Genomic DNA, 137,109 nt, shown 5'->3' on the forward strand with positions numbered 1-137,109 from the left:
CATGTATAATGTCAAATACAGTGTACATGTCAGCCTACACTGTAGATGCACAAGAAAACTTCACATCGCCATCATTTTGCTTAGAGCAGTAAAACTGGTTCACTCTGCCCTACTTTATAAAATCAACCCTGGTATAAATCATTCAGCATATATATGTGAACATGGGAGCTCATTTATTCCTTGGCCCCATCTTACAAAGGGTTATGACTGATCGTATCAATCGTAACTATGGAAATCCATCAGTGTCAAAAAAATTTATACGAAAAATGTGGACAATGTCCTTTGTATGCAAAGAGAAGCGCAGTGAATTTTCAAGAAAACAAAGCATGAAATACATCACAGCTAGAAAACATTTTGAACAAACATGCATATAAATAATAAATAGATGTTGACGTTGCTGGCCGTCCATAGTTGCGATTGATCGAATCAATGGTAACTCTTTGTAAGACGGGGCCCTTGAAAGCACACTACAGGTGTACACTGTAGACACACATTGTCTACTGCATGTAGCCATAAAAGATCCAGGACATTCCCCATCCTCCATGGTTACATATCACTTGGAATATATTGACTCTAATAAAGTCTAAATGGGCTATACCCATTTGGTCTAATATCAATTTTGTCTAATTTTTGTTTGGTCTACACTTGGTCTAACACCGCCTCTGTCTATTCTCATAGTGTTATTGCCCAGTTGGTCTAATTGCCATTTCGTCTACATGTACTTGATATTTTTTAATGAAGTTTGATTCGTTAAACAGTTCATTGTACACAGTTCATCGCAAATATACAGACTGTACCAGTTCGACCTAAGCTAGTGGATGTTAGATGAACTGGGTAAGCAGTTAAATGGAAATTAGACGAAATGGCTACAAGGCAATAAGACCATAGATGAACTAGTAATAGACAAACTAGGAGGCCGTTCTCATTATACTTTCTAAAACTAGTTGAATGGAAACCGATTCAGGAAACCAGTTTGGAAGATCGCTTTGCTAGCGAAATTCGAAACCACAGCTAGGCATTCTACACCTGTCGTGTGGAATAGCGCGCTCAAAATGTGTGAAGATCGCTTCCCGAAGAACGGTTGTGTCCTCACTTACGCTAAAACCAGTTTAACGAGGCAAAGCGATCTTGAAAACTACATCGCGAGGTGGTCTTCCAAACTGGTTTGGAAGATCGCTTCCAAGAACGCTTCGACCGTTCTCACTACGCGTTAAACTAGTTTTCACTAAACTAGTTTTAGGAACGTAGTGAGAAGGGTGTCTAGGATTAGACCCGCATACATTCGTAATTCCGAAGGTTCGGTTATTCCGAAGGTTCGTATTTCCGAAGGTTCGTAATTCCGAAGGTTCGTTAATCCGAAAACGAAATAAGGTTCGTAATTCCGAAGGTTCGTTAGTCCGAAAACGAAATGAGGTTCGTAATTCCGAAGGTTCGTTAGTCCGAAAACGAAATAAGGTTCGTTAATCATTTCGTTTTCAGACTAACGAACCTTCGGAATTACGAACCTCATTTCGGATTAACGAACCTTCGGAACATCGAACCTTATTTCGTTTTCGGATTATCGAACCTTCGGAAAAACGAACCTTCGGAATAATGCCACAAATGTTCGGATTAACGAACCTTTTTACGTTTTCGGATTAACGAACATCGAGGTATAGGCAATTTACGTGTTTCGGAATTACGAACCTTCTGAATAAAGAAACTTCGGAATTACGAAGTGTAACAGATTAGACCATGTGGGATGAAACCAAACAGAATGTACAGTAGAAAAAGCAGGTGTGGACCAATCAGCTATTTACCTCCTGCATGCCTCTCCCCTACCAGTACCAGACACTCAAATGAAAATGTGGATAATAGTCATAGAGCATGGGAACACTGCATTACACATCCACAATTCCACATGGAGGAACAGGACGGACGCATGCCAGTGAATAAAGGGTACAAATCCTGACCTCTCCTCAAGGGTCAAATTCAAGCCAGGGGCAAAGAGCAAATGAATACTGCTGCGCTTTATGTCTCTGGGCAGCATTCATACTTGTCGGACTGAGGGGGTGGCAGTGTGAGGAAATATACTCATAATTTATCCACACAAGCCAATAAAAAAGAGCAAATATTACTGTACATATGTTGTTATAAAAATCAATTATTCAATTCAGTTTAAGTCACTGCTTGCCTTGCATGTATGTCATCATTCATAGGGTGTACAGTACAACTCAACCCGACCACCAAAGGGTTTCTTTATGCATGCATGCACACAGATATTGTTGTAATGTCAATGGGCTGTCTACAGAATAAAGTCTGTGTCTGGGAACTGTTAACTTGCTTATTGCAGATCAAAATGATTAGGATAGGTGAATTCCTCTAAATCAAAAGCATGAAGTGTGCATTTCAAATCAAATGTACAGTACATGTACAGTACCATGTCAATGCCACCATGTCAAAAGAACAATGTAGGCCACAAGTAGGCCCTAATTTGATTTACACATACAGCGAAGGCCTACACATGCACAGTTATACCAATACATACATGTACAATGTAGGCCTACATATAGGGGAGAATGGGGTAAATAAGGCCCCCTTTTCCATAATACCAATCATATCTTTTAAAACAGATATCTGTTCAAATTGGACAAAATTGAATTATAGACAAAGCAGTACATATCATGCATGATAATCTGGTGTGAAAAACTGCTTTGACTTTCATGAATGTTGACCTACATGTAGATGTACATACAGTATATAGACCAGTGATGTATGTAACTGTACAATAGTCCATTTTGCCAATTACATATGTGTACACCTACTACTGTTTTAATTGCACTTGATGGAGCAAGGTACATGTACCATATGTTTAGTGTTGCCAAGATCACACTGATCTACATTTGGGAGGCACTACGTTCAAATATATGAAGTGGGACTGAGCAAAGTGCAATCACCCAATACTAATCTTCTAGAAAGACAATACTGTATGCCAAAATGTACCTGCAAGGAATTCCGATATCTGACCTGCATTCTCCAAAGGCAAGGCAGTAATTGCATGGAACTTGCAAGGCTAATGCATGTGACCTACAACAGGAGACGCTGTGTATCCATTCATTGATGCTGAGAAGGGAATTGTGTATGGTTGGCAAGTCTGGTGGGTTGACTGCAAACTTGACTACATGGTACACTGTGGGCGTAAATATCAATAGGCCTACTAATAAATTATTGTCCTATATTGAGTAGGTACAGTGTACATCTGAAAAAAATCACCTACACAATCAAATTTATTTATCAAACTTTTACATACCGTAATGACATTTTTTCCTCCCCCCCTATCAAAATGTAGTTTCAAGCCTCCAGGGAGAGTTTTAAAGAGGTACGTACCCCAGGCTGAAAAGTGTATATGATATGAACAGATTGATACAATTAAACAAACAAAGCATCTCTGACTGGAAATATCATCAGAATTGGAAAATAATAACTTTATGACATTTTAGTTTTGGATTACATTGGTGAAACAGTTCTATGTTATGTCATGAATATGTTGATGGTGTCATAGTCATACCCCCAATTATTCTTTTTTATTTCATCAAAATTATGTTTTTTCAAAATTTCTCCTCTGAAAAAATGTAGAAACGGGATTGACAACTGATTTGCTACGCACCGAGATATATCATCGGAGAAACCTGTTTTGTTACAAGGGAAACACATTTTTACACAAACTTTATGTGAAATAATTTTGATTAGGCTAATTGCGATTTAATTTAATACAATAAGGGAAAGTGGGGGCATGACTGCATCAGTTCACCGATTGCATAATCATGATGGCGTGCATACTGAATAACAGGCTTAGTACACTGTAGCTTCCACAAATAAAAATTTCATACCTTTAAATATTTTATATCAGAATTTGATGACATTTTAAGTGTTTAGACCCACTGAATTTCACTCTATAAATTATTTTCAGCCTGGAGAAGAAAAATGTCTTCACCCTTTTTTTTCCACCTACTAACTTTATTGTTTGGAACTTAAAGATCGTTTATAAATCAAATGATCAGGGATGCAGTCAATGCCGGCCTTGGACTCGGCCCGAGTGGCATGTACTGTACAAAGTCTATACATGTAGGAGATGGTTGTCTCCAGCGGCGTCATTTCTCTGAAGTAAAGGCCTCAACTACATGCACATCCCTGTAAAATGATGTCGGTCTACACATTACTCTACGTTTCATAAAATAACCCACTGGAGGCAATATTTTATTCATACGAGAACATCTTGATTAAAGATGGGGGGCGGTTCTCACTTATACGAGAACCAGGGAAATCCCCAATGAATTGTAATATAGAAATGTGCCCTGTAGAAAAAAGCGGCCTTCCCCTTCGAATATTGAAATGCAAGGCCTGGTAAACACTGCCCACACAATGAACTTTACTGAAATCTCCTTGCAACCATTTAAAGATATACTGGTATACCAGTTGTAACAGTGTAAATGATCTCAAAACGAGACCGAAAAGAATCCAATTAAATTACCCTCAAAGTGTTTGTAATGTATACCTATGAATAAACAATATGTGCCAAATACATGTAGCTCTGGAGAAAATGAGGAATTGCTGAGAAATGAGCAAAATAGCACGGAATTCCATCTAATGTCGGGTATTTTTCGAGGCAATATGAATACACTGTCCCACATATGCTTTTCTGTATACATGTAATAGTGATCAACAGAATTATCAATTTTGAGCTAAGATTTCATGATTTTACAAAGATAAAATTACATTAATGTACCAGATCTAGATGTATGATAATATTTTGACAATTAACCTTGATTTAAAAGATTTTCTTAAGAAATAATTGTTTGCTGCAACTACTAGTACTGTCTTTTTCCTTTAAAGTGACTACCCGCTCATCGTTATGTCTCCATGTAACTGTGAATGCAATTAAAATTCTAAGATAAATGGTGTCATCAGAAATTGATCTCCAGGGACCAATCATTTTGTCGCTTTCTCTCTTTAAAAAAAACAGAACCTCTATATTAAAAATCAAATCAACTATTCATCAATTGAAAGCTTGTTATAATAATTATCTTGGTCTGGTATATTAAAATCTAAGTACATGTACCTATTACCTATATGAAAGCATGAAATCTTAGCTGAAAATTGATAATTCTGATGAAAACTAACACAAAAATGCATATGTGGGACAGTGTATTAATATTGCTTGGAAAAATACTCAACATTTTATGGAATTCTGTGCTTATTTTGCTCATTCTCAGCAATTACACATTCTCTTCCAGAGCCATTTGGCACATATTTGTATTCATACATACACTGTACAAACATACGTGGTTATTTTATTGGATTCTGTTTGAACTCATTTTGAGATCGTTACCACAACTGGTATTTATCTTTAAAACTTCACGCTGTTCTGTTCAGTGTCAGTTTTTAATAAATATAAAACCCACATCAAATCCTAGGCCCCGTTACATAAAAGTTACTATCATGGTAACTTTGCCATCTAAAGGTAACTAACATGGCAACGCTGATCAACAGTCAATCAGAATGGCAAAGTTGCCATAATGGTAAGTTTTATGCAATGGGGGCCCTGGTTAATAAAAATCAACATCAAGACAGGAGTGTAAAAGGCAGAGTCTTCCTCATCACACCTATCGCTTACTTTTTGTGAAAACAGCATCAGACTCATAAAAGCAAAACAATAGCTGCAGCCTCCCCTTACATGTAGGTTACCCCAGCAAACAAAAATTGATAAATAATAACAAACAAACAAATAAATATATACACTGTACATCAAATAAATACATGTGTAAATCATTAACAAGGGAAGTTTGCTTTAATATCATTAAGTTGACGATACGATTCGTATTTATTGAAGGTTTGAAAAAAAATCAGTGACAAAAATAGTTTTGAAAATTCAAAGTTTATTTTTTGTGGTGTTACATGAAGAATCCTGAAAACCACATTGCAAGGTGACTTTATACCCCTTTCATAAACCTATCCTCCAATTAGCCGCCTAATAGTAATGCGGATAATTCAATAAAAATTGCGTTCACAAACTACGAAAATTATCCGCATTATTTTTACGAGCGCCCGTCCTGAAAAAGGCGGATAATCGTCATGACAACTGGACACGCCCCCTCCGATGCGGTTGTGTTGGAAAAGAGTGACCTTGTGACCGCACCATGGCAATTCTCCGCATTATTTGGAAATACGTTCATAAACTCAAAATCTTGTCCCGATGCTGCTATTATGCGGATAACTGCAGCATCAAAATAATGCGGATAACTCTGGTCCTCCTCCGATTTTACGACCAAATTATGCTGCTATTAGCCGCATAATTGGGTTTTTTAAAGGGGTATTACAAGGACATGGACATACAGTGAAATGGAAACATCAATATCCATGGGTGGATAGAGCTAAAACGCGCACTTTTGAGACTAATAGAGTACTCCAAATGGTCAAGCGAGCACAAAGTTCCACACTTTTTTCTATTGCGCTTGGGTACATGCAGAACTTTTCGCATTGGTATGCCTTATGGCCCCATATACCAATAATTGTGTCAAAGAGTAATATTCCTTTGCTTCGAGGTCATGCATGCGTCCGCGCACAAGCTCCATCCAGAAATAGAAAAGATCATTGCCTTGATCACTTGTTAGAATTTTCACACGCTTCATATTGGCCATACCAAAATATCCCTTAACTGCATTACGCATTCTTACACATTCCTAAAAAGGGCCTCGAAGCCTCTATCTGTTTTAAATAGATTTTTATTACATAACATGCACTAGAGCTATACAATTTACGAATGTGAGTCAGACAGTCCTGTTGGGAACTTTTTAAAATCTCAAACAGAGAATGGAGAGATACATTATCAACGAAAGTCTGGTGGAATCCATCAAAAGTTGAACTTTACATGAATTTCATATTTTGTAAGTTAACTTGCTGACTAATCTCCTGCTTCTATGACATGCTGTATGTTCTAAAAATTCATAAAAGACCGTTATTCTTGTAATTCATGCCAAATGAATAGATTTCTTTCAAAATATCTGATGTCACTCCCTACTGAACAAGGAAAACGATTCATAACATCTTATGACACCTGGCATTTCAATGACATTTCTACGGTTACACAGAGGCAACAGTGCATAAGAGCAGCTACACAAAAAAAATTAACTATTTTGGATAAATTTCCATCAAACCTTTATTGAGAGTTGTAATTAAAGCTCATTTTCTTAATTTCATTTGAACAAATTATATATACGTACATGTATATCAGGGGGACCTCGGCTTTAATAAGATGTGCCTATTTTACATTGTGCTTGTACATGTTATGGGGCATCGTGAACATTTCCAAGCCCCACCACCATTCCTCGATCAGTCCCCACGCATCCCATCAATATTTTCCATCGAAGCACACCTCTAAAATATCTTTATCTTCGGTTTCATTTTCCAGCTCCCCTTCCTCCCTGGACCGAGATATCCCCGTCTGATTTGTGAGTCAAGTTTCCTCTTGGAGAGCGGGAGATGCAACAGAGTCTTGGCTCACTTCCTGTCATTGTAGCTCATCACACAGCCTGCAGGCCTGTTCATCCTGCTGCTATCTTTATTGGGGAACTCCTCTCTCCAGAGCAGCTGGAGTGGAGAGCGCAACCCCAGGTATTTCCACTATCACCCACAGCTTTGTGTGAAGTTGATCGCAATCGCAATATGCATGGATGGAACAGGACAGAGACACAAACAACAAATGAACTTTGCATAATTTCACAGGCTTGTATCGTGTAAAACATACAAAATGATGGGGAAATTGATGAAGCAAGATTTGAATCAACACAAACATGATGGCAGTGGGTACAGCCCACGGGCGATAGGAGTGGGAGAGAAAGTTCAAGAGACGGGCAGCCCCATGAAAAACACATGGTATGAAAAATGTACCTCACACCTTTTCATTTGGGCTGCCAAAAAACCCACCTCTTTTCCACCTGATGAAACAATGCAGGACAAAAGTAAAAGTAGGCTAACTTTTCCTGTCAGATTTCCAGTCACTTTGCGGCTCTTGAAAACACAAGACTTGGCTCGTTATTCAATTTGGGGCCACTTCATTGAGTACATTCAACTTCATATCTAATCTACACAAGCTATCACCCATACAATGTCACACTATTACATGTGTCATGTATGTATAAAACTTTACGGTACATAATCATCAAAATTCTAGTCATGACAGCAATATGATTCTGATTACACTCATAATCAGAATGAACAATCTGCCATTAGAAAGTTGAACAAATTTGTGAGCTGGAGCATAAACTAGAGTAGAATACTGCTTCTTAATCACAAAAAGAAGCAAAGAAACAATTGAACGTCAGTTGAATTATTGATATGTTCATAATCAACCTAGTGGGTTATTTACTATTTATGGGTAAAATTATATGCATGAAGTCATGGTACAGATACTGCATTGGCGACATGACAGATATCCAAGTATATCACTGATAATTTTTTTAAGGCCAAGTCCACCAACATCAGATTAGAAAGAACAGAACAAAATAAACGAGGACAGGCAAAATATTTTTTTGTACTTTTGACCAAATACCAACTATTTGTGTAGGGCAATTCCATGTACCTCCAATCCCCATACATGTAAGTGGGACCTTCATGAAATTTTCTGTCTCTGATTTCTGGTTCTTTTGACAGTCTGTAATGCTCTCAAATAACAGACTTGGTCAGTTTAGGAAGCAAAGTAAAACTTGAGAAAAAAAGGGGGTCAGACGTATAAAAAGGTTGATTATTTTACCTGTAGCACTGGTAACATTGCTGCGAATGGGGATTTTTCAAGGCTATTTTTAGCAATTCGGGGATGAAATTGTAATTTGTCATTTGACTTTCACCATTGTTTGGAAGAATACATGAAGCTGGTGTGAAGATCACAAAAGTATCTTAATAGTTTTATATAAGTTTTGATGATGTAAGGGTAGACAGCACTGTTTGACTGAGCAACAGTTGTGTAGCCTATACCAAATACAAAACCAATATGAACAAGTAAGTACTCAAGTAGGACACCGTTCTCACTACCTTCCTAAACCAACAAGGAAACTACATGTACATGTAGTTTAACATGTAATGAGAACCGTCAAAGCGATCTTCCAAACCGGTTCATAAAACCACCTTGCGATGTAGTTTTCAAGATCGCTTTGCTACATTAAACTGGCTTTAGCATAAGTGAGGACACAACCGTTCTTCGGGAAGCAATCTTCGCACATTTTGAGCGCGCTACTCCAGAATTCCTACGCTGCGGTTTCGAATTTCACGTGAAATGTGTCACCCCACTGAGAGCGTTTCCATAGCAACAAGATCGCATTACATGAAGCGATTTTGAAAACCACTTTCGTGTGATCAAATGGGAACGCTAGTAAAGCGATCTTCCAAACTGGTTTCCTGTTCCAGTTTCCAGTAAACTAGTTTTAAAAAGCATAATGAGAACGATGTCTCTGTCCAAATGTATTGTTTACTTGGAGTTTTGAGCCAACTGACTGATTGGAAATGCTTTAATAAAGGAGAATGAAACCCAAAATGTAATACCACATAATATCATTGATAAGTAAATGATAATCAAAATGAATCCACTTATACCCAAATCCGATTTCCCATAGTGGAGTACCACCTCTTCAAAGTTAGGCTTCTTCAGGTTCGAAATGTCTGAATGGAGATCGCCATTGTTGCAGGGTTCGTTCAAAATTGTGACTTCAGCGACGAAAAACTGCTCTCGGTACTAACTTCCATCAGTCCATGTGCAGCTATACACGGGCTGAAACCACACCCAAGTTTGCATAATATGATACTTTTTTTACAAGAAATAAATAAAATATACACATAAAACACTTGAAAGTATTATTAAAAAGCTAGTAAAATTATTTTATGGTTTAAAAACACAAATTGATGAGTTTTGATGAAAATGTTTACACATTTATTTACGATATCCAAATTGGCAAATTTGACAAAGCTAAATTTGTAAATGTACGTACAGACAGTACAGCCGTCCCCGGCCGCCGGCCCCGGCCGCCGGCCCCTGAACTGAGTGATCGTGTTATGTTTTAAGTAAGCCTGAGTCATATCGATTAATTTGAAAACCGGTGTTCGACAGCTTTAATTTGATCGAACATCAATGCTCCGAATTTTGAAGGCGGGAAAATCAGTCAATTTTTTGTTTTGCTCCGGCCGTCGCGTCGATGCGCTATGCACGCACTGCATGCACTAGCACTGTATGCGCTGGCCGGGTGAGCGTTGCACAAGCAGATGACGGAGCAAGGTTCGTTTGTGTTTTCCATGATCACAAAACACAAAAAAGGCCGGGGACCAAAGCAGAATTCTTCCCAAAATATCTTCAACAATGATATTTGCAGATGACAACATATACATGTAAGTTTAAAATGAAACAATATTAAAGACATGAATCACGCAGAGTCAATCCGAATGATTTTCGGTCAACTAGCATTTGCAGTCCGGACTTGCACACACCTAGCCTAGCCCCGTCCGCTGCCCAGTGCACTCACTCTCCCGAAACGACAGGCGTGCTTGCCAGCCAGCAAACAAGTGCAACCAGCGGAGAGCACTGTAACTTGCCTGAGATAGTATAGTTGGATCCAAAACGAGCTCCCAATTGATGAGAATAAATATAATACGTAATTTTCTGTGGATGGTCATTTGAATTGGTATTAAATGCTGATATAACGATTGTGAGGAAATATTGTGGAATATGAGTTATGACGATGTTCGAGAATTAATCCTGATATGATAATCAATTTTTTATTTTAGACACAAGAGCATGCGTTCGAAATAAATATGAATGTCTCGGTTCGAGCTCTGAATTCACATAAATTATTATTGGATGTTTAATAATCATGATTTAATAAGATTTTATGGCCATACTAAAAATATTGACGATGTCAGCAAAGTTTGTTATGTTCATATGGAAGTATTAAAACTGTCATTATTTTTCTTCCATCAAGACGTCTCCGAGATAAAAAGCACAATGCGCATGCGCGTTCGATGATGACGTATGACATATTTTCCATTCATGAAATCAGAGCCCGAAGTTGGCACAAACTAGCTTCAAATTGATGGAAAAAAATATCAAACGCAATTTTCTGGGGTTTTTTACATGTAAAATGTTATTATAATATTAAGATCTTGAAAATAGTTTCTGCATGTTGACAATGTTTGAGAATCAATCCTGACGTGATAATTATTTTTTTAGACAAGTGCGATTCCACTCACTGAAGTCGATCGTCATGTGATGTCCGCCATTGAATATTGAAACGAAATACAAACGTTTCACATCAAGCTCTAAATTCATATTAATTATTATCATACATGTATGCAAATTATTGTTAGATATTACGATTAAATCATGTTCTATGGTCATGACATCAATATTGTTCATGAAAGCAAGGTAAATTTTATGTTGATCACGGCAATTTTCTGGTTTCATTAAAGGACAGTACTGCGCATGCACGATCGATGGCGATGACTTCCATTCATGAATTCATCGTGCATAAATTATCTCGGCACGAGCAGACGAGTAAGACTCGAACTATGATAAAAATAAACTTCAAATTAATGGTGAATAGGCCTCAGAATAGGCATCATAATTGCACAATCGGTTACATTTTTGGGGAAATGTAAATCAAGTAGTAGTCAAGTGGGACATTACTGTTTATTTTTATGATTGTGTGAACCAAACGAATCGGTCGGACGACCAATTTTTTTTTTTTCTTTCTCGATGCACCGATTTCGCAAAATCTGCACCGGCGCTTGATGACATCGATCGAACACCGATTTTAAAATCGATTCGACTCAGGCTTAGTTGGAAGTTTGGTTGTCTATCCTGTTTGAATATTGTGAAATTGTTAACTGTGCTATATTTCAATATATCTAATGTTGTTTATTTGTTACCGTCGATTTTTAAGTAAAAAAAAACTTATCACTGACGTTTGTATTGAAATAGAACTTAGAAGGCCCGAGAGCCTACGACTTCGAGCCCCAATACTCGGCCGAAGAAATCGGTAAAATGCTCACTACGAACATCAGTTCTCGTGAATTTGGAGGAAGGCTTGTTGTATTTCTCCACCTTTAATGCAGCCACCCATTTTTTTGAGATTTCTGGCCTCTTCTGCAGATCGGGAATTCTGTAAAAGCTGCATTTTGTGCCCCTTTCTGACCGATTTCGGCAGCCATACACCTGACAGTATAGCATCCTGATCCGCTTTGGCCCATGTATTTTACGCTAGCAATCACAGGCGAGCGCCGGGGTCGGACCATGGGTTGGACACCGAGTTATTCGTCACTGACGTCACACCCCCCCCCCCCCCCCACGGAGATATAGGGAGTATGAGCAAAATGGCGATCTCCACGGGTCTCTTGAATATCAAAATGTTGATTACTTTGACTTGGCATATCATGGGAAATTAGGAAACTGTTCTGCCTCATTTTAATTTTATCTTAATCAGTGAAATTTAATCAGTTTATGACCAGATAATAAATCTATCCTTTCATTTTCCTTTTTATTAAATACCGGTAGATTCCTTTTTTTATCATTTTACAGCAACTACATTTATGTTGGGGTGTCATGGTCTAGCAGTTCTAACTCTCGTCCTTCAATCTGAGGGTTGCAGGTTCATATACAAGCAATGGTATTTGTCCTTCAGGTTCAAGAAAAAGCCCACATTGTAATGCACGCAACCCAGGTTCCTTGAATGCACTGCAAGGCAGCTTGAGCTACATGTACAATGCAAAGCCAGAGTAATAAAATTAAAGTGCACCTCGGAAAAGATATTTCTAGATAGATGGTGCAATACAAATGCCTATTATTATTCCCAGTGTAATAATCCAATTAATGTTTTTTATTGTCATTTGATTGCAAATTGTGAGCCCATTATTAAATCTAGAGGCTTTAAAAAAATCTAGAGGCTTTAAAAAAATCTAGAGGCTTTAATACTAGTTTGGTTTCACTCAGGACACACTTATTCAATGAATAAGGTTATGATGTACAGCAACCTTGTTCTCTATTACTATTCCCTGTGTGGTGTTCTCAGGGACGAATGCTTGATTTTTTTTACACCGTCAGTTTCCATTAAAACTACATGTATTCATCATATAACTTTGGCTCTTAAGTAAATTTAATTCTTTTAATTATTTTTTCTACATTAAAAACAGAGATTGAAAAATGACAATTTTCTTGCAATTTTACTTTCCACCAATAGAGGGCATACACAAAAGTATGCCAAAAACTCAAGTTTTTGAGCACTCTGGTGAATAAAGAAAATGATTCTCAGATTACTAATTAAAAATAAATTGCATCTGTATGGGTAATGGAAATGAGTATTTTGGTCACAAAAGTGATATTTTAATGAATTTATAAGTGTGTGCTGTGTACTACATGTACATTGGCATACCATAAGATTCCCCACACGCAGAGTGGTTGTAGTGAACAAGTGTCAGGACACTGCCATTTTGTACATGTAGGCTATTGGTCACTTACAGCTTCACACAAACATATCATCAACAAAACTCACCTTAAAATGTATAGATCTCGCTCTAAATTATTTTACTTCTCTTATTATTATATTAATCTCAATTCTCATCGATATCACAATCATCAATGTCAAGGCCTGGCTGAACTAGCATTGCCCCCCCCCCCAAAAAAAAAAAAAAAAAAAAATTATAATAAGTAATGTAGGCCTAATATGGACATGGTCCAACAATGTCTAGAGTCTAGTAGTAGTAACTCTGTTTCATCATTATCATAAATTTTATTATCATGATTCAATTCAATCATGAAAAGCGACCTAAAAATTAACCACTCACCATTTGCACCCGTTCCTACAAATACAAAATCTGAACTCCTCAACTAGCATCACGATATCATCACCTATTGAGCTTGAGGTTTTGTTTAAATCTGCACAAAATTTTGGTCCACGATGAGATTGCACGTTTTCAGAACCGTTTTTCAGCACAGTTGTCGATCAGAATGGAATTTTGAGATCGCAATATTGGCGAAACTCCTTGACCTACTTCATATCCTTTGTCAATAATTTTTAATTATTTATAGTCTAAGATCTTGACGTCATAATTTGTATAAAATAAATAAAATAAAAATTTGAAAAGACTATTTTGTGAACGAAGGTTATACCTAGGGAAGTTTCTGAATGTAGGCATGTTATGCCTCTGGCTCTGTAATGTACTATTCTGATAGGCCTAAGTAAGTGATATATCTTTAAATGTCTGCTAACTTAGAAAGTTTGGACACCCCATCACACAAAAAAAAATGGTTTACAAACTCCTCAAAACCAGACCACTGCCAGCTGTCTAACATTACTTATTATGGGCTGGCTATAGACTAGAGTATAGTTTAGTAACTTAGTTAGACTTAGTTAGACTAGACATATGCAGTTAGACAATACACCAGACAGTGGCCTGTACTGTTTCCAGAACAGAGGAAGATGCAAGACCAAGTCAAGAAGAGATGAGCTCTGCGGTCTGCCTAGACTAGTCCCTACTCTACATCATGATCCTAAGTTAGGCAATGGCCTAATTTAAACTCACTTGTCTTGATCTAGGCATTTACCGAGTCTGAGCATGACCAGCTAGTCCACACAGACCACATCACACGTCGATTGACATTTACCTCAAATGACCTTTTCTTGTGTACAAATCTATTCTATCTACGACTACGGCATGCCATTGCCGCGTAGCAAATACCGTGCTCGACTTCACCGTTACAAAGTCATACATTTCCGAAATAAACCTACTGATTTCTCTAAAGTCTTACCCAAATCTGGCATATTATCCATGTTTACAACGCCTTGTGTATCTTCTGTGCGATATTTTCCACTTCAAGAACAAATGGTTGACAGTTCAAGGCAGAAAAATGCAAAACATCGGTTGTCTCCGAACCTTTTTCGAGGTCAGTCAACGTATTCTCATATATCCACGCAATTTCCCCGCCGTTATCGGGGCGCAATGCATACACACATGTACAATGTCGCCGTCGCGTCGGGTTAGAACTGCCTCGTTCGTATATGATGGGTGTATCGGCGATTGTTTGTAATCTCGTGTACGTAGTCCGCGCATATTCCACACACATACACACACAGCCAGCCAGGCCACGAAAGGCAAATGCACTAAATGGCTTCCCAGATTGCATTGCGAGAGAGTAGAGCCGTGATGAGGTCATTGGCTGCCTGGCCAATCGCATCACACAGTCGTTGCCGGTTGATTATCATCGTGTGGTAAAAAAAGGGGGTAAATGATACAAGATCTACCGTTATTCGATTAAAAAAGGCCCATGGATTGTTGAGATGCCTGTACATAATTTGATGGTAAATGTGTGAATAGATAATTTATTAATCAAGCAGTAAAGAAGAGCAAAATCAGAGGCGAATGACAATGAGGGAGCGGGACCGGGGGGCTTCTTCTGGAAACAGAAATTTAATGGCGAATTATTTTTTTTGCCCCTCCCTCCTAATGGACAATGCTATATCCATCCCTGAAAATATCTATAATGTCATCAAAATCTGAGAACAAATAACAAAGGTGTTGACCCTTGTTCTTGTTGGTATATAATTCGTGTGTAAAAGTATAAAATTGTCACCCTTCACCTCCTTTTTCATAATTTACAAAAGTTTTTCCCCTCAATTTACATTAAAATCAATCAACATAATAATAATAATAATATAGGATATTTATATTGCGCACATATCCACCTTGTTAGGTGCTCAAGGCGCTCCTATATTACCCGGCTAAGCTAGGCGTTCATAGCGCACACAGCTTTTTAAGGAATTACTTCCTACCGGTACCCATTTACCTCACCTGGGTTGAGTGCAGCACACTGTGGATCAGTTTCTTGCTGAAGGAAATTACGCCATGGCTGGGATTCGAACCCACGACCCTCTGTTTCAAAGTCCGAAGACTAATCCACTGGGCCACAACGCTCCATAATACAGTATACATATCCCAATATTTTTGTATGTTTTTATCGGTCATTCTATTTTCTCTTTATATAGCATTCGAGTCCCCCTTGATGATATTTCTGTAATGTGTAGAACCTCGAGTGCAATATACTTGCCTGAAGAATTTCGTGAAATAGTTGGAAGATTGTTTGTGCACTTCAATTGCAGAAGCCTGAAACACAATCTTGATCAATTAGTCAGCTGTTTAAATACCATTAATCATCCTCTGTCTGTTATCGGTATAACCGAATCATGGTTAAAGGACAAGTCCACCCCAACAAAAACTTGATTTGAATAAAAAGAGAAAAATTCAACAAGCATAACACAGAAAATTTCATCAAAATCGGATGTAAAATAAAAAAGTTATGGCATTTTAAAGTTTCGCTTATGTTCAACAAAATAGTTATATGAACGAGCCAGTTACATCCAAATGAGAGAGTTGATGACATCACTCACTCACTATTTCTTTTGTATTTTATTATATGAAATATGAAATATTTTTATTTTCTCGTCATTGTCATGTGTAATGAAGTTTCATTCCTCCCTGAACTCGTGGAATTCCATTATTTTAATATTTTGTGCTTCAGGCAAGGAGGTCCTAATCGTCAAATTCGGAAAAATTGAAAAATTGTATAATTCAAACAATAAAAAACAAAAGAAATAGTGAGTGAGTGACATCATCGACTCTCTCATTTGGATGTAACTGGCTCGTTCATATAACTATTTTGTTGAAAATAAGCGAAACTTTGAAATGTCATAACTTTCTTATTTTACATTCGATTTTGATGAAATTTTCAGCATTGTGCTTGTCTGATTTTTCTCTATTAATTCAAATCAACATTGTTCTGAGGTGGACTTGACCTTTAACTAAAGAAGATTATAATTTTGCCACATTATCTTTACATTGGTAACTCGCGACCCACAGAGAGAGGTGGTGGTGTTGATATTTATATTCTTCATTCTTTTACATTTAAAAGAAGAATAGATCTTGAAGTCTTCAATGAACATATAGAAAGTGTGTGCATCGAAATCATTGGGAATAATACTAGTATCATAGTTGTTTACAATAAATTGATGAATTACATTTCAAACAATGATATTTTATGTACTAAACAAGTTGGATTCAGACATGGGTATAGCACAAACTTAGCACTCATTGATTTCACAGATAGACTTGCAAAGGCTTTTGAAAATAAACAAACCACAGTTGGCATATTTTTAGAGTTATCTAAAGCGTTTGATTCAATTGACCATTCTATTTTACTTAAAAAATTACAATTTTATGGAATCAGAGGTTTAGGTTTACAATGGTTCACAAGTTATTAAAACCGTAAAAAACAATTTGTAAAAATTCAGGATTTCATCTCTGATTGTCGGAATATAACCATAGGCGTACCGCAAGGTTCGATTCTCGGTCCGCTCTTGTTTTTGTTATATTTCAACAATCTTCAATTTGCTAGTAGTATTTTGTCAATTTCGCTTTTCGCAGATGATACCAATCTTTTTTTAAGTCGAAAAAATCTAATAGATTTAAATAACATAAACAAATTAAATTGGTTCATATTAGTGATTGTTTTTTGCAAATAGATTATTGGTAAATTATGATAAGACTTGTTACATGATCTTCAAATCTAAAAAACAGAACATTGATGACGACTTTGTCAACATTTCTCTTAACGGTATCACTATTAAGAGAGTAACCAATACAATTTTTTAGGAGTGACCATGGACCTCTCTTGGAGAGTGCACATTGATAACTTATGTACCAAAATATCTCAAGCCATTGGCATTTTGAATAGACTAAAAAAAAATCCTTTCATTAAATGTATGTGTTACTTTGTACCACACAATGATTTCACCATATAGAACTTATTGTATTACTGTATGGGGTAATTGTGCGAAATACCTTATCAATAGAATTTCCATTTTACAAAAAAGAGCAATTACAGTAATTACAAATAGTCATTATCTTACTCGTACTGATCCTCTTTTTAACAAACTTAAAATGTTAAAAGTTCATGACTTGTACAATTCGCAAACGGCTTGTTTTGTGTTTTCAGCAATGAAGAAGCTCCTACCTCAAGTATTTAATGATTATTTTGTGTATAGATATTTTTTAATTGGTATAATTGTCGTAACTCTCATGATCTGAATATCCCCTCTTGGGGTTATCAATTTTCTAGAAGTACTATATGTTATAGTGGACCTGTTTTATGGAATTCTTGGCCCCAAGATATCAAGCAATGCCCAACCTTAAGTAACTTTAAAAGGAAATATAAGCTATTTTTATTGAATTGTTACATTAATAGGTAAATTCAACTCATTGCATGTTACCCCCTTCTCCACTCCCCCCCCCCCCCGATCAATTTTTTTTTATGTAGGGTCTTTCTTTTCTATTTCTATTAAATCCTTAACTTTTTTTTTGCAGTATACAAGGGATCAGCCTAGACAGGTCAATGGCTTATTGCTGATCCCCCACATCCACTGCTACTTAATGTTATTCACTCCTATCCGTCCACTTTTTTACCATTGATTTATCGTGTATTTTTTTTCTTCTTTGTTTCTATTGTGTATATTTGTATGAATATGTTCTTACATTGTATCTGTTATTTGAATGTTTTTATGAGAGATGTGAAATAAAATGAAACTGAAATATTTAATCTTACTCTTATGTTCTTATTATATTTTGTTAATTCGTAGGTATATAATTCAATGTATTTTCCCCTTTTTCTGTTAACTTTGTATGTGTCAGTCTTCGGTCTTTTCATAATAAACCGAATTGAAATTGAATTTCAATGTTTAGCAATAAATTGTCAGAACAGTTATACATATCGGGGCGCGTATCCAGGATTTTGCACCCCCGGGGGCCTGACCTAATTTTGGCGCCCCTGTGAACTTTTCGGAAAATGGCGCCCCCCCCCCCCTCGCCAGGCAATCATAAGTGCCTTAAATGCATGTTGAATTATCTTATTTCATAATCACGTGAAAAAGGGGAAATCGAAGACCACCTTTTTTTCAATGTGTCCATGAAATAAAAATATCCATGAATATGTTGTAATACCACTATTTGAAAAGTATAAATGCGACCAGAAAGCCTACAATTTTAAGCACTTTGGGGTTTCAGTTTAGTTTACCTTCTCATCAGAGTGGTAGGCCCTACTAAAATTATGTGTGCGGGAGCTGCAATTTCTTAACCAGGGCGGATCCAGTTTTCGCCAAAGGGGGGGGGGGGTATTTTCATCTATTATGTTTCCCGATAGGACATTCTCAGCACTTCTTGCAACCGTGAACATCATGGGTATACGTACATCTAAACAATATTAATGCGAGCGCGAAGAACGAGATGATTTTTTTTTTAATATTCTGACCTAATATTGAAACTTTCTAAGCACTTTATCTAACCATGAACAGGATCGTCACCATACTAAACAATTGATGCGAGTACGAAGAGCGAGATGATTTTTTTTAATTCTGACCTAAATTTTGAGACTTTCTAAGCACTTTTGGTATAATCATGAACAGGATGGACAGCTAAGCATTTGATGCGAGCAAACATGAGTTTGACGCCCCCCCCCCTCCTCATGTGAAACATAAATTTGGCGCTCCCCGGTCAAACATCAAATTGGAGCCCCAAAGTTCGAATATGAATTTGGCGCCCCCTCCCTAGGTTGAACATGAATTTGGCGCCCCAGGACAAACATCATATTGGCGCACCCCTATGTCGAACATAAATTCGGCGGCCACCCTCCCCCTAGGTTAGGTCGAACTTCATTTCGGCGCCCCTAGGTCGAACATCAATTCGGCACCCTCCTCGGTTGAACATCAATTCGGCGTCCCTATGTCGAACATCAATTCTGCGGCCCTAAGTCGAACATCACTTCGGCGCCCCTATGTCGAACATCAATTCGCCCCCCCCCCCGGTTGAACATCAATTCAGCGCCCCCTATATCGAACTTCAATTCGGCGCCCCCATATAGGTCGAACATCAATTCTGCGGCCCTAGGTCGAACATCAATTCGGCGCCCCTATGTCGAACATCAATTCGGCGCCCCCCCCCCCCCCCTCGGTTGAACATCAATTCGGTGCCCCCATATAGGTCGAAGATAAATTCTGCGGGCCTAGGTCGAACATCAATTCCGCACCCCTAGGTCGAAAATCAATTCGGCGCCCCGATGTCGAACATCAATTCTGCGGCCCTAGGTCGTACATCAATTCGGCACCCTTAGGTCGAACAACAACTCGGAGTCACGTAGGTCGAACATAAGTTCGGCGACCTATATATCGAAAATTAATTCGGCGCCCCTATGCCGAACATCAATCAGTTCTGCGGGCCTAGGTCGAAAATCAATTCGGCGCCCCTATGTCGAAAATCAATTCTGCTGCCCTAGGTCGAACATCAATTTTGAGCCCCTAGGTCGAACATCAATTCGGCGCCCCTAGGTCGAACATCAATTTTGAGCCCCTATATCGAACATCAAGTCGGTGCCCCTAGGTCGAACAACAATTCAGCACCCCCTATAAAATGTCGAACATCAATTCGCCCCCCCCCCCCCATGTCGAACATCGATTCCGCGCCCCTAAGTAAAACATCAATTCGCCGTGCCCCCTTCCTTCTTTTTTCTTCCTTATCTTTTTCTACCCCTTTTCTTTCCCTCTCTTTTCTCCCTCTTTTTGGCTTCCCCTTTTTCGTCTACCCGGGGGGGGGGGGGCCGGGCCCAGAACCCCCCCACTCCTCCCCCGAATGCGCGCATGTTATATACACGTCTTCGAGAATATGCATCAGGCGGGCTGATGTTTCAAGTCACCACTTTCCCTTTTCTTATATTATTGCCTGAAATCATAAGTCTTTTATATTTTCATACAAGAGAGTATGATAATGTTTCCCTCGTAACAAATTATACAACAATGCCTATATTACACATTCAATCAATGTATAATTTTTGGTGGAGAAAATTTGAACAAAAATATAATTTCTTATAACAAAATGCAATAGAATAGGTGGGGATAATTATTATCTGCTTGCTCATTGCAAATTCATTAAGACATACATACAGGGGCAGATCCAGCTTCGCCAATAGGGGGGGGGGGCCAGAAAAAGATTCTTATCCACATTTTCCCTGGTCGCTAATAGCTGATTTTTCTTGTTTTTAAGGGGGTATTATAAACTAAAACCTGAAGTTTTATATACATCTCAGCTTTGTTCTTACACATGAAATGCAAGGCCTAAATTAATAATGCTAGAACGAAGCGCGAGCAAATTTTTGTTATATTTCATGTGTATTCACATGAAAATTGAATATTATGAGCAGTTCTTGTAACCATGAACAAGATGCGTTGATGGTTGCTTGCTTACAAGCATTCATGCTTTCTTAGCAATCAGGTAAAAAAAAATCACCACCACCACCATGCGTATCTACCCAAAAAATAAAAAATGCGAGCGCGAAGCGCGGGGTGGTATTAATTAATTGATCTGAAAAGGGAATGCTAATGACGATTTGCAGTGACTTATGAAAAGGATATATATATCACCAATTAATAATTGCGAGCGCAAGGAGAAAATTGCTCTTATTCAGACCTGAAAATGCAGTTCTTAGCACTTTTGTAAAAACATGAACTAAGCAACTGATGCGAGCGCAAAGAGCGAGCTGAAAGTTATCATTTTCCAATTGAAAACTGGACATTCTAAGGACATTTTGTGATCATGAACAGGGTAGATATCAGCCCCGTAGCCAGGATTTTTCAATTAAGGTGTTCGATTTCTTCTCTTCCTTGCCGGAAAATTTTTAGAACCACCCCCCCCCCCCCAAAAAAAAAAGGTCATCTGTCACAGTTGTTGGGCATTTCGTCGCCGGAATAATGATAACACACACATACACACAAAAACTCCTCAGTAAAAAATCTTTGGAAATTTTGACCCCAATTTTTTTTTTTAAAATTGATTTGGGGCTTGGATAGATACAAACCCTTTGGCTTGTAGGGTAAATTGTTGACTGGTCTACACAGCTGGAGCTATCTACTTCCCTATTATTTGATGCCATCCAAAGTAATCTTATCCTACTTTATCTACTAACCATTTGCTCTGATTTAACCAATTGATTTTGTTTAATGTCCAATCAGGCTTTAGCCATTTCGTCCGATCCAGTTGATGTTACCACTTTGTCTTATATGCACGGGTGCCGGCCGGTGTTCATGCTTAGGGATTGACTGATACAAGTTATTGTTCCCTGTTAGGGTTTGTATTTTAAGTTGAGGGGGTGTCAGTGGCATAACGAGCATGAAAAATATCCACATAGGGGACCAGATATAATTATAAAGGAATTACATTTTTTTTTACAATCATTCTAAATGCAAATTAGAGTAAGTGGGCCATAGACCAATCGACATTTTTTATTAGACTTCAGGGTTTAGGCTTAGCCCTTGTGGTATTCCACTATATTCACTGACATAAATCCCACGGGTATGGGGGATATATCCCCCACTGGCCACTTTTATGAGAGGGGAATGGGTCTGTACAATCATCAGCCCCACTTTTCAATACAGAAATGATTTTTGTAATCTTCTTCTTCATCACCATCAATCATCATCATCATCTTCATCATCATCATCTTCATCATCATCACCATCACCATCATCACCATCACCACCATCATCATCATCATCATCATCATCACCATTATCATCATGGAGCGTAAGTGGACTGGTCTTCTGACTTTGAAACAGAGGGTCGTGGGTTCGAATCCCAGCCATGGCGGAATTTCCTTAAGCAAGAAATCCCATTGTGCTGCACTCAATGGGTGAATGGGTACCCAGCAGGATTAAATCTTGAGCGCTGAAAGGCAGCTCGAGCTAAAGCCGGGGTAATGATAATAACAATGCGCCTCGGAATAGATTATTTCTAGATTGATGGCGCAATATAAATGATATGATGGTGTCATGGTATTATGATGGGGAGGGGGGGGGCGGGATGGGATGCGGTGGGGCACGCGACCTACAGCTTACAACACTAATTTTTGATCAATTAAAGTCGGGGGTAGACCTATTATAGCCTACTGTTAATCATCCCATACCTCTCTTAAAAAAAGAGAGATTAATATCTTTTTTCATTTTCTCCCTCTTTTCCCCTTTCACTACTTGAAGAAAAAAAATCATGAGGTGCGGGGGTCCCCCCCTCCCCCGTAATACCGGCCCATTCGATGACACCCAGAGATTGACGTCATTTATTTTCTGAATGAAACAAAAAAATGGGTATATGGTCCCAAAGGATAGGTCATCATGATACTGCAATCTCTATATCTCATTTTCCTGTGAGCTTCATGTTTATTCCCCAAATCCCTTCTGGGATCCCTTTTATTTTTTCACATTGTTCTTTTTAATTATTTAAAAGATCATAGGGATGGTTGTTCTTTTTTTTCTGTAGTTTATCCCATGATTATTTTTCATGAGGTGATTTTCATGATTTTCAAAATCATGAGGTGCGGGGGTCAGCCCCTCCCCCGCAACGCCGGCCCGCGAAATTATTTTTCCCACTGAGTTCTGGACCGACATATGAATATTCATGACTTGCGTCTTCGGATTGAGAGTACGCATGCGCATTCACATTGCTCAGAATGAATTAGCATCGTCAAATTACCGGTACCCACTAGCGTACCTACGGGGGGGGGGGGGGGGCAGGGGGGCACTCTGCCCCCCCTGACGAGCCACAACCCATACAAAAGACATATACCAGCCCCCCCCCCCTGACGAGCTTGAAGACCTTTATTGCCCCCCCCCCCCCCTGACGAGGTTGAAGACCTTTTTTTTTATTTTTCTGGTACGAAAATCTTTATTTTTGTATAGAAGACCTTTTTTTTTTTTTTTTTTTTTTTTTTTTTTTTTTTTGCTTGTCAAATTTTTTGGCGGCCGATTTTGCCCCCCCTGTGGAAAATCCTAGGTACGCCACTGCCGGTACCCTTACATAGTTACATAGGCCTTATAGGCTTAGATCTATGTATACATCCAATTCTTAAACACTTATCAAACTAGCTGCCATTAATGTTCTAGGGTAGGGCTAGCTTAGGCTAGCGCATTAACTTTACCTCAAATCTGGACCTGTCTCATGCCTAATACTAATAGGAATAGCCGACTAACGCCATGGTTAACTTCGAACTTGTTAATTCCGAACTTTACGTTTGATTAGGTTTGGACCAATATTAGCTTATTTACCATGGTTTAATATGTCTAGTTCGTATACAGAACCAGTCCTAGATCTAAAAAAATATCTTTGTTCTAGTCTAGTCTCTAGATCTAGACTCTGATCTACGCGCTATCAGCATGGAACCACTAGTGTACCAAAGGGGGGGGGCAGACTGCCCCCCTGACGAGTCACAACTGATCCAGGGGACGTGCCCCCCCCTTGAGAAGCCAAATTAATAATTTGTAATGTCTGACAAGAGGATAGAGGATATTTCGTCCGCGAAAAAATGTGACAAGCCCCCCCCAAAAAAAAAAAGGGGTCTTCACCCCAAATTATGGATTTCTTAGCTGAAAAAAAAATTGACAAGCAAAAAAAAAAAAAAAGATCTTCACGTTCAAAAAAGGGGACATACGTCTTTTTCATTGCATTTTTACATTACAAATTATTAATTTGGCTTCTCAAAGGGGGCACGTCCCCTGAATCAGTTGTGACTCGTCAGAGGGACAGTCCCCCCCCCCTTGGTACACTAGTGGTTCCATGCTGATACAGCGTAGATCAGAGTCTAGATATAGAGACTAGACTAGAACTAAGATAATTTTTTTTTAGATCTAGGACTGGTTTTGTATACGGACTAGACATGGCAAATAAGCTAATATTTGTCTAAACCTAATTAAACGTGAAGTTCGGAATTAACCAGTTCGAAGTTAACCATGGCATTAGTCGGCTATTCAGTGTTGTAGTCAAGGCTCAAACCTCCAAGGCCAAGGCTTTAATACCCAAGGCCAAGGCTTCAATACCAAAGGCCAAGGCCAAGGCATGGAAACCCAAGGCCAAGGCCTGAAAACCTCAAGGCCAAGGCATTTCAAACTTACGATATACAGAACAATGAACTAACAATACTTAGGCGGCAGACATCACACATGGTAAAATGTATGTGAGCGAGGGGACTGAGCGAGAAAAAAAATTAACCTTTGTACATTTAAAACAAAAATAATTTTATGATAGAGACATATTAAAATAATGATATAGTTACCTGTGTACACATAATCCATAAGTTTTCTATAGGCGATTTACATTGCAATAATTATTAATACCACGGTCATCTGATCCTGGCATTCTCAACGTATGTTTTTATCCACTCCCTGGGACAGGGGCAGCAGAAAATTATTATGGGGGGGGGGGGGTCAACGTAAAAAGGCACCCATTTATCAAAATGAGTTTTTTTTTGCAAACAGATACATGTATTTTCAAAATGAGATTATGAACTGCGTGAAGTAATTGTGTGTTTTATAGAAATTAAGTTGAGCAAAGGCTTTCTAAAGTGATTTTTAATTATAAGATAGATATTTTGCTTTAGGTTTTACTTCTCAGCGAGAAAGCATAGCGAGCAAGCGGTTTTGAAAAAAAAATCAATTCTGATGTTGTAAAACTTGATTTATGGTCAATTATGGGGCTAATCATTGTTGAAATTTCCTTGCGCGAATCACCAGCTCAAACTTCTTGACATGTCGTGTAATAAGACATGGAAATTATTTTATTCTGAGCTGGTTTTGTAATCATGAAAAAGATGTGTATCTAACTAAAAAAATAACTTTGCGCTCGCTAATTCTTTTTATATACTGACCAGTAAAGGAAGCAGTTAATTAAGCAGTTAATTACTGCATTTTAAATAAGATACATAACTCACCAATAAAAAATAATGCGAGCGCAAAGCGCGAGCTCAAAAATTTGTTGTATTCCAACCTGAAAACTGGACATTCTAAGCATTTTTTTGTGAACGGGAAGAGAACGAGTACAATAATTGATGCGAGTGCAGGAAACGAGCCAAATATTTGTGATATTTCAACCATAAAGCAACATTCTGTACATTTTTGTAACCATTAGCAGTACTGTACTAAACAATAATTGATGCAAGCACGATTCAAAATCTGTGATTTTCGAACCTAAAATGTATTATGTTTTATTATTAAAGAAGGTATTTCTTTTTTAAAAAGGGCATATTTCATTTGGAAAAACAAATCCTACAGGAATTTTTTTTTTTGGGGGGGGGGGGGCAAGAGAGCACAAAGCGCAAGCTAAAATTTTCAAATGCTTAAACTGAAAATGAGTCATTTTTAGGACTCTTGTCAGTTTTCATATTTTTTTCTGCTTACAACCACTTTTATTAAACAGTTAATTAATCATTAATTATTAATACTTATTGATAATATTAATAATTATTAATTATTAAATAATTTTTTGTTAATTATTATTTCTTGAAACAAAAACAAATACGTTGTTTATTTCCTTGAAACTGTAGAGAAATGAGATTCAATGTTGAACGATATATGATTAAAAAGAAGTAAACACTTTTCCCCTTTGTTTTGTCAATCTGACCCAAAACAAATATAAAATTTAGAAGAGAGATAGAGAGAAGAAGAAGTCCCACCACCAAGAATAAACTTAGACAAGGGGGTAAAGGGAAAGGAAAAGATGGAGTAAATGTGATATTATTTTTTAAACAATCTATTGCAAAATTAGCTTTTCTTATAGAAAGAGGGGGACAAATTTTGTTCACTCGCTCGCTTCAATCGCTTTCTTCTTTTTTTTTGACAGAAATTTTGCTCTATATATGCCATGCTTGGCCCCTCAAAGTTTCTGGCTCATCATGCCATTGACATAACCCATTTGGATATGACAAAATTGGAGACTGTGTTCAAGTTTACCAAATCTTTTCAGAATATCATTAAGACTTAAAACATTCTTGTTGGCCAAAGAAAATAATACAAGGAAAATCCTAATGGAATAGAAATCAACCATGTTATCGTTCTTTAGAGTTAGCTATGTTTAAAGTATGAAAATTGTTGTCAAAATTGCAGTCAGATGTAAAAATTATTCTTGTCATCAAAGCACTATTATCTTGATCATGACCATTATCATTTACTGTCATTATCATCATATGATTACAACACATTACCAATACATAATGCTTTTTTTCATACTAGTAACTGATGTATTCTTTGTTTGAATTTCTTGATAATGGTGACAATTACAATTGATGACACTGCTAGTACACTTACTACTGCTGCTGCTACTGTTACTGGTGATTGGTAGTATTGACCATTAGTGTTATTAAATATATATAAAAAAAAACAATTGAAACATTTATAATTACTTATTTAAAACAAATGAAAGTACAAAATACAAATTGCCTTGAAAAAGCCTTGAAAATGCTTTGAAAATGCCTTAAAATTTCAAGGCTCAAAATCCTCAAGACCAAGGCCCTCTCAAGGCCAAGGCTTTGAAAAAGTAGCTAGGCATTAAGGCGCCTTAAGGCCAAGGCCGAGCATCAAGGCACTACAACACCGATTAGTACTAGGCATTAATTAGACAGGTCCAGATTTGAGGTAAAGTTAATGCGCTAGCCTAAGCTAGCCCTACCCTAGCACATGTATTGCCATTAATGGCAGCTAGTTTATTAAGTGTTTAAGAATTAGATATATATATATATATATATATATCTATATATATATATATATATATATGTATATATATATATATCTAAGCCTATAAGACCTATGTAACTATGTAAGGGTACCGGTAATTTGACGATGCTAATTCATTCTGAGCAACGTGAATGCTTACGATCGGCACTGGTCGTGGACGCGCATGCGTACTCTCAATCCAAAGACGCAAGTCATGAATATTCATATGTCGGTCCAGAACTCGGTGGGAAAAATAATTTCGCCGCCGGCCCATTCGATGACACCCAGAGATTGACGTCATTTATTTTCTGAATGAAACAAAAAAATGGGTATATGGTCCCAAAGGATAGGTCATCATGATACTGCAATCTCTATATCTCATTTTCCTGTGAGCTTCATGTTTATTCCACAAATCCCTTCTGGGATCCATTTTATTTTTCACATTGTTCTTTTTAATTATTTAAAAGATCATAGGGATGGTTGTTCTTTTCTTTCTGTAGATTATCCCATGATTATTTTCATGAATTTTTTTTTTTTTTATACTTTGAATACATGACAATCCCCTCCCCTTCCCCCATTTTACTGGATAACAATCTTGGTTCTTGTAGCACAAATCTTAGACTGAAAATTTCGCTGTTTCAGAGGAGTTTTTCAACATTTTCTGATTTTTGTCAGTCCTCCTCCTACTATTATGGAGGGAGGGGAATCAGGGGATGACGCGAAGCCAGACGAAGTCTCAGCGGAGCACATCCTGTATGACCGAAGTATATTTTTTTGGTTCCTTGTTGTAGTTCCTCTCTCTTAGCTGATCCCTCCACTATTTGGAGATTCCTAGGGTCCAAGGAAACAGATTTGTTCATGTACACTGTCATTCTGGCTTAGGAGATTTGAACCATATCAGAACGGAATACGTCAATTCTGTGGAGGAAAAAGAGAGATTAAAAAGTAGACTATTGTGTACTTCATTGGGCAAACAAGAGTGAAATGGTATAAGGGTAGCCTGAGTAAAGACCTGTGGGTTGACATTGACATAGATTGACGCATGTTGGGAAGTCCACAAGGCAGTTCTTGACTTTGCCAATAAACACTTGACGGAGATGGTCTAGGTTAGGACACTGCCCAGTAAAATGTTCCACAGTCTCGTCGGCAGATTTGCATAGAGGGCAAGTGCGACTGGTTGATTTCTTCAGCATGAAAATACGACACTGTGTTAAGTAGGTGGATGTGAGGAGTTGAGCTCTCACCACAATGCTCTTCTTTAGACGGGAGAGGGTACACTTTTCGGGTACAGGAGTTTAGCAGAAGGAGGTATACAATCTTGCCAGTACTTAAGAGATGGCTTGGAAAGGATTCCTTGACATGTGTTGTGTTTGGTCAGCAGGTTCACTCTGTAATTGACCAATCTCTTCCAAGATGAGTATACGGGAGGATTCGAAACTAGGCTGTGAAGATCAGGAAGATCGTACTTCTTTGCTATCTCCTGCAACAGCTGTATCGTAGGAGAGCATAAGTTGAGGGCTTCTGGGAATGTTCTAAACTCGAAGCGGCTGTGATCGAGGTTGACGAGTTGACCGTTGACTATCTAGACCGTGGTACATGAATACTTCGGGTTGTACCCCCTCTACTGTCTTGAACAACACAGTTTTTATATTATTAAAGATGTCAGCGCCCATGTGAAAATGTGCGCTCTTGCACTGGTGATATGTTCCGGCGAATAGAAGAACTTTGCTGTCGTATTTTACAAAGTTAGATGCCCTTATTATCTGGTATATTCGAAGATGTCAGCACTATCGGGGAAAACAACACATGTCGGAAAATCGGATGAGAAAAGGTATATCTGCTTCCATGCACTGTCAAACACTTTGGTTTTTAATGTGTGTCCCCACTTATTGATTTTTGTGTTATATGTGGTCGCCAAATCAAAATCAGCAGTTCTCGTTTACTTTTGCGCTTCTAACGTTCTATTTAAAGGTCAAGTCCACCCCAGAAAATGTTTGATTTGAATCGATAGAGAAAAATCAACGTTAATTCCACATGTTCATGGAGGAATTAATCGTTGTTTCACTTGATCTTGTTGTTGTTGTTGTTGATCTTGACAATGAGGAGAAAATCCCTAGAACATTTCATATTTTATATTATATATGTAAAATACAAAAGAAATAGTGAGTGGATGACGTCATCATCAGTCTCATCATTTGCATACTGAGCAGGATGTGCATATAACTGTTTTGTGAAATTAAGTGAAACTTAAAAATATAACTTTCTTAGTTACCCGATTTTGATGAAATTTTCAGTGTTACTGTTATGCTTGTTTGATTTTTCTCCTTTTATTCAAATCAGATTTTTGTTGGGGTGGACTTGTCCTTTAAGAAGCTCCTCCAAATTTGATGGCGACATGTTCACCATGAATTAAAAGATGGAGCTAACATGGCTAATGCAGTTTCGCACCGGTCATTGGGACAAATTTCCCCATCAGAGATTGTTTGCAAATCATCATTCATGAATCATGGACATGGCAAGTCTTGTTAACATTCGCTGACTAACATTTCGAGGTGAATGCCCACCGCTTTTCCGAATATCGCGATTGGGAACGGCTGTATTTTGCCTCGATCTCAACGCTATTGTTTGAGTTCTCAAGCTCAGACATCGCTTCACTTGACTTCGCTGTAATTTTGATATGGACTGAAGTTTAGCGACTAAAAGATTTGCCGCATTTATGGCGAAGCCAAGCCAAGCGATGTCTTACTGAGAATTTGAACGATCAAGGATGTCGAGATCGAAGCCATTCCTGGTCACAATATTCAGAAAAGTAGCGGGCATATTGATTGAGGGACTTGCTGTGACATTCACAAACAATTACTGCTGGGCATCATAACCTTGTTCATTGAATGAGTGCTGCTTGGAAAATATGCTTTGGCTGGTGCGAAACTGCATTAGTGCCAAAAGATTGGCATAGTCATGGATAAAACTCCATCTATCTCTCTCTTTTATATCTGTGATTCTGTCAACTTGTATCCTACTCCGTTTTATGGTCGGAGATCGCTGACAACCATACTGCAGGCCCCTATGCTAATGAACAAATAATATTTATTATTTATAGTCCTCTTGTGGCTGAATTCACTTCCCTACAAAATCTTGTGAATTGTGAGACTTTCCCTCTCAGAGAATTTTAACACTTCATCTACAAGTTAAATTGAATATTATTGCACCATAGGAAAGAATAAATGTTACTCTTTGGTCATTTATTTTGAATTAAATATTTTGATAAATAAGTGAATTTCAAGCCTGAAAACATGTCTTGAAATGGAATTTGAAGAGATTACCGCATGGTGAATGTGACCTTAGAGAGGCCCCAGCATGGAAACCGTTGGAATTTGGGTAGGTGCGTGGTCTCTTACTAATCATAGTGCAGTATTCTAGTTTTCAAACTGTAAAACTTGGATCTTGACCCATTTAAACACCCCTTCTAGGCCAATATCATTAAAGCTGAGATCCTCAGCTTTAACATAATCTCAACATTTTGACACAAACAGAAATATAATGTAAAAACAAAGACTTGTTGGATGAAAATGCTTATTTTGTAGCATGTTTTAGATCAAAAGTTTCACCTATATAACAAATTCTTTTTAAAAATTCAGACACAGGACCTGAAAGAAGAATGTCTCCATAATTGATACCAAAAACATGAAATTTGATCAATATTTGGAGCAGCACTGGCCGAATGAAAAGTGGTGTTTTGGTCTGCACACAGGTCATTGAATATGCAAAACCTTTCTACTCATAAATATATCAAAAGATTAAAGAATAAATGAAGCTACGGTACTTTTTGAGGACCTGCCGACTGACTATCAGATGAAATAACCGCAGACAAAATCAGACCTCGAAAGTTTGCTTAGAAGATTTTGGGAACTGTTGGGGGACTTTAACTTGCACATTTTGGAGGAATTTTTATGTAATTGATCTTAATAAAAAAAAAATGTTGCTCCTCCTACAAAACTTATGGAGTTACATGTAGGCCTACGTGTACCACAGTCAGGTGGTCCGAGATCATCAGCAATATGCTGCAGGACCAAAAGAGTATACGGTATTACAATTACACAGCAGTCAGAGGCATGCCAGAGGGGTTTTGGGAGTTAAAATTGGTGCACTGCACAAGTGGATTGGAATGATGGGCGAATGATGTAGCGAAGGGCAATCAGAGGTCTCACAGGCCTAATTCATTCCCCATAGACTCGTGTGTTAAATTGGCACTTTAAAAAATTCATAAAAAATAAGGATGAAATTCGGGGGTCAAATGTTTACTACCAGTGGATAGGATATATATCTGGCAATCCATATCTGACCAGAAAAGGGTCCCTCGACCGGCTCATTTTAAAAATAAATTGGCGTGTTTGAAGACACCGTCGGGGGGAGCAGATTCATCACCTCAAACAGCAAAAAAGCCCTAATCCTTCCGCCAGTCAAAATATAGTCCAAAATTTGTGATATTTCTTCCCAATTTGGGAAAAGGAAGTTCAGTAATTACCAAAAAAAGAATCAGTGTTAGATGGACAATCATATGCATACAATTTGTCAATCAGCCATATCAAAATTAAAAAAATAGCAATGGGTTGGCTCGAATGAATATCTCTTGCTTTCCCAATGTTAATAGGCCCGTGTAGCCCAGAGTGGTTGTAGAGGATGCAGAGTGGGAGAGAGTTGGATCATGATTGCTTCACTTTAGTTTTGATGTGAAATTATGGAGTACTTTTTTATATCAACAGCATATACACTAGACCGTTAAAAATATTCTTGTCTGGATGAAAATGCTTTTTATTTCAGTGAAGTCTGAGTCTACCTTTTCTCCTGTCAGTTATCTTCTCAGACCAAAAGCTTCAATATCTGTACATTGGTTGGTCAACTGAACTACGTTGTCAACACTTGCCATTGTCAGAAATTGTTCATAAATCCCCAGAAAAGACCGCTATTTCTATCTACTATCTTCGCTACTTTTTCTGAAATAAGTTACATCTTTTTATTAGAAAAATTCCCAAATTATCACTGTAACTTGAGGTCCAACCTGTTCCCTTTTGTGGGAAAATTATGATCTCAAAATGATAGTTGTAAGCCATCGTGCAAGTCACCAAAATTTCCAAAAATGTGGACTCATAAATAGAAATCATAATTTAAGACAATGTCTATGAATGAGACTTACTGAAGAATTTTGGTAATTCAAAAATAAAAATGTGTGCTTTTGTCACTTGAGGTTGATGCTGTTTAAGTATATGTTACTAAATGTTACTTTGTCTTAGGAGTGGACTTGATCTTAGAACATTTTAAATATACTTTTTAGGAAAGAGGAACTTCTGGAAGCAGCAAGGAAACGGGTCGATTGTGAGAGAAGAGCAATGAAGATTGTAGAGCGCCTTCTCGAAACGTCCATCTCAAAGTCTTTCTTTGAAGATTGTGTAAGTATAATTCACACCACTTTTAAAGGGAAACCATATATACTGAACATTTACAACAATTTTTTTTATTATAAGAGTTGACTTAAAGTCTTATCTTTAGTTTTGGAAAATTCCCTAAGAAAGTGCATGTCGTTTTTCCAAATGGTTACTTCATTATATGATTGTGTGTGCCCTAAAACAGTTATGATGTGAAGGTTATTAAAGATGAATGTGCGTTTACATTTATTTCATCTGGGGCCCATTTCATAAAGGTACAGCGTCAGCGTCAAGTCCCAAAACAGCGTCAAATTTCCACTTGCAGCGTCAAATTAAATATTTGACGCTGCAGCGCATTTCATAAAAAGTTGACGCTCCAGTAGGAGCGTCAACTTTTTACTGGAGCGACAAGTATGGTTACTGGAGCGTCAAATAGGGTTAAATATTTGACGCTGGTCATGGGGGAGCGTCAAGTTGACACTGTAAAGGGTTTTTCATTGTTAAGAATGGTGTACGTTGTGCTCAGGCATGCCCAAAGGGCTCTTACAAGAGAACGGATATTTAGAGCAATGTCTGTGATAATTAATAATGGTTACACTTCGTAATTCCGAAGGTTCTATATTTCGAAGGTTCGTAATTCCGAAACACGTAAATTGCCTATACCTCGATGTTCGTCAATCCGAAAACGTAGAAGGGTTCGTTAATCCGAACATTTGTGGCGTTATTCCGAAGGTTCGATAATCTGAAAACGAAATAAGGTTCGATGTTCCAATGGTTCGTTAGTCTGAAACGAAATAAGGTTTGTTAATCATTATGTTTTCGGAATCACGAACCTCATTTTGTTTTCGGATTAACAAACCTTCGGAATTACAAACCTCACTTTGTTTTCGGACTTACGAACTTTCGGAATTACGAACTTTCGGAATTACGAACCTTCGGAATAACGAACCTTCGGAATATGCGAACCATTGGAATAACGAAGCTTCGGAATTACGAATGTATGCGTTAATAATGCTAATAACATGAATAAAGAATATATTAAGGGAACGCTTTTTAGTAGAAATGCAGTTTCTTTTTTTTGTCCTACCTACCAAAAAAATTTTTTTTTTAAATTCTTCCGAAACAACAAATTTTTCAGTTTATCACGGGGCAGGCCAAGGAAAAAAAAGGGAAGTTATAGACAGACTTTAAAAAAAAAGAGGATTTTTTTTCTTGTACGTTGTAGGAAAAAATAGAGGAAGACTGTACGTAGATCTATTATGTGTTTAATTTAAAGCCTAAATTAAAAAAGTCCTAGGCCATTAAAAAAATGATAAAATTTTTTTTTTCTGTTTCTGACTTTCTCAACAACAAAAAAGTCGTGGCCATGGCATTGTGCCTTTTGTGGAATCCGTTTACTTTTAAAGTTTTAGTTTACGGTACTGAATGGTTATTCGCCGTTGAAACCGATAACTCAAAAATATTTCCATTATGAACAAAAATAATCTCTTAAGGTCATTTTAGATGTTTCATGCATAATTAGAGCCTACAAATTTACTTGCTTCAGGGTGATTTTTAATAGCAACCTTGTATTACCGACACAAATAGTCAAGTGTGGGACTGGGATGAAAATTGTACGGTAGAAACTTTGTTGAAGGTGAAATTTCGACCGGCAATAATAATAAATTTTCCCCCTTTTTTAAATAATTTTTTTCCTGGCATAGGGCTAAATTAAATCAAATCTCTGAAAACTTACACAATGGAGAAACAATGCTATGCCATCCTGTGACAAATCTATATTTTCTTCTTACTCTCTTCTACAATTGCAAACTATCGCCATAGAGCCATCACTCTGCTTCAACTGCTAGTCTTATGCTGCAGACCCTGTTTGCAGCTGCTAAATAATAATTTCGCTCCCGAAAAAATTAATATGCAAAAAAAAATAATGATATTCTCTTTCAATTTTTTTTCTTCTTATTTTGCTTCTCAAAGGTGGGAGGGGGGCCACGGGCTGGCTGTGCCCCCCCCCCCCTGGATCCGCCAGTGCTTTCTACCTAAACCTATGACTTGAATTGAAAACAAAAAACTGGAGAGAAAGGGGATTTCCCCCTAATCAGCCTCGTACATGACTATTCAAATAAATAGCTGGAAAGTCAAGCTGACTTTCCAGCGAATGTGCTTTTATGAAATGCAAAGTTGCTAGCATAGCAAGTTGCTAGCATAGCAAGCAAAAGCTGCTATTCTACCAGAGTTGCTATCATAGCAACTTGCTATGATAGCAACTCTTTATGAAATGGGCCCCTGGTGTCTCATTAAAATAAAGTACCTTTGTATTAATGTCTTGTTGATTTATATAAAACCCCTTCTCAAGCATGTAATGAGCTGAAAATTTCATGATGTAATTTGTCTGTACCTTTTCTATCTAGTCACTAAATTTGTAAAGTAAGTGCTCTAAGGCTACTAGTATTAAGAAAATAAAAATGTTACCAAGAGAGGGTGCTAGATATATTTGAATTCTAAAGGCTGGTAAAAATCCAAGTTTGAATTCTAATGGCTGAAAAAGCATTCAAAGACCCCTGCACTTTCATAGTATTGGGATTTTACTTGATACTCCATATAATTCACATTATTGACCTTCTACCAACGTTGTTGACAGGCTTTAAAGCAATCTTATTGGAAAGAGTAAAATGAGAGGGACAGTTTAAAGCAAGTTTCATCAAAATCGGTTAAGAAATAAGCGAGTTATAGTCATTTAAAAAGTCTTGTACTTTCTATGGGGATCCTCAAATTGGCCACCATGCTTCAGAATGACAGATTTTGTGGACAACTCTCCATTTGTTTTGTACACAAATTTTTTTCAGATTTTCCCCCATTATCTTTCAAATCGCATCTTGCCTCCTGAGCATAACTCTGTCTGTTGGTCTTGCATAGACAGCTGGCAGCCATCTGATCTGAGGAGGGTAATCTGTAAGCGCTTAGATATGTACAGTGTATGTATTCAGGAGTTCAGGGCATTACAAATAACGAGATTATTGTTATTATTATTATCATTATTGTTATGATGATTATTATCGTTATCAGTATCATCATCATCTGTAGAAGTAGTAGTAGTTGTATTGTAATTGATTATCATTATTATTATAATTGTTATTATTATTAACATTATTATTATTAATGTTGTTATTATTATTATAAGAATTATTATTATTATCATCATCATCATCATTATCATAATCAATGTTATTCACACTACATTCTTTCTTGCAGGGTAAATACATCACCAGTAAACAGTTTGAAGATGTGGCCGTTGAGAGGGCTATCGAGAAGCTCTGTGGCTATCCCCTGTGCACCAACAAACTCGCCAACATCCCAAAACAACAATATCACATCTCACTCAAGAGTAAGAAGGTCTTTGATATCACAGAGAGGAAGGTAGGTTTGTTGCTGAACCCTTCCCCACAAAGCCTGGTGATCGATTGTAAGATTGATACTTATCAATTCAATCAATATTGATCATTATCATTTGTAAAAATCAACCCACAAACTGGTAGTGCTCATCATTTTTCATTTAATTTGGGAAAATTAATATTCAAACCCTTTAATTTGATTAACATTTGTCATTCTCTCTACTTTGTCTTTTTCTCTTTCTCCCTCTCTCTCTCTTTTATTTATCCCTTTCTTGTTTTTAATATTCAATCATAGAACTTCTGCAGTCAGAGATGTTTTCAGGCTTACAAGTATTACCAGGCTCAACTCAATGATGAACCTGTCTGGTCTAAGGATCATAAAAAGTAAGAAAATTCTACCCAATACTCACTGGCTTTGATTAATTCAGGGACTTTGCAAATTCAACTCAAAATAACTTTAGATAGCTTTATTGTAAAGAAAATCTCTGTCTGTACACTGTACAAGGTGATGCACACATCACACTCGTGAATGTTTGAATGTATGATAGACTTGATTCACTCTGTGTGTATTGTGAATTAAATGTGGCTTGAGTCGAAGTTGGCGGTCCACTGTATGTCACTCTAGTTGAACAGAGTGGGCAAAGAGTTAACCATGGACAAATCATGGACTTTGTTTTCCAATTTTCAGTAGAAAATACAAATGAGGCAGGCTTCGTGGTAGAAAACTAGCCTCTTGAGCAGTGGGATGTGGGTTCTATCACAGATTATTTTGGTGTTACAAAAAACTTCTGTTCTATTGAAAGTCCAATGTAATTCCCTAAAGCGAGCATTATGGAGCATTTTAAGAAACTTGAGTGGCAATTGAATGCAAATCATATACAAATCTGGCTTTAATCAAAGGACTTACTGCTTGATTTCTTTTACTCAAACTCATTGCTATTTTTAAATCTCAGTATTGATAAACATTTTAATCTACTTATTCCAGCCTCCCTCCTATCAAGCTGATTGAGAACGATACCAGCGCTGCCACCAACACACGTCTCAAGCCTCAGAATGAAATCACAATGAAACAGGAAGTGGAAATGCCAAATGTCAAAGAGCAAACAGCAGAGGGCGCTTCTCAAGGCGAGGAAGGTCTGACCTCTGGAGTATCAGGGATGAGTTTGGGCAAGTCAGATGGAGAGATAGATCAAAGAAGGAAGGACCAAGATGAGAGAAGAGAAGAGATGCTGAGAAGAATTGCAGAGTCTGTGGAAAGACCTGCAAAAGGACAGAATCAAGGAACGAAAGATACCGGAAGCCATGATGATGGTCCAAGGCATGTTGCTGAATCCCTTTCGAGTACTGTTGACAAAGAACAAGAAGTGACAAAGCATACACATCCACCTGATGAATTATATTTGTCCAACCAGAGCAAACTAGATCAGACCGGTTCTACTGTTGATATTATCAATGAACAATGTGAAGTTTCAAACAATGAGAATATTGCTAGAAATGAAATGGATGAACTTACCCAGATGAAATTGGTTCAGACTGGATTAGCAGAGAGTAAAGAAAGTGTTGATATGAAGGAAGATATTGCTCCAGAGGAAATGAGGAGAGAGGATGATACAAAGAAAGCTGATGTAACTCGGCCAAAGAAGTCACATTCCTCCTCAGATCAAAGAATTAGTCACGAGAAGAAGAAAGTGAAAAAGAAAAAGAAGAAAGTTACTTCAGCTGAAAACCCAATGCTTGTAATTCTGCAACACATCCAACAATGCATCATCGAGTGGAGAACGGTTAAAACACTGAGACACATCTATGGTAGGCACTTCACCAAGTCAGGAGACCAAGTACACTCTGGTGAATCCGATACTGGTAAAGATGGCAACCTGAAAGATGGTGATCAAGACATCAAGAAGAAGGCCCTCAAGGAGTTTGAGAAGCGGGTAGGAGATCGTCTGGACCGGGAAGATTTACGAGAGGGTGCCTTTCCTGCGCCGTCCAAACCCATGCCAGACTTTGACCGCCTCCGCAGGGAAGAAGAGGAGAGGTACGCCTTGAGAGTGAGGGAGTTCTTCATGGGAGGTGAGATGACAGCTCCTTCCGAACCTGCAGTGAAAGACAAAGAAGAACCTCTAAAGGTTAGGTGATCCATTTTAACAAATTTTCGCTTTGCTATGGACAGGGCTTTCAACAATGCAGGCAAACCCTTTTAACTTTTATTCCTTCTATTCCTATTCAAGAAATACATTATTCTATACAAATTTACTTTCTTGCTATCAAGAAAAGGAATGAAGTTAAAAGGGCTTGCTACATGCCTGCATTGCTGAAAACCCTGTATATCGCTGAGCGGAAACTCGCTATTTATATTTCGAGCACTTATTGTAAACCCCCAATATATTTTTACGGTATAATATAATTCATAGTGCACCATATCCACTCTGCAGATTGTTCAAGGTGTTGATATATAGCCATAAATAAAAGACAAAAACTAGAGAACAATTAAAGGAGAATCCAACTCAAATACGTGTGGAAAGTTGTTTTAGAGGAAAAAGAAAAAATCAGACAATAAGATAAGCGATTTGAAGAATATCGGACAAATAATAAGAAAGTAATAAATTTTGAAAGTTCTAAATAAAATTAGTTATCAGAATTTTTTAAATAAAAATATAATCGATAAATGGATATATCACAAATTTACCGATTTAGACAAATAAGCAGAGATGTGCACCCCATATAGATCAACCTAAAACTGATAGTGGTTTATGTAGGGTGTATAAAATCTAAGCATTAAAACGTTACTTTTAAGCAAGGTCTCAAATTGATCAAGGCTGTTCACATTGTGGATGCATGTTGAGAGTGCACATCATAAGATAATAATGTCAATCCAATAAATAAAGCAATTAAATTGTTGACAGAAGCGAGCCAGTGCAAGACCTGCCTACCATTACATTTTTGCCATAATTATTCTGTTTTTGCTATAAAAAGTCTACAAAATACGATTTTCTGGAATTTTATTATTATTTTTATTATTATTATTACCTACCTACCTGTTTAATAGATGATTCACAGTTGTGGGTCGGTCAATTGGAGGTGCACACCAGTTTTGATTTTTGATTATTATTATAGTTGTATTACCTGTTTCATTATCCCCTGCCACTTTTTTTTTTTTTTCTTTCTTTTTTTTCTTTAACCCAAGTACAAACCATAAACAGAACACAGTGCGCTTAGAAACACCAGTAGTAAGCGCCTTATAAATTTTATGTATTATTATTATTATTATTTGGCTTCACCTGTGCCTGGGAGGTGAAAAGTGAACTGAATCAATACGACCCGCAAGTCTCCTCCCGATATAGCTTCTTTGGGTGGACTTCTACACTGGGATTTTTTTATTATACGCCTGTCCTAGACGACGTACATGTATTATGGTATCACGCTCGTTGTCCGTCTGTCTGTTGAATTTTCCTTGTAAACGCGATAACTTCAGTTTGACTTAACCTAGGCTCATATAATTTGGTGTGTATGATACTAGCGTGGATCCCAGGAAGCCTAACGATTTTGAGGTCAAAAGGTCAAGGTCAAGGTCACAGTGACATGTTTTCATCTTTTACCCTTCTGAAGTCCTTGTAAACGCGATAACTTTAGTTTAACTTAACCTAGGCTCATATAATTTGGTTTGTATGATACAAGCATGGATCCCAGGAAGCCAGGATTTTTAGGTCAAAAGGTCAAAGGTCAAGTCGCCACCTTTCACTTTTCTTGCTTGACCAATAAATCCATTTTCCGTGTTATAGGCGGGCGTATTATGTGCTCGCCCTAGTGACACTCTTGTTAGTACAAGGTTGGTAGCTCTGCAGTGTTGGTTCTGTAACGGTAGTCGACTGTAGCAGGCAAAAGGTTCATAAGTTTTTCTTTTCTTTATGTATCATTCTACAGCCTTCAGTTGAATCCATTGAGAGAACAGATGCACTACCACCTGTAGACTCTAGAGCACAGCTGACCATCAGACGAAAGATCATACTCGATAAACTTGGTGCAATGTAAGCTTTTATTTTCATGAATCTGATTTATTTCAATTTCATATGGGCTGTTTTATTCAAATTTGACCCCCAAAATGTGCCGACAGACCTTATTTTTTCATTGTTCATTGTTAATCCTTTTCTTTTTTACTGGCAAAGGGCACAGCAGAACTTCATCCATGACATGGAAAAGGAAAAACAAAAACAAAAAACAACAGACCGGCTCATTTTGTTACAAAGTTCAGTTAATGTAAATGTACCAGATTTAGATCTATGATAATATAGTAACAGTTAAACCGTGGCTTTACAGACAGGGGCCCTTATTCTGAAGTCGGGTTTAACTTAAACTCGGGTTTAAAGTTGTGGTTTGAGTATGGATAGCCAATTGTTACATAAATCACTAACAGTAGAGATATTATATTTCAGCTCATTTGGCTCTCAAATCTTTCATAATTGTCTAGGAAGTATAAATAGATCATCGTCTTCACCATCGATGAATCAGGAAAGAGCACAGTAAATATAAGAAACATGCAACTTAATAAAAAATTTGACACTTTTGGCTTCCCATAATTTTAGCACAGAGTTAGACCATGGTCTATGTTAAACCTGACTTCAGAATACGGGCCATACTCATTAATCAGTGTTTACTGCAACTACTTTCATTTATCGTTACAAAAAAGAGGTTGCATGCATCTTTTTTCCTGCCTGGATCCAGCAGGCCGTCAGATGGTAAACGGCCTATCTCGAAAATCGCTGTTCTGAGAAAAAATGACTTTAAAGTTTAGAGGTTTGAGCTTTTTTATGAGACGGGAATAATGCATTTTTAGCAATGGGAAAAGAAGAAGCACAATAAACACTAATAACTGAAGAATTTTGTGCTTATTTGGGGTTTTAATTATGAAATAAATGAGATTTTTGTGTAGATAGACTGTTTAACCACAGCACATGTATACACTCATACTATACATCATAAGATGGTAAAATGGTCTACATGTATCTTCTAGACCATTTTTCTCAGAACAGCATTTTTCGAGATAGACCGTTTTACCATCTGACGGCCGTGTGACGTGGCGGTAAACCAGTCTAACTCAAAGATAGACCATTTTACCATCTGACAGCGATGATTAAAAAATCTCAATTAAGAAGGTTAAAAGGTTTATGTAAAAGATAGCTCGTTTTACCTCCAAATGATAGTACTGATAATGGGCATACTCAAAGATAGACCATTTTACCATCAAATCTGAAGGAAAAATACAAAAAAGTACCAAGATAGCGGAAATTATCTCTAAATCAAGACATGATGGGATTTTCTTGATGGCACCATTGGAAAGAGCGCTCTCACATTACCAGGAAAGTGAATATTCCTCAAAAAGTCAAATTTTCGAGTTAGACCGTTTTACCATCTGACGGCCGTTGACCACCTCTGCCTCCTTTCAATTCATCTTCGATGATCCTTTCACTAAAATGATCATTGATTAATCGATTTACTTTCCAGCTTGCCGGGCATTGCAGTCTCTCTCCACCTCTCTGTCCATGAGGTCAATCCGCTGATGACCGATCTGGTCAGGACATTCCACCCTGGTAGCCAGAATATCTCCTTCAAACCCATAGCATGGACTCTTCTTACAGTCTTACTCATCCATATGTAAGTACACATGTTCTGTTCTATGATATCTCTATACCTCTACATGTATTTATGTAGATACCTTTAGTTTATTGTTACGTTTGCGAGGGGCAGGGTTAAGTTGTCTGCACTCTGCTGGCAAATACAATTTAATTCACAATTAGGTCTTGAGTGAAGTCTAACAAAAGTATCTTAATTTTTTGAGACACACCTACTCGACTTTAAGTGATTGTAGGTACTCTAAAAAAAAAAAAAAAAATATTTGAATTTTACTTTATACATATATCTTCTTTTAAAAGAAAACAAACATGAATAATAATGATATTATAATATTTATGATGGCGAAAATAGTCAAATTGACTGGTTGCCAAATAAAAAGAAGAACCCCCCCCCCCTTGCTGTGTCAGCTCAGGATTGGAGCAGGTATGGTATACACCCGGGAAAAATTACACTGGAATTTTGGCTATGTCACCCCGATACATGTATCTTAAAAAAAAAAGCCCTGGAACATTAACAAAATAGCCCTTGAAAATATCCTATTCACTGTAGTGTTAAAGCTTAACCAACGATGCGAATTTGGGCAGGAGATTGTAAAAAGGTAGCTCCTGAAAATATATATTTCATCCTAGTAATATATATTCCCATTATTCTGTTTTAGTTTTCAAACTGAGACCACTGTGGCATTATTTGATAATTCAGGAATTTTTGCCTGCAAACTAAGATCAGGTCATGGCAATTTAATGCATGCAGATGTACGTCAGAGTTCAAATTCTGTCCTAGTGCATGTCTTCATGGGGTGTTGCAAGAAACTTGCAATCAATTGCAAGTGTATTTTCGGTCCCTAAATCATTCTTATGTATTGTAATTGATTGTAAATTTGCGATTGATTACTGTTCTACTTCTTGCAACAAGTAGTGTAATCTGATTTACTACAGCTAAGATTGACCTATTCATTGTAAAATTACAACAGAATATTTTCGATTGATTGCAAATATTTTCTTGCAACACCCCCGAGTCACAACATCAGCATATGTTTTTTAAATTTTTTAAATTTTTTAAATTTTTTAAATTCCCAAATGGCTATACATTATTTCTTTTAAAGACAAGCAGATGTTAGTGAATTTGAATAGATTAATACTGCCATCTGTTAACAAAAGGAAGCAACTCGGATTTTAAAAATAAAATTTACTTTTTTCTTGAATTTGGGAAAATTTCTGTATACTCTACATGATACCATAGGAATTTGAGTCATATAGCCCCAATTTCTTAATTATAGACATTTTAAAAGCAAGTCACTCTATATATTTCCACATAAAACAATGACACGTTTTCCTCAATTACTGAGAAAATCATTCCACTGAGTTGCTTCCTTTTGGCATGGGACGGCAGAATTTCATGATAGCGAACACAAAATGACATTCAAATCATGAGTTGTTGCTCCTCTTCCATATCGGTACTCTGTCAAGTAGTAAATAGCTCCATCTGTTGGTAGAGAAAGGACAATGTGTCGTACCTTCAGACCTATATCATAGACTCCACGAAGAGCTGGTGGTTGTCTAATGCATCCAGGTGCGGATCCAGGGGGGGGGGGCACAGGGGGAACCCCCCCCCCCTTTTAAAATTGAAGACTTTGTTTTTTTTTTGCTTGTCAAATTTTTTCGGGTACGAGATATCCTTAATTTGTGGTTGAAAACCTTTTTTGGGGGGCTTGTCAAAATTTTCCTCCAAAAAATTTGCCCCTTCTTTTGGAAAATCCTGGATCTGCCCCTGAATGCATCGGTATGATACTTATCATTTTAAGTCTACGATGTAAATATTGTCTCAATTTATCTTTACCAAATTCACTTGGAGTCGGTTAAAAACAGGAATCATCTTGGCTGTAAATGTCAGTCCGTGCAAACGACACAGATTAAATAAATGCATTACTCTCTTGCTTCGTTTTCAAGCAATCTTCATAGAATTCATATTTTTCATTGTTCTTTGAATGAGATATGCTACACATGTGCAATTATTGTTTAAGTGCTGCTATGGTTACTACTTATTGCAATATAAATCAAGTAAAATCTAGCTGTTTCCTCATTTTTCAAGCAGTGCCGCTGAAATTTGTATACACACACAGGAGTGTTAGTCATAATTGTCTACAGCGATCTTTCTACTTTTTATTTTGTGCGATTGTTAACCTTCTCTTGTTATGAAATTGGTGATGTTTTTTTTCACCTGATTGCTAAGAAAGTATAAGTGCTTGTAAGCGAGCGACAATAAGACTGAGGGCTTAGGACCTTAAGTCCTAACGGACTGAGTGAACTAATGACGAGGATTAATGCCTTACGAAAGGAATCTAGTGTACCAAGTTGAAGTCCAACCTGGGTTACCTTATTGCAAATGAAACCATTGCTCTACCAACTGAGCTATCACAAGAGAAGATAAGAATGGAAAAGACAATAAAACATAAGGAGCCAAATCAAAGTAAGACTAAACTACACTACAAATCGGACACATCTGACAATGAATCAACAATGGTATGCCAGGCTTCGCGATCTGACATGAGAGTTGGTAAATCATTTAACAAATTTTGTTGTATCCCTACATATGTAATCAACAAAATTTAATTATTCATGTTATTGATTGCTTATTCCACAAGTCAAACACAGCAAGAATCACTAGATTGGCCAGTATTGTTTCATTTAGTGGCGATATTTAGAATATTTTCATCCACATGTACTTGCTCAGCAACCAAACACTCACTATGCATAATAAACTACTTCAACCAATATGGCCAATCTCTCTCCAAGAAGTAGTCTAGTTAAGAATAGTAATAGCACCCTCTTGTGGTAGAGGAAGGACAATGTGTATTTTTTTTTCTCTCTCTCTCTCATTTGGTATTGTTTAAAGACTACAAACTCTCCATAAATATCTCCCTTGCTCTATGTATGTATTCATACATGTATCTGTATGAATGGTTATTATATGAGGTTTGCTTTTACTTTTGGGCAATTCCATAAAATATGTATGTCCGACCCCCTTTATGTGGGACCTTCATGAAATTTTCTGTCTCTGATTTATTGTTCTTTTGACAGTCTGTAATGCTCTCTAATGACCATGACTTGGTCAGTTTTAATATGAAGTGAAGTAAAACTTGAGAAAAATGGTGGCCGGACGTACAAAAAGGTTGATTATTTTATGGAATTGCCCTTTTCACACATGTATCACAAAACCATCTTTTTGTAAAAATCATATATCCACCCAACCCTTGAAACCCAAATTAGGAAACAGAAGTGGTTGTATTTTAATAATTTTCACTGCATGACAATTTTCACTCTACAATGTTTGCATGATTAGGTTGGAAAGCTAGTGGTTGGTCAAATCTTTCTAGTACTGCCCCCTCAAGAACATTTAACCCTAATACTCCCAGGGGACTGGCCATTATGCCCCCCCTGTCGATTTTTTGTCGGTACTTCCTCACGCCTCAATATTTCAAAACAAAATTTAATGGCTTTTTCTCTGATCCTTCCGCTCATTTTGATACCAAATTTATGGATATTGCACCTACTGTGCTGGTGTCAGATTACGTTTACCTATCTATCAGGAATTGACAAGGGAGTTATGAAAGACATTTGTACCAGAAATAGCCCCATTGAAGTCAGTGTATTATTGGCCCGGTTCTAAATGTTAGGAACCAGGCCAATAATACATTGACTTCAATGGGGCTATTTATGTATTCATGAGGTCATATCTAAGGCCCCCACGGACCGATTTCCACCAAGTTTGGGTCGTGGGGTTTTGTCATCATGCTCTACGAAAATATGGTATAAAAAATGCTGATATGCAAAAAGTGAAAATTGATGACGTCACACTTCAGTACTCCATTAATGACAGTGTTCCTTATGGATATGATCTGGGGGCTCATTCATGTAGAATTAAAACTATTGTAACTCTGCCACTATGGAAAACCTCATGGCCACTCAGCAGTCAATCACAATCAAGGTTTCCATTATTATTTCCAGAGCAGTGAGAAAAAGGTAAGAGAATATAGTTGCAGCAAACAATTATTTCATGAGAGTCTTTAAAATCAAGGTTAATTGTCACTCTATTATCATAGATCAAGGTCTGGTACATTAACATAAACTTATCTTTTTGCAATCATGAAATCTTTGATAGCTGAAAATTGACTACACTTATGAACACTTACACGGATATTTTTTTAATTTTTCATGGTAAAATTTTGGATACCCGTCCGCCGTCCGGTTTTCAGTGTCAGGTATCCGAATATTGAAATATCCGTTTCAAGTCAGGCCTACTTACACAGATAAGCACATGTGGGATAGTGACACGGTGTATTAAAATTGCTTGGAAATATACCCGACATGTGGTGGAATTCCATGTTTATTTTGCTCATTTCTCAGCAATTACAACATGTACACATTTTCTTCCAGAAATCCTGTGACACATTTTTTTTATACATACAAACCAAGGGTGGTCACTTTATTGGATTCTGTTCGAACTCATTTTGAGATCATTACCTCAACTGGCATTTCTTTTTAAATGGTTGTGGTTAGTGACCTGATTTGTACAATCACCTTACTTTTAGGTGGAATAGATGATGATAATTATATTAGATGGTTTTATTTCATTTAATACCTGATCTAATCCACTTGTTATAGGGCCAATATTGCGCTCATCTATGATTCATGCAATATTGGTCCTATCTCTCGGAATATCTCTGGTGCCCCATTCTGAGCTATCCAATGTAATAATATTATTTCATCTGAGATAAAATCAATTGCGTTTTAGTTTTTAATACATGTAGATGGCAGTTATTCTGTTTTAAAACCAGAAAGGCATTATACTTCAGTAATACTATATCAAGTTCTATGATAAAAATAACACCATTTATATCCTACCTAAATTAAATCATGCATACTGATACTGATTGGTTTGAATAGCATCATGTGACCAAACATATTCTCACTATTTTACGATGATGTTGAAAATGAAACGCCCACTGAAGAAAAATGACTAATCCGTGACGTCAATGATGGAATAGAGCACTTTAGTTTTCCAGTATATTTTGTATGTTGTAAATTTTTATTTTTTATGGCATGAAATTTTGAATTTTGTTGCACAAATTACATTTATGTATTCTTTTAAAATATATATATATATACAGTGCATCCCAGAAAAAACGAAACCGAGATTTATCTATGATTTATCATAACTTAATCATAAATACAATAGACAAATGACCTACCATTGTAAAGCTTAGAATCTCCTATTTCATCTAAAATTACTTAGATTATTTCTCATTCACGCATGAGTGAGCAAAAACAATTTGAAGAGGGGATGCCAAAAAGTCATTTGGCGGGCTGTATCTGGGTTTCAAAAAGAAAAGCACATTTAAAAAAAATTCAATATCTGCTCTTTAAATTGATACCTCAATTACCGAAAATGGTCAAGAAATAACAAAGTTCTGGTTATTTGAAATAAGACTTGAATTTCAATAATTTCATAAAATGAAGAGGTTTTACAGGCTAGCATTCGAACTCACTCGACACTCCGTTTTGTTGACGATCAGCCATGCATTAAGTCTTTTGTTAACCATGCGATAGCTTCTGTGGGAAACCGGTGAAAACACGTTTATTTAATGAAATTATGGAAGTACAAGCATTGTTTCGAGGGAAAATAACTTTTTTACTTCTTGACCAATTTTTGTGATTAAGGTATCAAATAAAAGAGCAGATATTGAACTTTTTAGGCATGTGATTTTCTTTTTGAAATTCAGATACCCCTCGCCAAATTAGTTTTTGGTATCCTTTCTTCAAATTGTTTTTGCTCACTCATGCGTGAATGAGGAATAATCTAAGTAATATCAGATGAAAGAGGAGATTCTAAGCTTTACCATGGTAGGTCATTTGTCTATTGCATTTGTGATTAAATTATGATAAATCATCGCTTAATCTCGGTTTCGTTTTTTCTGGGACGCACTGTATATAAAATAGTGTTTGATCCTCATAACTTGTGACATATTGTCATGTTGTCATGTTCCATGTCAGGTAAAAAAAAGTTAATTGATATGTATAAAAACAATAGATTTTATCTCCTAAGCTAGGGCAATCATATTTTCTCTTTTGATATTTTCCGATATTATGCAATCATGCAAGACCCCACCAAAAATTGCATAAAATGAACAAAACCATAAAAAACATTTTATTCAACAATTTTTTAATTCACTATTAAATGCTTTTGCAAATTTTCACAAACTTTATATTAGGTACCATTTTCCCTTTATTTTTGAGGGAAATGATGATCAAATGGAAACTGATACTTAATACAATTGCCCTTAGGTCAGCTGAGCTAGGAAATTGACTTGCACACCTTGCCTGCCAAACAGACCGTACTGGGCATGCTCGTGACTTTTAGAACTTAACCCCGAAATTGCCTGCTTCGGGTCAGTATGAATGTGGATATATAAAGGCGACCGCACACCTTACGACTGGTCTGCGACCCGATTTTGGAACAAATCGCATTTTGCTCATTTTCTGAAGATGTGAATGGAACATATCATTCTCTTTGAGGTTAAAATTAATTGAAATAATAATATTATAACCATTTTGAAAGATTGCAAGCCCTTATTTCGGAGTAAAGTCCAAATTAGTTTCAAATCGTAGCCAATCGTACGACTGCTATGACGTCATTACGACTAGATATTAAATTCGCTTTTATTCTAAGAAGGATGATAGCATAGTCACAAATTTGATCATGGGTATTCGTACGATGATTTTTAACATTACACAGTAAGATATTCCATGTCTCAATATTAGCATCAAATTCTACAACATTTTATTCTAAAATCGGGTCGGAGACCAGTCGTAAGGTGTGCGTCGCCTTAAGAGAGGAGGTGTGGTGGTTCTAACTCTCACCTTGTAAACATAGGGTTGTGTGTTCAAATCCCACCACGGTCTAGTGTCCTTTGGCAAGGCATTAATCCACTTTGCCACTCTTGACCCAGGTGCTAAATGGGTACCTGGTAGGATGTGAAAATCATTGTAGCTTGTCCAGTGTTGTGTGCGCCTCACCGGCGACCGACTGGAATACTCCCCAGGGAGTGAAGGATGTGCATTCATTGTGTGCAGGAATGACTGATTGAATCCGATGACCGGGGTAATATTAGCCTATATCTGTAAAGCGCTTAGACACGTCGTTCTGACGTATCAAGCGCTATATAAAAGCAGAACATTATATTATTATTTAATCATCAAGTATTTTTGAGCCTGAACAAATATTAACAAGTATGCTGGTGATGGAGTCGGTCTGAATACACCTATTAATTACCTTATAGCACTAAAGAGATTATATCCTCCAATGCTAACCCGACACCTTTGGATTCACTGTACTTTATACCCCCCAAACCAATCTCATAATTCCAAGGCATGTTTAACCTTGATTGGTGGGTGAATCGGAAACTATTATCATTACAATCAAATCATCAATCTATTTTCCTACTAATTAAAATAATGGGGCGGTGAACGGCGAATCCGTACCGCCATACTGCTCACAGGTCTGGTAGCCCCTTTCCCTTAATTGCTCTTCATTTGTTAATTTCTGTTGTTTTTATCTCTGATAAGAATCGAAGGAGCTCTTACCAGATCTCTTTGGTAGTCAGCCAGCGTTGCTGCAGTTTGTGATTCAAATGATTCATGTGACATTTTGCATCGCATATTTTCATTTCTTATTAAATTTTGTCAAGTACTATTCATTTGATAAGTGGGATTGTGTTTGATTTTTAATGATATGTGATGATTGCTTCTGAGACCAATTGTTTCTGCGATAATTACCACTGTCATATATCAGTATTTTCTACTAAATTACTGTTTGCTGATTAGACGGCGCAACGCTGACGCCAGTTCCTTTTCATTACCATGTAACAAAAGTTAAGAAACAGTTGATAAAATTCATCATTATTTGTCTATGGTATGACAGTTATTGCATTTGATGTCCATTGTGAACATGCATTTAGAATATTTATTGGATTTAAATAAAATGATGAAGTGAGATACATGTAGGTCCACACGAGTGCATCATTAGAGAGAAGCTAATGTATTGATTTCTAAAAGTGACAAATAGACAAATACAGCTTAGCAAAGAAATGCATATGTAGATCACAGTGAAGTCCTAGTTTGAACCCACATCCTGCACATTTTAGTGCTTGAATCATGTGACCACTGAACCTCTGTGTCATGTTCAATGCTAATCACCAGTGGATTTAATTCCAGACCATTATCATAGCTTGGCACAGAGCGGCAGGTGTAGACTTATGTTCAAGTTTGAACCCACAATCTGCACATCTAAGTGCGAGAATCAACTGACCTCTGGACCTCTACTTCATGCATAATGTGAATCACAATAAAATGGGTTTAATTCCAGATCATTTTCATTGCTTTGCGAGAAACGACAAATTTAGATTTATGTTGCAGTTTGAACCCACGACCTGCACGACTAAGTGCTTGAATCATCTGACCACTGGACCTCTATGACATGCTCAATATCAATCACAAATTTATTGAATTCCACACCATTTGCCAAAGCTTAGTAAGAAGTGTTAAGCAGTAGATTTGTGTCACATTTTGAACCCACAACCTGCACACCTAAGTGCTTGATCAACCAACCACTGGACCTCTCTCAGTCATGCTCAATGTTAATCACCAGAGGATTGAATTCCACACCATTTTTCATAGCTTTGCAAGGTAGAGCCCGGGAAATGTAAATCTATTATTTATTCTTTGATAGCTAATTAATTGCTTGCTGCTGTTGCACTTCATGATTTTCCAAAGTAGAGCCTGTTTCCTTTTTCTGCACCGTTGCTCAGAAGGCCGTCGAGATGCATTGCTTTTTAATAGTGTAATTTTTCTGAGTGATTCCGACCCTGATTGTCCAGGCTTTATTTCTTCTTAAAAGCAAATCGTTTGAAGCCATTTTGTGGCTTTCAATTACTTTCTTTCATACAATGATAGACCAATCAGTGTAAATAGTGAATGGGCTGATATTGGGCTTATATTTATTTGAGTATGTTAGCATAACTGATAGAGTAGTAAGGATTGTCACATAAGGTGGTTTCAAACTGCCTCGATCACAAGAATCCTGTTAAATTTTCGAAAACTTTTTCAGGCTAAAAAATACCTGATAACTATTCTGGCATTCACACCCGCCCCGAAACCCTTTTACATTTGGGGAAAGTTCTCGAAGTTACAAGCATGCGCATTACGGTTTTGTCTTGCTCAGCAGCCATCCACGGCGCCCGCGCCCAACTACAAACTGGGCTAAGAAAGTTTCCGTAATTTGCTTTCACACTGCCAAAATACCTGCGACCTTGGAAAAATCCCAACGAAAGTTTTCGTAATTTTGACAAGTACCTACTATTGAGCGGGCATTTTTTGGGGGGGATATTACCCGTAATTTGCTTTCACACTGCCAAAATTACAGGTCTGGTATTTTCTAATCGGGGTAGATCAGGGCGAATTACCTGATCAGAAAATACCTGAAACCGACAAACTTTGAGGCGGTCTGAAACCACCTATTTATAATTTTAAGAAGGGGCATTGGTTTGAAAAATTCTTAACTTAAGGGTGACTGAAAGTGGGAGGAGATATTCATTTTACTGAAAAGATAGAGAGGAAATTCAAAGTCAGAAAAAATTCTATCAAAGTCAGTTACAAAATGAGAAATTCATGAAAGTTTGAAAAGTCTCATTTTTTTTCTACATGGCGATCTTTGTGGCAAGTTTTGATATGTTTTGTGTACAAAATTTCATACTTCCTTCATTATCTTTTAAGGTGCTGTTTGTCTGTTTGTGAACTGAACATATATTGTGTCATATTTTCCCAATGATGTTGAGCAAAGAATACAAACATTGAGTTTTGTTTGTGAGTCTTGTTCAAAGCCATTCACACGAAGAACCATTGATATTCCTGTTTTTGTGAATATGTATGCGATCTGTGTGCACAGTTTATATATTGTGTAGATTGCTGATATATATGAAATTTGTAATAATTTTACTAAAATCTCTCTAGATTACATGAATGGAAATATGTTAAATGCAGTCTCGCAGAGATTTTTTCAGGGAATCTTGGCAATATGAAACCACTTTTAGTCAGATAAAAATCCAAGCTATTCAATTAAAGGTATTGTTTAACTTTGTGAGCAGCCGATTAAAAAAATTCTCAAAGCAGGATGAAACATGTGTACAAGTGCATGTATTAGAACTAATAAACCCTGTAAACAACCATTATTGAGAATGAAAAGCTAAAACTACAAGGCAAACCCCGATTTTGTAAATAGGCGTCTTATAGACGCCTAAATAGTACACATAAGTGTATGGGATGAAATTAAGATGGTGTTTTCGGTCTCTTTATATTTCAATTTTTGAAGCACTAAATAATTATTTTCGAACGCAATTTTTTCTGCGCTTCATTTTTGTAACATATCACAGACACAGGTGACAAGTGTGACCTTCTAGCTCAGATTTTTTAAAAGTCAAACCAATGTTTACCAATCACTTTAAATGACCACCAAAAAGTGTTTATACATAGTAATAAAAGATAGGTGCCAAATGAAAAAAAAAATGATTGTGGTAGAAAATGTGTAATTTGCTGAGAAAGTGACAAACTATGTAGGGCATAGGTCCGATAGATGCTTGGTCTTTAAGCAATAATATTACCCTGTCCCACATGTACTTATCTGTGTTGGACATCTTCAGCGTTGTCTATTTTTAGCTTAGATTTTATGATTAATTGGTATAACCCATTTAGAGACACTGTACATAAAAACTAAACTCCTCAAAAAAAGTTTGGAAATCTGAGTTTGACCATTAATTTCTCCCAACTCCCAATTTTACACAATGCATATTTGACATCATTCAAAAGATCATTTAATTTTCTTTAAAATGATACCATGCTTGTTATGATCATGCCATCATGAAAATAGCAGGATGCAAAAGTGTTGGATGAGGTCTGAATTTGAAAAGCTGCAAAACGAGCAGAAATAGTCATGAAGGGTCAATACAGAACATGATTCTTTTGTCTGTGTCAATAGAGATGAAAATCCATTCAAATCAAGCCCCTGCTTCTTCATTTTTTTATGTTTTGTTGTGGTTTTGTAGCGATGCATGGTCTGTGAGATAACAAGGTTTGAGTCGTGGTTTGAAATACCCATGCATGTTTGTTTGTTTGTTATGTGCTTGCTTGTGCAGAGGTGTGTTTGATTGCATGTTAATGTTGATGTTAAAGTGCATGAAAACAAAAGAAACCGCCCGAGAAACTCACTCATCAACACGGAAAAAAGAACAGCGACTTTCAATATTGTGTCACTTTGCAACTTTTGAATTTTGACCTTGCTCCACATTTCAAGGCACTGCACCTCCATGTGAACCATAATCATATCGTGTAGGGTATCATTTTAAAGAGAATTAAATGATCTATTCATTGATATTAATTACACATTGATATTTACTAAAACCGAGGAGGGATTATCGATCAAAGTCAGATTTCCAAACTTTTTTTGAGGAGTTTATATCATAGTGTTGAAGATCTAAAATGAACAATCATCTGCTCTCGTTCGGCTAACCAAATAACTTATTCCAAAGAAAAAGTTTTTAGGTTTATGCATCTGAAGTGTACATTGGCGCATACATTCGTAATTCCGAAGCTTCGTTATTCCGAAGGTTCGGATATTCCGAAGGTTCGTTATTCCGAAGATTCGTATTTCCGAAGGTTCGTAATTCCGAAGATTCGTTAGTCCGAAAATGAAATGAGGTTCGTAATTCCGAAGGTTTGTTAGTCCGGAAACAAAGTGAGGTTCGTAATTCCGAAGGTTCGTTAATCCGAAAACGAAATGAGGTTCGTAATTCCGAAGGTTCGTGAGTCCGAAAACGAAATGATTAAACAAACCTGATTTCGTTTTCGGACTAACGAACCTTCAGAACAACGAACCTTATTTCGTTTTTGGATTATCGAACCTTCGGAACATCGAACCTTATTTCGTTTTCGGATTATCAAACCTTATTTCGTTTTCGGATTATCGAACCTTCGGAATAACGAACCTTCGGAATAACGCCACAAATGTTCGGATTAACGAACTCTTTTATGTTTTCGGATTAACGAACATAGATTATTTGAATTTTAACTGGTATTTAGTGTGATGATGTTTTTATTAATGGGACAGCTTTAAAGCAATCAATATACAGTGGGCATAGAACCAGGGGGGGGGGCTTCAGCCCCCACGTTTTTAAATAAACGTGTACAAAATGAAAACATAAAAACTAGACTGTCTGATTGTGATTTTCTACATGGTTAGCCCCCTACACTTTCCAAATCGTTCTTCCAGCCCTAAATTCTTAATTTACAAGTAACATCAGACTATCGTTGAAAAGACCATTCTTTCACATTTGTGGATTGTTGGCATTCAGTTACTACCTTTCAGTTTTACTTAGAAAATAAAATGATGAAGCATTATTAAAAATTGATTTTATCATAGATGAATCACTAAAATTTTATGGGAACACACTAGTGACAATAATCGTTGCTTGTCTTACAAAAGAATGATACAATTGCTTAGCAATCACATTACTCTGTAATCTGGGATCGGCATGCATGTGTGCCTTTATTCATTGAGAAAACAAATATCCTTCATCTTCCATCCAATCTGAAAACAACCTTCATTTTGCATTTTTTCCCACACAGCTAAATAATCCACTAACTTAGGAGCATATGGCTGTCCAAAATAGAGACATCAAACTATCAAATCGACCCTCTCAAATTTAATCCTAACGAGAAAATCCCACCTCGTCTTTGCTTCCCGCTCGACCGTGAAACGGGGGCAACTGTCATGGTGCGGAAGCCACGGGAGAGGGGACGGGCGGCCGACCGGCAAGTGCTGCCCGTTCACGACGAGTATCCGTTTGTGTCAAAAGTCCATTCGCCGTCGTGAGATACAGATAATCACGAGAAATTAAGACATCAAAAATTCATGCCCAATTTAATAAGGGAGGAATCGGGGGAAATACTTGTTTGCTTTGGTTAGTGTTGAAAGTGCAAACCGGGGAGATGGCACATAAAAGAGATGGGAAGAGCGTCAATGTGAGAAAGCGACGGCCACAACAATGCATTTTCATGGCTCGATGAACGCTTTGCGGCTCACTCGTTTTATTTTCCCCATCTCTCTCTTACTCATTCTGTCTGTTTCTGTATATCTTCATCTTATTTCTCTTGTCTTCCTCTTCTCTGACCCTTCTCCAAAGTTCTTTTCCTTTTTTCAGTGATTATCGTCATTCATTTCAAATTGCCATCCTCATGTTCTCTTTATCACTTCCCCTTCTGTACCCTGTTTCTGTGTCTCTCTCTCCCTCTTTCTCTGTCTCTCTTTAGCTTTCACCCTCTCTACCTCTCTTCCTCTTAACTTCTCCCTCCATTATCAGCCTCTGTGTTTTTCCTTCACTCTCATGTTATTTCTCTTGGCTTGGTCCACATATACCCCTCTCTCTCTCCTTTTTACTCCTTCAGTCTTTCTTTGTCTCTGTCTCTCTTTGAAATACTCTCTTTCTTTTCTCTTCCACCTTCTTCACCTTTCTCTCACCACGTCTCTCTTTCTCCTCTTTCTTTCCATCTTCCAGCTTCCTCTCACTTTCTCCACGTCTCTCTCTAACTTTGTCTATCTGTCTGTCTCTCTCTTTCTTTCCATCTTCCAGCTTCCTCTCACTTTCTCCACGTCTCTCTCTAACTTTGTCTATCTGTCTGTCTCTCTCTTTCTGCTCTCTCTTTTCATCTTCCAGCTTCCTCTCACTTTCTCCACGTCTCTCTCTAACTTTGTCTATCTGTCTCTTTCTGCTCTCTCTTTCCATCTTCCAGCTTCCTCTCACTTTCTCCACGTCTCTCTCTAACTTTGTCTATCTGTCTGTCTCTCTCTTTCTTTCCATCTTCCAGCTTCCTCTCACTTTCTCCACGTCTCTCTCTAACTTTGTCTATCTGTCTGTCTCTCTCTTTCTGCTCTTTCTTTCCATCTTCCAGCTTCCTCTCACTTTCTCCACGTCTCTCTCTAACTTTGTCTATCTGTCTGTCTCTCTCTCTTTCTGCTCTTTCTTTCCATCTTCCAGCTTCCTCTCGTTTTCTCCACGTCTCTCTCTAACTTTGTCTATCTGTCTGTCTCTCTCTTTCTGCTCTTTCTTTCCATCTTCCAGCTTCCTCTCGTTTTCTCCACGTCTCTCTCTAACTTTGTCTATCTGTCTCTTTCTGCTCTCTCTTTCCATCTTCCAGCTTCCTCTCACTTTCTCCACGTCTCTCTCTAACTTTGTCTATCTGTCTGTCTCTCTCTTTCTTTCCATCTTCCAGCTTCCTCTCACTTTCTCCACGTCTCTCTCTAACTTTGTCTATCTGTCTGTCTCTCTCTTTCTGCTCTTTCTTTCCATCTTCCAGCTTCCTCTCACTTTCTCCACGTCTCTCTCTAACTTTGTCTATCTGTCTGTCTCTCTCTCTTTCTGCTCTTTCTTTCCATCTTCCAGCTTCCTCTCACTTTCTCCAAGTCCCTCTCTAACTTTGTCTATCTGTCTGTCTCTCTCTTTCTGCTCTTTCTTTCCATCTTCCAGCTTCCTCTCACTTTCTCCACGTCTCTCTCTAACTTTTTCTATCTGTCTGTCTCTCTCTCTTTCTGCTCTTTCTTTCCATCTTCCAGCTTCCTCTCGTTTTCTCCACGTCTCTCTCTAACTTTGTCTATCTGTCTGTCTCTCTCTTTCTGCTCTTTCTTTCCATCTTCCAGCTTCCTCTCACTTTCTCCACGTCTCTCTCTAACTTTGTCTATCTGTCTGTCTCTCTCTTTCTGCTCTTTCTTTCCATCTTCCAGCTTCCTCTCGTTTTCTCCACGTCTCTCTCTAACTTTGTCTATCTGTCTGTCTCTCTCTCTTTCTGCTCTTTCTTTCCATCTTCCAGCTTCCTCTCACTTTCTCCAAGTCCCTCTCTAACTTTGTCTATCTGTCTGTCTCTCTCTTTCTGCTCTTTCTTTCCATCTTCCAGCTTCCTCTCACTTTCTCCACGTCTCTCTCTAACTTTGTCTATCTGTCTGTCTGTCTCTCTTTCTGCTCTTTCTTTCCATCTTCCAGCTTCCTCTCACTTTCTCCACGTCTCTCTCTAACTTTGTCTATCTGTCTGTCTCGCCCTTTCTGCTCTTTCTTTCCATCTTCCAGCTTCCTCTCACTTTCTCCACGTCTCTCTCTAACTTTGTCTATCTGTCTGTCTCTCTCTCTTTCTGCTCTTTCTTTCCATCTTCCAGCTTCCTCTCACTTTCTCCACGTCTCTCTCTAACTTTGTCTATCTGTCTGTCTCGCTCTTTCTGCTCTTTCTTTCCATCTTCCAGCTTCCTCTCACTTTCTCCACGTCTCTCTCTAACTTTGTCTATCTGTCTGTCTCGCTCTTTCCATCTTCCAGCTTCCAGCTTCCTCTCGTTTTCTCCACGTCTCTCTTTAACTTTGTCTTTCTGTCTGTCTCTCTCTTTCTGCTCTTTCTTTCCATCTTCCAGCTTCCTCTCACTTTCTCCACGTCTCTCTCTAACTTTGTCTGTCTGTCTCTCTCTTTCTGCTCTTTCTTTCCATCTTCCAGCTTCCTCTCACTTTCTCCACGTCTCTCTCTAACTTTATCTATCTGTCTGTCTCTCTCTTTCTGCTCTTTCTTTCCATCTTCCAGCTTCCTCTCACTTTCTCCACGTCTCTCTCTAACTTTGTCTATCTGTCTGTCTCTCTCTTTCTGCTCTTTCTTTCCATCTTCCAGCTTCCTCTCACTTTCTCCACGTCTCTCTCTAACTTTGTCTATCTGTCTGTCTCTCTCTTTCTTTCCATCTTCCAGCTTCCTCTCACTTTCTCCACGTCTCTCTCTAACTTTGTCTATCTGTCTGTCTCTCTCTTTCTGCTCTTTCTTTCCATCTTCCAGCTTCCTCTCACTTTCTCCACGTCTCTCTCTAACTTTGTCTATCTGTCTGTCTCTCTCTTTCTGCTCTTTCTTTCCATCTTCCAGCTTCCTCTCACTTTCTCCACGTCTCTCTCTAACTTTGTCTATCTGTCTGTCTCTCTCTTTCTGCTCTTTCTTTCCATCTTCCAGCTTCCTCTCACTTTCTCCACGTCTCTCTCTAACTTTGTCTATCTGTCTGTCTCTCTCTTTCTGCTCTTTCTTTCCATCTTCCAGCTTCCTCTCACTTTCTCCACGTCTCTCTCTAACTTTGTCTATCTGTCTGTCTCTCTCTCTTTCTGCTCTTTCTTTCCATCTTCCAGCTTCCTCTCACTTTCTCCAAGTCCCTCTCTAACTTTGTCTATCTGTCTGTCTCTCTCTTTCTGCTCTTTCTTTCCATCTTCCAGCTTCCTCTCACTTTCTCCACGTCTCTCTCTAACTTTTTCTATCTGTCTGTCTCTCTCTCTTTCTGCTCTTTCTTTCCATCTTCCAGCTTCCTCTCGTTTTCTCCACGTCTCTCTCTAACTTTGTCTATCTGTCTGTCTCTCTCTTTCTGCTCTTTCTTTCCATCTTCCAGCTTCCTCTCACTTTCTCCACGTCTCTCTCTAACTTTGTCTATCTGTCTGTCTCTCTCTTTCTGCTCTTTCTTTCCATCTTCCAGCTTCCTCTCGTTTTCTCCACGTCTCTCTCTAACTTTGTCTATCTGTCTGTCTCTCTCTCTTTCTGCTCTTTCTTTCCATCTTCCAGCTTCCTCTCACTTTCTCCAAGTCCCTCTCTAACTTTGTCTATCTGTCTGTCTCTCTCTTTCTGCTCTTTCTTTCCATCTTCCAGCTTCCTCTCACTTTCTCCACGTCTCTCTCTAACTTTGTCTATCTGTCTGTCTGTCTCTCTTTCTGCTCTTTCTTTCCATCTTCCAGCTTCCTCTCACTTTCTCCACGTCTCTCTCTAACTTTGTCTATCTGTCTGTCTCGCCCTTTCTGCTCTTTCTTTCCATCTTCCAGCTTCCTCTCACTTTCTCCACGTCTCTCTCTAACTTTGTCTATCTGTCTGTCTCTCTCTCTTTCTGCTCTTTCTTTCCATCTTCCAGCTTCCTCTCACTTTCTCCACGTCTCTCTCTAACTTTGTCTATCTGTCTGTCTCGCTCTTTCTGCTCTTTCTTTCCATCTTCCAGCTTCCTCTCACTTTCTCCACGTCTCTCTCTAACTTTGTCTATCTGTCTGTCTCGCTCTTTCCATCTTCCAGCTTCCAGCTTCCTCTCGTTTTCTCCACGTCTCTCTTTAACTTTGTCTTTCTGTCTGTCTCTCTCTTTCTGCTCTTTCTTTCCATCTTCCAGCTTCCTCTCACTTTCTCCACGTCTCTCTCTAACTTTGTCTGTCTGTCTCTCTCTTTCTGCTCTTTCTTTCCATCTTCCAGCTTCCTCTCACTTTCTCCATGTCTCTCTCTAACTTTGTCTATCTGTCTGTCTCTCTCTTTCTGCTCTTTCTTTCCATCTTCCAGCTTCCTCTCACTTTCTCCACGTCTCTCTCTAACTTTGTCTATCTGTCTGTCTCTCTCTTTCTGCTCTTTCTTTCCATCTTCCAGCTTCCTCTCACTTTCTCCACGTCTCTCTCTAACTTTGTCTATCTGTCTGTCTCTCTCTTTCTTTCCATCTTCCAGCTTCCTCTCACTTTCTCCACGTCTCTCTCTAACTTTGTCTATCTGTCTGTCTCTCTCTTTCTGCTCTTTCTTTCCATCTTCCAGCTTCCTCTCACTTTCTCCACGTCTCTCTCTAACTTTGTCTATCTGTCTGTCTCTCTCTTTCTGCTCTTTCTTTCCATCTTCCAGCTTCCTCTCACTTTCTCCACGTCTCTCTCTAACTTTGTCTATCTGTCTGTCTCTCTCTTTCTGCTCTTTCTTTCCATCTTCCAGCTTCCTCTCACTTTCTCCACGTCTCTCTCTAACTTTGTCTATCTGTCTGTCTCTCTCTTTCTGCTCTTTCTTTCCATCTTCCAGCTTCCTCTCACTTTCTCCACGTCTCTCTCTAACTTTGTCTATTTGTCTGTCTGTCTCTCTTACTCTATGCTCTTTTATTATATCTTCCACTCTATGCTCTTTTGTTCTATCTTCCAGCTCCTTCCCTCTCTCTCCATCTCTGTTTCTCTTCATCCCTCATTCTTCATCCCACTTTCATCCAGCTGACATTTAGTTGTTGGTTACACCACCCATCCCATCCCCTAGTGATAGCCCCATATAAGCCAAGAAACTTGAAAATAAAATAAGAAAAATCGCTTAGCACCATTGGCAAAAAGAAGATAGGCTCGATGATAAGAATGTTACAAAATGGAACTTTGTAGGGTAATGGTTGAATTGGGGGAAGAAAATGGCAGGGAAAAGGAGGAGAAAGTGAACAGATTAAGGAGCTATTATTGCAGAATAAACATTTTGTGATTTTCCTTGACAAGAATTCAGAGTGTGTAAAGAAATTAATTGCTTTGATGTGTTTGTTGTTGTTTTTTGGAATTTTTCTTTGGGGAAGGGGAAGGGTGTATGGATACTGGTTTTGGGGTTTGGGGTCGTGTTCATTTACTTCTGTTTGGATTTTTTGTTGCAGAAATAGGCATCATTTTCCTTAATTATTAAATTGAAATGAAATAATATTTTGGAAAGTCATCAGATTTACCCCTAATTGTAAACAATGAATATACATAAAACAAGGCTCCACACTATTATTTTTCTTGATGGCCCGATCGGTACACCAAAATCATTAATTTCATATTTTTGGTGGCCCGCAAAGCAGATTTAGATGCCCTAAAACAATAGAAAACATTACAATTCATCAAAATTCTGGTAGTCAAACCGGGCCACCAAGTGTTGGTTTTTACATAATTTTGGTGGCCCGACTCTCAATTTTGGTTGCCCTGGGCCACCGGGCCACTGCTAATGTCGAGCCCTGCATAAAAATAATATTGCATTGGCATTATTTTGAAAGGATCTAGATAAAATTCTAGACTCTGAACCAAGGCAGTCAATTAGGTGACAATTTTGGGGTACAAGTTTCACCAGAGGACAAGTGCCCTTTACCCCCCCCACCCCCCTCTCTCTCTCCCCTCCCCCTCACTGGAATATAATCTATAAAATTATATATTGTGCTTATGAGACTTCAAATTTTTCCTGGTGTTAAAAAGAAAATTGGGACTTAATTTTGTACAATCCTCAACAAATTTTGACAAATTATACCATAGTTTCCATTTTTTGGGTTCAATGTCTGGTCAGTGATCGATTTTCAAATGAATCCGATCGGGCACCCTAGAACATATTTCAGTCATTTCTAATTACAAACAACTCTTTGAATCCCCACAAGGATCTGTTGGTCCACAGTAGAAGAAACACAGTAAATTTTTTTAAAGAAGAAATTTTGTGAAATGGAAGAAAATAAATTTCAATTCAATAACTATGTGATACAGATTTTGTTTTGTACTAGTATTTCACTAGTGAGTGATGATATCACATCACTAACTTGGCTATTTCTTTTTCTTCTTCAATATCTGGACGTGTCAATCATCTTGTTGAAAGAGCGTTGTTTTTATGTCTCTGACCCAAATGATTCCATCAATATGGTTTATCTCTACCCCAAATCAGAGCACTTCCATCTTTGGAGGGGGCGGGGAACGGGGTCCCCGACTTCTTCACCGTTCCTAATGGATCTCATCCAGTTTTCTTTTTACTCCTTTCTGTCACTGTGGAACCAAGATTTGAGCCCCTTAGCACTTCTATTGAGATAAGGCTGTAAGTACGTCAAGTAAAAGATAAAAGGGGCTGATCGGACGCATGCACCACTATGGTGGAGCTGACATTTTAAGCAAAATCTTCCTGTTTAATGGATCAGAAAGTCGGCTTAGGATCTCGACTTGGGACACTCATGATGATAGCTCTCTGCATGTACCCTCATTTTGCCATATACGCACACAATGAATTAGACATTGGCCAGCTTATGACGTAAAGAAGCAAGTTTTAATCGACTTTGTGGTGTATTATTTGAGATCTTTTCATCAGGTAATTTTCATTAACATATCAAGAATAATCTTTCATACCAACATTACGGCAACATTCGAATGGCTGAAAATAAAACGCCGCAACAACAAAGAAAGTTTACTACCAAAAGTAAATGATTCATCTGGACAATATACATGTATATGGCTAGTTAGGGTATACTTAATACATGGCAAAGAAAACAAAATACAGGTTACACAAGACTTATGACCATATCCCGCATCTAACCATCCCAGTCGTCTCTGACGCTATACATGCAATAACATAATTAATAATAATCCTAAAAATTTTCCCACGTAATGATGTGATTGAACCTATCCCTCTTGTCTTTCTATTCATGGCGTTCTGCTCCAATTCCCACACCTCTCTTTCTGAAAAGAAGTTTGAGAATAGATAGATAAAGCTGTAGACGGAATACTATGCTACCAGAAATGAAATGTTTTCAGAGCCCTCAGCATCTCTGCGGCCATCCGTTTGTGAATTTTTGGAAAGTCTTTGTACTTTGGGTGTATTCCCAGGAAAGAATCCATGTTCATGTTATGCATGACATAGAGCATGGGAAAATTATGCATGTGAAATGTTTTTCTTTGTAATTTTCATGTTTTTATCATATTTATAGGTATTGTTGTCATCATCATTATCATTATCATTGTCATCACAACCATCATAATCATCATCATCATAATCACCATCACCATAATCTTAGTCGTGATCGCCATCATAATCATCATCATAATTATAATCACCATCATCATCATAATCACCATCATCACCATCATAATCACCATCATCACCATCATCACCATCATCACCATCATCACCATCATCACCATCATCACCATCATCATCATCACCATCATCATCACCATCATCACCATCATCATCATCATCATCATCATCATCACCATCATCACCATCATCATCATCATCATCACCATCATCACCATCATCATCACCATCATCATCACCATCATCACCATCATCATCATCATCATCATCATCACCATCATCACCATCATCATCATCACCATCATTATCATCATCATAGTCAATATCACTAGCACCATCATCACCATCATCACCATCATCACCATCATCATCATCATCATCATCATCATCATCATCATCCTCATCATCATCATCACCATAATCATCATCATCACCGTCATCATCATCATCATAGGCAACATCACTAGCACCATCATCACCATCATAACCATCATCATCATCATCATCATAATCATCAAAATCATCACCACCGTCATCATCATCATCACCATCATCATCATCATCACCATCATCACCATCACCATCATCATCATCATCATCACCGTTGTCGTCATCGTCGCTGTTGTCGTCATTATTCCTTCCATTATCATACACACTAACATCAACCATCCCCATATCAAAAGAAAGAAAAAAAATGTCACACAAGCTTGTCATGCTGCTTACAACTGTGTATTATAATTTCAAACAAGAAAGGAAAAATATATTATTAGCAAGACTAAATTAATTTGATTTGTTTCAGTTAATTTCCTGAAATGAAATGACAAATTATTAAAAAGGCAAAATAGTCTATTTTTTGGTCAATGTCGTGTGCCATAATTCACTCTCTCACAAATCTACCAATAATTTGAAAAAAATTGCAAATAGCTCATATTTTGGCATCAAATTTTATATGCCATGTATATTTTTAATTCTATGAAATATGCATATTGTATTTTTATTAAAATTTGAACATTTCAAGTATGTGCTTGTGAACATTTACACATGAATAAATACATCTCTGGCTGTTTTCTTTTAAATGAAATATACAACTGTCCATATTTGCATCATGTTTGTATCAGCATTGAATTGAAATGCTCATCTGTGCAACACTTGTTCAGGAAACCAAGTATCGGCAAAATTATCTTCATGCCTCATTCTAATCTTAAACCAAAGTTCAGCTCTAGCCATAACCCTACAACCCTTTAAGGTCAGGGTCTGGAGCAATTATTTAAAAAGCATTGTCATCTTTGGTCATCTCGACAGGGTGTCACCTTTACAAACAAAGACGATATGTTATGATACTAGAGATGTGGAAAATACTGTCATATTTGAGTATCACAGAAGAAGAAGAAAATGTTAACAGTGTAGGTTAACGCCAATTACCCATGGAATAAAAGAGGATGTGATTTCATTACTTGTATTATGATATCAAACTATACTGTGGAGTGTAAGCAAGGTATCTATAGGGTGTCCCAAAAATAGGAAGGATGTATATGATACAGACACATTCAGACAGCTACAGTTGTGCTTAAAAATAAGTGAAGCCCACCACAAATTGCACTTCTTCATGCTGAGTGTTGAATGTAGACAACATCACTCCAATGTTCTGTGAACCCAGAGAAACAAACTTTATTGAATGTAATATTTTATCACCCGACTTTATTTTTTTTATTTATTTATTGGTATATATGCACATAAAAATTGACCAGCAGCACAAGCTGAAAGGGCCAATTTACAAAAAATCATGAAGTACAATATACAGATATAACAAAGCAAATGAATAAAAACGTAATTACAGTAAACTAAACTAAATATCTACAACATGGCCAAACATGAACACTTTAAATATTTCCAATTTGTTGTGGGGTTCACTAACTTTTGAGCACCGCTGTAAATGCACTACACAGTTAACTCTTTTTATCTAAATGTGTCTCTGAATATATATCTTAGACACATAACTTGACAAAATTACAATCTCCACATTTTCTGGTGAAAATACATGAAGTCAATGTAGTAAATCTTTTTGTGATTTTAGTTGATCCTTAAATGATTAATCCTTTGAATGACATACTGATACCATTTGTTTCTTGGTCAGTTTGTTGTTAAGCACATGGAGAAGAAAATTGATTATAATTTTGCTAGTTAAAGGTCAAGCCCACCCAGAAAAATGATGATTTGAATTAATAGAGAAAATCAAACAGGCATAACGCTGAAAATTTCATCAAAATTGGATGTAAAGTAAGAAAGTTATGATGTTTATTTTCTCTTATTTTTCACAAACAGTTATATGCACAATTCAGCAAATTGAGAGTCAATGATGTCCCTCACTCACTATCTCTTTTGTTTTGTGTTTGAATTATACAATATTTCAATTTTTGCAGATTTTACAATAAGGACTAACGTGACTGAACCGCAAAATATAATAAAACAATGGTAATTCAAATCAGGGAGGAATAAAACTTTGTTTCACAGGGCAATGGGGAGAAAATTAGAATATTTCATATTTCATGTAATAAAATACAAAAGAAACAGCATGAGTGAGTGACATCATCAATCCCCTCATTTGCATACAGACCAGGATGAATATAACTGTTTTGTGAAATTAAGCAAAAATTAAAAATGTCATAACTTTCTTATTTCGTATCCGATTTTGATGAAATTTTCTGTGCGTGTTTGTTGGATTTTTCTCTTTTTATCCAAGTCAATTTTTAATATTGGGTGGACTTGTCCTTTAAGTGGAGTATCATAATTTTCTTTTCTTAATAGGGTTGAAATGAATATCAATAAATCACCTTTCATGTTAACATCAAACATCACAAACATTTAAAAAAACAAATTAGTTGTGGCAACGATTCAACAAAATGACTGAACGGAATCACAACAAAATAATCTATACAGCATTTTACCTTTACTGCATTTGACATAATTGCCGTATTATTTCGGATATAGATTGAATTTCAGTGCAATATATTCAACAAGAATTAATGGATTCTTTTCTCCATGAAGGGGGGGGGGGGGCTACTTCAACATTTGAACAGACTTTTTTATGGCACACCTTATACAAAGATCCAACTACACAAAATCAAATTCTGCATTGGTTGGTTGGGTATGGGGACAATGAAATCAAGCATATATGATGCAATCAAAGCAAGCAACGACCTTTCGTCTTCTTTATTCTGCAAGATATTTCATGAAAATTTCTCTCCTAATTTGTGAAATGCACCAGTCTTTCCATGATGAAATAATATCTACGTCTTGTTTGTGCTTACCTTTACACAAAAGAAGAAAAGGGATCATCGAGCCATGAGTAAATAGTTTTGTAAGAAACAAGGACATAAATCAATTTTTCTCTGAATTGGGGGTCATATTTTATTTTCTATTTTGCAACCCAGTGAAAGATTCTTCATCGTTGCATCATTTTCATTTAATGATAACTGAAGAAAGCTTATGGTTGTGAAGCCTGTTGACTTTTGTTTCTTTCTCCCTCCTATTCAAGTTCTCATCCAACACAATTACGATAATAGCTGCATCATTTCACCCCCATCCAAATCAAATGAACACTCACCATTATGTTAGACTCATATTTTTGTGCTTCAAACATTTTTCCCAGGGAGACAATTATTATCAAATTAGACTGCATTATGACAACATATCTTAACTTGCATTTGTCTTGCTTCCAAAATATTGACATGAAAGATGATCTTCTATATATGTAATTGAAAGGTAGTTCATATTATCTAATAAATATTCAATGTTATTCTTGTTTTTCATCATAACAGGCATTATTCAATCATTAAAAACTAAAGGTCAAGACTACCCCAGCAACGATTTGCTGTGAATAAATGGAGAAAAATCAAATAAGCATAACTTTATTCAAATCGGATGTAAAAACAAGTTGGCGCATTTTATTCAGATTTCCGTATTTTTACGAAACAGTGATCATGGGTGGTTTGAAATGTTTTAGTTTGTATGGTTTCTTTGATAAAGAAGCCCTTCGCTAAATCAAATTTAGATCAAAATTATTATTATTAATAAAAACGGCCAATGAGATTCAAACAGTGATTTTACATTAATTTGGGAAAAAATAAAATATTTGATCATTCATACCATGGAATATAATAGAAATAGTTAAGTTTGTGACATCAGTGGCACTCTCACTTGCATATTTAACATGCCCCGATCTGCACTTGATAAAGTTGTCCAAAATACTAACTAGTAACTAAAGCCGGGGTAATAATAATAGCAGGGCCCGCTGGGAGAACAGTTTTCGAGACTGAAGTGGCTTCCCTGGGTAAATATGACGTTAGTATTATCATTATTAGGATGGTCCTTTCTCATTTAAAATTTATCGCAATCCTGAGATATGACCCAATAACTGTGGAGAGGCTTAGGCCGAGTGGTTGAAGGCTCCTAACTCTACAGACACACAAAAGTCTGGGGTTCAAACCTCTGTCATGGCCGTATTCCCTTGAGCAAGGCATTTAATCAACGATACTAACTTAATCTGCAGTGAAATAAGATGTCATCGTCAGTAGTAGTATCATTTTAAAAAATTACAAAAGTAACATGGCATTGCAATGCTAACTCCTTTCTTGCTCTGACTGAATCAATGGCAAGAGGATTTCAAATGTTACCAGAGGTTCAGGGGAGATTGCATTGTGTGAACAGGAGAATAACATCACATTGATTGGCGATCACATTGATTGGCGGCTAAATGTTACAATCACTCTATTAATTGCCATTAATTACAATTAGCACCAGCTTGATAGTGCTTTAAAATTTGATGGCGAGGAAGCGATACTACTGACGCTCTCCTTCTTGGAATATGGCGGCTTGCGATTGGAGCTAATCCAGTTATGGGGTCTAATGGTATTATCATATTAAGTGATTCATTAGCAAAATTGAATAAATCATTGGATGTTTTTATTTGACATTTATGAGATGAATAACATGTGACAATGTGCATTTCTGTGCATTTAATGACCGCGTAGTGATAATTGCTGGAGATTAACTGCTCCTGTAATTTTCTCTTTTTTTCGTTTTGACAATCTTTGTATACAATTTATTTCATTTTGAATATTTTATGACCTTACATTACTTGAATTACAATGGAGATGCCTGAAAATGCAGCATGTATGGGGTTGGAAAAGAATCATGATCTCATATCCTTTGCTTTTTCATTGACTTACTCTTTTCTTTTGTCATTTTGTATTAACACACAATAAAACAATTATATAAAGATGAATATCCCCCTGATAAGCGTGGAGTGAGTTATCACGAGATGGCGAAACCTTTTTCTAATGACGCACTAGTTATCAAAGTTTGCTAACCGCTCTCTGAACTGAACTCCACTCCTCCCCATACCCCGCCCACCCCCAAGCAACATATTACCCACTGGCACTGACATTTACATGTAATTTACTACCAAAATGCTGTTGACGCAATTTGTGTATCTCGAAGCCATGTGAAAGATGACATAGAAGAAGATAGATGTAGCAGCTAGCCAAAAGAATATTGGATATTTGTTCATTTGTGTAAGGCCGTATGAAACTCGGTGTAAACATAGTTCGTAAGCATCACTTAATAGGAGTGTGACTTGTGAGAAACATTCAGACGAGTAAAAGGCATTGTACAAGAGATTGTTAATGGCTGTACAGGAAAAATAATTTAAATGTGGTTAAAATGGAGGTTATTCAACATTAATGCTGGCTATTCAGAAGTGTTCATTGGTTATTAAATATTTAGAATTATTGATTTTCTTAAGGTAAATGCAGCAGTTGCAGCAAACAATTATTTAATGAGAAAGTCTTTTGAATCAAGGTTAATTGTCAAAATATTATCCTACATCTAGATCTGGTACATTAATGTAAATTCATCTTTGTAAAATCACAAAATCTTAGCTCAAAATCGATAATTCTGATGATCACTAACACAGAAAATAATGAAACACTGTATTAATGTTGCTTTGAAAAATACCCAACATTTGATGGAATTCCATGCTTATTTTGCTCATTTATCAACAATTACACATTTTCTTCCAAAGCTATTTGGCACATATTTTTAACATACAAACACTTTGGTAGTAATTTAATTGGATTCTGTTCGAACTCATTTTGAGATCGTTACCACAACTGGTATTCATCTTTCAGTCTAAACTGTTTGAGTTTTTTCAGCTACAGATGGGGTAGAATGAGGTATTTAAACTCATGAATAATACATTTTGTGAAGTCATCAACTATGAAACTTGTCGGACATAAATGTTGATAAAATACTTCCCTAAAGCTGTTTCAAAATTTACAGCTGTAAACTGAATTTTGTAGTGTGAATGAGAAGTTCTACCTGTTAGATTGAATATAGAAATATGATTATCAACAGATTTTTCTTTCCATTAATCATCTTTTCAATCATTTTCTACTCTTTTTTTTTTTGCTTGAGGGAGGGAGTGATCACACTTTTTAATATCATTTTTTTAATGCATTAGCAGCCCTAGATAGACAATGCTAGACAATGGCCCATGGTGGATGCGCAAAAAAGAAGGCTCGGTAAGCGTACAAAGATTTGAAAAGAGACAAACTTGTTGAATCTAAATTCTTTACAGAGAAGGACGAAGCTCGCAGCGGAATTTACACTCCAACACAAAAGAGATGATTGTTGTGTATTTTTGTAGATTAAATGTTTTAACCAGCACGGTTTCACGTTTCCAGTATCGTCCACAGGAAGAAAGTCAATCCCTCTCGTGTTCACCGAGGGTTTTCTTTTTAGGACGAGTTGATTTTCCTTTCATTCTCTTGCCGATCCCTCCTTTTTTCCAGCGCTTGCACCGATGCCCCGAATCATCTTCGAAGAGCCTTTCATAGTTATCATCATGAGCATGAAGAAACGGACTAATGGGACCGTGCTGGGAGTTGCCTCAGAGCGTTGTCACTCTTTAGAAGAATCTAATGAAGTGAAGGGGGCTGAGAGTGGGGGAGAAAAAAATGCGACGGGGATTTTTTTTTGGTTGTATTTATCCATATTCTAATCAATTTAGCGAGATGAAACTGTTACAATCTTGATGGGGATGCCTCAGCGCATTCCCCGAGAGAGACTCGCAACAGAGATTTCAATCGTGGTGCCTAAGTGAGGGCTGAGGCATTTCCAATCCTCAAAATCATATTTCACATCTTTTCCCCCCACCTTCTCCCTATTTGGAGCCCCTGTTGTGCTTAGTGATAAAACATTTCAGATTTTGTAAGTTTAATGTCGTCTTCTTGTTGAAATATAGATACATGTATGCAATCAATAAAACAGATCGTGAAAGGTTGCAGCGCATTCAAAATCGCGCCGCTAGGATTATCTTGAGAGCGCAGAAGTATGATCGGCCACTCCTTTGTCGAAGCATTTGCACTGGTTACCAGTTGACAAAAGAATTTCTTACAAAGTTGCACTGTTGGTTTATAAGTGCATAAAATGGCACCGGAATACCTCTATAGTTTACTTAGATCACCACACCGGCCACATTGTAGACTTCGATCTAGTGAAGACACTACAATTTTACACATTTCTAGAGTTGTTTCAAAAGGGGGGAAGCCAGTTTTTATTTTTGCGGTCCCAAATTATGGAATAGTTTACCTATTCACTTTCGATCATGTACTTCTGTTGAATCGTTTAAAAGACATTTGAAAACATACTTATTTTTGTTGTAGTGTAATCGTAATATTGGAGAGCAATTTGAATAAAGCGCATAGAGCAATTTTAATTGATTCTGGACAATGCGATGTACATTTCTTTTCTCTCTCTTCTTGTTTTCACCCACACTTCTCCCCTTAAAAAAATAATAAAAGTTTAGCATACATTCTTTATTTACCCTTCCTTTGTTGTTCTCTTTCATAACTTTTTGTTTGTCATGTATGCTTGTGTGTTGGCTCAGTTGGTAGAGCTTCCGTCTCACAACCCGGAGGTCGGGAGTTCAAGCCCCGGCCTGTCAGACCAAAAGACGTTTAAAGGTGGGAGTTGCTGCTACCCTGTTTGGCATTGAGTGATTGGAGGGATAGAGCAACGTCGATTTGACGCTGCCCAGTGGCTGCCGGGCCCACAATCAATTGTGCAAAACGAATTTTTGGAGGATTACTATTTCTGATCTCTGTTTCGAAAAAAGAAATATGGATTTTCATTTTTCTTTTTTTTATACCCCTTTTCATCTCATTCCTAAAACCAGTTGCCTATAGTGTGTTAATTCCTGAATTCTCCTTCCGTGGTGCATCCCACTTCAATATCAAACTGGTCTATTTAGTTGAGGTTTAAGAAATGATATATTGTGTAAACTCTTGTTTGATGTTTTTATTTTCTTTCTACTCTACTGTCAGAGCCTCAGTTAATTTCTTTCTCATTTGAGACTCTGTTTCTCAGACCTCTTCACTCTCTGCTACTCAATAGACAAAACATATTAATATTCAGAAGTGGCTTTGAATTGCTCCAAAGTGTCTATACTGTAGAAACACACATGTACTTTCAGTATTAAAGATCATCCATCAATACATTTTGTTGATACACCTTGTAGTTTTACAAATCAGTGAAATGTTTCTGCTTGAACATCATAGCCTTGCTTCCAACAAGTGGAGGATAGTCAGATTTTATGCACCCCTACAAAAAAAAATATATGGTTCAGGGCAAAAGTTGATTCAGCACCCCCCCCCCCCCAATTTTCTTTTTGAATAGCTCATTTAAGTCTATTGTTATCCTTTCCTCACAGTGGTTTATTGAACCCATACTATAATTAACCCATAATATCATCATCACCTACTATATATATTTTTTTTTGTACATGGGCCACATTTTCTGCCACACCCTGGCTATTAGGATATAATAGTTGTTCCGACACAAAATTTGGTAACCCTGCTCTAGTTGCAGCTATTCATGAGTGCATATACCTCGGTCACATTTGCCCTACGGCGGCCGTACAGCGAGTCGAAAAGATCTGTTTTATTCATTTTTATTCAAACCTATATTTAGCTGGTACAAAAAATGTTAAAATGGCTGTTTTCGACTCGCCGTACGGCTGCCGTAGAGCAAATGTGACCAAGGTATTATTGCTGATCGGACCACAGCGCTTATCTCTGATTGGACCACAGCGCTGACTCCTCTGTTGTACCTCGGGCAAGCATGGACCACCGTACTTGGCCTGGCTGGGTTTCTGGGATTCTTAACCTTCGACTTACATGTTGAATACTGGAGTTGCGTGGCTAATATTGCCTTTTTCCAGGGCCAGAGATTTCTGTACTACTAGTATTGATTAGGTTAGCCTATTTTGTAAAATTTCTTGAGAACAGAAAACATACTAGGCTCAACCTTGGACTACAGGTAGATCTAACTTCCCATTTAGCTCCTGAGAAAAAGGTATGAGAGACCCCATGATTGGTCTCACACTTGCTTCCACTTCTTTGATTGTTCGACCTGTTTAGGTTCACCTACTTCACACTTCATTGTATTGTTATAATATTGTATATTATCATTATTACAGAATGAAAGATAACTTCAGAACAGAGAGTGTAATTTTGGACTTGACCACCCCCCCCCCCCCTTTCCTCCTAGAAATGATATCAGTTTTTATAAATCAGGATAGGCCTTTTAAGATATTACGAGATTCATAAAAATAAATGGACGAACCAAAAACATGAATTTAATAAGTAAATGAAAAATAATTGAATGAGCTCATGAATGATCAAACTAATATCTATTAAGTACAGTCAAATATGATTTAGTATGGAAGGAGCACCTGCACTTTAAATTTTAAGTATCGAAAATAAATCCAGATCAGTTGTGAATAGGGACCAGCCAAATATTGGATTTATTTTCAATCTTAAGGATTAACTATTAATAATCTCAAAAGATTTTAATACAAATCTGTTTTTTCATATTTGAATCCACAAGGTTTGAATTCTAAATCTAATAGCGTACTGGTCCCTATATTTACAGCCTTGATTTATTTAAAGTACTTGAAATTCAGAGTGTGTCCACAAACTTTAGACCACAAATTTTGTTTCTCTTGAATAGAATTCACCATTGAAAGTTATTCCATCAGGACCACCTGTTAAAACTTCTTTTCTCATCCCAAGCTTCATTGTATATGAATTAAAATTTGAAAAACGGAATTAGGAAAATTCTTGATTTTCATTATTTTCATTATTATTTATTTGGCACAATATAAATTACATATTTATACAATTCAAATATCAAAGAATGAACAATAGAATAGAGATTAACCACTGGAATGCCAGGGGCAGAAATAGTCAACTGAATAACTGTGACGATTCGCCTTCTGCCCCACTTCCAGTGGTTATAAACATATACATACATAAATATTGAAATAATACATACATGAAGTGTTAAGATCTATCTAACTCTGAAAAAAACTGGCAACTTCCTAAACAATATTATAAAATGAATTAGTTATGAAAAAAAATATGTAGCTTTAAGTCTTAGGTATCAAGTGCAGAATAAGCATGCAAATTGAATTAGGGATTCAGCCACCAATCTGTACCATATTAAACGTAGGCCTTCTTACTAGTTGAATATTAAAATTACTTTGATTATTTCATGAAGCACCTTGTACTTGATAACAGCTTGTACTCATGGGGGAGCCATAGCTGGAGAGGGGACATTCTGTTGTCTCTTTCGTCTTCTTACTGTGTCAGATAGCGGCGCAAAGTGCATTAATTTGACGTTAGCCTGGTCGGAGATAGTAATCGGAAACGGGACTTGGGGGCATCCCCCACTCCAGCGAAAAGATAGCAGGGCTGATCGTTACTTTCAATCTCATTTACCCTGAATAGCTGTGACTTGGGAGAGAGAGAGAGAGACAGAGAGAGAGATGGGTAGAAGGATAGAGAGGGAAGTATGTAAGAGGAGAGAGAGAGAGAGAAAGAGGGATAGAAGGATAGAGGGGGAGGAAAAGAGAAGAAAATATAAGAGGAGAGAGAGAGAGAAAATGGGGTAGAGATGGAGAAAATACTATTTATATGTGAAGAGAGAAGAAGGAGAGGGGGAGGGAGAGAGATGGGTAGAAAGGTAGAGGAGGAGAAGAGGAGGAGAAGAGGAAGTATAGTAGGTGAGAGAGAGATTGGGGTAGAGATGGAAAAAGTAATGTATGTGAGGAGAGAGGAGAAGAGAAGAGGAGGGAGGGAGGGAGAGATGAGTAGAAGGGTAGAGGAAGATAAGAGAAGAAAGTGTAGGAGGTAAGAGAGAAAATGGGGAGAGATGGAGAAAGTAATGTATGTGAAGAGAGAGGAGGAAAGAAGAGGAGGGAGGGAGGAAGATGGGTGTATCGAAAGGTAGAGGAGGAGAAGAGGAGGAAGTACATGTATAGGAGGTGAGAGAATGGGGTAGATATGTACAGAGAAAAGGAATATCGGCAAGAGTATGTGAATGGAGAAGAAAGAGAGAGAGAGAGAGATGGTACAGAGGGAAATGGGGAGGGGATAAAAATATAGACAAAGAGGAAGAGAAAGAAGGAGAGATTGGCAGAGAAGTAAGATAGAGATAGAAAAATGTTTATTTGATTTAATTTTATTCTGCATTCCATGAAATGCAGAAAGCAGCATACGGCATAGTTATGTTAATAGATACAACAGTTGACAGTCTCTGAAAGTAAGAAATTCAGTATTTTATAGTTCATAGTGGAAATTCGTGTTGCTTGCTTGCTTTTGATACAAAAATATACACAGAGATTAAAAAAAAAATACATGAAAAATAGAAAAAGGATATAGAAATGTACAAGCATTCATATTGTAAACTATTCAGTTATACTTCAGCATTTCCCCTGGAAAAAAAAAATATATATAAGAACGCCTTGCCAGCGTTCCTATTTGATCACACGAAAGTGGTTTTCAAAATCACTTCATGTAAAGCGATCTTGTTGCTATGGAAACGCTCTCCGTGGGGTGACACGTTTTGCGCAAAATTCGAAACCGCAGCGTAGGCATTCTACACCTGTCGTGTGGAGTAGCACGCTCAGAATGTGCGAATATCGCTTCCCGAAGAACGGTTGTGTCCTCACTTACACTAAAACCAGTTGAACGAGGCAGAGCGATCTTGAAAACTACATCGCGAGGTGGTTTTCTGAACCGGTTTGGAAGATCGCTTCGACTGTTCTCATTACATGTTAAACTTGTTTCCACTAAACTAGTTTCCAGTAAACTAGTTTTAGGAAGGTAGTGAGAACGGTGTCCTACATGTTCAAAGCATGGACTTACTGTCACTGCAGGCGTATTCAGACCGACACTAAATTTGAAATTACCAGGTATGTATTCTCTAATTGGGGAAGGGATTCCGATGTACCAAAATCAGAGCATACCAGGGATTTTAGGCAGTGTAAAAGCAAAGTACTGTACTCCTGATATTCCCCAAAGGAAATACCTGCCAACAGTAAGTAATTGCGAGAACTTTCGCAGGGATTTTCCCAAGGTCGTGGGTATTGAATTGTGTAATCAAATTAGGAGAACTTTCCCATCCCATGATTCCAGCGGGTTACAAGACAGCTTGCGTTGCTTGTTTAATTTCTTGAACTAATCCCAAATAAGTCAGGTTTGTGTAGGTAAGTAGGTATGAATGTGGAATATAAATTATTAGGTATATTGAAGGTTGAAAAGGTCCTCTTGAATTTACCAACATTTTGGTCATGGATTCGGTATGAAACCACCTATTCAAAGTGCTAATCTCACATTTGAAAAGCATTTACTCTACCCTTCTGAATAAGGATTGCTATTATTGTCATGAGATTTTGTACCCATGTATGTGGGGGCGTCATAGTCTAGAGGTCATGACACTTTCCTTTCCATCTGAGAGACGTGGGTTCTGTTCCTAGCCATGGCAAGTTTTCCTTTCAGCAAGAAATTACTCACATTGTGCTGCACTCAACCCAGGTGAGGTGAATGGGTACATGGTAGGAAGAAATTCCTTGAATGCTTCAGTGCCTACATAGCAGCAAAGCTAAAACCTGGGTAATAATAGCAGCACTTTGTATCCTCAGGCAAAAAGTGCTTTATTGTATCCCCCTAACAGAGTTCGGAGGATACTACAGAGCTTCCAAGTCTCCCGGATCCTGCGGGAGAATACTGGATTGCGATCCAATCTCCCGTCTCCCGACCCCATGCCAAAATCTCCCGGATAATCAGGATTTTTAGCTGTTAAATTGTAAAATTCATACAAACGACTGTTTAATGAGTCTAGCATGTTCAACTCCCTAGCACCCACGTGGAACCTCCTTAACACATTTTCATTTTACCCAGTAACTTCTACCAGTTTTTGTATAATCGTACATTGATTTCCCATGTAAATGAAGATAATTTTACTGAGCGACTGGTGAAGTAGTCTAACAAGCCATTTTATTTCCGGGTTCTGCAATGTGGTGTGATGAAAACTCTTCAGCGGTACTCCATGCACATGGCCCCCGATTCGCCGGCGCAGCTCCAGCCGGCCGCGCTGCGCCAGGAAGCTCCGAGAAGGAAAGTTCACGAGCACTGCGAGGCATTTTTCGTAAGCTTGCTTGCGCCTTATTCAAGCTGAAACTGTGGATCAACGATGGGATTAACAAGCGCATTACTTTTACACCTCGACTTTCAGTTTCAGGAATAATTTTATTGACAATCCTGAAGAATTAGAAGCAAAGTGGAGATTTTTTCGCCTACTTTCACTTGGGTTGATCGGATTCGAACATTTTCTCTTTTCGTGAGTGAGCTAGCCTGGCGCTGGCTGGCTGAGCTGTGCGAAGCACGCCCCGTCCCGATTCATCCACACTACAATCGCATCGCCAGTGACCATGGAGATCATGGAGATGGAGTCATCCAAGACCAAGACGACAAAATACTTGTCGAAGTATAAAGATACTTTTCAAGCAGAATGGGACTGTGTCACAATTTTCACAGGAATCCCTCAGAGACTTTAAACAGTCCACATATAAAGCTCATTTACCATGACATGTTTACCACTACTGCAGCCCCTTCCCCCTCTGGCCAATTAAAGGTATTTTCATGTTGAATGCATTCTTTTATGAATTATTAAAAAAATCTACTGTATTGCCTGAAGTGTATATTTAGTCAATGACAATTCATGAATTCTCTCTAATGTGCATTTAATCTATCGGAATTTTTTTTAATGGTTTAGACAGCTGTCGGTTACTATCAAATGTTGTTTCTTAATGTGTTTTGCTACCCAAATCTCCCATCCGTGGGACAACGTTCCGCCGCTCCCTCACAGAATCATACCTCCGCGAAATCTACTGGATTCTATCATCCCAATGTTGGCAGCTCTGATACTATCAGGCATGACAATTCTCCGCGTTTCCGCGGATTTCCGCGTTTTTTTGTTTGCTGAATTTCCCCCCCCCCCAAAAAAAAAAAAAAAAAAAAAAAAAAAAAAAAAATCAATTTTTTTTAAACCAGGGAAGTGCTATTGCTATTTTTTAGTATTTTTTAGTTTTTTTTAATTGAATTTTGGACAAAAAATCCATATAAATACTTCATTACAATCATTCAACTCAAACAGGTTTTTGGAGTTGTAAAATTGATAAAACCCAGGAGCTTAAGGGGGCGTTGCCCCCTGGACCCCACCCGTTAGCAGCGAGCGGCTCGCCCGGTGGGCTTCGCCCACCGTCTTGTCAACGACATTTCCAAAACCCTTTCAGCTTTTTTTTTCATACCCAATTTTCATGCCTGTACTATGGATTTGGCCTCGTCGCGCCGCCGCCACCGCGTCCGCCGCAGAGATTTCCTTGTGAGCACTCTATCAGCTGCATTTCTTCTCCGATCATCTTCAAATTTGGCATGAAGGTTGAGTATGGTAAAGTGAAGAAGCCTATTGATTTTGGTGTGGGCGGAGACATCGTTGTCGTGATAACAAGAGTTTTTGTGGAAATATAGCAGAGATGTCCTTGTGAGCACTCTACCAGCTGCATTTCTTCTCCGATCCTCTTTTAATGTGGCATGAAGGTCCATTATGGTAAAGCAAAGCCGCCTATTGATTTTGGTGTAGGCGGAGACATTGTTGCCATGGTAACAAAAGTTTTTGTCTCGCCCACCAGAGGTGAAGGCGAGACTGAGGGATCCAAACGTCATCCGTCCGTCACAAACCTTATGACACATAACTCCGCAACCGTAAGTCACTTTTCAACCAAACTTGGTTGGTAGATGGACTTGGGGGACCTGCATGTTATGCTGCAGTCAGAGGTCACATGGTAAGGTCAAAGGGCATTTTCAGGTCAACGTTAAAGTTTACATGCAAGACTCTCTTGTGACACCTAACTCCGCAACCATAAGTCACTTATCAAACAAACTTGGATGGTAGATGGACTTGGGGGGCCTAAATGTTATGCTGCAGTCAGAGGTCACATGGTAAAGTCAAAGGTCATTTTCAGGTCAACATTAAAGTTTACATGCAAGACTCTCTTATGACACCTAACTCCGCAACCGTAAGTCACTTTTCAACCAAACTTGGATGGTAGATGGACCTGGAGAACCTGCATGTTATGCTGCAGTCAGAGGTCACATGGTAAGGTCAAAGGTTATTTTCAGGTCAACGCTAAAGTTTTCATGCAAGACTTATGACACCTAACTCCACAACCATAAGTCACTTTTCAACCAAACTTGGATGGTAGATGGACTTGGGGGGCCTGCATGTTATGCTGCAGTCAGAGGTCACATGGTAAAGTCAAAGGTCATTTTCAGGTCAACGTTGAAGTTTACATGCAAGACTCTCTTTCTCCGCAACAGTAAGTCACTTTTCAACCAGACTTGGATGGTAGATGGGCTTGGGGGACCTGCATGCTAGGGTCATTGTCGCCATGATAATTGTATTTATTTGTCAAATTTCTGTGTGAGCTCTATATATCGCAATGACGAATGACGCGGTTGGTTCGGGGGATACATGTGCTCGGCTGCGCGCATCTCTAGTTAATCCAGCTATTATTATTATGTTTATTCTTTATCATAAACAAAGCATTAAATGTGATTCATACTCAATGTCACCAGTAGGTTATGGAGAGATTTAGAAATCCTAGCAGCAATTTTGTGTAAAGTCATGCAAGAAGAAGTAGTCTGTTGTAATATAACAAAAACTTAATTTGGGGCTATTTCCTTTTTTTTTTCTTTATCAATTCTTTTTATTTCAAAATATCTTTCAACCATATAAAATATAACATGAAATAAAATATTATAATTATGTACATAACATAAGTACTAATACAACAATGTATAGTTGAAATATACAGCATAATGAAAATAATTCATTTACAGCAAAATTATATTTCTCCATCTACTATCAAATGGTACCAATTTATAATTTTTAACACAAATAAAGTGTTCAACAAAACGGGCTATTTCTTTCATTTCAATGTTTTTTTTTGTGCAACAAGAAATTCTGCTGTATATAGAATATTTCTTTTCGAAATTTCTCGACTATCATCTGTGGTTGATCTTGGGGCAATTTTAGAAACGATGGTTACTCCAAAAGCATGCAACTTGAGGGAATATTAGGGGTGATTTGGGCTTTAAATGAAGGCGAAGTTCCCAAAAGCCATCATGTATCTCCTACACTGAGTCCATGTTTATTATGAGAAGTATCTCAGAATATCTGATCACCGTGAAAGATGTTGTTTAGCTATTTGGAATCAGATCTGGAAAGGACTTTAGATTGTGAGAATTAATTTCTTTGACTAAATAAGTATTTTTTTTTTCTACAGTAAAATATGCAAGGCTAAATTTTAAGCAAATGTAAGTTTAAATATTTCATGGTATTGGTGGAGGAGCCGTGGTGTAGTGGTTCTGACTCTCGCCTTGTAAACAGAGGGTCGTGTGTTCGAATCCCACCGCGGTCTGGCGTCCTTTGGCAAGGCGTTAATCTACACTTTGCCACTCTCGACCCAGGTGCTAAATGGGTACCCGGTAGGATGTGAAAGTCATTGTAGCTTGTCCAGTACTGTGTGCGCCTCACCGGCGACTGACTGAAATACTCCCCAGGGAGTGGAGGATGTGCACACATTGTGTGCGGGAATGACTGATTGAATCCGATGACCGGGGTAATAATATATCGTAAAGCGCTTAGACACGTCGTTCCGATGTATTAAGCGCTATATAAAAAACGGATTATTATTATTATTATATTGAATTATTTTATTTAATAAACCAAAGAACCGTTGTTGCATGGTAGTAAACAGATTGATTCCCCCTGTAATGTATTAGTTTAATGTATTATGTTTTTATTACATACTTGAATTTATCTAGAATGAAACTGTAAGCATGCATCTTTTGAATTCCCTTTTGCAAGGTACAAAACAACTAATATATAGTAATATATATGTGGAGCGTTGTGGCCCAGTGGATTAGTCTCCGGACTTTGAAACAGAGGGTCGTGGGTTCGAATCCCAGCCATGGCGTAATTTCCTTCGGCAAGAAATTCACTCAACCCAGGTGAGTTGAATGGTAACCTGGCAGGAATTTATTCCTCGAAATGCGTGTGCGCTGTAATCTTAGTAATTACGGCTGCCAAGCTACAGCTGGGGTAATAATATCCAAGTCCTTTGGAAGCGCATAGAGACATTATTCATAATTGTGATATGCGCTATACAAGAACTGTTTATTATTATTATTATTATTATTAGACAATAAATTACATAGACTGTGATAGAATATGTACAGAGGTCTAATTATTCTACTCTAAAATTTGTGTAAAAACTAATAATATACGTTTACCGAGCTAATGATTATTATGATAGTAATGGTAATTGTTTGGAAGAAAGAATCAAATTAAGAGAAGGGGAAACTGATATTATGTACATAACACAACCCTGAACCAGCTCTGAAACCTATCCTGAAATGTGTCATACTGCCCTCTATTGTTGGATGTTCAGCAGTTATGTTTAGTTATGTTGTATTCCTGGGGAGCGTTTCATGAAAGGACTTGTCGGAAATTTTATCCGACATGTCCTGTTTTATCCGACAGTTACCATAGCAACAGTGCTTCTCAGGCAATCAAAATCAAGGAAAGTTGTCAGATCTGACAACTTGTCGGACGATAATGTTGAATGATATTAAATAATAATAATAGTCAGTTCTTGTATAGCGCATAACACATTATGAATAACGTCTCTATGCGCTTCCAAAGGACTTGGATATGACTACCCTGGCTGTAGCTCAAGCAGCTTTTACGCACTCAGCATTTCAAGAATAAATTCCTGCCAGGTACCCGTTCACCTCACCTGGGTTGAGTGCAGCACAATGTGGATTAATTTCTTGCTTAAGGAAATTATGACATGGCTGGGATTTGAACCCAGGACCCTCTGTTTCAAAGTCCGGAGACTAATCCACTGGGCCACAACGCTCCATGAAGCACCACCCAGATGATAATTCTTACCATTTTACACCACTCACAGTTTTCAGACTTTCTCCTTCTATTCCAACGTGTGCACATCTCTTGAGGACTGTCCTCTAGTTAGTAATAATAAGTGAAGTCTGATCCATTTTGTCTAGACTATTGTTTAATCTCGCTTAAAGGGGAATCCAACCTTGGTCAATAAATGTTGTGTTGGAAAAGAGAAAAAATAAGAAAAAACCTGAATAGTGAAATGTTGAAAGAAATCGGACAATCAATAAGAAAGTTATGGCTGCTTTAAAATGGAGATCCCTAAGACTATGTAAACTTCAAATTGGCAACCATGTAAGTAAATTATTACAAGGGGCAAGGACAACTTTCCTATAGGCCATGTACTTTTTTTTCTTTCAATAGCATTTATTTAAACATCTGTATATACATTTCACATTTACATCAAAGTACATTGAACATCATCAAGTAATACATACGGAAGACGATACAGAGATTTACCAGTACAGTTTTTGTTCATTTCTGATTTAAATAAAAACGTTAGATTTGATGGTCTATTGTCTACTTTCCTGTAATTACGTAACAAAATTGATATATACACAGTCCAAAAAGCTACATTAATGATATCATCTAGTTCTTTGTGCTCGTTATTTTTTATCAAAAGATCGACATCGATAATAACATGTTTATTGAAGGCTTTTTTAATCAACCAAATTATATATGACCAAAAATGTTGATTCAATTTACAAGTGATCAAAGCATGTGTTATGTCTTCTTCTACATGGCAACTATTACAATAAGCATCTTCACTTATATGCCATTTACATAAATTTCTTTTCACAGGCAATGAATTATATAGTATTTTGAAATTAATTGATCTAAGTTTGTTTTAAGGCCATGTACTTAATTATCAGGATTTTTGTGGTTTTCTCCTAAGTAGCTATTCCCATGGGGCAGTAATCAAAATATAACTCAGGAAGCATATTGTTTTATGTCCTCATGAAAGAAAAATATAATTTGAAGTAAAACTTTTGAGAAAAGGACATTTTAGTCATTTTATGTATTGGAATAAGTGGAAGAGTAGTCCTTGCGTTGCTTTACTATGACATCACAAATGCGGCCAATTTCCATGGGTATAGTGATTACCAATGTTTACAACTTTTTTTAAATTCATAACTTTCTTATTTTTTGTCCAATATTGTTCAAACTTTCACAAATCAACTTGTTTGATTTTTCTTTTTCCTCTAATTTTTTTTATTTGGGTTGGATTCTCCTTTAAAACCTAAAGTTTTCAGGGGGGGGGGGCTGGCAATGATTTTCTAAGAGGGGTTGCTTGCTTGTTAAGAAAAATTTGACAAGCAAAATCAAAATTGAAAAAACACCAAAACAAAACTACAAACCGAAGGTTTTCATTCCCAAATGAAGGGGATTTATGTCAATCCATCCAATTTGGTAAAACAAAGCCTAGTGATATAACCTCAGCACCCCCCGCTTTCCAGGGTTATGAAAGTTTGGCAAATTTAAATTAGATTCACCAAAGATGGATCTAAATGCACTTGAAAGCTTTGAATTATTGCTTTAAAAAAATGAGTATGTCTTTAGACATGTTTTGTTTTAGAGATGTAAGCTATAACTTAGGTTAACATCTACCAGGGAAAAAATTACACGGGGGCTCGGGCGGATTTGCCCCCAAAATGCTCACAAGAGCCCTTGAAAATCCCCATTTACTGCAATGTTACAGCTTCTCCAATGTTGCAGATTCAGCTAATAGGTAGCCCCCCAAAATATATTTTTTTTGCATGATGTCTTTCATCACCATCATAAATATAATGACTTATTTTACTGATATCAATTTGAGTGCCAAACACTTTAACTGCGACATTTAATTGTCACTTGCATGTATAACACCCAACATTACAAATATATTAGTATTGGCATACCTTTATTACTTTCACTATTTATCTGATCACTTATCATGATTGATTGTTCAGTTTAATGTTTTTTACAAGGTCATACACCTGTAATATAAGTACTTTAATTCCTCGATATTCATTTGACAATTATTTTATGATTCAGCATCATTTCAAACATATAGTCTGTGAAGCATAAATCACTTGATAAAGGAGCATTGTATGCATTCTAGGTCACAAGCATTTCATTAATTGATTGCCTTCTATGGTATGGTTAAAGAATATGATGGTGAAAACGAAGGACAAATAGATGCATTTTCACAGAATTCATGTGATAAATTGATTTATTAATTGCCTCTGTGTGTGTTGGCTTAAGGGGTTGGGGGAATCCCCCTCCCCCCCCCCCAAAAAAAAGGAAATGATTGTTTGCTGTCACAGAGGAAAAGTATTAGTGTTGGTCAGTTGGCATTTTTTTGTCTTTATTCTGTTTGTATTTTTAGGTACATGAAAGAACAAGAATTATTTGGAGATAGGGGTTGTTCAAGCTCAAATGTCTTGTTCTACCTTCCTATTTGCCAATTTTTATCAACTTTATTTATAGAGAAATCAAATTTCTAGGAAAAAGTATGAAAACTAGGGTCAGTTGGCACATTTTAATATATTTTTTCAATAATTGAATAAAAGTGGTCCAGTTTTTCTAGGGTCGATTGGGTTGCCTTGACGCAAACATTTTTTTTTATCCCTATGGACTGTTCAGCTCTGGCAAATAAGATCATTTCCCTCTGAATTATATTAACAATCATAAATTTCAAATAATTTTAATAATTCCTTTGTTACATACTGCATTTTCATTTTTTTCATTCTTCATCCTATTTCTCTTAACTTCTTTTTTTGGTCAGAGAAAGTTGGTATTGAATTCTTGATTCAAATTTTGGGAATTGATGTGTCTGGTGAACTTGATGTCAAAGATACAATGTTTGAAAATAGCTGATGGAAAATTTTATACAAGTTGTATTTTTTTCAGCTGAACCTCACCAGTATACAGTATAATTTACATTTTTCTCTGCTATATAAGTTGATTCGGTTGTAATTTCTCTGTTTTATTCAGAGATTTTGTGGCAATTATCAACAAAATATAGTTTGGATTTTTTTTCTCATTCACTCTTTCATATCTTTCATATTTTATCTTAAACGTTCCTCTTCTTTCCCGTGATCTGCTAACACAAGAACAAAGAAATATATAATCCATCAAAAGAAAAGGAAAAAAGAAAAGGAGGGAAAATTGAGAAAATGTATATCTAGCTAGTACACCTTTGTTTAGTTGGTCATTGTTTTTAACTCTTATATACACATATTTTGTTTCAGGGCCCCCAAGAAAAACAGCGTAGTTCAGTGATGGGGTTCCCCTGGGTAAATAAAACAAAATAAGTGAATGAAAATAAATACGAAACATTGTAAGAACTAAGCCTACAAGAAGGAAAAAAAAAGCAGAAACGGATTCAGCCCTTATGGCACTGTTCTCTGGCAAATTTAGGATGAAGTATGATTTCAAACACTATTAATTATGGAAAGGGGCTATCATGTCTTACATTCAATATTCAAGGTCTGTACTTTAATGATACATACATTCTCTTTAGATTGATGAAAGAAGGAATAGACGATGAAAAAAAAAGAATTCTGGTCCCTTTATTCTATGCGGAATTTAGCTTTTGTTCCATGGTGGGCCCTGTCGGGAGATTGCTACCATTCACTGCTCACCAAGGCCAGATTTCCTTATCACGTCTGCTTCGTAGTGATAACCGATCAATAACGCTACAACATTCCCCAACCACATCTTGTCCGGGGCTGCACAATCCAGGCGGCCACAAAGCGCCCTCCGTGTAGCCATTTTGTCCGATTTGAAAAGGGACATGGGTTTTTGGTTCGAACGGTCAGCGGGACCATAGATTTAATCTTTTGTCTCAGTGATTTAATGATTTCATCTTTTGTTCCTTGCCGTGTAAAGCCCTGTCTTCATGAATGATTAAGCATGTTGGTCAGACAACCAGTAATATAACCAAAACTTTGTCCCTCTTCTCGTTTAAAGTGAATATCACTAATTAATCATTCAACTTGTCTTTAATGCAGTATGATCCTATATAAACCTTGAATAAAATGTTAGAAGTGAATATTGGTGAATGTTAAATCAAGAGTAATCAAATGACCACTCTCTATATTCATGTTTATCACAAATTAGTCGGGTCCCCATTGCATGAAAATTAATTCTGCCATCCAATGGTAGCTTCCCTGCAATCCTTGCTTTTGATTGGCTGTTGAACATTGTTACCATGGTAATTAGCATTTGATGGTAAAGTTAATATTATGGTCATTTTTATGCAACTAGACTGTGATATTATCAATGCTAATTTATAGTGAAGAATGCGAAGGCAGAAATTATCAAATAATCCTTCTCTTTATTGGTTGTTTGTCCCCCCCCCCCCCCCCCCCGAAAGTCATATTTTCTGAATGTTGAATTATTCTCCTTGGTTTTTAATTACAAAGGTTAACTTTTCTACTCTTTCATTTACCAGACAATAATGTTGGTTTCTTTTATTGCAAAATTTAAGTTGTTTGGTAACAATTCTTAAAATCAGCTGTGAAACCATAATTTCTTTCCAATTCTGATTACTTTCACAGAGTTTTGAATTTATCAGTTTATAACCACTTGGTCAACAGCCAGTTGGTCTAATATCAGTTGGTCAAAAATAACCAGTTTGTCTAGACATCATTTTGTCCAATATCTATTTGGTCTATATGTTACTTGGTTTAAATTCTATTTAATCTCTGTCAATTTATCTAATAGCTGTTTGGTCTGTAACTATATATTTGGTTGATTACTGATTTTGTCTTTATCAGGAGTTTTCAAGAGCTTTGCCTTAAAAAAGGCAAGAATTTATTTGAAAACTATTATCGAGATGTAGATTTCTATAGCAGGGGGCTGTTTCAAAGAGGACTTACAGTTAGGATAACTACCATGGTAACAGGGCTCAGCAGCCAATCAAATTCAAGATTTCCATGGTTACCATGATGGAAATGGTATTACCATTATTGTAAATGAAATGGGCCCACACACTTTAAGTTGCACAACATTCTTCTACCCATTGTTTCCCCCCCCCCCCAACAGTCCCATGCCTTGAAATTTGTGTAGTGCCTTAACGGAGAACAATCTTTGACTGTCTTTCTTCCAGCGGCTTACATTGATTTGATCGATACCCTTGCAAGTCTTGTCTGCTAATGCCGTTGTTGTCCAACAAATCGATCCAACCTTATTGATTGGTGCATATAAGCTGTTCCTTTCTTCTTCCGAGCTAAATTCTTTCTGATTAGATATCAAATCCTTCAAGCGAAAAGAGTTGCCAATTCCCAAATGAATACCAAACCTATGCTTTATGTTAAATTTACATTGAACGAACTCTCTGTTGATATTTTCAAATGTTAAAGATAAATACCAGTTGTGGTAACAATCTCGAATGAGTTCAAACAGAATCCAATAAAATGACCTCCCAAGTCAAAATATGTGCCAAATGGCTCTGAAAGAAAATGTGTAATTGCTGAGAAATGAGCAAAATAAATACTGAGTTCCATCAAATGGTGGGTATATTTTCAAGCAATATTAGTACATTGTCCCACATATGCTATTCCATGTTAGTGATCATAAATGTTGTTAGTTTTTAGCTAAGATTTCATGATTTCACAAAGATAAGTTTATGTTAATATACCAGATCTAGATCGATGATAAGAGATTTGATTTCAAAGACTTTCTCATGAAATAATTGTTTGTTTCAACTACATTGTTTTAAAACTATATGGGAAATAGACCATTTCTAGTTTAGCCCATCAGACAAAATTAATAGCATTCCAAAGGATTTAGTCCAACGAACGTAGAGGGAAGTTTCGGCGACTGGCGTTGTCTTGTGTAGGTTTGGTAGGGGCAGCGAAATTAAGCAGAAGAACGGTAACAAAAATGTCATCAGTCTATGTATTTTTATTTCTATGTAAACTACAAGAATCATGATTACCTTTTGTCTTACATTTAAAAAAAAATACAAAAATGCTAAAATGATATTATCTTGGAGGTTTCACTATCGATTAAAAGTAGTAAAATTGAACATACAAAAAAAAATCAACTCTACTATCTTTCAAAAAAGTGCTCTGGGAGTGCTCTGACCTTTGTTGTGATGGGTCAAACTGAGCACTAAAGCTGCGCTAACGATAGCGGGAAATTTAAAGACGATCAACATATAAATGGCTTTATTTATATTTTTGACAATGAACAGTGCACCGTTGATCATGTTTATGTTCGGTGTTTTGGAATTTCAGTTTTCAATCATGATTCATGTTGCTGTTTAAATTTAACACATCCCTAGAGAATATATAAACTGATGAAGTATTGCCTCATGATCATGAAAAAGCCTTGAAATCAGCAAAAAATGAAAGAAATATGTTGGATAGGAAGAACCTTGTAGGATATTGGCCTGGTCTTTATGTCACTGTCACATGATATAGTTAAGTGCCTGCATTAGTTCACCAAATCCTTCTAAATCTTATTATGATTGGCGTATTGGCTTCAGCACCAAGGAGATTTATTGAATATTTATAATGAAAATCTTTCTGGTATTGCAATCTGACCTTCCAATCTAATATGTTATATTACACGATCATGATAATGCAATTACATTGGAATCACTTTCTTCCTATTTTCTTGTCTACTGAACTGCTAAGTATAGGCCTATAGTACTGATTTTCAGTAATTAGTACTCAAAATGAGAAGAATACTGATGGTTTGAATTCATGCAAAATGGTATTTCTTCGAAATTACTTATTTCCTCACCTATTCCTCACCAAAATACTGATTTTCAGCTTTTAAAATAATGAGATATTTTTGGTGGTTAATTGCTTTATTCGTCCACTGCCAACTCGTCCACTCACCACAAGGTCTACCTTCAGTTAGTCTAATGCCATTCCATCCATCAACATTTTGTCTAACAACCATTTGGTCCAGTAATTTGGTCCAATCACCACTTCATCTAATCACCATTTCGTCTAATAACCAGTTGGTCTAATATTCATTTTCTTTTCATTCATTTTGCACAATTAACACTTAAGTTTAATTAGACCAAATGGTATATGGACTAAATGGCTATTGGACCAACTGGGCTGGCTATTAGACAGATTGACAAATAGTGAGTGGATAACGTCATCAGTCTCCTCATTTGCATACCAACCAGGATGTGCATATAAATGTTTTGTGAAATTAAGCGCAACTTTAAAATGTCATAACTTTCTTATTTTACATCCGATTTTGATGAAATTTTCAGCATTATGCTTGTTGTATTATTCTCTTTTTATTCAAATCAACTTGTTGTTGGGGTGGACTTGTCCTTTAACAGCGAATAAAAATCAAAAATTTCTTGGACGTTACTGGCAAAGACATAAAAAAATAACTTATGCAGCTGGGCCTGGAACAAGTGCTTGTAATTTTCAGGTATTTTTTTGCAACCGACAGGTGTGAAAGCACCCACCAACATTCTACATTATCTATGTTCAAAGTTTTAAGGGTTAAAGTCTCCATGTTATGGAGACTACCAGTATATTTGCATCATGTAAACATGTAAAGGAATCTGTGGTACAGGAGAATTTAACCCTTTCGCTTCTGACGTAGTATCTGTAAGAGAGACTATACACTTTCTATGGATAGGTGTAAACCGGTTTAGGCATGGATAGCACATTATTTATTCTTCATTTTCTCATTTCTTGGTAATAATTAGTCATTTCCATTGCTGCTTTTATTTATTACGTCTCTTCTGTCTTATTTCTTTATAAAGAACATTCTGTGAAGGAATGATGGCCTAATGAGCAGTAAAAGTGTTAATCATCTCCTAGTTTATATCAGGAGAAGATTTTCTTTTTTTTATTGTACCCTCATCTCCGTCTACGATATCCCAGGATTCAATAATTTTTATTACAAGAATGACAAAAGAATCTTGAAAATTAGATATTGGTCATAAAACTTTATGCAAGGAAAGCTTCGCTATTGAATTATTTTAATGATGGCAGCGCTCTCTGTGTTTCCTACAGGAGATTTTGGAATTGTGTTCATAGATTTCAGCAAGGAATATAGGCCAGCCACAACAGGATTCTCAATGATATTATAATCATGTGGTAGTATCCCAACCAAGTGTTCTTTGATTTTCAAAGAACATTTAAAAAGCATTAAGATGAGGATAGTTCTGTGAAAGCATAAAAAATAAAAATCCATTTATAATTTTTGGAAATCAAAATCCATTTATAATTTTTGGAAACCTTGAAGATTCTTGTTATTGGTGGGCAGGTATTGACCGTACTGAACATGTAGACCTATGTATCATCTGGTTATTTACTATGTGCTTAAGAGATATATTAGGGAGTTTTTGCAACACTACCTAGACACTTTCTGGAATGTTGATAATCTATTGTCAAAAGATCTTCATGACAAAGCAGCCATTGTAAAAAAATCAGTGAATCAAAACAGCAGTGTTGTCCGTGACTCTGGACAAACGACATATTTGCATTGATCAGCCCCTAATTTTACGACGCTCAGCTCTCCCACTTCACCAATTTTTTCGACAAAGACCTCTCAGCTGTTCATTGTGATGTGATTGGCATTTTCAATAGATTTACTGTGTTGTAGAATCCGTCCTCATCGTAATTACAAAAACTGGTTACTCTACAAATCTAAGCACTTACAGCTTTATTATTACCCAGGTCAACTGCTCACCGTGTGGTACTGTAGACACAACTGGTTCACATACACTGGACATGAATTTACAAGAATGATTAGCCACTGACACTTTCTCTTTCCTGGGCACCATAGCATAAAGCTTTGCAATTGATCGTGAGGCTGATATCTATGATTGATCACACACTATAATCAATGCAGTCAATCGTAGAAATCAGCTCCCCGATCAATCGCTAAGCTTTATGTTACGGGCCCCTGATATAAGTTTCTCCATTAAGACAGGGTCATGTATCTTCAACCCAGGACCCAGTAACATAAAGCTTAGCAATTGATCATAAGGCTGATATCTATGATTGATCATACACAATAATCAATGCAATGAATCGTAGAAATTAGCCCATGATCAATCGATATGCTTCATGTTACTCAGGGTTCCCAGCCCATCAGGGAAATCAGGGAAAATTTTTTTTTTTTCCAGTCAGGGAAAAATCAGGGAATTTGATTAAAAATACCTAAATTCAGGGGAAAATGCCTCAAATGAGGGAAAAATGAGGGAATGTTGATCAGCCCAAAAGTCAAAAGCACGGTAGTCAGTCAGACTGTTACATTTTTTTGCATATCAAAACAACATCCATCGAATGACTGGTTATGGTGGTACTAATTAGTTTTACACTATTGTTTTTATACTGAGAATACATGAAATTCACTGCAACAACTTAAAAAACATGCAAAACCGGGAATGGGTTTAAATAACTATCAGGCAATCTCTAACTTCATCAGGGAAAAATCAGGGAATTTTGTTTTCTTGAAAAGCTGGGAACCCTGTTCCTGCGCCCAGATGTAAGTTTCTCCATTATAACAGGGTCGCGTATCTTCAACTCTGGACCTGTAACATAAAGTTTAGCGATTGATCATATACAACTTTTGGAACTTTTTTACTATTGATTGCCAGTTTAATGATGCTGGTCATTTAATCTGCAACAAATGAGGAGGAGGTTAATAGAATGAAAACTGTGAAGTATACTACTGAGATGATCCGATAAGTCATTGCAAGGTTCACAACCAAAAGTCATTGACTTAAGTGACCAATGGTCACAAAATTTGCAGTGATATGACCTGTTGCCAAGGTACTTCAGGCCCTCTGAACTTGTCCCCCCCCAACATCTTCATTTTAAAGCATCCCCCCCCCCAAAAAAAAAAAAACATAGTGTGGCTTTGATGTACACTTGATCTCTGGGCCCCATTGCATAAAAGTTAATATTATGGTAACTTCACCATCCAATGGTATCTTTAATTGAATCCTTGATTTTTATTGGCTGTTGGGTCATGTTACCATGGTAGTTACCATTGGATGGCATAATGACTATAACTATGCAACAGGGTCCTTGTCTTTCTTCCATGATCGTTTTCATAAACATTGGTCACCGTATTGATGACTTTATTAACATGTAAAATGATTTGCTTGCAGACTTGTGGTCAACTATGAATGCTGGAAAGCAAAAGAGAATCAACCCCAACGCTCCAGATATTCTCTCCGACCAGGACCCAGTCCGGGGTCGATGCCTCCACCATAATGGAGGCACCGAAATTGTTTGATGACAAACGGTCCTAATCATGGGCGAAGTCAAATATTAAGCTGATGGGAGGCGATCCTCTATACGGGGGTGATCTATTATTCATCTCTCATTGCCAGGGACATGATTTGATCTAGTCATTGCATGTAACGGAGATACTGATGGTGATAAGTCTGGTAGGGCATGATGGGACTAGGCTATGAATATTAATGAAGGGAGCCAATCTGAAACGTTGATGAAATGCATGGAGAAGGTGGTGATGGTGGTGGGGGGGGGGGTGGGGTGGGGTCATCTGAACGAATCCTTGACCATATTTACCACGAGTGGAATAATTCATTACCTCATCGTATCTGTTTGATTGTTAGATGATTTGTGAGGTGTTAAATGAGAAGAAAGATAGATAGATGAATAGATAGGTAGATAGATAGATAGATAAATGATGATGAGTTCTTGTAAAGCGCCGGTATCCGCCTCAGCTGGGCGCTCATGGCAATTGCTCAATAATACGAAATATCTCACAAATTTCAATGTCTTCAAACAGTGCTCAGGATCATCATTCAGTTCAAGTACTGTCCTAGTATAATGCTACAATTGAGTTATTCTTGCGATAATGTTGGAGATAGATAGATAGTTGGATGGATGGATGGACAGACAGACAGACGGACAGACAGATTGATAGATAGATAGATAGATGTTGTATGTATAATACCAAGAGCAGGGAAGGAGACACTATTAGAGAGAGAGAAAGAGAAGGGGAAATGTCAGTTACGATTCCAGTTCATTTCTACCTTATTTTGAATGTTTATGTCAAAAAAAAATTATGTTGTGGATGATCTCAAATAATAAGTGTTTGCCCTAAAATTATAATGATGTGAAGGATATGATTTTAATATTTGTTTAATAGGATAAATTTACAGATTTATACATTGAATATTTGCATATTTGTCATGTTTATATGCATGTAAGCCCCCTTCTCAAGTGGTTCCATGACAGTTGCTCTGGCGACAATTCTTCCAATGGAAAATCTACATGTTAAGCCAAACATAAAACCTAACCCCCAAAACCAAAAAAAAAGACCCTAATCCTTATCTTTACATTATTCTGAAAAAAAACTCTATTACAATCCTAACTCAAACCCTGCCTGCCCCTCTGAGATATTAAGACCAGATAAAATGTCGCAGGAGAAAATGTCGTGTCACCTCTCAAGCATGGAATGGGCTTAACATTTCAGGATAAAATATTTGTCGGCAGCTTCCTTATATCCAATTACTAAAGTAAGTGTTTAAAGGGCTTTTATTACTTAGAAATAAAAACTAGAGAAACAGAGGGCGCTAGTTGCCAAATTTGAAGGTATCAGAGGCCTAATTCATTTCCCATATACTCGTGTGTTAAAGTGGCACTTAAAAAGAATTCATAAAAAGTGAGGAGGAAATTTGAGGGTTGAATGTTTACTACCAATGGATAGGATATATATCTGACATTCCATATCTGACCAGAGAAGGGTATCGTAGCCAGCTCATTTAAAAAATAAATCGCCATTTATGAAGATAACTATGATTGGATCAAATTATTAACTGAAACAGTAAAATAGCCCTAATTCTTTCGCCAGTCAAAAAATAGTTCCAAAGTCATTGATAAATCTTCCCAATTCAGGCAAACCAACTTCAGTAGTTACCATTTCTAGAATCAGTGTTAGATTTTCAATTATATTCATACACTTTTGTCAATCAGCAATATCAAATTGAAAAGAAATCGAATGGGTTGGGTCGAATGAATATCTTTAGCCTTCCTGTTGTAATTAGGCTCATGGATCCTCTAACAGCTGAAAAAACTTCCAATACCACTATATTTTTGTAGTATTCTGTGGGAATGTTAGATAATAATAATCCAATATGATTTACATTTTTGAACTGTTACCTAAGCATTAGACAGGCTTTAGGAGGATGACATATCTATTCATTAAATTAGCTAGACATGAGACTGACACTTTCTACCAGAAGCCCTCCTTATTGTCCATCTGTACAGTTAAGGAGATTTTTTAAGGTGTGGGTAAACTTGAATGGTCATTACCCTCTATCTCTTATCCTTCTTACCAATTGCATTCAGACCTTCAAAATCTACCGCATATCATGTATCTTGTGAAGAAAGAGATAATTACTTGCTTTTGTGATTCAAACTTGAAATTGGAAGCGTAGAATGTTGCCAATTTCAATGTGATTTAAATAGACCAGCTCGTAGTTACTTCTGGGACAATTTTGGTCAAATGACCTTTCATTTCTCTCATTAAGATAGGTAGATTTCAAAGCAAGATATTACGTATGCATGCCTTACATAGCGGGATGAAGAAATTGAATAGACCAGGTGACTAGAATAGCACATCAATGAACACTCTATGAAGTTATTTGTTGCATTTCTACTTTGAATGCATACTAGAGGATGTTGTACAATGTACTTGGCAAACTGTGAAATATACCAGTCATTCGTGGACGCATTTTTTTGTGTATGTGACTGAAAAACACAATTCAAAAGAATATATGAATAATCAAGACATCGAATTTGGTGCTTATCTCATTAAATTTTAAACCACCATGTCACTTTAGTACAAATGACCTTCCTTTGATCATGCGCAGAATCTTCTGATCATGCGCAGAGTGGAACTACAAACTGGCTTATTTGAGTGTGGCTGAACTTGGGCTACATTTGTAGTTGAAATATCTAGTTTAGGGTGAGCTCGGGATGTTTTTAAAAGGTCATACAAGTACATGTTTATGGAGACAAACTAAATTTAATCTGAAAAAAAAACATGGTTGCATCAACATTCACATCCTTCTGATCCTGTTGACTTCTCTCCAAATGAGCCTTTCACACACATAAAAAAGTATGACACTGGGATAACTTACCTACACACCAATTTTTTTGTTTTTACATCAATAACAAGAGATGAACAAATTCTAAATAAAAACATTCATTACCAATAGTATTTATTCACACAGTATAAACACATGTGTTTTCTCCTGTGTGAATGATCTCTGTATAAATGGTAAGTATATTGGAGGTGATTATGAATAGGCTATAAAGGGAACCTGCACTATATTTCCTCCAGTGAGAATGCTTCCTATGCTTAATTAATTTAGAAGTACCGGTAAGTAGAAGATTAAAGATAATATGAACTTGCTCTGCAAATTTTCTCCTGTGTGAATGCTCCCTGTCGATAATCACATTGTTACAAGTAAATGGGTTTAAAATGGACTTGCAACATGTGTTTTCAGAACCTGAACAGGTTGAGCAGTTCCCACCTTTTAAACTTCTTAATGTAAAGAGTAAGGTGATATTTGAAAGACAGGATTTGTATTTTTTCTTGTAAAGGTATTGGATGTGTTGGACAATCACACTTTCATCAATAAACATATATTTTCTCTTGAATAAGACCTGAGTTCAGCTTGATAAAGAGAATCAGTTTTGCTGTCATTTAAATTGATTTCAATTATGGAATTATGCAATGCCATTATTAGTATGTGTGAATCCATACAGTTTCAAATATTTTATATTCTTTTTGTATATGTTTTCTATTATTCACTTCCTTCATTTATCCCATTCGTTATTCCCATTTAGCCTATGCTATTACTCTATTCTGGCTTCAGTTGAAAGCCTATACTCTGGTAGTCATAAAGAAAACAATAAATGTTGTCATTGGATCATAAATCTATCTAGTTCTGACATAGTTTAAAGCTTTTAAGCTTAAACAGGGCAGTGGGCAATTATTCTGAGGAAAGTCATTAAGATTAATTAGTACCAGGTCATAACAAATCTAGATTTAGTAAGTTCTAACCTAGATTAGTTTGAATAAATTAAACATTATAAGATATGAAAACTAGGCTGAAAACCACAATGAAACATTTCCAACACAGATAAGCAGATGTGGGGCACATGTTTATCCCTGAGGGAAAGACCTGTCTATGAACTTGAAGGCATGTTTGTCTTGCTATTTGTCAAGCTACATGTAACTACCAAGTTCATCTGGCATGTATTTTATTTGTTGCCCTGTTTTGATAGTTATTTTGCTAGAGTGTGTAACAATTCATCATGTGATCATAATATCAACTGAAATTTGTATGTATTACTTATTATTTGATGCAATTACCTTTACTTTATTCAAACTGAAACTTTTCAATGTCATCTGGAGTCTTCAATAGCACCATAAGATTTGGATAGTAAACTTTTGAGACAATTTTCACAAACTTGTAATTATTTTACCTGTAAAAGACTTTTTAAAGAATGCTTCTTTTGCTTTGTGTGGCGGCAACAAATCTTTATGAGTCATTTGTAGGGAATTATTGCAAACAAAGCGGGTGAGATTAAGAAAATGTAATATTACTGTACTGGGGCTTGTCACTGAAATGCCACGATCATTAGGTATCTTGGAGTTCCCATCCCACCACCATGTCATCATATTACCCCCCTTCCCAGGACAAGGGGTGCGAACAAGCACCCCTCAATAGATAGAAAGTGCTTGAACAACAGTGCCTTACAAGGATTTAAAGATTAACCTCTCCTATTGTATGTACCCCAAACAATGAGAATGGGGGCTATTGTGCCCCCCTTGTTGAAGAAGAACAATCCTGAGGTTTGAACGAGGGGTAAGAAAGAGAGAAAGAGAGAGAGAGAGAGAGAAAGAAAGACAGAGAGAGAAGGAGAAGGGATAGATAGAGAATGAGCTGATATAAAATGGAGAGTGGTATAGAATCGAATTGAACGAAAAATGAAGAGGAGGGAATAAGTTGGAAGGGAATAAAATATTTTTTTAAATATAAATAAAAATGAACAGAGTTGGAAAATTATCGACAAACTGTAAAAGAAAAATGAATGAGGAGAAGATGGAAGGGGTGAGAAAACGGGGAGGGTGAATGTGGAGATAAGGAAGAGATGGAGAATGGGATGAAGGGGGAATAGAGATAAAAATTATGAAATAAAGATAAAGGAGGAGATAAGTAAAATGAAGAAGTAGAAGAAATAAAGGGAAAAGGCAGAAGATGAAAGAAGAGGTTATGAAGGAAAAGAAAAGAAGAATGAATGGGGAGAGGAATCTCTCACCCTCACATCAGAGCAATGAGGGTAATCTCCAAAATCCAAGAAATCAATGAAATCTATACCCTCTGAATTATTAAAGAGCCTGGAGCTTAAAGCAAGCCACAGTTTTGACTCGAGTATTTTACTGTTACCCACTAATCATGCGTAGTTTTTGTTTGTAATGTAGTGCCTTTTTTTTTTTTTAGTTTTTGAAATATATATTTCAAAATTTGCCCCTAATCTCACTATCATGATAAACCCACATTATACAGAAGATAAAGATTGAATTTAATTGGTTACACCATGGACCTATAAGAAATGGACGATTAACGCGAGCATTCTTTTGATGCAATCATAGTCGCCGTCTCCTGATTATGTGCATATTAATGATAACATACAGGTGCTTTGACAATAGCGACTACCAAGGCGAATCTGATCTTCACAAAGGAATGTTTTGCTCTTTTTGCCGTTTGTTGGCTGATGTCTTGTAGCAGATTATACCTTTCAATTAAGATGTTTCAGATTTGGAACAGCAAATTGAGAAGCAGACGATTTTTGTGATATCAAATTTATTATTATCGATTTGCACGCTTCTGCACACTCATAGTGACTTTTCTAACAACGAGAGGGGGACGACCCCTACAAGAAACCCACCATGTTTCTCTGGAATATTATGAGGAAATCTTTAAAATGTGATTATAAATTACAATCAATCAATTTCATTTCAGCCTCTATCTTGAAATATTCATACATTTTTCCAAATAAAAACCATGGAACTAAGATAACCATTTGTAAACCAGAACTGCACATTAATTTCCGAGATTTCAGGTAATTTATTACCTTCTGCGCATTAATTTTGTCTAATGTTAAAGGTCTAATCACCGAAAGCTTCTGTAACTCATGGTTTAATTGACGGCGACCATGATGGTATCACAGGAGATAAATATGAAGAGAATGTTATTCACATGACAATGACAGTCAGATGTTAGTGAATTCATTAACTAACCGATGAATGTCCAGCTTTCATAGGTCCATGGTTACACGATGAAAAAACATGTTCTGTTAAAGATGCTTGTTTTTCTGATTATATTTATGTTAATATAATGGTTGCATGACACTGAAACAGCACAAATACTAAAGAATGTTATAAGCATGGCTTTGTTTGTTCTTAGGGAGGGGAGGGCATTATGTAAAAAGGACTATTTATTCTAAATTTCATAGTGAAGGTGAAAACACATGGTTTTGTTTTGCATGATTTATGTACTAGCTATTGTTTTCTACTTTGTAAATCACATATTACAAGCAAAGTAATGCAAACAAAAATTACGAGATCCGCAGAAATGCTTTATTCTGTTGAATTTGCTCGAAACCTCCTGAGAAAAAGTACAAAAGCAGAGAGTTGTCAGTTTTGCTTGTTCATTAGAGAGATTAGGGAAGAGTGAGATTGAGACATGGTTGTCACGCTCAAGGGCAGAATACAAATAATTCTGTTCTTCTTTTCCCTTCTTGAAACCATGGAGAAATTAGTCAATTGCATTCAGATTTGCAATTGGCAACCTGAACTCCCAAAAGTGAGATTAGAAAAAAGAAAGTAAGGGTAAAGGAGAAGAATACTTTTAAAAAATGAAATAAGGGGAAGGTCTTTTTTTATTTGCATATTTGTGGTCACACAGTCACTTTATGTCTGGATTTGATATGTAAGTTACTACAAAAAGGATATAAGAACTAAATAGTGTATATTGCTATAATTTCATAAAAATCCCAAAATGTGTTATCGTTATCATTAGCATTATTATTATTATTATAACTATTATTATTATTATTATCTTCATTATTATTATCATTATCATTATTATTATCATCATCATTATTATTTCATTATTATTATCATTATCATAATAATTGTTAGCATTATTACTTGCATCACGTTAGATTTTATTTAATGTAATTGAAAATAATTGTATAACCTTTGACTTGCCATATTGTGGAGCGTTGGAGCGTTGTGGCCCAGTGGATTAGTCTTCGGACTTTGAAACAGAGGGTCGTGGGTTCGAATCCCAGCCATGGTGTAATTTCCTTCGGCAAGAAACTGATCCACAATGTGCTGCACTCAACCCAGGTGAGGTAAATGGGTACCGGTAGGAAGTAATTCCTTAAAAAGCTGTGTGCGCTATGAACGCCTAGCTTAGCCGGGTAATATAGGAGCGTCTTGAGCACCTAACAAGGTAGATATGTGCGCAATATAAATACCCAATATTATTATTATTATTATATTATCGTTCATAAAGTCATTCATAACTGTACAAACAGCTTCATGAAACCACCCCCTCCACCTCTCATTTCCTTTCTCAAAAGTTACTCTCACTTGACAGCTGAAACTTGAGTAGCTCAATCCAATTTTGACACATTTGTCTAATAAATTAGCCTTTTTCCAACGTCATATTTGCATTTATGGACGCTTATACTACCACAGTTATGCAATGATATATGTTAAAGAGTGTAATTCCCTCGAGCTATTGTATATATTTGCTGTGATGGGTGATGGATATAGAGTAGATTGTTCATGTCAGGTCTTGCCAAGAAGACTCGATCAAATCATGTCTGCCATTAATCTCTATGAGCAAAGTATTTCATCATTTTTTTTGCGATGTAAGGATATTTAGGTCGAGAAGGGGGATGGGTGTTCGAAGGAGAAAGGATGGAGAGAGAGAGAAAAAGGGGAGGATAAGAAAAATAACACAGAGGCAACACTCACCAAGGAGAAAGGGGAATGTCATGTAGGAGAAGAAAAAAGATAAGGAGTAATATAAGAAAAAATTATATGATGGAGAAGGGTTTGGATGTGGAGAAATGAGGAGTAATAGAGGGATATAAAAGTAACAGATAAAAGGAGGAGGAAGAGAAGAAGAAAAAAGATATTATTGGAGTAAAATGAAATGATGATGAAGGAGAAGAAACATGATTAGTAAGAAGAGGAATGAGATTCATATCAGAAAGATAAAGAGAAAGAGGGAGGTAGAGAGAAAGAGGGGGGCTGGGGAAGGTGTGTGAAGGGCCTAAACTTAGAAACAAAATAAAAATCTAATAAAAAAGAATCAGAGAATACATGTCCATTTGATGTGAAAACCCCTTGTGGCATGCATAGTTTTAATTTCAAGGACAAAAAAAGACCAAAATTCATTGATCATCTAATGAAGATCTGAATATAGTTATTTGGAAGTACTATGTACATGTATTGTAATTTTTCTTTTTGTGGGGAAAAATAAATGATATTCAGATCTTTCAAATTGTTCTCATGATATATTGGATTATATGAAAGAAAATGGTCCACTTGAAAGTATCACACGTCTATCAGTATCCCTCACATAATTATTTTTCACATCAGCATTTTTTTTTTAAATTAAACAATGTCTGAAACGGTGAGCCAACCATTTATATTAAGTCCCATACATTTATTTTTATGTGCAGTGCATATGAAGCTACCAGCATTTTGGTAATTTCCATAACTGGTTTCATTATTAACAACCATTCCCAATCAGTTTTAGACAGTTTTCTTCACAACTCAAGTCACAAGAATTAAACTCTTTCTTTATAAACTAGGCTATGAACTTTTTGTATCAAATTTTGAGTAAACTTTTTGACTGGCAGCAGATTCACTCTTGAAACAGAAACCATCCCTTTCCAATTTCCATTCTCCGATAGACACAATTAAATTTTGCAACTTGGAAACAAATATCCCAAATTAAACAGTTATTGGTAAGACCCCCTGTAGTTAATGAGAAAACAACCAAATTATAACTATTCAAACATTACACCATCATTATCACCATTTTCTATCTTGTCCTTATATACCAAATGAGATTAAAAAATCATTTCCATCGTTGCCTAATCAGTCTCTAAACGGACAATACCAACACAGAGATTGATCTCATTTCCATTGTCGGATATTGAGATGAGTTTTTAGAACCCTGCTGGCCTTCATGATGAGCTAGCACTTCTTCAAACCCCTTGCCCGACAATGCCAGATTTTTCACTTCACTTTCCCTTTTTAACCCTTGCCGGCAAGTACTGGCAAATGAGTTGTTGCGCCTTCTATTCACGGGCAGCCGTGCTTGCGCTTGAGACAAAAGCGGCGCGATGAAATTGCACCCAGCCTTTGAAGCAAGGTGAAAAGACCATTGTTCTACATCATCTTGTCTGATCTGAATTCTGAATTCATAAACCACTGCCTGTCAGCTTTCCCGTTTAATTTTACCTCTGGTGAAAAGGTAACTGTAAAGAGGAAATTAGCGTCATAGCCGGGTAGATTTGATAGGTAAGGAGAACTGTCGGACTATGTCTCACAGTCACTGGCGTAGGCAGACCGTCCATGGGTTGTGGTCTCGGCACTTAGTGCAAATTACCTAGTATATAATGCATGAACTCTTTACAATGTTGTAATTACCTCTTTGGCACCTATTTCTTTCACATCCTGAAATATTCAGAGATTAGAAAATGATTAAAAGCTGATATGGAGCATATAGCAAGTAGGGAAATCATTAAATAGTGTTTAAAATATGTGTCTGTTATACATGACCGCTTTCCATTTGGATTAAGAGTTCTTTAGGGCAGATAATTGGAGGTCTCTTTGATTGCTCTTCATGTTTGCATCAATTTTAAAAAGATGTTTTTGCTTTTGTGAGAAAAGTATGACAAATCTTAATTCACCTTGTTATTGCTACTCCTTTGTTTTCTTATCTTTTATCTGCTCTCTTATTCAATGTGGGATTTTAATTTTTGATATTAATCAATGTTTGTAAATTTGTTTCCCATTCCCATTTTAACATTTTTCCTCCTCTGCCCCCTCTCTTTCTCTCTCAATTTCATATTTTTCGCAACTTCATTCTTAAAATGTATGAAGACAAATGACTTGACATCCTATCATTAAGACTGTAATGATGCTCAAAATTCTCCTTACGGGCATGCAATTAATAAAAAAAATTCTCCTCTACCAATTGAGCTGTCATGAAGAAGAGAATAACTTGTTGAACATTTCTTTGCAGTATCTTTTATATTCTCTATCATTTAACCATGAATGTAAATTAAAATTATTTTGTCCACATCCGAGTTATGATATACAAATGGTTACATACAGTATAATGCAATGTTTTATGTTTGCATTTCTAAGCGCTTGGCATGTAATAAGTATTACCCCAGTCATTGGATCCTCCCGTTCCACGCAGTGTGCACCACTTCCACTCCCTGGGGAGCACCTCGTCCAGGCAAGCATTTTTTAGCGGTCACACATGACATGCCAATCTAATCACATTGGCATTCACATTATACCTGTTCATGTAACCCATTGATTTAAGACCTTGATGGAGAGTGGCAAATAGAAGAGTCTTTGCCAAAGGACTTTATTGTAGGTTTGGATTTAAACTATCAACCCTTAGGCTTAGATATTGTTACTGAAGTTGCTGAACCACTATACCTCGATGCCTCCTTATCATTCTTTTTATGTTAAATGCACTCTCCCCATCCTGTTTTTTATCAAACTAGTTGTTCTTGTTTGTTTCAAGCCTTATTGGTTATCTTTAGAGATTGCTACTTTCATTTTAATCTGGGAAATACTTTTACCCAACCTGAAGTGGGTTTCTAACTTCATTCAACATGGAGTTCCTAATTAAAAAGCTTTTCAAAGTTTCAATGAAAGCTGTTTAGTAATGAAAGCATCAGATTAATGAATGTTTAAAAAAATGCATGAAGATAGGTTAGGATTGATCACTTGCCTCGGTGAGTTTATTCAACTTAAAAAAGTTTTTGTGAGAGAAAGAAGGTGATTATGGTGCTTGATTAAGTATAAGATTCCGAAAGGGGGTTCATTATGCACCCCTCATGGCGCATTAAGAGCTGAAGTGGTGTCAATAGGGGTAAAGAAGAGATTTCCTGCTTAAAGAGGGGTGTACCCCATGGCTTAATGAACTCAGTAGATCCCATTTTCAAAAGAGATATTACAGGTAGATTAATCCTGATTTCTTTTTTGAATGGGTGATTAATTGATTAATCATTGGTAGGATTTAAGGTTCTGTTGATGGATAAAGAAACTAATAATCAGGTTGGTAGGAAATTGTTATTGAACAGGTAACTCATTATGTGTAGGAAGTAGAGGATAATAGCTTTGGTATCTGATGATACAAGAGTAAATGGGGAGTTCATTATGATATTAGGAAGGTTTGGTTCTAATCAAAGCAGAAAAGGACAGATAGATGTCAATTAATGTTTGATGATATCTATCAAAAGGTGTCATAATCAGGTTTCATAGTTATATTTATGTGTTATTCCATGAATTATTTGTGATTCCATTTATGAATCTCTAATGTTTTTGCAATATCAATGTAAGGTAGGGGGTCAAGATGAGGCATAGATGAAGTCATTTTTTTATATTGTTAAAAGTCAATGGTATCATTGGCTTTAAAGAACCAGACCTTTTTATATAAACAAATCTTTCCTTCTTCCCCCTTTCCTCTTGAATTCCATGATTCATGAGCAGAAAACTATAAAATAAGGGGGAAGGAGACAAGATATACGTTAGCAAGGAATGGGAACAAAGGGGTTAAAATATATCAACAGAGGAGAGAGGGAGGGAGATGAGAGAGTGATAGAAATGGAGAGATTATAAGAGATAGAGGGATTAAGAGAGATAGAAAGATATAGAGACAGAAGGAAACTGAGGAGGAGTGGAAAGAAAGAGGGATAGAGATAGAGAGATAAATAAAAATGGGCAGAGGAAATAACTACTCCAAAATGTACTTGTATTATGGACCTATCTGATGATAGATCCATGTCTGTATGTTCCAAAACATCTCCAGCATGAGCCTCTAGAAATCTCCAATAATCTCCTTTACAGGTAATGAGTGCCTAATCTGTTCCCTATTATATCCCTTAATCGCTACTAACTGACCCTCTTGTTCATGAGATTATCCTCTTAATCCCCATCATTGACCTCCAATAGATACCCTAGTCAAAAGAGTTTAGTTCATTAAGGAAGTTGATTTAGATACCAGCGTGGTCTTCCTGTCATATTCTCTTATGAACTCTCCTGCTTTCGGTATTATTGTTGTCTTTCATTTGCATTTCATTTTTTTCCCTATCACATAAATCTTTTTGCAGTTGTTTTCACCCCACAAGTTCTTTTCAGCACACTTTAAAAAAAGTTTACCCAATATTGGGTAAAATGGGAACATGTATGCTTGCTGGGTAACATGATACCAAATACTTTGTAAATTTTACGCAATGTTGCGTTGAAATTTACCTTTTAAACTTGCATTTTGCCCAATATGGGGGAAATTACACAGCAAACATACTTGTTCCCTTTCTACCCAATATTGGGTAAATTTTTACTCAATCTTTTCTAGAGTGCGCCTACTATGATTGGCTAAAGCTTTAGCAAAGGGTCAACAATATGAATTATAACTCAATTGTCATCTAAAAGTCTTATTATGCATAAGTGTAGTGGGAGATTTTTTTTCAACCTTTAAAATTCAGAAATTTATTGTTGTTTTGTATCTTGGTGATGTTTTTTATTTTTCTATAAAAAAAGTTTCTTTGAGAAGTTATCTTACAAATCTAGCATAGGTATAAAAAATGATGAAGATTATATCCTGAAAATGTATACAGTCATTCCATACATTGGAATATGTTTTGTAATGAAAAAGAAAAAAATACAGATTTTATTTTGATCGAGTACCATTCAAATTGAATTTAGCCTACCTGATAAGATAAATTTTCATGTAAAATCTCAGAAATTATCATGCAAAACACATTCTCATTTTCATATCCTCTATATCATAACTGTCTAGAGCACACACAACAATATAATCTAGTTATGATTTGGGATAGTGATAGATGCATTGGGGGGATTTACCAAAAATAAAGGGTCAAGTCCACCCCAGAGTTGATTTGAATAAATAGAGAACAATCAAACTACCATAATGCTGAAAAATTCATCGAAATCAGATGTAAATAAAAAAAGTTATGACATTTTAAAGTTTCGCTTAGTTTTCACAAAACAGTGATATGCAAATGAGACAGTCGATGATGTCCCTCACTCATTATTTCTTTTTCTTTTTATTGTTTGAATTATATAATATTTCATTTTTTACAGATTTGAAAATAATGACCATCTTGACTGAACCATATAGTATTAAAACAATGCTAGTTCCACATGTTCAGGGAGGAATTTATCGTTCGTTCACTTAACAATGAGGAGAAAATTAGAATATTTCATTTTTCATATGATAAAATACAAAAGAAATAGTGAGTGGATGATGTCATCGGTCTCCTCATTTGCATACCAACCAGGATGTGCATATAAATGTTTTGTGAAATTAAGAGAAACTTTGAAATGTCATAACTTTCTTATTTTACATCCGATTTGGATGAAATTTTCAGTTTATGCTTTTTGGATTTTTCTCTTTTTATTCAAATCAACTTTTTGTTGGGTTGGACTTGACCTTTAAGTCAGACTTTCAGAAATACTTCATGCCTGGTAAACATTTGTATTATTAGCTTCCACAGAAAGACACTTTTGCTGACTGAACACCAAGCTTATTTTGTTAATTCATTAGCAATTATTCATTTTAATGTAACCACTTAGCATATGATTCTTATTGTAACATAAAAGCACTCGGGTGGTCGATTAGTTTGATTTGCATGGTAATCATGTAGTGACCATCTACCACTACTAAAAATTATCTGCAGCTTCATAAACAGATGAAAGGAATCCAAGGACATGAGCAAATCTCCACTTGAACTGAAGTTACAGGCAGGATTTTGAGGCTGTTCTCACTACGTTCCTAAAACTAGTTTATTGGAAACTAGTTTAGTGGAAACTAGTTTAACGCGTAGTGAGAACGGTCGAAGCGGTCTTGGAAGCGATCTTCCAAACCAGTTTGGAAAACCACCTCGCGATGTAGTTTTCAAGATCGCTTTGCCTCGTTAAACTGGTTTTAGCGTAAGTGAGGACACAACCGTTCTTCGGGAAGTGATCTTGGCACATTTTGAGCGCGCTACTCCACACGACAGGTGTAGAATGCCTATGCTGCGGTTTCGAATTTCGCGCGAAACGTGTCACCCCATTGAGAGCGTTTCCGTAGCAACAAGAGCGCTTTACGTGAAGTGATTTTGAAAACCACTTTCGTGTGATCAAGTGAGAACGCTAGCAAAGCGATCTGTCAAACTGGCTTTCTGAACCGGTTCCCAGTAAACTAGTTTTAGGAACGTAGTGAGAACAGCCTCTATGTTTGCTTATGAAGATGCGATTTGGTGAATCTCCCAGAGAGAATGGGAAAAGGAGCGGGGGGGAAAGAAGGAAACATTTTGCACATTCTGGATTTTTTTTTAGGACGACATAGAGTAAGAAAACAAGATTCTGCATTGTTTAAGATAATTAACCATGTTACCGAGTTCTCCCACTCCACAGTTAGCTGATTTAAATAAACATTTCACTGGAAAAAATCAAGAAATTGCCAGTATTGGAGATGACTTGTTAGACAAATAGTGAAGAACCCATGGGAAGCTAAACAGGGCACAGTCCAATAATCACAGCTGACTTTTATATTAAAAATCAGAGTGGATTAAAGGATTTGTATGATAGGGAGAGAGGAGAGGAGAGACAGACAGTGTGTGTGTGTGTGTGAGAGGGGGAGAGGGGGAGACCTCGGATAATGTGAATGGCAACTGATTGATAGAAATAAAGTGATAAAAGAAAAAAATGAAAAGGTAAATGAAAGAAGGAAGGGAGAAAGAAAGAAAGAAAGAAAGAAAAGAAAAAAAAAGAAAGAATGAAAGAAAGAAAGAAAGAAAGAAAGAAAAGAAAAAAAAGAAAGAATGAAAGAAAGAAAGAAAGAAAGAAAGAAAGAAAGAAAGAAAGAAAGAAAGAGAGAAAGAAAGGAAGAAAGAAAGAAAGAAATCAAAGAAATCAAAGAAAGAAATAAAGAAATCAAAGAAATAAAGTAAGAAATTAAGAAGGAGAAAAAGAAAGAAATAATGAGAGAAAGAACTTAAGAAATAGAGAAAGAAAAAAAAGGGAAAAGAAAGACAGAAAAAGAAATAGTGAAGGAAATATATGAAAAAAGGAGATAAAAAGGTGAATGGTCTGAATTCAGTATTCATTCTTTGAGAAACAATGTCCTTGGTTATTATAAAGTAATAATTACTAGTGTTCTTCATCAACGTCCAATCCCTCCATTTGTGATAAAAGATTTATACCCACTTTTCTTGAATAATATTTTGTTTGTTTAGACATGTTAAAAGGGGATTGGTAGTATTTTTGAAAAGTACCCTGAACACTGTATCATCTCCTCTACTACTTGGAAAGATTGCACAAGTACCTCTCCCTTGAAAGATAACGGACAAGTGGTTTCCTTCAAGGTAGCAGGAAAAAAAAAACGTCTACCAGCATTTGTTTTTCTCTCTTCTTCCACTCTGGTCAAACAATGTTAAAACATATCAGAATGTATCATTTTTCTTTCCAAGAATTGCAACTTTTTAGAATAAAAATTCAAGCCCAAGCACCTGTAAATGCTCCTAAATCATGTAAAATACCACTTTTTCCTTTCTTCCAGCATATCAAATTGTTGTTTAGTGCTGGTCAGTAATCATGTGCTAAAGTATACTAAAAGTATCCTGTTCTTTCTAAGAATCACAACCTTCAAAAAAATGAAGCAATCAGGCTCATACACCCGCAAACTCCCCCTAATAGTACAACAGAATGGTTTGCCAGCCGAAGTTTAGCACAGGTCAGTGTATTTATGCTCAAACGTTCTGGAAGGTGTTTAATTTTGTTTCCCAGAATGACACCGTTTAAGATCAATATAGTCAAAGTCAAACACCTGTAATTCAAAATCCAAGGGTACAGTAGAACTGCTTGTTTCCCTTTCTAAGCCAATATTTAGTGCTAGTGAATGATCTCAATGCTTTTTTTTTTTTTTACATTTTTATGCTAATATGATAGTGGAGTTGGTTTAATGAGAGTGATTAAAAAAATAATAAATTGGGGGTGGGCTCCCCACGCCCCCCCCCACCCTCCCCCCCCCCCCAAAAAAAAGAGTGATTCTCTTAAGTCTGTAGTCATTCCATAGATTCAAGTAATTGAAATGAAAATTGAAATTCCCCCGTTTGATTTCCAAGAATTGTTCCAGAACAACAACATACCTTGTAACTTCCCTATTTTTGATGGCAAAGATTTGTATTTTCTTATCAAATTGAAAATACCCAATATCTTGTTGAGATTTTCAAGTGGTGAGGTATATTGGTAGAAAGTTGTATTTTATGTTCACAAATGACAAATGTCAAAACAGAGAATTTCAACCACCAAAGTTGAGATACCAGAAAAGTTAAATTACTATCTAAACTTTATATATATGTTAAAACATGGTATTGATGTGGACTAGTTGAGATTTGTTTTTTAATTGATTAAACGGTTTTATGGTTTAGTTTTAACAAATTACAATACCTGTAATGTTACATCTAATTTACAATGTAGACGATACAATGCAATCACATAACAAATCTCTATTTGCATGGATTATTAGCATTTTCACTGGAAAGAATTAGACATGTTTTTGACTGATTTACCTCAAAGTAATTTCTCAAAAATGGTGTCTTTATTGTGATTCTCCTGTCTTTTATAAAGATGTAAATGATCTTGTGAGCTTTTTTTCATTTGCTGTCTCTTTCATTAAATTTGTTTTTAATATGAACATCTCTTTTTCATTTTAATGAACACAGTGATTTGAAATCAATTTACATGTAGACTTCATTTATGGAAATAGAAAACATTTTCATGGAAATGAATCTAATGATTTTTTAATAAGACTTTTTTCTATTTTCATATTTTATTGATATTTGCAATACCGGGATCATTGATCTGACTTGGGGACTTTAAAATCACTTAAAATCATATTTTACAGGATCTAATAACATAGTCATCAACTTTAGTAATGCAAAGTTCCTCATTTACTTTCTAATGAATACAATGATTTGAAATCTATGAAGAAACTATTCATTGAATTTAATTTAATAGCAATCCGATGGAAGTTATTTTCTGACAGGCTCACCTTTTTCATATTTTATGGTTATTCGAAATGCCTGGACCATCAATCTGGCTATGGAATTTTGACCAATATGCCAATGCTGGATCAATGATTCATACCTCGTGAAATATTAAAAACCTCTGCATGAAATAAACACGATATTTGAATCATTCAAGAGGGGCAGAGAAAGGAAGGTTGGCAATCAATAATTCAAATCTCCTCTGATTTAGTTGCAAATCTTCACCGAATATTTCGTGTTAGGTTATGATCTATTGACGGACTGTTGGATGTCCTGTACGACTTCTGCATACCGTCTGCCTCAGAGAGCTCTTCAAAAAAGGTCTCATGATTCTTCCTGTTCTATTCGTTAAATTTAAGGAACAAAATAGTTTTATTTCCTTTCTAGAGTTCTCATGGTCGTGGGCCCATTGTGGTCTAGTGGTTCTGACTCGTTTTTTTGTAATCAGAAGGTCATGGGTTTGAATCTCAGACATGGTGTGTTTTTCCTTTGTAAGAAATTTAATTTAAATCTTTTTGACAATAGATCAATTTTCCTTCCATCTGTCTCTTCTTATAACCAACTTTGTATCAGGTTAAACCCTTTAAACATCAATCGTTTTAACAAATATTGAAAAGATTAAATAAAGAAAAATATTGGGTATATGGGCAAATTGCAAGTGGATTGAAAGGTAATTAGATATTCACTGCCTATGAGAGAATTATGTAGAGTGAGAAAATGAATCAGAGTTACTCATCCCTTTTAATAGTTCATGTTCATGTTACTTCATGTTCACACAGTTCCAGGCATACAAAATCAGGAAAAAGCTTTGTGTGCCCAAATTTCCTAAATGACATTTCAGCTTCAGGGGCTTTGGGTATAAGGAGAAATCATCTTTCTATTAAATACTAATCTAATATGAAGAATCAGGGTGTTTTCTTTTTCCTCATCGCTCTTGATGGATAAGCATCCAAATTGCAGTACTTCATTATCGAGTGGAATCATATGCCAATCTTTTCGACTGATGAATAGCATGAGAGAGAAATCTTGGAATCAGAGATGTAGCATTATGAAACCATGCAAAGCATTCAGTTGGAAAGCAAGTAGTTTCCCGTGGGAGCGAACCAGGCTAAGCTAATTTCTGTAATTGCGGACAGATTGACAGGGTGATTTTTGTAATAACAAACACTAGTCACACCCGTTAGGCAAAGCCGTCATTGCATCCTTCACGCGAGGGGATAGCAGAGCATGAATTGCATGAGGACCTGGAATAATTCACTGATTTGCAATACGAGGTGATCCCCCCCTTCTCCTCTCATGGTCTCATCTTCACAGGCGGATGGATGTTGAAGCTCGATTGGTAGAGGTTGCCGTGCCGACAAGTGATACTGTGGGGAGTGGATTGTTCAGGCACTGTGCAGCGCTGCGCGTCGGGAAGCGTGCTCGCGACAATATCTCAGGCAACGGTGCATGCAAGTGAAACGCTGCCATGCGTCAGGATATGTGATCCGCGGGACAGCAGTAATCTGTCAGAGCCCGTCTACACTGAAAAAGTTTACTTACCAATCCCTGACCTCCCATTACAGGCAACTCAAACTAGGAGGTTTGATGTGGGGTACAGATAATGGGAATGTAGGATAAAGAATATGTTAAGATGGGGACAGGTAATGCGGGTGTGGGGTACAGGGGATGTGGGGTGTGGGCTAGGGGCACAGGGGATGTGGTTTTTAGAGGGAATTTTCACAAGGAGGTGGGTACAGATAATGGGAATGTGGGATAAATAATGTCTAGATGGGGACAGGTAATGCGGGTGTTGGTGTGGGGGTACAGGGGATGTGGGTGTGTGTGGGAGGGGAGTACAAGGGATGTGTTGTGTAGAGGAATTCTCACAATGAGGTGGGGTGTGGGTGCAGATATTGGAAATGTTGGATGAAGAATATGTTTGAATGGGGACACGTATTGTGGGGTACAGGGGATGTGGGTGTGGGGTACAAGTGATGTGTTGTATAGAGGAAATTCTTACAATGAGGCAGGGTGTGGGGTACAGATAATTGAAATGTAGGGTAAAGAATATGTTTAAATTGGGGACACATATTTTTGGGGTACAGTGGGTGTGGGTTACAGGAGATGTATTTCTTTTAGCGGAAATGCTCACATGGACGTTGGGTGTGGGGTACAGATGATGGAAATTTAGGGTACAGAATATGTTGAGATAGGGATAGGTAATGTGGGTGCGGGGTACAGGGAATATAGGTTTCAGAGGGAATTCTCAAAATTAGGTAAGATGTGGGTTAAGGATCTGTTGGTGAGTGTAATGCGGGTATGGGGTACAGGGATGGGATACTGGGTAAAGAAGTTGTGGATGAGTTTGCAGGTATTGTGGGTGAGGGTGTGGGTTACACAGCATGTGTGTATTAATACAGGGAGTGTGGGTGAGGGGTGCAGTAGGTGTTGCGGATATTAGGGTACAGGGGTTAAGGGTGTGTGTTTGGCTAAAGATGGTTGAATGAGGGGTACAGATGATACTAATGTGGGGGTACATAGGGTACAAGGAGAATGAGTGAGCCTTTTGGGATAAAGGCAATGTGGGTGAGGGGTTGCAGATGATGCAAATATGGGCTGTGTTCATTAGGGTACACGGGTTTATGGTGTGGTTGTCTGTGGAACATTGGCTCATACAATGGAATGGGGTAAGAGTAAAAAGGGGCATATTTTGAGTCACCGTTGGTCCCTAATATAGTTTCTTGAATAGTGTAAATAATGGAAATGGGGCAACAAATGTGAAATAATGACGTCCGCTGATACAGATTCATTATTATCATATTCATGGATGACCTGGAAACAGATGGAATGACAATTACATTGATATCAGATTCTTCTGTAGAGATTATATTTACCATGCTTCATGGTTTAACCAATGAAGTATTACTCTCAGAGTTTATCGAGGCCACTGATTTGACTTCTGTCTTATGGAAAAAGCAATGAAAAGAACTTTTTGTCCCTATTTACAGTCACAAACGGAACATTCAGATGAGTGCATTTTATTTATATGTATCTAATTCAAGAAAAACAAATATCATCAGATATTATCTAACAAAAAAGGTGAGATTTTTTTTCCAGGTTCCTCATTTAATATTCAATTCAATTCAAGACTTTATTCCAGACACAACTGCATAAGCAGAGGTCCATATAAACAAACATCATATTATACATCAAGACAGACATACAGAGATGAAACTAGATTAAACAAAAAACAGATAATTATGTATAAAGAGTAGAACAAGGTATAAAATAATCACACTAAAATGATACTAGAAATTAACAATGAATACACAAAACAAAATGACAGCAATGTATAAAAAGTACAATGGAAATATTTACAAACTGCAATATGAGTAACTTGTTTCAATATACGTAACTATTTTAGTAGATTACGACTCATGACTCTGTCATTAAATTGTTATACCAATGCTTCCACAACTCTGATGTATACCTCGTACAACTGTGCAATGGGTTAACCAATATACTTACAATAGTATTTTCAGCAATGTCAATTCTCTCAATAAACTTAAAGGTTAAGTTTCTAACAACTGCTTGACATGAGTGTACATGGGCATCAGCAAACATTCTTCTAGCACTAGAGTGTCTGGGTAACCGAAGAAGCATTCTCATATCATCGTTACCACAAGTTTCCTTAAACTGCTCTTATATCTGCACCACAAATGTGCAGTAAACAGCGGAGTACAATATGCTCGAAATAATTCAACCTTAACCCTGAGAGTGCATATATGGAACTTCCTGCACAGTGTGTTCCCTTGTGCATAAAGTTTGTGACACTGTCTAAAGATATCTCCACCATCACACAAGTTGTCTGTAAAAAATATGACCAAGATACCTGGGGCCCCCGTTTCATAAAGAGTTACAACTGTTGTAACTGTTGCCATTATGGTAACTGCCATGGTAACCTTGATTCCGATTGGCTGCTGAGCCCTGTTGCCATGGTAGTTGCCATAATGGCAAAGTTACAACAGTTGTAACTCTTTATGAAATGGGCCACTGGTCTCCTTACAAACATCAAGTTTTGCGCCACAGAGATAGAAATCTGGAAACACTAAAGTATTATTATCTTTACAAGTTACAAACATAGCATGACTTTTCTTCGCATTAAATTTGACATCAATATCTATCCCAAACTGAGTACAAACATTTAACAAATTCTGCAGCCCAGCGGTTATTGGACTAAAGATTACAAGATCCTCAGGATACATCAAGTGATTAATCTTGGTACGACCAACTAAACATCCAGTACTACAATTATTTAATCCCAAAGATAGGTCATCCATATACAAATTAAAATATCACATCATATTTTGAATAAAGACATATATTTGTATTTATACTTTATCTTAAGAATGTAAGACCTTATATTAAAGTTCACATTAAAACCTATACTTATCAAAACGCAACATCTAATCTATTCTAGTATTAATTGTTTTATTGTAGACTCTATTCAGTAAAGGGTATGCTCACTTTTGTGATGATTGTTCTTTGTTAATACCTTTAAGAGAAAGGCAAACACAAATATAAATGAGGTTATGCCAGCCATTATGGTTGAGAGAGCAAATGCTGCTACCTTCTCCCTATGGAGTAGTTCTCACTGAGAGGGCTCATCATGTTGCTCATATAATCAGTCACATTTCACACATGAGTCACGGTGAGAACACAGCCTCATGTCGATGATTCTAGTGCCATGTGAACACATCCAATAAATGTGTATAAGATATGTATATATATATGTAATTCATATACAGTATATGAATTACAATGATTTTGATGTCCTAATAACTGGTTAGCACCATCGCGGGCTGGACAGCGAATATGTAATAGTACACAAGTGGGAATGCAGCCTCCGATTTAAAGCTGTTCCGATAATCATTTCATCTTATTAAATGCTGGCGGAGTCATTGCGGAAAGTTTATAATATATGATTAAGTTGCTATTCATTCAACACATATATACCAATCATTGTACCAAGAATGGTAAGAAAGAAACAGTATCGCACCCATGGGAACATGGCCAGCACAGAGTACACCTAATCCCACTGCCGTGTAAACACACCCTATGTATCCCCTCAGCCCCTCCCTCCCAGGGGGGAGATTGACACACGGAAGGCGTATCAAACCCCGTCCTCACTCGGTTGCGGCTGATCAATCTGACAAGGATACCCGCGAGACCGGTCCGACCAGGATTGCAAATCAAAACGCGACGATCCCCCGACGCGGCCGCCACACGCCTCTGTGACTTCCCGTCTCCTCCTCCTCAGTTGCCATACCGCTGCTGTTTTTCCCCCGTCTCATCACTGCGCCATGATGCGGCCATAAAAAGGGAATGAATGATAGATGGGTTTAAAGACAAACCTGAACTTGAGATATCTCTCACCATCTTGATTTGCTCTCTATTAGTACTAAAGTTCTCATTTAAATCTTTATAATGGTAATTTATTCATCCTTAATGTATTCCCTATGTTGGTTTGTTACAAAAGAACTATACAGAGATAAATGTGGGTAGTGTATTGTTACAATTATGTGTTTGAAATCTTTAAGGTCTTAACAATCCAAGTCCTTTTGAAGCACATAGGGACATTATGACATAATGTGTTGTTATTATTATATTATTTTTCATGAGAGAAGCGTGTTGGTCTATTACCATAGTCCCAAAGGAAGATGTATGGTTCTTGAAATGAAATATTTGAATGTTTGCATTCTTTATAGAAAGGTCTTTTACTATTGTCTCGGAATGATGGCCCCCAAAGGACCCATATAATTCTGACATGTAGCAATACTAGGTGTGGTCATTGGAGCAATGTGGCAGATTTAAGATTTTGACTAATTTTCTATGGTGTGATAGTGATTTCTATTACTATAATTATTCTACCTCATGAAATGGTAATAAAAGAATAAACATCTATAAAAAGGTACATCATTAAAAGTATTTTCATAATCCTTTACTTTATTCAGTTTTTTATGAAGCATTTATTTTGCCTTTACTATTCTTGGATTGTCACTGATATTCATTCAAATTCTGCAAAATTGTGTAAAACATTGAAGCAAAGATAATAATAGTATATTAAAATTCAAATTAAAAATAAGTAATTCCACATCTCTTTAAAACAATATTACAATATATAAAGAAATTACAAAGCTGAAATATAAAGAAGAGTAGCTCCGGAGTTGTCAAAATAACTTTGATTTCACCATTGCACTGATCTGTATCTAAGCCACTAGCCTTTAATGCTCCCCCATTCAACTGCAACCAACGAATGCCAATTTACCTACCCTTTTGAGACCTATTTAGTCCACTTACTCATCCCCTTACCCTCTCAAGCATACAATATTACCACAATGGGGTAATACAGCTAGACATATGTAATTCCCCACTAATACCTGTAAAATTGCATCTTTCCTCGCGCACAGTGGTGAAATGAAGAAAAGATTGCCACTGAAAATGTATGTCAGACATTTTATACCCTGGGTTATTTTTTCCTCTTTTCCTGACAAGAGCAGGAAGAAAAGATGTTGCATTTGAAATTGGTTCTGTTGTCTTGGGTATAGTTTGAGGCTATGTATTGCCAAGGTTATTCAACTTGAAAAAAGGAAACACTTTATCGAAGGGGGTGTAGCATTTGCTTATTGCTAAGTGCTATTTTACTAGTTACCCTATAGATGGAAGGGGTTTAAAGGTGGTCTGAATGAAAATTACTTGGTTATTCCTGTATATTGAAACTGTTTTCTTCATACTCCAAGTGTGTTCATAGAGTATTCCAAATGTTCAGGCCTGTTAGTAAGCCCTGCCCAAATATTCATCTCATGCTCAAAGCTTCCAAAATGCATTTGAAGTGAAAAATATATTCAATGGTATTCAAAGAGCATTCAAATAAATGTGGCTTAGGCTTTTATAGATATCCATAAAGTGCAGTGTTTTTTTTTTTAACTATGGCTAATTATGCATGGACTATATATATGTTTGTCTCCACAGCAAGTGGTCATGATTAGATCGTAGAGTTCCAAAGCTCATTTCATATTCTTCTCTTAAAACATTGCCTTCTAAATTCAAATTCACTTTATTCACATCAATTAAAAAGGAACAACAAGACAAACAATAATTACATAAACAATGATAAAGTCAATCAATACATAAAAAAAAATCAATATAATCACAAAAGAAAAGGGTAAAACCAAAATGCAGTGGATGTAGGGGATTGGCAAAGGCCAAAGACCTATCGAGACCAACCCCCCTTAGTTCTGCGCAATGGTTAAAACAAAATGATACAAAGTAACAGTGATTAAATAGTCACATGTACAGCAAAAAAACATGGACATAAACAAGCACAAGAAAAAACATTAAAGAAAAAAAATAATAATAATAAATAAACGTAGGCTCCATTTTAATTAGAAGTTGATGGAAAATTGGCAAGATATGATTTATATATAAGTTTAAAAGTCAATAGTGAGGGGCAAGTTTTAATTTCTGATGGCTAACCATTCCAGATAACTGGTCTTTCATTCCTAATAACAGTTCTAGTAAAATTATATATATTTTGGGAGATAAAAGTCATTAATATTTCTTGTTGAATACATATTTACATTACTATTAAGAGTAAAAAAATCATTAAAATATCTAGAACTCGGTCATCGCTGTACAGAGTCTATGGCAAATAAGAGAATTCAGTAGCGACTAGGGTTATTTAACATCAACGTGACATTAAAATTGCCCTTTGTTTTTGTTTTCAGATTAGCTGAAAAAGAGATGAGCATTAGAGAGGTTCTGGATTCTGCACATGGCAAAGCGTTCTTGACGTCAATGTTCAACCAGCTTGGTCTTAAAGTTGATGTCATCCAGGGATTCATTGATATCTTCAAGCAAGGAGTTCCATGCTGATAAAGAGGGTTGTCAGGATAGAATGGAGATAGGGTCATCCAGAAGAACTCCAGGAAAGAGTTGGACGCTGAAAGAGAAATATTCCTCAAGGTTGACTTTTGTAGTCTGAGGTAGACTTACAATAATGAATCAGTAGAGATTTCCATTAAGCACGACAAGGATTTCCTGAAAAGCATGTTGAACCGAACAAAGATAAGGTCTTCAAGGTTATCACCATGAACTACAGGAAAGAGGTAGACATTGGATGAGAAATACTTATCAGGACTAATGTAGTCTGTTGTCAGAAGTCATAGCTGAAGATGTAATTCAGATTATCACGAGACCACCAATCAAAGAGTAATACCGGGTTGACATTTGCACGCATTGTGGTGCCCGCATTGTCCCGACACGGTCACGCCATAGTTGCAACGTGTTTCCCCATTGCTTGTGCATAGTTCACGCAATGTTCACACACTGTCCCCAACATGATTTCAGCAAATATTCTCAACACCCTATTCTGTGACGTATCTAGCGCAAATTTAAATGTTCCAACGTTCTGGTGTTGACGCCCTCTATGTTCGTTGATAAGGACCACTTACACCGATCACGTGGTCTGCACGCACAATTTTGCACATATCATTAGCGAAGTATGCTTAGCCTATGCGCAAAGTATGAGTGCCCTGTCATGAACTTGTCATGAACTAGTCGTGAAATGTGCCCCACTTCCCTGGGGTGTGCGTATTATTTTTTGCGCCATGAAATTTCTATTTCGACGCCATGAAGTGGCATGCACTGGCACGGCAATGTTGTGCATAGTTTACAGACGGTTCATGAATTTGCAATGCGCGCCCAAATTTTCAGCATGGCAATGTTGTGCATAGTTTACAGACGGTTCATGAATTTGCAATGCGTGCCCAAATTTTCAGCATGTTGAAAATTTTGGCATGCATTTCACGGACTGCCATTCAGCTATTCGCAAGCTGGCACGCATAATTCTTGCATTAGCCTGCATGAGTGCGTGCCCATACAGGAACCACAATGCGTGCAAGTGTCAAGCAGGCATTAGATGAATAGGGGTACCTTAAGGTGGACCCTCATTGTATTTTGGGAGCCCTCTTACACTCTCCACGAATAAACCTGAAAGACAAGCCCAACCAGGTGAAGAAGAGGTTATTAAGATTATCATCAAGACATCCTAACAAAGAGTTGGACATTGACTATGAGGGATTCTTCAAGGTTCACCTTCAGTGGTGATTCTTTGAGGTCTGGTCGTACAAGCGGAAGACAAGTACTTTCAGCTGATCATCAAGATATCCAAGCAAAGAGTTAGGCATTGAATAAGAGGGATTCTTCAAGGTTGGTCTTCAATTAGGAATCTTTGAGGTCTGTCTTCTACTGTAACAATGGTAAACTTGAAGTGAATTTCCCATGGCCGATTAGCTGAAGATAATTACTTTCAGCTTATCATCAAGAAATCAAAGTAACAAAGCTTTTTGATTGATTGTGGGACTGTTGTCTAGGATTGATTACATTGATTGTGTATGATCAATCGTCGAACCTGCTTCACGATCAGTCGCTAAGGTTTATGTTTCGGGGTCCAGGGTTGAAGATAGTAAGATACGTGACCCTGTCTTAATGGAGGAACTTACATCAGGGGCCCGTAACATAAAGCTTAGCGATTGATCATTGGACTGTTTTCTAGGATTGATTGCATTGATTATTGTGTATTATCAATCATAGATATCAGCCTTATGATCAATTACAAAGATTTATGTTACTGGGTCCAGGGTTGAAGATACGCGACCCTGTCTTAATGGAGAAACTTACAACAGGGGGCTCGTAACATAGAGCTTAGCGATTGATCATGGACTGATTTCTATGATTGATTGCATTGATTATTGTGTATGATCAATCATAGATATCAGCCTTATGATCAATTTCAAAGCTTTATGTTACGGGGTCCAGGGTCGAAGATACACAACCCTGTCTTAATGGAGAAACTTACATCAGGGGCCCGTAACATAAAGCTTAGCGATTGATCCTGGGACTGATTTCTATGATTGATTGCATTATTTATTGTGTATGATCAATTGTAAAAAATCAGCTCCGCCATCAATTGCTAAGCTTTATGTAACAGAGCCCATACAATCACCATGCGTCTAGTCTGAAATCTCCCATCCCAAGCGATATCTTTTATATCACCCAAGGAATATCAATCTGCATTAATCGTAGAATCATAGAATACTGCCCCAGGGAGTGGAGAATGTGCATATTATTGTATGCAGGTGTGTATGATCAAATCCATGTCCGATTTAATCTAGCAAATTCATGAACTATATATATCGTTGTGTCAGTGCAGGAATGCCCTTTGCAACACACTTACGCGCACCTCACCGGTGCAGAAATGCCCTTGCGCAATGGCCTTATACGCGCTACTAAGGATTTTCTGCATAAGTGTAGTGCTAAGGGCGTTTCTGCACCGACATGACAATGTTTAGCATGACACTCCATTTTTCAGTGATGTCAGCTGGCCCAGTATCATGTAACATGTAATCAGTCGCAAGTTTTATATTACTGTTGTAAGCTAATGAATGGTGCTATTTGATTGGCCAGGAGTGTATTGTTCATGAAAATGATGCACTGGTGTTCAAAGGATGCCTATGTGATTCCTTTGACATTGCAGATTGAGTGATTTGAAACACTCATCAAAAACACAAGTGCATGGATTAATTTACTGTTTATTTCCTTTTTTTCGTGAAGCTGTACTCTCATGCTTCATTGACCCAGAAGGAAAGGTCAAGTTGAGGTAGAAGTTTATAAGAAAATGTTTTGTGTCGTGGGGGGCGTCGTGGTCTCGTGGTTACGAATCTCGTCTTTCAATGAGAGGGGCGTGAGTAAGAATCTCAGCCACAGCGTGTTTTCCTTCAGCAAGAAATTTATCCACATTGTGCTGCACTCAACCCAGGTGAGGTGAATGGGTACCCGGCAAGATTAATTCCTTGAATGCACCAAGCGCCTTTAGCAGCTGGAGCTACAGCTGGGGTAATATATAGTGCGCCATTGAATAGGAAACTAGTTAAATCAGCGCCTCATAAATACTATATATTATTATTATTATTATTGTGTTGTTGTACTCTAACTTGAAATGTGTTTACAATGACGTAATTTAAATGTGTTATTGTTGATATTGCATTATGCTTCCTAGAAACTGCTTTTTTTTAAGAATGCTTGTCATAAATGCAGCTTCTTATGAAGTTATGATTGGTGTTTAATTGATAAAATGAACATTTAATGAATATGAGAAAGGATACAACAATGTTTTGAACCAACACCTTTACAAAGCCTGGTTTGAAAATGGGAACCCTAACTGCACCTTAAAGGACAAGTCCACCCCAATAAAAAGTTGATTTGAATAAAAGGAGGAAAATCCAACAAGCATTACCCTGAAAATTTCATTAAAATTTGATGTAAATGAAGAAAGTTATGACATTTTAAAGTTTCGCTTAATTCATAAAAACAGTTATATGCACATCCTGATTGGTATGTAGATGAGCAGACTGATGATGTCATCCACTCACTATTTCTTTTGTATTTTATTATAAATATGAAGTATGAAAAATTCTCATTTTCTCATTGTCATGTGAAACAAATTTTATTCCTCCTTGAACATGTGGAATGAACATTTTTTTAACAGTTTGTGATTAAGTCAAGTTGGTCCTTGTTGTCGAATCTGTAAAAATTGAAATATTATATCATTCAAACAATAAAAAACAAAATAAATAGTGAGTGAGGGACATCATCGACTCTCATTTGCATATCGCTGAGTTGTGCATATAACTGTTTTGTGAAAAATAAGCGAACTTTAAAAATGTCATAACTTAGTTTACATCCGATTTTGATGACTTTTTTCAGTGTTATGCAAGTTTGATTTTTCTCTATCATTTGTAATCAACAATCTTCTGGGATGGACTTGACCTTTAAGTGACTCAACATCAAAACAACCTTTGCTCCACATTGTAAACCTTAATTGGATTGATATCTTCTGTCCAGTTTCAATACATATCTTGTCTTAGCCATGAAAGTTAGAGATCTCACCTGAAATGTTTACCTTATATTGATATGGTGTGAATTATAATTATCAGTTGATACATTCTTTTATATGCCCCTATCCATGGTCATTTGGTTTAGCTTTTGGTTTAAAGTTTCTTGCAAGAATTCAAATATGAGAAAAATGAGTTTGCACAGCTGATTCATAATTTTACGCTTTTTGAGAAAATGACCTTTTATCATAATTTTTTAACCCACCTGAGCCTTAATACAGAGTGGTTTGCACTGGATTGCAAGCTTGAAAGAACCGTTCTGATTGGTTCATTTTCAGTATTTTGTGCAAAATGTGCATGCAACAATGATTCTCATTGGCGATTGCCTTTTAAGTATAGATGCAAAACTTCAGGATTTTTGATGTTCAGGGTTTGATATAAACATATTACAGATGATGGCATATATATAATTAGGAAGTAAAATTTATATTTTACTTGTTAAATGCGAAAGAAAAATATAATTTGAATGCATCTTTTGCATCCTGAAGGTATCCTCAAAATTGTCAAAATCACAATTATTATGATTATATTATTGAACAAATAACACAAGTTTTGAATTATATCCTTATGTGATTATCATGATATTTCTTTTATTCAATTTCCTTGTACCTGTTTTAAGAAACAAATTTGCTTTTTTGTCTTTAGATTTGTAATGCACGCACACCATACAGAAAGTGAAACCTCTATATGATGACAGGAATGGCACCAACGGAAAAAGCTGATGATAAAAAAGAACATAAAAGCTTCCTCAAGCTTGAGGGGGAAAACAATATCTCAGCTTATTGGATGCAATAAAAGCGCTAAATACCAATCAAGAAATGCAACGTGTTTTATTCATCAATATTTCTTAAAGATTGTCTAAATCTTTGTACAAGCTTCCATTACTTGTCTTAATAAAAGTAACTATCGCTATCCAAGCAATCACCGGAATAAAATCTCCCACCGTATAGATTACCTCCCAATAAAATCTGTTAATGTCTGTCTTTCAATTAAGACAATGCCATAAATTTTTGCAAGTGCTTCTTCCTTTGCATGGATGCTTTGACTAATATGGTGGTAAAGTGCTTTTGTTGTCTTTTATGGGTGTGAACAGTGATATTTGACGTTTTATGGTTGCTTGGAGACTAATCTTGTTGTGAATGGTACATTTTAGAACGATTTTCACACCAAGAATGATCTAAGACAAGATAGAAACTCCACATTTTGTATAATTTAGTGCCATTTAAGATATAATTGCTAGTTTTTTTTAGTAAATTTCCTCTGTAAAACAACATCTATAAAACAATTGTTTTACTAAACAGTAGCAGGTTTGAATAAAATACTTTCAAGGAAATTTAACTGCTAGTTTTATGAGAATGAATTGCTTTTATAATTTTGATATTTATGATTCCTTGGCGTCTGATTTCTGTTGATGTCTCTCTTAATTCTATAATACTAACTTTGGATTGTCAGACTTTACTTTCCCTTTGCTAAAAGTGAATTTTGCTTACAGAAGGAAAGTTAAGATGCCAAACATACATGTGTATATAATTACTTACTGAAAACACAATGTATGTAGAATCCATGATGCATTGTGCCAACATTAGCTCAATTCATGTTAGGTTTATTTTATTTAAAAATGTCTTGAAGTAAAAGAAAAACAACAACTAAATTGTAAAGGTTTTAAAAAGTCATAATTATTTAGAAATGCAAAAGGAAGAATACAATTGCAATCACACCAAAATTATCATATTGAAGATATATCTAAGAATGATTGAGAAATGTGTTATTATCAAGTAATTAAGCTAGTCATGATTGTGATATGATCACACTTTGACGGATGAGTTTGGGTTGGGAATTTCATTCTTTTAATTTTCTTGCTGTAAAAAAAATAATTTGTACAGGTTTCAATTTTCTTGCAGTAAAAAAAAAATAATAATTTGTACAGGTATTAACAAGTTTTGAATATTTGAATATACTAAATAAATAATACAATTACAAATATTTGCATAGAAATTGCACCCAAAAAAATCACTAAAAACAAATGTAAAACCAATGGACAAATTTGATATCATGAAGGATTCTAGTATAATCACATGCTAGGAAATTATTTTGGAGGGGCATTTCATTGGTTTAATCATGATTTCATGATAATTTTCTTGAACATTTTTGTGAGCATAGGCCTTACCATGTTTCTAATGATGTTTATCGCTTTAATGCAACACCTAGGGCCTCTTGCATAAAGAATGCGTTCAGACACATCTCCAAAAAAAAAAATCAAACACAGCATGATTTTCAACAAATGAAACATGCATATTAGAGAATTGTGGTTGATTTTTTTTTCTGCAACATGCCTCTGTGCTCTTGTGTTATCAAGGGTTAAAGATCATACTTTTCCCTGATATAAAGTCAGTCTTTAAAAAAAAAGGAAATGTAGAGTGGTAAGAGCAGCAGGAAAATGACGAATTGGTAGGAAATCAGAAAGATTTAAGAATCATTTATAAGTTATCATTTATTCAAAAGGTTTTGGTTTGTTCTTGGAATATGAGCTATGAAGCTATGAAAGTTATACCTGAATATTATAACCCCATTTCACAACGATTTCCAATCAATCAAATCAATTTCAGCTAACTATGAAAAGCCTTGCATGTCATAATTTCTTATATAAAAGGGTGCACAGTCCATTAGTAACAAACAAAACAAGAAAAAAGTGAAAAGAGATAGAGGAAAAGAGGAAGGAAGGGACGGATGAAGGAAGGAAAGAAAGACTAAGAAAGAAAGAAAGGAAGGAAAGAGAAAGAAGGAAGCAAAGAAAGAAAGAAATGAAGAGAAGGAAAGAATTAAAAAAGAAGGAAAGAAAGGAAGCATGCTTCATGTCCAGAGGATGTTCATGATATGTAGAGAAGACCGTGAATGCTTCTCAGAAGATGGTATGGTCAGCTTTCCATAGTTTTGAATGTTTGGATTAATCGCAGTTCTATACTTCATGGAATATGCACATTAAAGAGACTTTGATTCAAGATGTTTTTAACCATTGACTCGAGCGCTACACTTTCTCTTTAGTTTCATAATTGGAGGTGTTTGAATGAAAATTATTTTGTTTGTGTCAGTTCTCTCGTGTTCCCGCTTCTTTCAAAGGCCTGTTCAGCCATTGTTTGCTGAAAGTGTCACAGTTTAGCCATCAAAATTCAGACATAGTCATGCCTCCATAAAGCTATTATATCCTTTTAAAAACTTTGCTATGTAATTCATGATTTGGATAAACATTTTGAATAACCCTTGAAAAAGTGGATTGTGAATTCATCCCAATCATGATACCTTAAACATTTTTACTTCCCTTTTCTCTTTATTGTGAACTCTTTTTTCACCTTTCCATTCATTTTCTCTCCCTCTCTCTTTCCCCTTTCTCAAATAGTCTCTCTTAATTTCACTCTCCTTTCCTTCCCTTCTATCCAACTCCCCTCTCTCAATTGCTGCTTTATCTTTCTCCTAATTTCCCCCTTCCATCCCTTTACTTAAATATAACCCCTCCCCCTCTCTCTTAATCCTTGTTTAAACTTTATCCGCCTCTTCTCTCTCTCTCTTTTTTGCTTTGTCTTTCTCGCAATTCTGATCCCTTTCCTCCTATAACTTTCCTTGTTTCTGTTAGTCATTCCCCTTCCCTCCATCCTTTAGTTTCTGTTCCACATTCATTCTACCTTTAACTCCTTTCTCTTTCACCTTTTGTAAAACCCTCTTTTTTGGCTATTTTTCCTTATTTATATCTTAATTCATTGCCATTCATCCCCTTCTTATAATCCATTCCTCTTTCTCTTAAAAAACTAGGATTGATCAAAATGATCAATGAGGTTGTGAATATGACTCTAACCAACAGGAAATTGTCAAAATCAACAAATTTATTGGTTAGTGTCTCCTAGAGTTTTGTTTGATATTGGCTGTTATCAGTTGGACACATATTTATAGCATATATGAGATATTTACTCTGAAATCATGCTGTACTATACAAACATACTCCCTTTTTCAACCAAACAGTTATGAAAAATAAAGATATTTAAACTGATTTCAAGTTCTCTTTAATCTTTATTCAAATCACACAATTCCTATATGCGAGAGTGGGGTACAAAATCAAACATATTATGTACAAATATTTGCAATAAATTACATTTAAAACACTAATTTCTCTAAAATTATTTTTGCAATAAAAATAATATTACACCTTAAAAGGAAATATGAGAAGGAAACTCCACATGGTCTCCTTAGCACAACTTGAGGGGATAGGAAATATTCAGTGTCTTATTCAGGTCATCACATCATGAACTATTTTGGAATTGATATCAAGCAATGTATAGACCTGTTGAAATAACATGTTTTAGAAAATTTCAAATTAAACTCAAACATGTTCAAGACAATCATAATGAAATAGAATATAAAATATATTTCATAAAAGGTCATAACACAATCAAAGTGACTATTAAAATAGTGATTATATTCTTTCAAGACACTGCAAGGATTACATAATTATTTTGCAACTAATTCCTATATCTGATTTGGACTTTTCATATTATGGTGAACACATCAAGCGATTTATGAAAATAAGTATGTTAGTACCAAATTATATATTTCACATATTACTGGTATATACTCGTATGGCATAAAAATACATTCGAAGGAAACTCAAAGTTGAGAAAGCATTCCAGAACATGCATGCCATTACATTATTATTTTGCACAGTCGGCCCATTGCATATATCCATTCATATATTTTGACACATTAATTAATATCTAATGGTGTACTGTCCAAAATATCCTCCTGTGGTTCTGTCTCTAAGCATTAATAAATAACTGATTGTCTATTATCAATTTACAACTTCTTTTTGGCATGATAAGGTGAATCGATAATGATAAATAATATGCCATAACCTTATTACATTGCACATAAATTATTGTCAAGGGTTGTACAGGCAATTACTGTTGATAATGCCAAAATGGAATGTATCTGTATTACTAAAGAACAATTTACAATTCTCTCTTGCATCAGAGTAATTTGATATGTTCTGTAAATGGTCATCAAGATATAAATGAACCCTAAATATTTTGATGAGGTGTGACTCTTTTTTTTTAAAACATCTTCAAGCCTTATTGTATTTTTCACATTACATTCCTAGTTATTTTCTTTCGTACCATATCAGGAACTAAGTGTGAAACATTTCTGATTTTCATTTGATCATGTCCATACATAAATATATTTGATCATCTGGAATGTTGAATATATTGCAGATTGGAATTCAAATAATGGAAAAGAAATATCAAATAACATATATTCATAATTTTGTATCGTCTTTTGCAGTGAACAATGTAAGTGATCTGTAAGACTTGGGGGGTGTTGCAAGAAATTATTTCCAATTAATTGCAAGTTTCTGTTGCTAATTTACAATTTACACATTAATTGTAACTAAAGCTAATTGATTTCTACTTCTTGTTTGTAAGAAGCAGATCATCAATCGGGTGCAAAGTTACAAGTAATTGACAGACTTATGATTGATTTTGGATCCAAAATTGATTACAAATGACTGCAAATTCCTTGCAACGCACGGAGAGCTTATAACGCTACTGGTGAAACAATAAGTAAAGATGATATCACAAAGTTTTTAAGAGTTTTGTGACTCTATTTGATATATTGATGTTACATGCATATCAAGAATTGAATTTTTTTTAAAATATATAAATTGCATCTTCAACTTCTATGACCGTAGGCTTAGCCAATCAAAATGGATAAACAGATTGCATGTTCCAAACAGACATTTCAATTCAATCAACCAAGTACTAAGATGCAGTGTACATTATTAAAATAGGCCATATCCCCTATTTGTTGAGAACAATGAATGATATACGTTTTACTTTCAGGTGAAGATATGAAACTATTGATCGGCAAAGTGCATGTACTTCCGGTATAGGTTCAAATTGGATCACTATGCTTATATTGTTACTTTAGTTGTAATAGTCGAACAGCATGGTATTTAAATGTTATAATATAGTGCATGCAGCATATAAATCGCGTACAAAGTCAATACAATGGTTGAATCACTGCGGAGCTCTCTTCTTAATCTTGTGTTTCGAAAGACGATTTTTCCTCCTGAAGTTTCCGAACTATAACTTATTACTCAGGCGTAACAGTTCACCCGTACAGCACTTCCCAAATGTCAACGAGAGTAAGTCTTTATCAAACCTTGTTCAATTCGATTGTCCGTGCATATTCACATGCCCATCATGGGAACGCCTGCGTGCAACGCTGACGATCCGTGGTGGGCTGGTACGGCGATGGGCGCCGGCGGTGACCCCATGCTTGGTGGCGTTGGCCTTCGGACACTGATGGAGTGCGCCAACAGCATCTTCTCGCTCTCAGGGTGCTGCGTTTCAAAATGGCGACGGAGGTCGACCTTCCTTTGGAAAGCCCTTCCACAGATCTTGCAGCCGAATGGTTTGTAGCCGGTGTGCTTGCGACTGTGTGTGATCAGGTTCGAAGATTGACTGAATGCCTTGCCGCAGACCAGACACTTGTGCGGTTTTTCACCTGCAGCGAAAAAAAAAAGAAAACAGAAAGAACGACATTGAGTATTTTACGTTTTTCTGTAATGAAAATCTGTAATAAGAAAAAGAAAATCTCTGATAATTCATTTTATTTATTTGACAAGAATCTCAAAATGAATTTGGTATAAGCCTGTGTCGGCCATGTTTTATACTCTGCACAGAATTCGAGTTTACAATCCATTTTTTTTTGTTTTGTATTGAGAGTATTTTTTTCTTTATTTGATTTGGGGGGTTTAACTTTGAAAAGGACTATGAAATGATTTTGGCCTAAGGTTATAAGAAAGAACCTCCACATTTTATCCTCATAATTGACTTCCTGTAACTGACCTAAGAAAAGGAGTGCAATCTGTTCATCATCCTTTTTTGCCTTAAGGTAATTGACTCAAAGGCGAGAAATAAACATCCAATCTATAATCATATCAATGCTCTCTTGCCATGTTCTCCACAGCGATTTGTTTTAATGGTTTGCTTTTTAAGTGGGCAGGCGACGGACATAGAAATTACAAGTAGCCGCGCTTTTTATGGCGATGAAGACCGTCTCGTTTTTATCACACTCGCGGGATTGGAGTGCGCGAATTGCTGTATTCTAGTCGTCTAGTCGCAGCACGTGAGAACATATTGGACGCGCGCATGTACCCTTATTCCCAAACTGAAGATAGCGACTACTTCGTATAGATGGTGATTTCAAAGTTTTATTACCAGAGCAATGCAGATCCCCAAAGTACGACGAACCGCCATTTGAGTCTGGTGTTAAAACGATGCGTAAGTAAGTGTTTCTGCTGGTTATGTATAGAGCTAATTTGGGGAATAGTGATTAGAAGGAGGCCTAGAGACAATTTGCTCAAGCTTGGCGAGCCGATTTGGAGTGAGAAAAAGAGGGAACGGGGAGGGATAAGAAAGCGTGCTTGATTTGGAGTGTATTGACACCAAGAGATGGTCGGTCACGCACGGGGGAATGGCGGGTGTGAAATCGCGGGCGAATGATGATGGCGGATTAAGTCATCATCTAGCGGTTGGACAGCTAAACTTGAGGCGCCGAAAACTGTGATACGCCGAAACCACGGATAAAAATAAATCTTCGAAACGAATCTTCATGGAAATGCCGCTCTGTAAGGATTTCTGATATGTCTGTACCATATTGCCCTTAATGTCTAAGAAAAATTAATGTGTTATTTGCAGGAATGCGTTTTCCATTATTTGGAAAAGTATCGGAGGGGGGACGATATTAAATCACTTAAATAGGCGGAATATAGAAAAATAATAAAGGTTGGAGATTTGTTGGTTTGTGTGTCGGCCTATTACTTTTTATTTTTTAGATGTTCCATATTTCTATTTGTTAAAAAAAAAACAATAACGGGTCTTTCTTCCCTCCACTGGCTACAGGCCTAATAAAGTACAATGTGATATTCATGATGAGAGAGAGAGAGAGAGAAGTAGTGCTTGAAATATACAAAGATATCCGGGAAGATTTTATTCTCCCGAGAATTTTCGTCTCTCAATCTTTCCGCAGATTGACGGAACTAGTCGCAAGTGGTTATGGGACTGGGAATTATCCGTAGATAAGGGAAAGGAATGCTGTTAAATTTTAAATACCAATTAATATTCCCGCTGATCTGCAGCGGTGAGATCGACCGAGCGAGAGCGTGGAGGCGTGTCAGCCACCCTTTTCTCGTGTTCTCCCGGGGTCTAGGTTGTTTACTTGTTTGCATGTCACCTATACGTTACTGGAATGAGGGGTGGATAAAAGGGAAATATAGAACTTAGAGATGGAGAAAGAGAAAGTGGGATTGCAAATTTTGAAAATTCTACGTATCCCATGAGTAAAAGTTGGGAAAGAAAGGGAACGAAAATAAAATGGGGTCGGAGAAGGTAGATAGACCATTTAAGCGGGAGAAATTTGGTTAAAAGTGAGATGGATATAAAAGAATTGGCAAGGAAGGGGCTCTGAACTGTTGCCCAGAAGTTTGAGAAATAGATAATCATTGAATACGCCCGTATATAACACCGGGAAAGAGGGGAAGAGTGACACGCATAAGTGGCCGGGATAAGTGGTGGGCATATTGCCTAAAACCGAAAAAGTGAAAGATAAGAAATATTAACAATTATTGCAGTTAAACAGTGGAAAAGAGAAAATTGCAAAAGTTAATGTTAAATGAAAAAAAAATAGTAAAAGAAAGTAACGGAAGTGTACATTTCGTACGGAAGTGTACATTTCGTTTTAGACTATCGTAAATCACATAGTACCCGGATGTTTGCAACACCATGTTTTGAAACACGAGAAACGAAAACGGGCTTTCCATTGCCGCTTTCTGAATTCCCTAAAATGTCTCTTTCCAAGCAAAAGGACTGCACACCTGCAATGAGAAGTGTCTGATTTATGTACCAATCCATTGATATAACTAATAATTTATTGTGCTTTGTTATTCTCTACATTGGTAACGCGAGATTTTGTTTGTTGGGGTGGTAGTGCCAGCAATTCTGGTACATGTGCCTTCAGAAGACTTTTGATGAGAATAAAATTTTGATTTTGTTTTGAGATGACTTGACGAGTTTATATTATCATGATTGGTTTTGAATTCGAGAATTTACGACTCAGAAATTTGATAAAGTGAGGGTGGATATTGCAAAGAACCAAACAAACTCCATTTACATTACCGTATCTTCCTCTTTTCGTAAATGTTAAATCAAGAGTTTTACTGGTACGGGTTTTGAAGAAGGAAGTGTGGATGTGACTTGAACATGTTGAATGACGTAAAACAAAACGACGTTTTGGAAATGTGAAGGTTTGGAAAGCAGTGACTTAGGAATAACGTTTTAAAGAAATAAAGTCCCAGGCGGATAATGGTCGATGCCCACTGTCGGTATCATACAAGTAGTTCAGGGGTCACTAAAGAACTATTTTCGTTGAAACTGTGAAATTAGTCTATACTACTTTAAGTTTCGGCGACTGGTGTAAGGATGTTGCCATATCCTCAGACTTCCTCAGCTGCTTCATCCCTCCTCATCTCATAAAACATGAAGCTCTACGATACGGCCAAGCACCTCCGAATCGTTTCCAAGATTACTCTCAACACTTGCTACTCGGGCAACCACCTCCCACCTAGCCGGGCCTGGCCGGGTCAGGAGATGTCATTAGAGCGGCTATCACCCTCGTTTTGCCAACCCCATCATACAAGACAATCGTCACCCCAAAGTACATGAAACCTCATATTTATTTTCCCGCCTAGCCACGAGAAAATGTGACAAAATCCATAATCGCAAGAAGTCGAGTCTTCTGTTCCGCCCAATGAATCCTCATCTTGAGCTCGCGCGAAGGTTTCACACCCTTCCGCGGATTTTCTGAGGGACACAGTTAAGCAGGCAACTTCCGCCATTTTGGAAAGGGTGGCGAAGTCGACTTTTTTTTCTTTCTGATTGCTATTTGCTGTTACAACGACCCACTTAAACGCGGATGAGGGGATGATAATGTCTTGTTCCGACCTGTGAGATTTACCAGTTTTCGACATGCTCATTTTATTTCTCACTTAACAAGAACAAAAAGAGGAAACTCTAAAATGATCCTCGGATTAATTCGTCCTCCTGTCACCTTATTGGTGAAGATCTGGGGTGATAAACGTCGACCAGACCTCGTCAAGTCGTTTCTCGTAATTTTCTGCTTTGGGATGAATATACAGTAGCTTTATATTCCCCAAAGAAAATAGCATTCCACGTGCGCATTTCTCCTATTTCAAAGCTGACATAACACCCTTCATATGGAACAAAATGTATATCCACTCAATGGAGACATTACGATCAAACGAAGCGATGTACCTATATGTCATTAGCATGATTATGTGACCGATTTAACACCTGCATGACATAAGATGAAAATATTTTAGAGGTGAGGCATGTTCTCTCGATCATATTCCCATGTCCTATTTGTTGTAACATCCCTTAGTTATAATAGACGACCGAAACTTGTTTCCTTTTTTTTGTACAGGTGACAGCATTTTAAAAACTTGTACGATTACAATCCATGCTCTTTTGACTTCAAGTCATTGTCACCACTCCAACCGCCATTGATCTTTGACCGTGTAACTCCCCTCTCCCCATCACCATTTCGCTATAAATCGACCGTGAAAATTATCCTCAAATTTTTCCCGCTTTGGATGATAACCAAAATGATTATGACACAGGTTCATGGTTTTAATGGACTGAGGAAATCGAAAAGCATATCAAATCGACGTCGGTGAGTATAGCAGTTACACGACCGACATCTTAATCAGAATTTCCATTTAAAAACTAAAATCGTGATTAAGGCGGCGAACAAAATTGCCGACCTCAAGATTGGTTTTTAAAGTTGGAACTCAATTATTGGCGTTTTTCTGTACAATGATGAGACCAAAGTCGGTACAGTAACCTATGCATTCCAGTTGAAGATTTTTTTTTTCATGTTCCAATATCTTCTTGTTAATATTATTAATTCTTTGTTATTCTTGCGTGTAATGGAGATGGACCTCTATAAAGAACAAAGTCATTGTGTATCTGAATAAATTGTTCCCTCCGTTTTTTTTAAGTGTTTTATTTTATTATGATTTCCTATTCATTTGCGATGTGCAAATGAATCTATTGTCATGGTGTTCGAAAATAACATCCAATCGTAGGGGAAAATATACTTTTAAATCAAGGAACATTATTATGTTTCCATTAAATATTTATTGGTTGTGAATTTAATCTGAAAATTGTGAAAACGTATAATTCTATAAGCTACTTTTTTATGTTTTACATATTTTTTTTAACATTTCAAATCGGTCGTTGTATCTGTCGACCATGATAATTCAAACTCTTCAAAGCACGGCCTCTTAGACCTATTTGTATATAGAAATCGGTAAATGTGTTGAAATATATAATTTTAGTATATATTTTTAACATGTTACATTGCACAGTGAAATAAAGAATGAGTTGAATGCGATTCTTTGCACCCACTATTTTTGTAAATATAATGGATAAACATTTATGATCGCAATTGAAATTAATTGATGTTTAAGTAAAGAGATTCTGTTGATATCCTTAGGAGATTGTGAAAGAATTGTCAAATTCAAATACGAACATGATTAGCTCCATAATCATGAACTGTTTAAAGATATGGAAAAGGTGGGTTAAACAAGGAATATACCAATGGGAAGAAAAGAGGCTCATGTCTTTGAGACTTCAGATACTAAAATCATATGCAGTTTGTACCGTTAAGTGTTCGAAGTACTGATTACCACACAGTGCCTGAACTCGGAAATCATGGCATTTGAATTTTTCTAGAATCTTGAAATCGACAAACAACTCTCGATGTCTATTATCATCACCATCTTTTTGCTCTTTTTATCCATATTCTATTATCCTTCCGCCTGATTTCCCGCGTTTTCTTGATTACGTGCAAGGTACAGAAGTCATTTGATTTACACCTTACAACACCAGCAGTTAATCAGTTTTGTTAGGTAGAAACCTTTGCTAAAGCTCACCAAAGCGAAATCCAAGCGCGCTGCTTGTGCGAGTGTTAATTTCACAGAATTAGCGCGGGACATGTTCGCTTTTGTGCGAGTTGGTTCTTTCGCGAAATAATGACAAAATAAAAGAGCTTGTTGTTAGGCTTACTTTCTACTGTCGCTGCCGTGCCTGAAACTGGCGCTCCAGTCTAATCAAGCGCCAAAAATTAAGTAAAACGTCGCACAACGGGTGTTGTAAATGCTTTCTAATTTGTCATAAGTTTGATTCTTGGTTTTTTTTCTCATATATCCACACGGAGAGAGAAATCATGCAAACGATGATTTAAATGTTAAATCTATTATATCGTTTGTGTTTATCGTTCCTTTCTGTTCATGTAATTTGTTCATACACAATTTGAAGTAAACTTGCATGCTATTATATAGCTTTATCCTCACCTCTTGAAAATGTATTTGAAAACCCACACGGCAATATCACAGAATTGAATCACAATCATCATTCTATCAATATAGTGGTAATAAACATGGGAAATGGCGGTGATGAGTTAGGCCTATACCTAATCACACTAATTGGTGCAAAGAAATTATTGAAATGAAACCGTTTTTCTCTAGAACGGGAAATGTTAAAGTTCAGACCTCTAAGTCATTTGAATTTGAACAAATACAATCGTGGATTCAATATTCACTAGACAGAAAAACGAATATTTAGAGTTTTTATCCAACAATCTCGCGCTATTGGGATTACAGAAATTAATATGGCAGCTACCATCAAAAGATATTTCATCGAGACATGACGGATTAGTAAAAGGGTATGCCTCGAATTAGAAAGGAAGAAAAGATGTCATACATCATTTTGAAAACACGAGATTGGGTTGGGATATTTTCGATGAAAACATTACCATTTTATTCCATTGACTAACTTATATTATCATGATTACTCAATCAAATTAACTTAGGCACTGGACAAAACCTCACCGCCAAAACGAGCATCACTTGCTTTTTTTTTTAAATTCCCTCTGTTTTTCAACAAACATCCCTCCGCACACTGCTCCCTCTTTCATGCGAATAAATCTAATTCAGATATAAATTGATTCCTCGATTGATTTGTGGTGAATAATATACACTTTTGGGGGCTATTATTCTCCCCTTTGAAGAAGAAGAAGAAAAATGCTCGAATGCCTATCCATGTCGTTCGCGCTCCCCACTCTGTCCAACAATGCGCGGGTGCAATCAATTTGCAATATGGAATTTGATCGGCCTGTCCACGCAGTATTTCTTTGCGATAGCGAGCCAACGATGATTGGCAAGCTAACTGATATCTCTCTCGCATCACGGATCATGTCTTTACTAATCCTACACTCCTTCTTCATTGATCACGATTATTCTGTAAATAGAATGTTTTGTCTGTCCTGCATTTAATCTCTTGTTTCGCTGACTTTTTGTGTAATTGGTGAAGCGTGATCGACGATTGCCTCGTCAGATATTCCTTTTATTCTTTAAGTTATTCGGATTTGTTTAGTTATTTTATTGTGCTAGATACACATGTGAGATTGACATAATGAGAGAATGAACGTAAAATAGCAAGATGAGAGGAAGATTGATGAATGAGAATAGAAAGGAGAGAGGGGTATCGTATCTATATTCATGCATGAAATGGATGTAAAAGGCTATTAGAGAGACGATGGGTAAGAAGATATGATAAAGAGAAGGATTAAAAGTGAAAAGAAATGATCTTGACAAAGTAGACGTGGATGAGAAAGAATGAGAGAATAACTTGGAAATACTTGATTACAAAAAGTAGCCAACTATAGCGATACATGTTTATAATATGAACCCTTTTATAATATTTCCTTTTTTGAAGCAATGAGGCAAAAATGTTCTTTGAAGGGCGATCTTCACTTGAAAGAGAGCATTTTGAGTTATGAAAGGAGCACGGCATATGGATATATGTAGAGAACATGATAAATAAAAAACGAATATTCCAACGTCAAATGCTTTTTCAGGACAACGCAGCTAAAATACCATAAATATCATATTCAACCCTCGATGAATTTACTGAATCTTATTCCCCATGAATAAAGTCTTCATTTCTATGCCGAAATCGGCTTATGAGATTTACTGTACTTTTCAATCGTTTTTAAAAAAAACCAGGAAAATCGGGAGAAATAAATATTGTTTGTCAAAAAAGGAAAACTCAAACTCGCATGCATGTATTAAATCTCAATCGTTTCTTCCACAACGAAAGTCGAAGATAATGGCAAATAAACCTATTACAACCAGCGAAGATGGTAAAATACGTTAAACCTTCTCTTCCCAAAACCATCAGACGGTATTGGACTGTATTCTCCGTTTGCGCGCGTCCAGAATCAAAGGGTTAAGTGAAGCTGTTATGGTGATGATACAGACGCGATATTTCCACCTGCAGTTTTCACTATTGTTCGGTTTACCTCGGAGAGGGGAAATAATAATGTAATCTTGAAACTGCGTAATCTGATTGATAGCATCGGCTAATTCCCGCTATACGTGTACTTTGTTCCATTGTCTCTACTCTAGATTCACATTCCCCGCGTTATTCTATCGGTAGCTCCCTCCAAACCCATCGTCGCCCGCTGTCACTGGCACTTTTTCAGACAAGAATGGAGAAGAAAGTTGCAAGAAGGATTATTTCTAACAATTTGTTTTCCCCTCTATTAATCATGGTTTAAACTGAATTCTGCAGTACCTAATGGAATCCTCAAGGACAACAACGCATTCATTAAAGATAAGGTTTTTATTGCTGGGTATACTATATCAGTTAACATTCATGAATTAAGTATTTCCATGTTCATTCTGGTAATTTTGCCAGTCACAATTTCATAAGCACATATTTCACAATGGTGGGGTTTTTTAAACAAAATTATATGTTAAATTGGCTAAGAAAATATAGGAATTGGTGAATTAATGGCGAGGTGACTAATATCTCTCAACTTGCCTTTGTGTTAGCTATTCATTGGCATTTGTAACGTTTGAAAACATGAACGCCTTTCAGGCGAAACTCTTAATAAAAACCTTTTAGATTTTGATCTATTATTTCAGTTAATTCGTAATATCATAAAACCTATAAGGATTTTAAAAAATGGTCGCAACAAATATTTTTGCAGCCAACAAAAATCACCCAGTTTAAATGTGATCTAGAGCCATGAGCGACAGTTGGGGAGACTTGAATCTGTGTCATCAAGATAAACTGAAGCACTCGAAGAGAAATCTAACCCGGAGCGATACGCCTTCTCCTGTCAATTGCCCACTCGTCTTTTCATTACCCACCACTTCATCCACACTTAGGAAGTGATCTCTCGACTTATTAACAAGCATAATCTTTACACGCTGGTAATCTACGTTATGATGGACACGAAGACCGTTGACGTTTTAGGTATTGAGGTAGCCAGAATTTGATTCTGTCGAAAATATTTGGTTCTGGCTAGGGTTGAATTAAGTAAGACAATGACTGCAATCAAACTTCCTTTACTACACTGCAAAAACTCTGGTGTTGATTTAACACCAGAGTCTATATATGTCCACACCAGATAAGTATTGAAACAACACCAGTTTGGAATCAAACCGATGCTGTTTCAATACTAATTGATGTTGTATAAACACCTTTCTGGTGTTAGACCAAAACGAAACTGGTGTTAACACTTCTCTGGTTTGGACATAATAGATTCCGGGGTTGTGTTAAATCAACACCGGACTTTTGCAGTGTAATAATCACAAAACTGATATTGAATATACCTTAGAATCCCTACAATAATCATATCCACCCCCCCCCCCCTCCCACATAACAAAATCACTGAGGGTGGTTTATATTAGCAATATTTACCAAAGGAACAAGTGAGTCCATATCGACCACCTTCATTAATTATATCCCAATAGCATGAATAAGACCCGTTTTTTGTATTCCACAATTTCATTTGATTTGTTTAATACACAGATTTCATTCATGGTTCTGAGAAAATGTCCATCAGGAGTTATCGACTTTAGAAAATATGCTCAGTCTAGTTAGGCCACCGCTAGCAAGACAACAGTGATAAGTCCCCCCTCCATATACCTGGTCCCCTGTCGAACTTGATTCCCCGAGATTCCAACTTTCAATCAAATGAAACTAACTAGTTGTATTGTTTTGTAAACCATTTTGGGTGAGAACATATAGTTACGTTATTATTTGACCGACAAGCAATAGTTGTCATTTTGTGTCGACCAAATCGGATAAGATCGAAATACACTTATGCGGGGTGGTGGTTAGTGTACTGTCAATAACTCCAAGATTAAGGGATCATTACTTTGTTATCATTGTTCTGTAATCGGACTAAATCCATTGTAAAAGGAGAAACCAGTCGATCGGTAGTGTCAAAGTACTCATCCTTCGCGATTGAAGATCAAGTCCAAGTCCGATCCGAAGTCCTTAAATATAATCGGCCTACACTTTCTTTTGTTGATGC

The 137,109-nt window shown here is 36.8% G+C and overlaps 1 protein-coding gene across 1 annotated transcript; it reads left to right on the forward strand.

The window, feature by feature from the left end:
• Window positions 1-29,276: 29,276 nt before the first annotated feature.
• On the forward strand, window positions 29,277-121,593 carry LOC129277663 (putative RNA polymerase II subunit B1 CTD phosphatase RPAP2). The gene is made up of 8 exons (XM_064110272.1): window positions 29,277-29,469; window positions 32,971-33,085; window positions 36,308-36,472; window positions 36,743-36,831; window positions 37,433-38,573; window positions 40,369-40,472; window positions 41,947-42,096; window positions 116,368-121,593. The coding sequence occupies exons 1-8, from the start codon at window positions 29,417-29,419 to the stop codon at window positions 116,513-116,515; spliced, it is 1,965 nt and encodes a 654-aa protein (XP_063966342.1). The 5' UTR covers window positions 29,277-29,416; the 3' UTR covers window positions 116,516-121,593.
• The last annotated feature ends 15,516 nt before the right edge of the window (window positions 121,594-137,109 follow it).

Source organism: Lytechinus pictus, chromosome 15 (assembly GCF_037042905.1).
Source record: "Lytechinus pictus isolate F3 Inbred chromosome 15, Lp3.0, whole genome shotgun sequence".
NCBI lineage: Eukaryota > Metazoa > Echinodermata > Echinoidea > Temnopleuroida > Toxopneustidae > Lytechinus > Lytechinus pictus.

What these genes read in the sequence shown, in the direction of transcription:
- LOC129277663 (XM_064110272.1), top strand. Translation starts at nt 29,417, where the DNA reads ATGTCAGCACTATCGGGGAAAACAACACATGTCGGAAAATCGGATGAG. An exon ending in AGTCTTTCTTTGAAGATTGT is followed by an intron (nt 33,086 to 36,307) that starts GTAAGTATAATT and finishes TCTTTCTTGCAG; the next exon opens with GGTAAATACATCACCAGTAA. An exon ending in TGGTCTAAGGATCATAAAAA is followed by an intron (nt 36,832 to 37,432) that starts GTAAGAAAATTC and finishes TACTTATTCCAG; the next exon opens with CCTCCCTCCTATCAAGCTGA.